Source organism: Phyllopteryx taeniolatus, chromosome 7 (genome assembly GCF_024500385.1).
Source record: "Phyllopteryx taeniolatus isolate TA_2022b chromosome 7, UOR_Ptae_1.2, whole genome shotgun sequence".
Classification (NCBI taxonomy): Eukaryota; Metazoa; Chordata; class Actinopteri; order Syngnathiformes; family Syngnathidae; genus Phyllopteryx; species Phyllopteryx taeniolatus.
Window position 1 is genome coordinate 25,473,413 of NC_084508.1, and position 144,179 is coordinate 25,617,591.

Below are 144,179 nucleotides of genomic sequence, written 5' to 3' on the forward strand. Positions count from 1 at the left end.
TTAAATTGGTTTAATTTCACATTGATAGTATTCAAAGATCAGTGTGACTGAGAATGGTGCATGTATTTATTAATGATTTTAAAAAAGCAAAAGAATGTGACCTTGTGTGTGTGCGCTCTTAGTCATGTTCACACAGTAGAACACATTTCAATGTGCTTGTCCTGCATGTTACTGAATAGTCACAGCATGATGACATTTGTCTGGCTTCCACCCAGAACAGTTTTGTGTGGCATGCAATGCCTCAGCACTTCTCCTGAACCTCCCGTGAGCAGCAGGGCACAAGGGGCCGGGAAGGAGAAGGCCGGAGACAAGTGGGCAGTTGCGTGGACAGATTTGAGACTGTGAATGCAGTCTGATGCAGTACAGTCGGTATTTACGCTCTAACGGCTCCAGGTTCCGGGTGCCGGATATATTTAGCGGCCTAGAGATATCACGCTGAGCTGAGATTTCAAAGTGAAGTACCTGTTTCAAGATGCATGGCATTCCACAAGGGTGGGCAAGAGCTACTGAGTATAAATCTAATACCCATGCACCTGGTGTGAAGACGGAGAGAGAGTGTGACACCTTTTGATTTAGAATCACTTACACACAACCAATCCATACTTGTGTAAACTACACACTCCATATAAATCCACACGCTACTTATGAATGGAAGAGATCAGACATCACTTTCAGCCCCTGAAACATGCACATAGACTACAAGTGTAATGTTTTCTTATTCTTCTGGATGTACAAAATCTCTTCCAACATGAGCTTATCTTGGCTTCACATTCAGTTCAGTTCAAGGAAAGTACATTCACTTTTAGTTACAAACTCCGAAGTCGTGAATTTTGATAAAATTGCAGAGTTTAAGGGGATCCTATTATAGAGCAACTGGACATTGAATGCTGTGTATCATCATCACTCAACTTTTAAGAGGCTTCTCACGCTATTTCGACTGAAGATTATTAACCAATTATCTGTGATTGGAATAGTTATAAGCACATGCAGACATTTTTGGGGGCAGATGCCCAAGACAAAAAAAGGGCATCCATTGCCAACATTATTCATAAAATTAAGAACAAAAACAGTAGTCTGTCGATTATGTATCCATCCATTTACCATACCGCTTATCCTCACTAGGATCGCGGGTGTGCTGGCACCTATCTCAGCTGACTCTGGGCGAGAGGCAGGGTACACCCTGAACTGGTTGCCAGCCAATCGCAGGGCACATATAGACAAACAATCATTCACACTCACATTCACACCTAAGGGAAATTTAGAGTATTCATTCAATCAACCTACCACGCATGTTTTTGGAAACAAGTGGGAGGAAACTGGACTACGCAGGGAAAACCCATGCAGGCAGAGGAAGAACATGCAAACTCTGCAAAGACGAGGCCAGATTTGAACTCGGGTTCTCAGAACTGTGAGTCAGATGTGCTAACTAGTCACCCACCGTTCCGCCCAAATATTATGTATTTATTTCTGTTAACACAATAAACACAGTCAATTAACAAAAGAGGTGAAGGGAAGCTACAGTGGATATAAAAAGTCTACACACCCCTTTTCAAATGGCAGGTTTTTGTGATATACAAAAATGAGACCAATAAAATCATTTAAAAACATTAACCTATAACCTGTACAACACTGAAAAACAAACAATATTTTCGAGGGGAAAGAAAAATAAACAACTGAGATAAGGTGGTTACACATGCCCTCTTATAAATGGCGGTGAGGCTGTGTTCAGAATTCAAATTGTCAAACTCATGTTAAACTGGAGTCACTACACAACTACCACCTTTTAAGGTGCCTCTGATTAACCCCAAATAATTCTCAGCTGTTCTAATAGGGTTGTCCTGATGTTTTTGTAGACGCATCTTACGAGACAAGTCATGGTCCGCAGAGAGCCTCCGCAGCATCAGAGGGGTTTCACTGTTAAGGTATTATTCAGAAGAAGGGGACAAAAAAATCTCCAAAGCATCAATGTCATATAACACAACATATGTATAATTCTCCCACATACTCAAATATCAAAACACTTTGGTGGAATTGATGACACAGAGGGTATTTTTATTTGATGAATGAATTAAAAATGGACTCCAGCACAAAGGGCTCTTTTTTCCCCTCCAGGGCAAAATAGCAACTGCTTGAGGACCACTTGGAATCTATGTGTGCACTTGCCTGCTTATAATTGTGTGAATACTGAGCATCAACCATTCCACTAATAATTCCATTTATCACACTATAAATAATATTGTGTTGTGTATCAAAAGTATTTGTATTGTTTTCAAGTATTATTTTGCTACTCATTTTTATCATCTATAATAGTTCTGCAAGAAGATCAAAGACGGGATTATGAACAGAAAATCAATGAGGTGCATGGCAATGACGACATGGCTTGACTAATAACATGATCAAATCAGAATGCTCTGATGTTTTATCAGTCCCTCAGGGGCATATTTGCATACGGTTGCTGTGATATGCTTTTAAGTGGCAGCACAGTAAAACATTTTGTCACAGCGAAAAATGTTGGCTAGCGACCAGTTCCGGGTGTACCCTGCCTCTCGCCTGAAATCAGCTGAGATATGTAGGTGCCAGCCCACCTACGACCCTAGTGAGGGATAAGCGGTATGGTAAATGGATGGATACATAATCGACAGACTACTGTTTTTGTTCTTAATTTTATGAATAATGTTGGCAATGGATGCCCTTTTTTTGTCTTGGGAAAAATGGATGGATGGATTTAAATTAAGGCATGTGGTTAGCACTGGCCGGCACGGTGGACGACTGGTTAGAGCGTCAGCCTCACAGTTCTGAGGTGCGGGGTTCAATCCCCGTCCCCGCCTGTGTGGAGTTTGCATGTTCTCCCCGTGCCTGCGTGGGTTTTCTCCGGGCACTCCGGTTTCCTCCCACATCCCAAAAACATGCATTAATTGGAGACTCTAAATTGCCCGTAGGCATGACTGTGAGTGCGAATGGTTGTTAGTTTCTATGTGCCCTGCGATTGGCTGGCAACCAGTTCAGGGTGTACCCCGCCTCCTGTCCGATCACAGCTGGGATAGGCTCCAGCACGCCCGCGACCCTAGTAAGGAGAAGCGGCTCAGAAAATGGATGGATGGAGGGTTAGCACTGCACTGTAAGAAGGTTCACGTTGGGGTCTGATGGCAAATCTCAACTGGGTAGTATGCTTATTCTGCCTGTGCTTGTGTGGTACCCTGGCTTTCCACCCACATACCAAAAACACTGAAACATATTCAGTTAATTGGAGACTAATTTCCTGTAGTTGTGAATGATTGTCTGTTCAATGTGTCAGTCCAGTGATTTGACCGGTGATCACTCCAGGGTGTACTTCAGGTTGCTCCCACAACAGACTGGGATACACAGAGCGATCCTGAACAGAATAAGTTGCATCGAAAATTGGCGGCAGACGTGTAATAAATGCATGCATAATTTTTGAAATTTCTGCAGTATTTCAAGATATCAAAATTACTTTATATCTCATGTCTCTGACCACAACGTTGATGTTTTTTGGGATTAAATAAAAAAAAGGCCTTTCTCAATCCTATACAGACTGATTGCCACAAGTTTTTTTCACTTGTTAAAAGCAAAAGGTTTATTAGATGTCTCTTCCTTTGAGCACAGACTACCTATCTATCGGTAGCACACAGAAATGACTATCCCGGACTTCCTACTTGGGAGGAATTTCCTTGGCTGCAGATAAGATTTTCAGGAATCTGCAATGTCAATGACATGTTAGGCAGCTGCCTTGAATAGCATGATCTGTGTGTGCGTATGAGAGGGATGGGATGCTTTGTAAAGCCATATTCCATTTCCCCTGGGCGTGTGACTCATTAATCAAATATTCATACATGGCCTGTAAATACATGGAGAACACAGTCGACCCTCACAGTGTTCTGTGCCCCCCAGCACAAGCGCTCTTTCATGTTTCTGTCAAAAATCCCATAATGTCCCATTCCCTCCTGACACCACCCTCCATTCAACCCGTGCTCTTTGTGTCTATCTGCAAAAGCTCAAGAATGTTGCCGGTCTTTTGCTCCTGCATACTTGATGTTCTGGCTCGGTCCACACAGCCGGATGGTCATCGGCTAAAAACAACCAAGGAGGAAACACATAGATCAGACAGGCGATCTAAATGATGCCTTTATGTGCTCTGCAATTGCTTCTCTGTGGTAAGGAGGAGAACAGATGAAGGATTCTACTTTTCATCAATCCTCACCCTTGGCCTGGCGTTCCCGCAGAAGGGGCATTTCCCGCCTTTAAAAAGCTCGCCTCATCATAATACAAGAATTTGTATTGTACAGCAAAACAGTCTGGCATAGCTCAATCTGAGAGGGCATCAGACATATTCGCCATAGTAACAGAACACAAGGATATTTTCTTTTCCTCCAAAACAGAACACAGTTGCCGTCGGTGTCACTGGGTCACATATTTTCTGGTGCCTGGTTAATGGCCTGGAGAGATGGTTAGCACATACGATTAGTTTTAATCTACTGCATTTGACTTGCTGTGAAAAAGATTGAATGCACCGTTGCAAATTGAGTAAGTTTGCAAGCAATGAAAATGAAGTGAACTATGTTTATTCAAGCAGAGTTTCTCCAGGTTTTCACATGGACATGGTAGCAAGTTTATGGTACTGCAGTTTAAAACATTTGACATTCCAGCAAGTATTGCTAATTCATTTTTGCAAAGATTACTTTATAAGTATTGCTGGCAATATTTGTTAACAGATATGAAGTAGTTGCAATCAAGAAAGGGATGCAATAGGTTTGTTCACTATATTTGAGAATTAGTGTACATGGTCAAGTTACTGTGGCATACTTAAAAATGACTGAAGGTGTTTGTTTTTTTAGCAGAGCAGTTTGTGCTTTTATTTACAGCATGCACTGAAAGAGCAGTATTGTTATTTTTTCAAAGACAATAACAAAATGTTTCAAATGTATATATATATATATGCAAACAATCTCTAGTATCATCTTTTGATAGAAGTGCGATATCACCAGTGCGTCACTTCAGCTGCAGTACAAGGTAATTTTAAACTTTAGATTCACACTTTTTTTTAAACAATGAATGATTGGTGAGTTATAACACATAGCACTTGACAAACTCTAAACACTAGTCACTTTCACTGAAAAAAATATTTATTAAAAATTTCTAAATGAATATTGTTTAATACATATCTAAACCATGCAAATGCAAAACAGCATATAAGAAAGCTCCAGTGTAACACGATAGAAAAATTAAAGGATTGCCCCCCCCAAATATGGTGAATTGTTTTCTTATGGCCGAAAATGTGCATCATATTAGCTGAGATGTTTTTGGAGAGGGCTTGGAAATGTTAATTGGCATTACTCAAGCCTTTTTAATCATATTCCTTTCAGTCCAATACAAATCATGACAAACACAAGTTGTATAAATACTGCAGGGACTGAAACTTAATTTTCTTTATTTTACAAGCTGATGTAACTGTGAAGGTACTGAACTATAGTTATTCTATAACACCGAAATGTCTGCTGGCAAAAATAAAATAATATAACAAGTGTGCACTTCAACCATCTTCCTCTTCTGCAGTTTAGTTTAAAAATAGGTCAGATAATTCAGCAGAGCTCTAAAAATGTCCTGTGACAAACCAAAGTATTTTAGCAAACTTATACTGTTAAAATCCAGCTGTTCACCAATCAGTGAAAAGAAAGTGTTTTCAGGGACATCCAGTTTTAAAAGGTTTAATGTCACATCTGTCTAAGCCAAGGCTTGAGGGCAAGTTCCATGTTCACTGATATAAACTGTTCTGTCAAAGAAGCACAAAGTCCCCAGCAGTGGTGATTGTCCTCCTTGGGTCACGGATGAAGGGCCATTCTCTCTTTTCTAGGGTCGACAGGTCGTAATCTCTACCATGACCTTGCACAATAGTGAACGCTGGGTATTTGTCGCTTGCTGATGGCTGCAGAACCTGAAACCACAACAGGTCAATGTTTCCAAGGTGTTCATGTTACAAAATACTGCACACTTTCTTCCCAACTGGAAAGAATTCTCTCGCTATCCTTGTGAAGTTACTTTAGGTGGCTTATAATGCAATTTTGATTATTCTGACGTTTATTTATCCAGACATGGAAACTTTTTTTTTTTTCAATATATATACATCCCAAATAAAGGGATGGAGGATTCTTTTGGAGCTCCCGACTTTCTTAACCGACAGGATCGGACAGGACAAGATACATGGCTCAATGCTGACACCTAGTGGCTAACTTGAGAATGACTGTGAATGGGTAAACCATTAATATTTAGGAATGACAATATAATAATTCTGAAATAGTTGAATGCCTTCTCACCTGAGACAGCTCTTGGGTGATTTTCTCATAGTCTTGGACACTTCTGGAGTAAAATCCTATGGTGCAGCTTGGATCCATCCGAGTGAAAGGCATCTTCTTTGGTGAGGGACAATGATAGGACTAGACAAAAGAAGACAGAGTACATCTTTCAAATATTCCTCAAGCTGAAGGACCAAATATATGTGATGAAATCCTATTTATCTGCTCTCACAGTGTCAACACATTTACAGCACAACACTGTTGTGTACTGTATAAATAAAACGCATGAAACTAAGTTTGTATATTGAGATGTGTGCCAATCTTGTAAGCATTTGTCCCGTTGCTGTGTTTGCTTCACATATGTGAGTAGCATGTAATCTCAACATGAAGCACATATTTAGAATCTAATCAGATCCAACATAAAAGCAGGATCAAAACAGTTCCTTAGATAATAATGCATCATTTTGATTTCAATCCATTTTAATTTAACAGGGTCTTTAATAGTTTCCCCCTCTCATAAAGTTTCAAATATATCCATCCATCCATCTTCTGTACTGCTTATCCTCATTACGGTCGTGGGTGTGCTGGAGCCTCTCCCAGCTGACTTTGGGCAAGAAGTGGGGTACACCCTCGACTGGTTGCCAATCACAGGGCACAAAACCATCCACATTTACATTCACAACTATGGATAATTTAGAGTCTCCAGATATCTAAAAAGCATGTCTTTGGAATGTGGAAAAGAAAACGAGAGTACCTAGGGACAGATTTGAACAAACCTCAGAAATGTTTGGCAGATGTGCTAACCACTGCGCCATCCTTAAAAATATTATGAGCATTTGCTTCATGTACTTTAGAATCACCCAATGGTTAATTAGGTAAAATTTAGGTTCTAGTAAAAATAATACTAATAATGAGAAAAATAAGTTGATAAAGGATATAAAATTAGCAATTAGTTTCAGAATGTTTTCAATTAGACAAGTGTATCTAATCAAGTAGCCAGTGTGTGTAAATTAGCAGATGTACTGAAATTGAGTGATGGTCTGCTTTAAGATTCATACCATTAAGTACTAACAGGAATGATTACATTCAAATCATTCCCATTACTGGGCTTCTATTCAGCTTCTTAGTGTATTTTTCCATTACCTGGAGAGGGAAATCGCTGGTGCTGACATCCACAAAAGACTGACAGTAATGAGGGTCCATGTAAATCAAGCTGTCATCTGCAAGGACAAAACATAAGACAAGTTATTTAAAAACATTGGATCATTACAAAAAAGCCCCTCCCACCAATTTCTATGGAGGGTCGCTCAAAGTCACCTGCATGCTGTTCTGTTGAATCGAATATGCTTCCCACAAAGTTACTGCTTTTTAATATCTACCACTGGGGGATAAGATTCTGCATAATCAAATGAGTTTCTACAAGCATATTCTTAACACCCACAAAAAAGCTTTTCATTTAATTTTGAGCATGTGTTGGGGGGTCTGCTGGGCGTGAGGATTACTTTCAAAAACATGCAATTATATGCGACCATTTGCATATGATGAATGCAGAGGTGAGCTGTGCCTTGGCAGAAAGAATGTATTGCTTGTCATTTAGACATCATTCAACACTGTATATCACATTGCGAAAATGTAAATGCGTAAATATTGACTGCCAAGATGTACAACTGAAGGTTCCTCCCAGCTCCTGAAGGTGATGAAGAGTGGCTCACTTTGGGGTCTGGAAGAAATTTAATGCATGCCTCCTATGGAAATCAATTACTTCCCACAACTTGGGAGGTTTACTTGTGATAAATGGCTGAGGCTTTGATGGGTCAGAGGGAATAAAGGAAGCCCTGCTTCACTTGCTTCCTCTCTGCATTTTCCATGTGCAAACAGGAATATATTAACTTGCTTTATAGTCTCATATAAGAAAAGGTATAATATGCAAAACAACCTGCTATTCATACCAACCTCTCTCTCTCTCGCTCAGTTTTTCTTTTACATTGAGCAAACACTCACCTTGAAATCCTACAAAGTAGCAGGCTTGCTTGGGCTCCCCTCCAATGATGCCAATGCAGTACTCCAGACTTAGTATTCGCTATGTAATGAAGAAAACACAGGTATCACAAAAGTTTTTTTTTTCCTTATCGTCATCCTTTATTGACAAAACAACTACTATAGAATTTATTAATAGTTATTCGAGCTTCATTTTACTCCTGCATCCACTGGCCTCTCTTCCCCGATATTATGGGCATTCATGACCTAAAATGAAACCCAATCTACAATATGTACATGTATGTAGAGCTCACCTTTGCAAAATTAAAATACTCGGGGTTGATCTTTTCCCCTCCCAGTCGTACAGGGATGAGAATGATAACAGCTTGACTGTCTGGCAGGGTGAACGCAGATGCTGATTGTTTTTTTTGGTGAGGGGGCAGGTCATCTGATGTACCAGCCGACAGCCACTCAGCTTTGGGTGCCCTGTGGCTGTCAATCACATCAGCGCTGTACACTAGAGAGGATCAATAGGGCAAACATTACAATAGTTTTGTAGTTATTCCTATCTTTCTGATGTATTTTGTAATATTAGGTGTTATGCAAGTTACACATTTAATCACAAAGACATTCTACAATGCACAACAAACACTGACCGGCCACAACAGACATACATACATACAATTATCACAAAGATAATTTACACAACTTTAAAATACTGTATAACAATCTTAAATTAGATAATAGGAAACATTTGAATTAACAGTTGCATATATCTTTGTTTATCACACAGTTAATTTACAAAACTCTTTTACTAGATAATGCTGGACATGGCAATTACCAGTTGCATATATATCTTGGTTTATTTCACAAAGATGCAACTTACACGATTTTAAAACACAATGTGATGCTCTCTAAAAACTTAAGTGAAAAAAAACTAGAACGCTCTCCTTGACTTTTACAAAGCCACAGCAATATTAGCAATGTGACAAGATTTCCCCAAAACGACAATATGTCAAAATGCAAAGTCTGGTTGAAATGGCCACTTCAACCTGAGTACAGCGCAGCAAGAATTTTGAAAATCTGATGATGGTTCCAGAGAATCTGGACTAAAATCCCCAAATGAGAGTAAAACAGTATAACTTCATTACTTCTACAACTAGACTAAGATAGTCTTTTGTAACTTTACAACAATATCTTGGGAAATAGCCCTTATAAATGGTCGAAAATTCTTATTTGCATTAAGGAAAGTATAATGCAAAAGACTGTGTATATTTAAAGCTGTTATCTTGAGTAGATAATACAGTATATATAGTCGATTATTTAAAAGTGAGTCAACGTCCAAGCACTTACGGTTTTTAAGGATTAAGCATGGATTCATAGGGTCTGTCTATCTCCACACAAAATGACTGCATTGTTCAAAAGCTTACTCATACCGAATATTTTGCTGAATGACGCGAGTTTTATTATTCAAGCAAATTCACGATTCCGATAGTCTCATGCATAGCTACTTGATGACATTAGTTCACGATCACTCATTCTTCGGTCAAAACTACAAGACTACACAATTGTTGACAATTTACTAAAAACCACAAGCAAGGAAAATTACACCAGGACAACATTCTCGTCTGTTTTCTTTTTTTCATAGTGACTTCAAGTAGCGATCGTGGGGTGGCCACGACCGACGCATCTAATTTTCTGTATTTAAAAGAGGGTTTCGTGCTTGGTTAGTGGAAGAGGAAAGCATACAATAAACTGAGGTACACAAAATAAATAAATCACTCATAATTTAAGGGAATCCGTGTTTCTTTTTTTTTTTTTTAATTCAACCTGACCCAAGGATATATGAACAAAGTGAATGTGCCGCACACACATCTGCTTGCAAAAGCACTTTTGGATATTAACAGTTGCTGAGTTTAAGGGAATATACTGAACCGGCATGGAATGTCAGCGCTGACCCAGTAAAGCCACATTTTATGACATATTTGGCATCCTCGTACGAATTTCCACAACCAGAACCAATGTTTTTGTTTCGTCTGCTACTCCCCAATTAGTTGATGAGTTTCAGTCAATAATATCCACCATTAAGCTAATGTGGGCCAAAATTCCAGTGCTCTCTGAGCTGACCTCCTAAAAATTACCTTGACGTTTCTGTGTTACTTCTTGCCCTAAAAAAATGGAACTTAAATTACGCAAATTTAACATTTGTCAAAAGAGATTGGGCTGCAGGTCATGTACTTTAGATATCAATTGTTTTTTCGTGAATTTATTTGTGATGAAAAAATTTAGAGGCATTAGAAATTCTCATTCCGTGGTTTTTCTTTTTTAGAAAATTCCACCAAGATGGCGGCCTCTTATCACATTGCTATTATTGCATCAGTTACATATTGACAGATGTCGATTTATCAGTGATACTCTATCGGCCTGACAATGAATCGGTTACTTTGTAATTGTGGTTAAATATGTTACAGAAATACAATTTTAAAAAGACCCCCTCAGTATAATATAATGCAATTAACTACTGCAAATTATAGCCACAAAAATAAACATTGTTAAAAGAATACCTCTCTAACAGTACCTAACTGGGCGTTATATAATATATATACACATACACACACGCACGCTACTTCAGGTTAGGAAAGACTTTTTCCTTTTTGTATTTTTTATTTTTATAAATAAATACAATGACACTTTGACCACGCTCAGCAGCTTCACAGCGTCTCTGAAGGCAAGTAGAAATGGTGTAAAAAGTAGCACCAATTCTGGCAAAGTGCCCATTGTATTTTGTCAAAAGCAAGGCCATTTTTCATACTGTACCTGTACAATCTTGGGAGACATAAGCAGTTATACCAGCTAATGCAGAGTCCTTCACTTCATCCATAGCCTTCCTACAAGAGTAGGGGGATACAGAGAGAGTTGGAGAGAGTGAGCAATACCCAAAGTCCATCCATCTATTTTCTCCAACGCTTATCCTTTCTCGGGTCACGGGTATGCTGGAGCTTAACCCAGCTAACTGTGAGCGGGAGGCAGGGTACACCCTGAAGTGGTTACCAGCCAATTGCAGGGCACATAGAAACAAACAACCATTCGCACTCACATTTATACCTACGGACAATTTAAAGTCTTCAATGTACCAACCGTGCATGTTTTTGGGATGTGGGAGGAAACCGGAGTACCCAGAGTAAACCCACGGCGAGAACATGCAAACCCCACACAGGCGTGCGCAGATCTGGACCCAGGTCCTCAGAACTGTGAGGCGGATGGGCTGACCAGTCATCCACCGTGCCGCCCAATACCCATAGTTTGCATGTGAAATTTAACAGTTAGCTGTTATCTTAGCAGTTGGTATTCAGGATTGATATGTAAGTGTTGCTATTTATTGACTATTAAACATTTAAACACAAAAGTATCTTCAACAGTAAAGTATCTTGAACTTCTGAGAAATGATCCTTTTAAATAACGGGTCACATTATAACACCCATTTACTCTTGCAAAAATTGTTAAAAGTGTGCATCTAACTATGAACTTATTTTTTTTCCCTTAACGCTATCAACTTACTTGAGAATGTGCGCTACAGCAGCAGGTCCATACCAGTCCCCGGCCTGTTTCCCCAATGTCAGGCCTAAATGCACCAGTCTGTGCAGACCCAGGTGAGCAAAGGAGTTGTCCCCAAACCATGAAACCAGTGTCCGGTGGTACATTTCTTTTAAGTGGGCATCTGCCTCCTCTGCTGACCATGGAGCCTGAGCCTGATGTATGGCTGATGATTCAGGATTGGAGGGCCTGTTGAAGGTGCCCTGTAGCGAGGCTCCCAGGAATTCGACCAGGCGCTTGGCTGCAGTGGTGGTCCATGTCTCGGCGTCCAAACGCTGGAGCTGTAGTGCCTCTGACCACATCCAATCTTAAAGGAAATCATGAAATACATAATGTGAATGTGTTTGTCAGATTACCTGATAAAGGCATATGCCATATTTTTTTTCACAAATGTTTCATGTTGCCATTAATTATATAATTTGTTTATGTATAGCATTTGGGACTGGCGTACTTCGGTTCTAACGTGAGTTATGGAGTGACTAGCTTAAAAATGAGAAAATTCATAAAATGTATACATAAAACTCAAGGTCTTCTTTTCCTCTGTCTGCTATATAGGTATTAATTATGAAAAGTAATGAGAGGTAATAATTTGACCAGGTCTTTGTGAGAGCTTCCTGATCCTGAACTTTCAAGTTATATATTTAACTTCACCATTAAAAATATAGTCTTTCAGAACTTTATATGAACCTTGAGCAATCCAGAGAACCAAAAAGGTATCTAATTATACATTTGAATGACACAGTGTTTCACTTTAATTGCATCTTCTCCTTACAAACAGGGTGGAGATGAATGTAGAGAAAATGGAATTGTTCCAGGATATAAAATGGAAGAGTCAAATTTAAAGCATTAACAATATGACCTTGATCCAAAGAGAATCAAAGTGAAATTGATCAATAAATATCCTTAAAAGCCCATTAGTCATTTCACTGAGAAATATTTCATTGATGGCATATTTTACAACAGAGAGAAGAGCCCGTTATAAATACTGTTTTCTAAATGACCGCATTAAAATGGCATGCCATCTCGTTATGAGGACTCATAAAGTCGAGGACACTTAGGAGTCAATAGATCAGACAAAGTGGTAAAGAATTCATTCAAATACCGAATGGGACAGCTTTCCGATTCCAGGTGAGAATCCCGAAAGAAAAATAGTGTCTCAGATCTGTCACTCCATCCATTTGGAATACTGCTTATCCCTGTTCGGGCTCAAATGGACGCTGGAGCCTATCCTATCTGACTTTGGTTGAGAGGCAGAATAGCTACCCCTGAGCACTAAGCACCCTGGAGCAGTATTCAATAACAGGACTGATGCATGTTGGGTGGGAATGGCTGAGTAACTCACAATACAATGTTGTCAGGATATATTGGAAGAAAACAATCCGAGCTTCGTAAAAAATCTTTGTAACTAAAAAAGGAAGCTGTGGAGATCACGTGAGGCCATGTGACGACTGGTTAGCACATCTGCCTAACAGTTCTGGGGACCGTGGTTCAAATCCCGGCCCCGCCTGTGTGGAGTTTGCATGTTCTCCCCGTGCCTGTGTGGGTTTTCTCCGGGCACTCCGGTTTCCTCCCACATCCCAAACACATGCATGGTAGGTTAATTGAAGACTCTAAATTGCCCGTGGGCGTGAATGTGAGTGCAAATGGTTGTTTGTTTCTATGTGCCCTGCGATTGGCTGGCGACCGGTTCAGGGTGTACCCCGCCTCCCGCCTGAAGATAGCTGGGAAAGGCTCCAGCAGCCCACGACCCTAGTGAGGATAAGCAGTAAAGAAAATGGATGGATGGAGTCAAACGTCACAAGTTGTTATGTTTGATTGGTGAAATGCACAAAGCAAAACAGATTGCGCTCGTAATAATGAATACCTGTAGATAAAACTACAAGTACCGAGCAGAATGTAGCTTAATATAACGGAGTTAAAGTTGCGTTTCTTCAAAACAAAACAAAAAATACTAAAGTAAAAAATATGTTGCATTAATACCTCTTTGACAACTACAATTCATCCAGAAAGACAGTGAACCAAATGCAGTGGGGTAAATATAGCTCATTACTACACACCTCTGAATGTACTGTACTTTTTTAAATTCCTTAAAATTCTATATATTTTTTGTAGAAAGTGATTTACCACTATGTCCAGTTCCAAGCAAGGAAAAACATTAAAAGGAGTCAGTAGAGGGAATTAGGTACGATAAAACAACTTACCTCTGCCCAAGAAGTGCAGAATAAGTGCTTGAGCCAACATCATCTGTCCAGCCCGAAGCATGCAGCCCCAGCCACAGTCGGATGTTAGAAGAGAGCCAGGTAGAGGGGAAAACTCTTCCCTATATGTTAGCCATACACGAGATCCAAAATCCCTCCGGAAATCCTCTATATTTCCCATGACTGAGTCCTTATCCGGCGCTTCCAAGCAGGCTTCTGAGACATCGTCATCATCTAGGGAAAACAAGGCTCAGGCCGATGACCAAACCTTATTTGTCAAGGTGTCATCTAGAAATTATCTGCTGGGTTTACCCAACTGTGTGTAACCTTGTCAAACCAATTAATGCTTATTATTATACTGTATAATAACTCATGTCAAATGCAAACAGATGATACAGAAAATGGATGGATGGATACTATCTTACCAACCAGTACTTCACAGCAATGAGAGCTGTGTTTGATATTTTGGTAAATATGAATCAATTACATGTGCGAGTCTGTGCAGTGCAGTTGTACACCACTGCAAATTACAACAACAATAATAACAAATATTAGTAAATGAATACCCCTCTGGCACTGTCAATCAAAACTGAACGTTATTATCTTTGAATAGACAGAATAGTTGATACAACTCATAGATCATTTTACACTTGAGACTATGTGAGGCCCAGGATGCCCATGTCATGGAACCAATGACTCCAAACCCAGGAACACTGAGTCCCTGGAATTTATCATCACGGAATAGTGATACAGTAATCCTATGCTATATCACGGTTCTTGCTTTGCGGTCCCTCTGTATTGCAGATTTTTATTACAGGTGTTACTCTATTTTTTTCATTTACCGTTTGTACAATATTTTGCGCTATCCTGTGCTCTTGTTCTCTCTCAGTATATTATGCGTTTAATTTTTCAGGACGATATATTTTCCCAAAAACTACGACGACAAGCGATAGTATTGTTGATGTTTTTATGCCACTCATATAATGATATTAGAGGGGAATAATTCAAGTACATCCTTTTGAAGACAATTCACTTTTAATTATAATTCTAAGAATAATAAACATTGACAATGTAATATTGAACAATAAATACAATATCTTAGATTAAAAATATATAAATAAAACAGACTGAGGCTCTGTTCCCAAAAATTGCACTTCTACAAATATAAAAATTTGGCACAGAGGTATAAAGAGTCATTAATGCCTTAACAGGCAATATACTGCCAATCCAGTTTCCAGCTGGTTAAGAAAAAGTGCCAAGTAGCAACATTAATGACAACACAAGTAGAGCAAAGCAACCTGTTTTAAAAGTCTGCAGCCTTTCTTTAAAAGCTGCTTTGTCAACACGTTCATTAACTACATCTGTTTACAATTGTAACGCTAAACTGTATAAAACGTGAGCAAACATGCGCCATATTCATGTTTGTATTTGCACTGTGAGGCAAAGTGTTCCATAATTGCAAGCTGACTGAAAACAAGAGATGTCCCACCATGTTTTTTGTTCCCAGTTGAAGAAATTGGGTGGGACGGTTGTGTTTCAAATTGATTTTGTCACTTTGAGGTTTTAAGTTGTGCTGTCTTTGTTGCGAATTCATACAAATTTGACATACCAGCTCGTTGGTGTTAGCAGAACGGCCGCGTTCATGTGGCTTGAATCCAAAATGTTTCCACATCGTTGCGGTGGCGTTAGGCTTTGGAACTAATTCCATTAACTGTGCAGCTACCAGCTCGCCGTCAGAAAACATAGCTTTGTGTACCCGAGTTGGTAAACTCCCCATTGCCAAACGCATGCGTGCACACACACGCATGCAAGCACACACACACACAGGTACCTGCTCTTCGCTATCTGATTGGTTTAGAGACCACAATGAAACCCATCGTGTGTCTGCTTTCAAGTCGCGGAAATTGTTTTTCTTCCTCAAATGACTGGGCACCTGTACAACTCTTTTTTTTTTTTTTTTTTTTTGCTTTTTGCTGCACCATTCAGAAACTTGGGCGCATAAGAGACCAAATTAGTCGCACTCTAGAGTTCTGTCTCATCCAAAAAAATAATAATCATACGTCAGATTTCCAGCCCCACACCAGCGTACTAAGCCATGCGTCTGAAGAGGCAGACTGATTGTGCTTTATGCGTCCCCGCTAATTTTTGTGCATCTGAGATGCGGGACGCACATCAAACGAGATCCCTGCAACTATATAATATAACTATATTGCTGTTGTGTATCACGATACTGTACACAGTTACTGCAAAGTTATAATGCATGTGATCTCTTCAATCAGTTGTCACAATGTGTTATGTTAGATCATCTGAGAACATTCTCATTTTAGCTACGAAGAAATTTCCTTAACAGTTGTTGAAAATACAAGGAAATATTAAAAACTAATGCCAACCCTACAAAGCAAGAACAATAAATTGAAAAAGAAACAGGTTCATAAGCTGTGCAACATACTATACCATCAGCCTTAAAATGGTAACACTTTCCCAGAAGAACCACAGGGGAATTTCGGCTGAATGAGGTCTTTGCCTTCAGAGCCCAACCTAAAATATATTTAAAAAATACAGACAATGTATCACAGGCTCAGCTTGGCTTACAATTTGCAGTAACGAAAAAAAAAAAAAAAAAAAAGGTTTGCAAAAATTCAACAGTACACACCGAGTCTTGAGTCACACTTACTGTGTGTGTGTGTGTGCGTGTGTGTGTGTGTGCGCGCGTTTTGACCTCAAGCTCACTTACTGTACTTCACATTGTGCCACACGGAAAAGAACTTGGTCTTCATTTTTTCCACCTCGTCACTCCCTTTATTCTCCATTTGTACCACAGAGGGATATAACCCATTCCAACACCTCAGAGAAACGCTGGTAGACCGTGTACAGTGCCGTGTTTAGGAAAACAAACAAACAAGCAAACGCTAAGAAACAAAACTCATGCCACTATAACGCGCACATTTACTCTGAGAATGCCATTACCTTAATTCGGTCAAGGCGTGTTTTTACTCAAAGGTAATGTCGCATTCTGACGACCAAGAATTGTGTGTAATCAGTTCTATGCCTCTCATAGCTTGCAGTACCGTGAAACATATGACTGGCAAAAGCTAATGTTTACATTTTGAGGAAGTAGCAGAGGGTAGGTCAGCTGATCTCGCGATGTTTGCGACAAACAAAAGGCGACGGAAGTCTGTGGAGGCTCGTTTGCACTAACGCATACCCGAGTGGGCGGTGCACAGGCGGTGCTTAAACCCACCGAAGCCCATAATGAAATTCTTCCACAGCACTTGCTTTTGACCATTTACTGTACCAAAACAACGCGTTTTTAGTCAATGTAACAACTTATCTTTCGCCCATTTTCCCTCTTTTTTTTTTTACTTCCTTGTGCTCCCCACAGTTTTGGGTCGTTTAAACATGTTTCCAGAGTTCTCTGGGGTCACATTTGACAAATTTACTCCCACTCTAACAGAGAGCGAGCAGTATACCAACTAGCCAGTGGAGGGAGTATTTGCTATTATCATTTGTAATAATATTAATTGCGCATTTCTTTAAATTTGAATCTATGCTATGTTTTCCATGTTAAAGGTTAGTTGTCAAGTTGTTGAAAATATGTGCAGTTTCCCAACTTGAAAGAGATTGATTCAGCAACTGAAGATTTCATCTGGATTTTACTCAATTGACCAAACAACATTGGCCTTTTGTCTCATTTTATTTGAGCATCAAGTAGTTTGACAGTTCATCAAGATGTGTCATTCCTTACATTTGTCTCTAGCAATGAGGTGCTCAATCCATCGCTTTGTTATTTCCTCATTTTTTTGGAGCTTAAATAACATCACCGAGCTGGTTCTGTAAAATTGAGTCAACCAGCGAAGACGCAAATTCGGGCTGTAGCCATCGATAGCTTGCTAACTGCACGCTGCACCGGTAAATGGGTCTTATGGAAGCTAAGCAACGCTAAATCACAACTGAGCAGCATAGCCAAATGGAAGGACGTCACTTTTTCATTATATAGTGGGGGAAGGAGTTCATGCTAGAAAGGGAAAAAGTATCGAACACACTAACTAGTATTTATTTAATACTTTATACAAAATCCTTTGTTCGCAGTGAGCGGTTCAAGACACCTCCTGTATGGAAAATCTAGTCACATGCATTGCTCTGGTGTGATTTTGGCCTATTCCTCCACACAAGCAGTCTTCAAATTTTGAAGGTTGCGTGAGCTTCTTTTATGGACCTTGAGTCTTTCCATAGATTTTCGATTGGATTCAAGTCAGGTGATTGGGTGGGCCATTCTAGCAGCTTTATTTGTTTTCTTTGAAACCAATTAAGAGTTTCCTTGGCACTGTGTTTTGGATCATTATCCTGATGAAATGTCCACCCTAGTTTCATTTTTATTATCTAAGTAGTAGATAGCAGAGTGGTAGCAGATTTTTGTCAAGAATTGTCTCAGTAGATTTGCCCATTCATCCTAGCTTCAATAGTGTGAAGTTTACCAGTACAATTTGCTGATAAGCAGCTCCACACAATCATGTTCCCACCTTCGAACTTCACTGTTCGTATGGTGTTTTTCGTGTGATGTGCAGTACCATTTATCGTCCAAACGTGGAGTGCATAATGGCATCCAAAGAGTTACATTTTGCTCTCATCAGACCAGACTATATTTTCAACTGGCTTGTCCAAATGTTGTTCAGCAAAAGGAGGACCTGATCGAGGAAAATCTATGGTGGTATGATTGGCTTTTCACTTACCTATTATGGCCCCAACCGTGCTCAATGCAACATTCAGAAGCTTAGATATGCACCTGTAACGAATGCCATTGTTATGTTTTGCAACAATTACTTTGTGATGGTCTTGAAAAAGCTTTCTGTTCTTACTCATCATGAGATGTGTCTTGACTCACACCTTGGCAATGAGACCTTTTTGTAGGTCATCAATTAGCACTGAACCAGCTGATATTCATTTGCACTGACAACGGGCTAGATTGCTCTTTGATTATTGATAGAGTTTAGGTGTTGTCTTGGCTTTCCATACATTTTTGCACCTCCTTTTCTTCATGTGTTCAACACTTTTTCCCTGTGTCATTTCACATTTTTTCACACAACTTAATTTCTGATCTTATTTGTCCTACTTTCTTTGTATGTATGGATTACTTGGGTTATTGAAAATTTCATGTGAATAGTACCTTTGGAAATATATTTAGTGAGAATGTATATATAAAAGTATAAATATAGTATATTCATTCATCTTCCGTTCCGCTTATCTTCACGAGGGTCGTGGGCTTGCTGGAGCCTATCCCAGCAATCTTCAGGCCAGAGGTGGGGTATACCCTGAACTGGTCACCAGCCAAGCGCAGGGCACATATAAACAAACAACCATTCGTGCACACGTTCACACCTACGGGCAATTTAGAGTCTCCAATTCATGCATGTTTTTGGGATGTGGGAGGAAACCGGAATGCCCGGAGAAAACCCACGTAGGCACGGGGAGAACATGCAAACTCCACACAGGCGGGGCCGGGGATTGAACCCGGGTCCTCAGAACTGTGAGGCTGGCGCTCTAACCAGTCGTCCAACGTGCCGCCATTTTTATATTTATATATATATATATATATATATATATATATATATATATATATTTATATATATATATATATATATATATATATATATATATATATTTATATATATTATATATATATATATATATATACTATATATATATAAAATATATATATTATATATATATATATATATATATATATATATATATATATATATATATATATATATATATTATATATTATATATATATTTATATAGGCGGCACGGTGGAGACTGGTTAGAGCATCAGCCTCACAGTTCTGAGGTGCGGGGTTCAATCCCCGTCCCCGCCTGTGTGGAGTTTGCATGTTCTCCCCATGCCTGCGTGGGTTTTCTCCGGGCACTCCGGTTTCCTCCCACATCCCAAAAACATGCATTAATTGGAGACTCTAAATTGCCCGTAGGCATGACTGTGAGTGCGAATGGGTGTTAGTTTCTATGTGCCCTGCGATTGGCTGGCAACCAGTTCAGGGTGTACCCCGCCTCCTGCCCGATGACAGCTGGGATAGGCTCCAGCACGCCCGCGACCCTAGTGAGGAGAAGCGGCTCAGAAAATGGATGGATGGATGGATGGATGGATATATATATTATATTATATGGATATATGGATGGATATATTATCTATTATATATATTATCTATATTATAATATGTCAATTCTTGACAATATTATATTATAATCTATATATCTATATATATATATATATATATATATATATATATATATAGATATATAGATATAGATATATATATATTCAATTGAAATACATTTGAACTAAAAGTTCGGCAAACTGGTTATTTTGCGTGGGCGTGTTCTATTGTGCACCATTACAGCCATTACGGTAAGATGTGAAGCTCCCATTCTCTAGTTTTCCCGTTGGCCGTAGTGAGTGAGTGGAATTCGCTGGCTGCCTCGCTGGGAATTTCGCTCAAGCACAGAGCGGCCACTGCCATGGCTGAACGCCGCGCCTTCGCCCAGAAGATAAGCAGGTAAAAACGTGTCCGAAACGGACTCTTTGACGCTTTCAAGTGGGTCAGCGACGGACCACCGCGGAGCAACCTGATGGAAAGAGGCCCAGACGCCAGCATAGCCCCGCTAGCTTGTTAGCCGTATCGCAAAGATGCTCAGGCCCACTCACAGAGAGCCGAATGAAGTCTTAAAAAGACACATAGTACAAACCTGTTGGAATGATTGTAAAGTGATCGAGCACATGGCATACTGGATAGTGTCTATGCGATCAGCGCTACATATGGCACGAGTAACACTAAAACCGTTAGTTTGAACAGCTAGCTGTCTTGGCTCTTGTATCTTACATTGATGAAGGAGCACACTGTTGTCATCGCTACAAAAGGGACTGATCTCAGCAAACATACAGTGAGGCGGACAGTGCAAATATATGTCATACGGTCTAGGAATATGTCTACAGACTATCAAACCACAATCTCATCCCCGCCCCTCCGATGGATCTCTAATCTCTTTAACAATGGGCTCTGTGCTGTCAGATGCCCCCCCTCCCCGGTTTATTTGAGTTTATCTATCTATCTATCTATCTATCTATCTATCTATCTGTCTATCTGTCTATCTATGTCTATCTATCTATCTAGGAATTGTTTGTTTTTAATTCAACAAGCATGATGCTGAATCTTCAGTATCAGTAATCTTAATGCAATGTATAGTTGTAGACCAAAATAAACTGTCGTATTTGGAGAGTCTATCTTAATTGATCAATTTTGCCTGAGATGATTATCTTTTCGGATGGTTTGTGACCTTGTGTCCGGTTTCAATCTACGTGTCAGGATCGCTCCTAATTGTTTGGCTAAACTGTCTTGCCGGAGATAGTTATAATCCCCTCCAAAAGTATTGGAACGGAAAGGTCAATTCATTTGTTTTTTTTGTTGCATACTGAAGACATTTGGATTTCAGATCAAAATGAATTTTAGGCTTTACATGATCAGGATTTTTGGGGCCAATCACCGAGTTTAAAAAAACGATCACCGATCCGATCACAAGATGGAGCAATGTGTCTATTTAAATGACTTGTTCATTTACTGTTTATACTTGTGTACAATATACTAAGTATCTACAAAAGTATTCTCTATTCAGGTCCTTTCTTTCCCATAACTCTTTGTTGAGGATTCTTAAAAAATGTTCAGCTCAAAAGTCACATTTTAAACACCCCATCCCACCGCCACCCTGCCCCCGACCCATCTGAGCCAAACCTAGTTACAGGAACCATATTCAATGAAATATAGTACATATGATAAATTAAACAATTTGGGGACATTTTTCTAAGTTGGCATGAATAATATAGAATTCCGTTAGAAAGCAGGATCAATCAAAGCTTAAATATTTTTGAATACATAGTAACATTACGTGTATGTACTTGAAACATCTCACCACATAGGCATGTGTTGTGTCAAGGTCCCATATTTTACCAAACCAACTTTTTTCTAATATTTGGGCTGTTGTGTTGGCTCTATGATGCCTCAGTAAACTTGTGAAATATGAATTAAAGTTGTCCACGCATTCCTGAGTTCGGCATTTTTCTCACGACATCAGGTCATTCGAATTTCTCAACCTTTTCTTCATCAGTAGCGAAGATCCGCCTACCTCTCTGCTCCCGAGTCAGCGGTGTCAACATAACAAACGTGTGCGTTCACAAGTGGGTCTTCGACACGGAGGCAACCAATCAGAGGAAAGCAATTTTAGCTCAATCTGGACAGAGTGGATACAAAACTGGGTCAAACAAAAGTAGCTGTCAGAGCGGCCTTTGTCTGGACACTCGTATGACAAAACCAAGGTGTTTTTAAAAAAAATAAAATTGACATTTTTATACTAAGTCCATGTTAGAGAGTCATTCTATGGAGGTCTAAATAGCCAATAAGAGACCCCCCCCGCCCCTCTCGGCGTCCCTAAAAAAATCAAAAAGGGGTCATTATGTTGCAAGTGTTAGCTTGTGGTGCCGTAGTTTCCCCCGGGTTGGTCTTCGCCTTCAGGAAGATCCTGCCCCGAGTGTTAAAGCATTGGAGTGATGCCGACTTGGTGCTCGTTAGCGAAAGCTTTTCTTCCTAGACTCCAAAGTACTGTTTGTTTGTAAGGAGGATGTGTTGGACGGAGACGAGAGGCCAACTTCCAACAGATGCAAAACCAGGCAGAAATGCACCAAACGATAAAGCTTTCAGAAGTTCCCTCAGATACTTGTGCTTCGTATCCTGTTAACTCATTCACTGCCAGACTTCCCAGTTAACATGGATATTTGACTTCTCAAGCCGTCAATGGCAGTGAATGTGTTAAAAATATAATAATAATAATAAAAGGATGCTGAAAAACTGGCATCTTTGTGTCAAGGAACAAAATTAGTGCTTTTTTGCCATCTTGTGGCATTTTACGGGCAAGGAACTATGATGAAGTATGTGAGGAGCTTCATTTAGACAAAGTAGTGCTTTGGTGCCAAAGAAACATGTCAAAGTGAGTTGACTTAACTGGCCGCCCCCCTCCCATACATGCAAATCAGTCGCCTTTTGGCGAAATTCGCCATTTTGAACTCAAAATAGGCCATTTTGGCAGCCATTGGGCAGCCGTGGCCCAATGGTTAAGATCATCGCCTGCCACCGTGGGGGACCTAGGTTAAAGACCCCGACTGGACCATCCGCCAACATCTCCCGGACTCACGGCTGTGGTGTCCTTGAGCAAGACACTGATACCCCGAAATGCTCCCGAAGTTACCTGAGCTAGGCGCCAGCACACCCACGATCCTAGTGAGGATAAGTGGTTTGGAAAATGGATGGATGGATATTTATATAGTTAGACGCATTACTTCAACTTAATATTGACTGACTGTAATTAATGAAGCTTTGTTTCTTTGCAGGACTGTGGCAGCGGAGGTCAGGAAGCAAATAGCCGGTCAGTATGGGGGCTCCCCACAGCTCTTCAAGAACCTCAATACTGGGACCATAACAAGTAACACAGTGCGTAAGCTTAACTACTTTTAAAAAACACTCCTTACTTGGAGACATAATCTGCTGCTGCTTTCTGTTTAAACCATTTTTTTTGTAACCAGCCTAAATACTCACACATAAAGTAATTATCTCTGTTTTTAAGAGTGGTTGTGCTTTAGTTTTAAAATTCTGTTAGCTAAAAAAGTGTACTGTTTTGCAAATTTATGTATACGTAGCTATAACTGTTCTATTTATGCACACGCCCATTATGTGTATTTTGGAAACATTAAAAAAAAGTGCTAATGGGGCTGTGCTCAGCTCGATGATATGATTTCTGGCTCCACTCATTCTATTTTTAAGTCACACTGCATTTCTCGAGTTTGCTGAATGTGTACAGTAACACACATGGAAATAATGAATTGATAGCTGTATTCCTATCTATCGTTATATGAAGTCCAAGCATATCTGTTCATTATTGACATCTGATATGCCTGTACGTTTCTAGTTTTTATTCCACATTCAAGGTTTCTACAGTTTGTGGGAGGATATGTTAAAGAGGGTAGCAGCAAATTTAACAGCCTTTAGAAAAAATACTGGCAAATTCTGGCCCTTTTCATGTTCCTTGGTTTTTATGTGAACTGTGACTGTATTAACTAAACTCCCTGAGAAACTCACAGACCCACACAGTCTCACACACAGAAGGAAATGGATTGGAGTCTTAAATTCAACAGACAAACACCCTTGACTCATGTATCACTTTTGAGGGCATTTTCAAATTAACAATAATTTTCCATTTTGGAAGTAAATATGGCCAATAATACGTATGGGCAAATTTTTAATCACTATTTTATTTTATTAGTTTTATTTTTTTACATGTAATGTTATGTGGGCAGCAATCAACAGAGTAGTTCAGTATAGTTTACTGCCGTAGAAATGGAACAGAACAAAACAAAACGCATACAGAGAGGTTTGTTCCAGGAGCATATTGAACTAAAAGAAAAGTGCTACTGGAAACAATAAAAAAAAAAGTGATGAGGAGGAAGGGTTCCTTGTCATTTCTACATCTTCCTACTGTTTTGATGATGATGTTTTGGTGAATTGATTGAACGACAGGCCTTTCTAACTGAGAGATACTTTTTTGTCCTGACAAAATAACAAAATGTATGAAACCGTGGTTACCCTGAGCAACGACAATAACTAAAATATATAATAAAATAATGGATTGGAATTTCTAGATGATGATTCTTAGATAGCAGAAGAAAAGATAGCAGAGATGTCTGGATCTGTTGTTGTTTTTGCTATATATGCTTTGCATTAGCAGTAAAAATATTTAACTTGCATAGCACTTTTCACGATACCAGTACTCAAATTGTCATGACATTGTTGATGGTTGACTGTTCTCAACTAATTCATTCCCTTCATCCCTTTGGTTGCTCTCCAGGTTCCACTCACGGAGGCAGTAGAAGCAGTGGATTTCGAGGAGTACCTCATCACTCACCCTCCAATTGTGGAGTCAGGACCCCTTAGAGATCTGATAGAATTTCCCCCAGATGATATTGAAGTCATCTACACACCCAGGGAATGTCGCACAGTAGTCCAAGCCATCCCAGAGGAAGGGTAAGGGTTTGCCAACATGCCAGACAATACCCCCCCCCCCCCCCCCCCCCACCCAAAAAACAACAGCAACAACCAGGACTACAACATTAGCGCCTGACTTTCTATTTTAAAAAACAATTTTATCGCACTTCTATTTATGCACTTGAGGCAAAACAGGACTTTTATCAGTGCCCCAATTAAAGCAAGGCTCGAATTAAGCGGTTTTGCATTGCTATTTGTGAGTCAAAATTCGCATTTTGCGCCTCATAATACACATTAAAAAGCAAACCTGCTAATCACAGATAGTTCGCTCTGCTCCACGGACGACACAATGTCGTCGCCTAAAGACGGAAGTGAAGCAAAGCTTGGTTGCAGGTACGGGAAGGGCGAAGCTGAATTTATAGGAAAAATGCAAGAGCAAAAGATGGAAAATGGCGAAAGTGTGGTAGCATTTCATAGTGAAATACAAGGCGAGCCCCTGTGACGTGTAAGGTTCTAACACAGACCTTTCTCTCCACCGAAGACGGCGAGTATGACTGCTGCAACCCGGGTGAACACACTATATAGGAAGCCTTTATACCGACATATGAAGGCTTCCTATATAGTGTGTTCAGCCATCATACTTGGTGTCTTCGTTTATCATAAACACCGTATTTAACAACCGATTCAGTGCGGCTGATGCCGCTATTCGTGTTTGCACAGCAGCTGATGAGTGCGAGAGGCGCTTTCAGGGACACTGCGTAAATGGGCGTGAGTGTGTTATTTTGTAATACAGTGCATAATTCTTAAAATGGACCAGGAAAATTATTTTTAGCAGAATGCTTTATTTAAAACACTATATGATCACACTGTCATGAAATTGAATCAATTTTATTTTGTAATATAAGACTAGATCAGATCAAATATTTTCTAAATATAGTCTGCCAGAACTGCAAAGAATGCAAAATGATCAATGTGCCTTCACCATTGTTCCTGCCATACTGTGTTGCTTGTTTTTGTTTGCACATAAAGTACAAAAGCCCCGTTTTTGTTTTAATTCCTCAAGTTTTAAATTTGTCCTCCTGTTTTTGCGATTGTAGGGTGCAAGTGGCAGCCAGCTACGAGTGTGAACTGCATGGGTGGCAACATGGTGAAATAAATGCCCATATTCTGAGGGTAATAGCCCATCAGCAAAATATTGGAAAAAAATCTTCAACTAACAAGTTTGAATTTGAGAAAATTCTATATAAAGTCCTTGGCATGAAGCTAAATTAATAAGTCAATATTCGACTGTGATTTAAGGTTTTTCTTTTAAAAATTCAATAGTAAAAGAAGATTTGTTCTTCACATCAATTCATCATAACATTTAGGCCTTGCCTACAGGAAAGAGTTGTTTATTTGTTGGGTATATCCAATGTTGTGCTGGTCATACTATAGAATAATTTATTTCTTGTGTTTAGGGAATAATGCTGAAGATAAAAACTTCCTCCTGAAAAATTGCATGCTAAATCGCAATGGCAATATTTGTTTAAAAGAAACAAAAAACCCTCACAATTTAGTATTTTCCTATATCATTCAGCCATACTTGTGATTGATGACGAGGTAGTTTTAATTGGGCCCACATTAAAGCTTATCGGCTTCCCAGTGACGAGGGCTGGCTAAGTGTGGCTAAAGCTTTAGCCATAGAAACATGATTTTGTTTGTAATTACACACAAGTGTGGCTAGGAGATTTTTATATTGTTTAGCCACATTGGCTAAGAGGTTTCATGACCCAGTGCCCAACCCTGGTAATACCGATACGCATTTCGAGGCGATCTAGTTCAATAATTTTTGGAAAAAAAGGGAGATTTGACACCGGCCTGTAATTGCAAAGACTCTTAGGGTCGAGGTTGGGTCTTTTGAGGAAGGATCGAATAACAGCTATCTTGAAACCTGCAGGTACAGCGCCGGAGAAGAGTGGTAAATTTATAATTTTTAAGATTGGAGGTCCTAAGAGTAAAACACAGCTCTTCAACGAGATTCCCAGGAAGAGGGTCGAAAAGTATTAAGGGTTATTTTTATGAAGACAAATTATTTTGGAGAAATAATTAGTTTTAGCTGAAACGAGAGCTTGTTTGTATTTCAGTAAACTATCCCCCCATGCCTGACTGAAGACCTCAAGTTTTGTCGCACGCCATTTACCCTCAAGCTTGTTTCAGTTCTCTGGTTTCATCTGTGAACCATGGAGTACATTTCTTCGGACGTGTTTTATAATGATAGACCAATATGTTTTTTTCAGGGCCGTAACCGATTATTAGGAGTCAAGGAGGCCGGTAACTGATGATTGGAGCCAATATTTGTTTTGCAGTAAAAAGGAAAACATTGGCGTCAAAATATTTAATAATAAAAACGCCAACATATGGCTTCATTTAAATTCCTTTAAGCACATTTATTAAACAACTTTTCAAATTTGCAACATGTTAGTTTAAAAAAATATTATTATTATTATTTTATTTTTTTATCTAAGACAATAGGCATCTTTGTTTTAAAATTCTAACAAGTTCAGCGACCTCCCAGGCTCAGCAGCATGTCTTACAAAGTTAAATGAAAACTTTAACAAATAAATAGCTTCTTAAGGTTCCATCCCAGCCATCCATTTTCTTTACTGCATATCCTCACTAAGGTCACGGACGTGCTGGAGCCTATCCCAGCTGACTCTGGGTATACCCTGAACTGGTCGGCAGCCAATCGCAGGGCACATATAAACAAACAAACATCACATTCACACCTATGGGCAATTTAGAGTCTTCAATTAACATTCCATGCATGTTTTGGGGCTGCGGGAGGAAACTAGAGTGCCCGGAGAAAACCCATGCAGGCACGGGGAGAACATGTAAACTCCACACAGGCGAGGCTGGATTTGAACCCGGGTCCTCAGAACTGTGAGCCAGATGTGCTCACCAGTCTCCCACCGTGTAACCCCTCCCTTAAGTTTTATATAGTAAATAAAGTTTTCCAAAATGTCAACATAATTGAAATGTTACTACTTTACATAATAATAATAATAATATTTTTGTTTAAAGTTAAAAAACAAAAAGTGCAGGGAGTTCCCAGGTCGCTCTAAGGAGCTCAGTTAATTCCAGCGTGGAACTCTAGTAGGATCGCACCTGTGCAACAAGTCCAGCCGTGAAATTTCCTTGCTCCTAAATGTTGCAGTCAACTCTCAACTGTATTAAAACAGCAAAGTAGAAGCATTTGGGAACGACAGCAATTCAGCCATGAAATGATAGGCCTCGTAAACTGACGGAGCAGGATCTGCAGATGCTGAGGCGAAGAGGTCGCCAACTTTCTGCTGAGTCAATCGCTACAGACCTCCAAACTTCATGTGGCCTTCAGATTAGCTCAAGAAAATTGCACAGAGAGCTTCTTGGAATGGGTTTCCATGGCTAAGCAGCTGCATCCACAGCATACATCACCAAGTGCAATGCATCACGTCGGAACCACTGGTGTAAAGCACGCTGCCATGGGACTCCACAGCAGTGGTGTGTGACGAATCACACTTTTCCATCTGGCAGTCTGATGGACGAGTCTAGGTTTGGTGGTTGCCAGAAGAACGGTACTTGTCTGACTGCATTTTGCCAAGTGTAAGGTTTGGTGTGCGGTTGTTTGTCAGGAGCTGGGCTTGGCCCCTTAGTTCCAGTGAAAGGTACTCTGAATGCTTCAGGATTCCAAGAGATTTCGGACAATTCCATGCTCCCAACTTTGTGGGAACAGTTTGGAGCTGTCCTCTTCCTCTTCCAACCTATGCACCAAGCAAGGTCCATAAATAAAAGACATGGATGACATGAATTAATAGTCTGGTGTGGATGAATTTAACTGGCCTGCCCTGGATTAGGAACGGAATGTCACTTAAATTCATATGAGAGTCAAGGTGGGTGACTGAATACTTTTGGCAATATAGTGTACATTGACCTAATTGTTTGGATACATACATATTGTTAGGTTAGTTAATAGTCAATAGGTCTCTGGAGTGCCTGCCCACTCATCAAGTGTGAAATTAAACTAAATAAATCTTTTAGCTGTCTATTTTGGAAAATGTACCTGTGAACAAGCTGTTGAGTTTTGCCTGACTGTGGCATGTGACAATAATAATTTACATGATATTGCCCCTACACAGAGTTTTTCGCTTCTGACTTGGTAGCTTGGTAACTACTTGGAAACACCAAGGCTCGAAATATATTTTTTTTCTTTGAGGAGCAGTTTTGATGATCATTTCTTCATTTGTGGAGCAACTTTCTAATTATGAGGAGCATTTTTTTTGCAGGTTAATTGCACAGGGACCGCAAGCAAATGTTTTATTAAACAATAAAAATACGATAATATAACGGGGGAGTTTAATGTAGAGCTGCAGCTAATTAATAGTTTAGTGTTCGAGTATCCTACTGAGAATTCTATCAAACAATCGAGTGTTTTTCGCTTGGTTAAAGAGCAGTTATGAATACAAAAGAGAAAATAACATGTTTCACTTAATAACGTACAACTAATTGATTTCCTTTTTTATAGAATCAAAAGTTTGTATTTCTTAAATTCATATTGTGCATAAAACAGGCATTAATTTATAAAAACCTCTAACAGCCTCTGCATCTTCACTGAAGCAGCTAGCATTTTAGCATTTTGTGGCGTTAATACTGTACCAGCTGACTAGGAATAAGACAAATATTCTTTGTACTACAACAAGTTGTGGAAGTGTTTAGTTTGTTGAAATGAAAATGAAGAAACTTCAAGAGAAAACTAATATTTCCTTCATCTGACTTCACCAAAACCCTCCTATGTTTGGGTACATGACCCATTTTACTCTGATTCCTCTTTGGCCACATTTGTCCCATTGTTCACCAAGTTCACTCCAAGTTTTGCCACTTACAGATCATCAGATTGCCCATATGTGACACAGTGACTACACTGAGCAAAAAGCACCCTATATGTACTTTTATGGTGTGTTATACTGTAGAAGAAGAATAGAAGAAGAAGAATCATCTTTTATTGTCATGAACATGCATGCATGCACATGAAATTTGTTCTCTGCATTTAACCCATCACAGTGAACACATACACATGTTAGTGGAACACACTGGAGCAGGGGGCAGCTGAAGCGCCCGGGGAGCATTTCTGGGTATCAATGTCTTGCTCAAGGACACCACAGCCGTGAGTCCGGGGGATGTTGGCGGATGGTCCAGTCGGGGTTTTGAACCTAGGTCCCCCACGGTGGCAGGCGATGATCTTAACCATTGGGCCACGGCTGCCCACCATTGGGCCACGGCTGCCTGTACTTGTCACCTTTGTAATCACAGATATGTATTGGTAGTTACGACTCGGCCATTCGGAGCTCGGTGCCGACGGTGACACTAAGCTAGGGAGGTCAAAGTCGTCAGCGGGTTCTATATGTATTGATGTCAAGAAAACCAAAAAACCAAGGATGCTGGTACAATGTGCTGCATACAGTTGCGTAAAATGTACAATTACGACATGGGAACTGGGAGTCCCTTTCACATGTAAATGTTGTTGTTGCTTTCCCCCCCCCCCAAAGTATACACTTTGGAATTGACAAAACGGTAACCCTCATGAAAATCGGTTGAGGAATAAGCAAGTTACGACTTAATCAGTATCCATGCATTGCCTTCGATGGGAATGTCAACCTCCCCAACATGGCCGCCATATAGGCACGTCGGTTGGCTGGTCTGCTACATTGCGCTGGCGTATCTACCCATTCATATCTGTTCGTAATAAACAAGCCACACATTCGACAGTACTCTTAATTAATAGAGACGCGCCACAGCACTAACGTTATGTTAGTAAGGTAGACTAATGTTAATCTTACTTGCGATATGTTAATTTCACCTTCGTCCTTCGGGTCCCACGACATGCCGTCATATTTGGTGTCTTCGGTAGGGAGAGAGGGCCGTGTTACAACTAGCGGGTGCTCGCCTTGCATTTCACACATTTGCCGTTTTGTCTTCTCAATTCGACATCGTGTCACATCTTCCTGCTCTGTTACCACTCCTTCAAATGAATAGTTGCAGTTCCGTATTCTACTTCCCACGCATCAGTGATTTAAGCACATTGTCACATAAGGCCCTGCTTGCGTCCGCGACCATCTCCGTGTAAAACTGATTCGCAGTTTTGCTTTTCAATGTGTTTTTTAGGCGCAAAATGCAAATTTTAACAAACTGTGATGCTAGACCACTGAATTTGAGCCTTGAAGCACTATCATGTCGAAGCCAAAAGGTAAGCAGAGTTCCACTGTGAGCACAAACTAACGTTAGTCAACAGCGTTATCAGCATTAGCTGACAACTGGCACATATTTTAATGTTTGGGATACTCCAGTTTCTTCCCATTTTCAAAGAAGATGCAGGTTAGGTTCATTGAAGAATCTAAATTGTTGATAGGTGTGAGTGTGAGTGCAAATTGTTTTTTGCTGTTTGTTTGTGCCCTGTGATTGGTTGACGACAAGTCCAGGGTGTACCCGGCCTGTCGCTCGAAGTCAGCTGGGATAGGCTCCAGCTCACCAATGACACTAATGAAGACAAGCACGATAGGAAATGGATGGATGGATTAATTGATGAGTTATGTTTGAACATTATTATGGTAATACTGCCCTTTCAAAATGTAGCTTGAAAGCATATTCCATATACGTCTACATCGTAACATATATTTAATGTTCTTTTTAAATTGCATGTATCTCCATTTGTGTTTGCATTTTCACAGGACTTTCCCATTCAGTTTCAACTATAAACATTTTAAGACAATTAGTTTTATACTCTGCTTCATCATTCTCTCTTTTAATCTCAAACAATTCCATCCCTTTTTGCTCCACCAGAGTGAGTACAGAATACTGTATTGATCAATTAAAATGCATAGCAAATACAAAAATAACTTAATATTTCTCCGTGTATTTGACTCGTGGAGCTTTCATGGTTATTTTACTGTATCATTACGAAATTCTGACTCCAATAAGGTCTGCAATATACAATAAGCAGAGACTGATTATGTTTAACATAAACTTTAACGTCTTTGTACTGTATTTACTTTCAGGGACACTGACCGTCATGTGAGAGACTGTGCCAGATCTTACACAGAGGACTGGGCCATAGTCAACAGAAAGTAAGACTTCTTTTTGTAAAAGTACCATGATTTCTCGAGTGTAAAGCACATTTTTTACCCCAAAAAATTGTCCAAAGTCAATAGTGCGCATTATACATGGGTATAGGGGAAAATGGAAAAAACTTTCACATTTTATAAATGTATTCCGCCATCTAGAGGATATGAGAAAGGTGTACACTTTCATTCTAATATACCACCGCTACCTAGTGGTTATGAAAACGGTGTAGCCTACACTTTCATTCCAATATGACAGGGGTACGTATTACTGACTGCATAATATGTACAGTTGTGCTCATAAGTTTACATACCCTGGCAGAATTTTTTATTTTTTTTTAAAAATGACTGATGACTGAACAACAACCATAATTAATTTCTTTATGGTTATGTTTTGTTTAATGATAATGCTTTTTCTGAAATGCTTGACTGTTTAATTTGAATCCCAATAAAATAAAATAAAATAAAATGTGTTTCGGCTGGTCCGTCGTGTTTTCTTTAAAGAATTGTACCCATCTTACAAATTCTGCCTGGGTAATCAAACATATGAGCACAACTGTGTTTTCTAATTTACTAAATAAAAGTAGGGCTGTGAATTTCAAAATAAGAGCAAGTCAATAAAAAAAGAAAGTATTACATGTTCAAATAAAGTACTTAACTTCAGAATACTTATTTGAAAAAAACCGAACTAAATAGAGATAATACTTAGTTTTGATCATATGGGTAGAAGCAATATCATGCATTGTAAAAATGCATTATACATCAGTAGAAGGGTTTTCCAGAGTTTTGAGGTCGACTTTTGGGGTGCGTATTATACATGGGTGTGCATTATACACGAGAAATTACTGTAATTTTAAATAAACACAACAGCTACACGGAACAAAAATCAAGTCTTGTACTAAATGTCATGTTACTTTCAGGTACCACAAACTTGGCACAGGTTTTAACCCTAATTCATTAGATAAACAAAAGGAGCGCCAGAAGGGCTTGCCCAAACAAGTGTTTGAGGCTGATGAATTACCGGACAGCAGCAGCTACCAAGATGACCAGGTACAAATATGGGCATTAACAGTGTATTATATAAGTTGCAATTCTACTAAATGCTGCAATATTTCAAGTGCAGTATTTTATGAAGTTAAGACCTGTGGATATTATGTTATGCTCACCCACAAATCTTGACCATGACATTTGTAGTAGAACCCCAATTCCAATGAAGTTAGGACGTTGTGTTAAACATAAATAAAAACAGACTACAATGATTTGCAAATCATGTTCAACCTATATTTAATTGAATAAACTACAAAGACAAGATATTTAACGTTCAAACTGATAAACTTTATTGTTTTTAGCAAATAATCATTAACTTAGAATTTTATGGCTGCAACACGTTCCAAAAAAACTGGGACAGGTGGCAAAACAGACTGAGAAAGTTGAGGAATGCTCATCAAACACCTGTTTGGAACATACCACAGGTCAACAGGCTAATTGGGAGCAGGTGGGTGCCATGATTGGGTATAAAAGGAGCTTCCCTGAATTCCTCAGTCATTCACAAGTAAAGATGGGGCAAGATTCACCTCTTTGTGAACAAGTGTGTGAGGAAATAGTCGAACAGTTTAAGGTTGATGTTCCTCAACGTACAATTGCAAGGAATTTAGGGATTTCATCATCTACGGTCTATAATATCATCAAAAGGTTCAGAGAATCTGGAGAAATCACTGCATGTAAGCGGCAAGGCCGAAAACCAACATTGAATGCCCGTGACCTTTGATCTCTCAGGGGGCACTGCATCAAAAACCGACATCAATGAAGAATATCACCACATGGGCTCAGGAAGACTTCAGAAAACCAATGTCAGTAAATACAGTTCGGCGCTAGATCCGTAAGTGCAACTTGAAACTCTACTATGCAAAGCAAAAGCCATTTATCAACAACACCCAGAAACGCTGCCGGCTTCTCTGGGCTCGCAGAGCTCATCTAAGATGGACTGATGCAAAGTGGAAAAGTGTTCTGTGGTCCGACGAGTCCACAATTCAAATTGTTTTTGGAAATTGTGGACGTCGTGTCCTCCGGGCCAAAGAGGAAAAGAACCATCCGGACTGTTATGGACGCAAAGTTCAAAAGCCAGCATCTGTGATGGTATGGGGCTGTGTTAGTGCCAATGGCATGGGTAACTTACACATCTGTGAAGACACCATTAATGCTGAAAGGTACATACAGGTTTTGGAGAAACATAAGTTGCCATCCAAGCAACGTCTTTTTCATGGACTCCCTGCTTATTTCAGCAAGACAATGCCAAGCCACATTCTGCACGTGCTTCGTAGTAAAAGGGTGCAGATACTAGACTGGCCTGCCTGCAGTCCAGACCTGTCTCCCATTGAAAATATGTGGTGCATTATGAAGCGGAAAATACGACAACGGAGACCCCGGACTGTTGAATGAAGCTGTACATCAAGCAAGAATGTGTCCTCAGTTCCCAAACGTGTATTGAATGTTGTTAAAAGAAAAGGTGATGTAACACAGTGATAAACATGACCCTGTCCCAGCTTTTTTTGGAATGTGTTGCAGCCATAAAATTCTAAGTTAATGATTATTTGCTTAAAACAATCAAGTTTATCAGTTTGAACATTAAATATATTGTCTTTGTAGTGTATTCAATTAAATATAGGTCGAACATGATTTGCAAATCATTGTATTCTGTTTTTATGTATGTTTAACACAATGTCCCAACTTCATTGGAATTGGGGATGTAATAAACAGTTTTGTTGTCGTTGTAGGATGACCTAAAGCGGCGTTCAATGTCCATTGATGACACCCCGCGGGGAAGCTGGGCTTGCAGCATCTTTGACTTGAAGAATTCCCTCCCTGACTCCCTCCTCCCCCATCTTCTTGATCGTGCCCCCAATGAAGAGATTGACAGACACAATGAGGATCAACGCAAGACCAACCGCCATCGGGAACTCTTTGCTCTGCACCCAGCTCTTGATGAGGTCTAGAATCAATCAATCGGTCGATCAATCAGTCAATCAATAAATCAATCCAACTTTATTTATACAGCACTTTTTATAGATCGATGCAACTCAAAGTGCTTTACATGCATTAAAATCACCCCCTTCCGCCACTCGTCCAGAAAGACACACACACACGCACAAACATACAGGTTAAAAATAATGTAATGACCTAAGGACCCGAGGCTGGGTATAGAACGTTTTGGTTCAGGGGGCCACATTGACTTTTGAAATTTGACAGGCGGGCCAAGCCAAAACCAGATCCTTACATTAAAAAAAAAAAAAAAGGTATTGTAGTGTTAATACTTAGATTTACCTTTAATGGCAACAGTGTTGTTTTGTTGATCACCTTTTTTTGCCAGTGCATCAAAGTCTGGTGTTAGTTTTGTCATGGCAATTCTCAGAACACATCTGAGGTGTTCATCACTCAGCTGGGATCTGGAGGATGTTTTGTTGGTGTTCATCACACTAAAAGTCTGTTCACACACACAGGTAGAGCCAAACATCACCAGCATCCTCTGTGCCATCTTCTGGATTTTTGGAAATTTGTCTGTGCTTAATGAAGCATAAAACTCATCCAGTTTGAGAGTTCTTCTCTTTTAAGACAGTGTCACATTGGAGATCAGTTCTTTCTGCAGCTCCCGTGGCGCTGTTTCAGGGTCGTGTGTGACTGAATCTTGGATGGCAGTTTGCCAGATGAAGGTGTTCTGCTGAACCTGCAAGCTGATTTTAACCGCTGAGCCGTAGCCATCAGTTCCTGCGTTGATTGGCTGTTAGCATAATCAGCATGCTTGGTAGAAAAGTGACACCTGATGTTATATTCCTCTAAAACGGCATTGGTTTCTTAACAAATTAGACATACAGCCTTTGACAGGACTTGTGAACAAGTATTTAGTAGTTCATTCTATATTAAACACTCGGCACTCACTCTCGACTATTCTTTTCTTTGGCCCACTCATGGTTGAAGAAGGGTTCAGAGCAGTAGCAGAGTAAAAACAGAACAGCCAAAGTCAAGTCAATGTAGCACTGTACCTACTGTGCTACCTGGTGGAACCACTGGGCATTCCAGGACAACCTGGTGGAACCACTGGGCTTTACAGCACAACCTGGTGGAACCACTCGGCATTACAGGACAAGGTCAATTGATGTAGTCATGATTTTTATATGATTTGGGGGATTCTGTACCAATCTTTGGCGGGCTGGATTGAAATGATCAACGGGCCGGATGTGGCCCACGGCCGTAGTTTGCCCACCCCTGGTATAGCGCATCCAGGTCAGGAAACCACTCAAGGAGCCGTCTGCAGCACAACCAGATTACAGGCCGTGGCCTCAGGCCCCCAGTGCCGTGGTGCAGCAAGTGCTACACAACGGCAACTGAGGACCCCATGAGGCAGTACCATAGACAGTGTACCCCTACATACCTCCATGCAGCAGTATTTCTCCTCTAGAGCATTATTTTACCTTTTATCCTGGCCACTGCTGCACACACAAGCATCAGTGATACAGGCAAGGGAATCGAGATAGAGGGATGGTGCCATGTTGTATTGGGCTACTAGACTATCTGCTGTGGTGTCAACAGGAATGTCTATGAGTGACCAATGACCTAGCTCACTTGGGTTGTAAATTGTCAGAAGGTGCAAACATCTGTATAAGCCTTCACAATTTTGTGCTGTCACAGATACTGTATATTATAAAAATGTAATGAGTCCAATTCAGCAAATACATATTTCTGTTTGTTTGTATGGCATGAGGTGGCATGGGGTGGCATGGTGGGCGACTGGTTAGAGCGTCTGCCTCACAGTTCTGAGGACCGGGGTTCAAATCCCGGCGCCACCTATGTGGAGTTTGCATGTACTCCCCGTGCCTGCGTGGGTTTTCTCCGCGCACTCCGGTTTCCTCCCACATCCCAAAAACATGCATGGTAGGTTCATTGAAAACTCTAAATTGCCCGTAGGTGTGAATGTGAATGGTTGTTTGTTTATATGTGCCCTGTGATTGGCTGGCAACCAGTTCAGGGTGTAACCCGCCTCCTGCCCGAAGATAGCTGGGATAGGCTCCAGCACTCCCGCGAACCTAGTGAGGATAAGCGGCATGGAAAATAGATGGATGGATGCATGGATGTATGGAATGATGTACATCTAGGATTTTTAAATATTATTATTGTTCATAATGTTGTGTTTATGTACTTCTTCTCTAGGAAGACCCCATTGAGCGGCACTGTGTGCCTGAAGTTCCCAAAGAACATTTTGGCCAGAGACTACTTGTCAAGTGCTTGTCCTTGAAGTATGTGGTGGGAAGACTTTTCCAGCAAAAAAACATTTCCTTTAACGTTGTGTTTGCTGAATCACTTTTTTTGTCTTCCACTGTAGGTTTGAAATCGAAATTGAACCCATATTTGCTAGTTTGGCTTTATATGATGTCAAGGAAAAGAAAAAGGTAAGTGATATTCTTTCATCAGATAGAGTTGAAAAATTAGGCCAATACTGAAATGTCATCAAACTTGGGAAGCCCAAGGGTTATTCTAGGATTGAACTACAAAAATAGCAAGCATTCCTGTAGGCCTACAAGAAAAGCTCTTGGGGGCATACAGGAATGCTTTATAATTTGATACTAAATGTAATAATGATAAACAGTAGAGGGAAGCAGTGACCTTGCTAAATATACATTTCACTTAAAACAATTTAATGTCCATTATGAAAGGGGGCATTTAAAGTAGAAAAACAGTTACATCATTTATTACATTATTCCATATTTTCTTTACCGGCAGTAAAAGAAAAAAAAATTATTATAATAATTTATGGGTCACTGATGGAATAGTGGTACACTCGCCTGACTTTGGTGCGGGCAGCGTGGGTTCATTTCCTACTTGGTGACGGTGTGAATGTGAGTGCAAATGGTTGTCCGTGCCTGTGTGTGCCCTGTAACTGGCTGGCAACCAGTTCAGGGTGTAGTCCGCCTTTGCCCGAAGTCAGCTGGGATAGGCTCCAGCGCCCCGCAGCCCTAACCAGGATAAGCGGTGTTGAAAATGGATGGATGGATAATAATTTATTTTATATATTTTACAGATATCAGAGAACTTTTTCTTTGACCTGAATTCCGAGCAGACAAAGGCAATGTTGCGTCCACACATTCAGACTGCAGCTATTTCTACGTTAGCACGCTCTGCCATATTCTCCATCACCTATCCCTCTCAGGATGTCTTCCTGGTAATCAAGGTCAGCCAGTTATGAATTTATGACACCATATTCTCAATTCTTACAGTATTCTCAATTCAATCAGCAGTTTTATGATCATTCCTTGCTGCACTGAAACTGTTTTCCCTTCAGTTAGAGAAGGTCCTGCAGCAAGGAGATATTGGGGAGTGTGCTGAACCCTATATGGTCTTCAAAGAATCTGATGCTACCAAGGTACATGTGAAAATCGGGGCATATATGTTATGCAGATTATAATTGTATTCTGTATACAACAAATTTAGATTATGTATGATAACAGTATGAACTGCTCAATGCATGATTTAACCAACAACAAAAAAAAGAATTTCTGGGAAAGTAGCTGTTGATATGATGAGTCAGCTCTCTTTTTTTGTAGAATAAAGAAAAATTGGAGAAACTCCGCAGTCAGTCTGAGCAATTCTGCCAACGCCTTGGTCGATACCGCATGCCCTTTGCTTGGACTGCCATCCACCTTATGAATATTGTCAACAGTGCTGGCAGTCTCGAGAGAGATACTGAGTTGGAGATGAGCCTTTCAGGTCTTCAATTTTACTTAAATTATTTACAGTGTATGCTGTTTGTGTGATTGTATCTTCAACATATTACAGTAGAAGGATGTTTAGGATAGACAAGATATAACAGTGGGTACGGAAAGTATTCAGACCCCTTAAATTTTTCACCCTTTTTTTATATTGTAGCCATTTGCTAAAATCATTTAAGTTAATTTTTTCCCACATTAATGTACACACAGCACCCCATATTGACAGAAAAAAAACGGAATTGCTGTAATTTTTGCAGATTTATTAAAAAAGAAAAACTGAAATATCACACAGCCACAAGTATTCAGTCCCTTGCTCAGTATTAAGTAGAAGCACCCTTTTGAGCTAATACAGCCATGAGTCTTTTTGGGAATGATGCAACAAGTTTTTCACACTTGGACTTGGGGATCATCTACCATTCCTCCATGCAGATCCTCTCCAGTTCTATCAGGTTGGGTGGTGAACGTTGGTGGGCAGCCATTTTCAGATCTTTCCAGAGATGCTCAATTGGGTTTAAGTCAGGGCTTTGTCCGGGCCATTCAAAAACAGTCACGAAATTGTTCTGAAGCCACTCCTTCTGTATTTTAGCTGTGTGCTAAGAGTCATTGTCTTTTTTGAAGGTGAACCTTCGACCCAGTCTGAGGAGCACTCTGGACAAGGTTTTCGTCCAGGATATCCCTGTACTTGGCCGCATTCATCTTTTTTTTCGATTGCAACCAGTCTCCCTGCACCTGCAGCGGAAAAACACACCCACAATATGATGCTGCCACCACCATGCTTCACTGTTGGGACTGTATTGGACAGGTGATGAGCAATGCCTGGTTTTCTCCACACATGCCACTTAGAATTAAGGCCAACAATTTCTATCTTGGGCTCACTAGACCAGAAAATCTTATTTCTCACCATCTTGGAGTCCTTCAGGTGTTTTTTAGCAAACTCCATGCAGGCTTTCATGTGTCTTGCACTGAGGAGAGCTACTCTGCCATAAAGCCCCCACTGGTGGAGGGCTGCAGGGATGGTTGACTTTCTAGAACTTTCGCCCATCTCCCGACTGCATCTCTGGAGCTCAGCCACTGTGATCTTTGGGTTCTTCTTTACCTCTCCCCCAATTGCTCAGTTTGGCCGGATGGCCAGCTCTAGGAAGGGTTCTGATTGTCCCAAACGTCTTTCATTTCAGTATTATGGAGGCCACTGTACTCTTTGGAACCTTAAGTGCAGCAGGATTTTTTTTTGTATCCTTGGCCAGATCTGTGCCTTGCCACAATTCTGTCTCTGAGCATGATTCTCATTTGGTCTGACATGCACTGTGAGCTGTAAGGTCTTATATAGACAGGGGTGTGGCCTTCCTAATCAAGTCCAATCAGTATAATCAAACACAGCTGGACTCCAATGAAGGTGTAGCACCATCTTAAGGATGATCAGAAGAAATGGACAGCACCCGAGTTAAATATATGAGTGTCACAGCAAAGGGTCTGAATACTTATGGCTGTGTGATATTTCAGTTTTTCTTTTTTAATAAATCAGCAAAAATTTCAACAAATTTTCTTTCTGTCAATATGGGGTACTGTGTGTACATTAATGAGAAAAAAAATAACTTAAATGATTTTAACAACCCCTCCTGGAAGCCGTCACCTTATCGTGGTGGAGGGGTTTGTGTGTCCCAATGATCCTAGGAGTTAAGCTGTCTGGGGCTTTATGCCCCTGGCAGGGTCACCCATGATATACAGGTCCTAGATGAAGGACCAGACAAAGCACGGTTCAAAGACCCCTTATGATGACGAAAAACTATGGACTCAGTTTTCCCTTGCCCCGACGCGGGTCCCCGGGGCCAGGCCTGGAGGTGGGGCTCGAAGGCGAGCGCCTGGTGGCCGGGCCTGCACCCATGGGGCCTGGCCGTGCACAGGGGCCATAGGGGTCGGGTGCAGTGAGAGCTGGGCGGTGGCCGAAGGCAGGTACCTTGGCGATCCGATGCCCGGCTACAGAAGATGGCTCTCGGGGTGTGGAATGTCACCTCTCTGGTAGGAAAGGAGCTGGTGTTTGAGGTCGAGATGGTCCGACTAGATATAGTCGGACTCGCCTCCACACACAGCTTGGGCTCATCACGGATTGTCCATAATGAACACCATGTTCAAGCATAAGGGTGTCCACACGTGCACTTGGCACCAGGACACCCTAGGTCGCTGTTCGATGATCGACTTTATGGTCGTGTGACTTGCGGCCGCATGTCTTGGACACTCTGGTGAAGAGAGGGGCTGAGCTGTCAACTGATCACCACCTGGTGGTGAGTTGACTCCGATCGTGGGGAAAGATGCCGGTCCGACCTGGCAGGCCCAAACGTATCGTGAGGGTCTGCTGGGAACGTCTGGCGGAATCCCCTGTCAGGAGGAGTTTCAACTCCCACCTCCGACAGAACTTTGCTCAAGTTCCCGGGGAGGTGGGGGACATCGAGTCCGAGTGGATCATGTTCTGCACCTCCATTGCTGAGGCGGCCAATCGGAGCTGTGGCTGTAAGGTGGTCGGTACCTACCGTGACGGCAATCCCCGAACCCGTTGGTGGACACCAACGGTGAGCGATGCCGTCAAGCTGAAGGAGGAGTCCTATCTGGCCTTTTTGGCCTATGGGACTCCTGAGGCAGCTGATGGGTACCGGCTAGCCAAGCGGAATGCAGCTTTGGTGGTCGCTGAAGCAAAGACTCTTATGTATGGGAGGAGTTTGGTGAGGCCATGGACCAGACTTCCGGACGGCTTCGAGGAAATTCTGGTCCACCCTCCGGCGTCTCAGAAGGGCGAAGCAGTGCACCATCAACACTGTGTATAGTGGGGATGGGGCGCTGCTGACATCGACTCGGGATGTTGTCAGTCGGTGAGGAGTATACTTCGAAGACCTCGTCAATTCCACAGACACGCCTTCCCATGAGTAAGCAGAGTCTGGGTTCTCTGAGGCGGGCTCTCCCATCTCTGGGGTTGAGGTCACCAAGGTGGTTAAAAAGCTCCTCGGTGGCAAGGCCCCAGGGGTGGATGAGCTTCCCCCGGAGTTCCTAAAGGATCTGGATGTTGTGGGGCTGCCCTGGTTGACACGCCTTTGTAACATCACGTGGACATTGGGGACAGTGCCTCTGGATTGGCAGACTGGGGGGGACCAGAGGATGTGTTCCAACTACAGGGGGATCACACTCTTCAGCTTCCCTGGTAAGGTCTATTCAGGGGTGCTGGAGAGGAGGGTCCATCAGGAAGTTGAATCTCAGATCCAGGAGGAGCAGTGTGGTTTTCGTCCTGGCCGTGGAACAGTGGACCAGCTCTACACCCTCGGCAGGGTCCTCGAGGGTGCATGGGAGTTCGCCCAACCAGTCTACATGTGTTTTGTGGACTTGGAGAAGGCATTCGACTGTGTCCCTCGGGGAGTCCTGTAGGGGGTGCTTTGGGAGTATGGGGTACCGAACCCCCTGATACGGGCTGTTCTGTCCCTGTACGACCGAAGTCAGAGTTTGGTCCGCATATCCAGCAGTAAGTCGGACTCGTTCCCAGTGAGGGTTGGACTCCGCCAAGGCTGCCATTTGTCACCGATTCGGTTCATAACTTTTATGGACAGAATTTCAAGGCGCAGCCGAGACGTAGAGGGGGTCCGGTTTGGTGGCCTCTGTATTACATTTCTGCTTTTTTGCAGATGATGTGGTTCTGTTGGCTTTATAAAGCCGTGATCTCCAACTCTCACTGGAGCAGTTCGCAGCCGAGTGTGAAGTGGCTGGGATGAGAATCAGCACCTCCAAATCTGAGACCATGGTCCTCAGTCGGAGAAGGGTGGCGTGCCTTCTCCAGGTCGGGGATGAGATCCTGCCCCAAGTGGAGGAGTTCAAGTATCTTGGGGTCTTGTTCACGAGTGAGGGAAGAATGGAACGGGAGATCGACAGGCGGATCGGTGCAGCGTCTCCAGTGATGCGGACTTTGTATCGGTCCGTTATGGTAAAGAAAAAGCTTAGCCGAAACTTTCTCATGTCTCAATTTACCGGTCCATCTATATTCCTACACTCACGTATGGTAACGAGCTGTGGGTCGTGACCGAAAGAACAAGATCCCGGATACAAGCGGCTGAAATGAGTTTCCTCCGCAGGGTGTCCGGGCTCTCCCTTAGAGATGGGGTGAGAATCTCGGTCATCTCGGAGGATCTCAGAGTAGAGCCACTGCTCCTCCACATCGAGAAGAGCCAGATGAGGTGGCTGTGGCATCTGATTCGGACGCCTCCCTAGTGAGGTGTTCCGGGCACGTCCCACTGGGAGGAGACCCCGGGGACGACCCAGGACACGCTGGAGAGACTACGTCTTTCGGCTGGCCTGGGAACGACTCGGGATCCCCTCGGAAGAGTAGTGGCTGGGGAGAGGGAAGTCTGGGCGTCCCTGCTAAAGCTACTGCCCCTGCGACCCGACCTCGGATAAGCGGTAGAAAATGGATGGGTGGATGGATAATTTTAACAAATGACAGTTATATTTAACAAATATAACAGAGAGTGAAAAGTTTAAGGGGGTCTGAAAACCTTCCGTACCCACTGTGTATGATACGATGGAAATACGGGATTTATCTCAAGCCTAATCTAACGACTGTGTTGCAGGTTCAACTACGGTAATTTCTTGTGTACAATGCGCACCCTCAAAGTTGACCTAAAAATTCTGGAAAACCCTTCTCCCCATGTATAATGGGTTTTTACAATGACTGATTTTACTTTTGTTAGTATTTTCAAATATTTATTTTGAAGTTAAGTACTTTATTTGAACACGTAATTCTTTTTATTTGCTTGCTCTTATTTTGAAATTCACAGCCCTACTTTTATTTAGTAAATGAGACAACACACAGTTGTGCTCATATGTTTGATTAACCAGGCAGAATTTTTAGGATGTGTACAATTCTTTCAAGAAAACATGAAGGACCAGGTGAAACACATTTAATGTTATTTTAATGGGATTCAAATTAAACTTTCAAGCAATTCAGAAAAGCATGATCATTAAACAAAACAACCATAAAGAAATTAATGATGGTTGTTGTTCAGTCACCAGTTGTATTAAAAAAAAAAAAACACAACAATATTTCACAAATTCTGCCAGTACATGCATTATACACGAGAAATTAAGGTAATTGATTTAGATTTAGTATTCTGGATCAAGGGACTAAGTTTACTAAGTTATCATTTTTGTTGTAGCTTTGGCAGAGGTCTGTGCTTTCTTCATGCTCTTGTTACTGTCATTTTGACTCTACTCCCTTTATGCAGAGAGAAAGGGCTCATGGTCAGAACGGCGGAACTCGAGCATCATGGGAAGACGGTCCCTGGAAAGAACCACCAGTGGAGATGAATCATGTAGTCTCACTGGTTTCAGACCTGCGACTCTAACCATCACCAACTTCTTTAAACAGGTCTGCACAGCCACAGCTGTACTCTCAAATACATAGACACATCTAAAATATTATACTGTATGTAAAATATGACGTCGAGCCAAGCAGCATTTCATCTTCTCCCAAATTTTGGTTTATTTTAGGAGGGTGATAGGCTGAGTGATGAGGACTTGTATAAGTTTCTTGCTGATATGAGAAGACCTTCCTCAGTGTTGAGGAGACTCAGACCCATAACAGGTATAAACATACATTTGACATTTATTTAAGAATAATATCTGTAGAACCATTTTTTTTACTTATCTTTCATTTCCATTAGTAACTGTATCAATTGTCATTCCTCGTCAAAGTCACTCTCATTGTTCTCTTTGACTTTCCCTGCAGCCCAGTTGAAGTTGGACATTTCTCCAGCTCCAGAGAACCCCCATTATTGTTTGACACCTGACCTCTTGCAGGTTAAACCTTACCCAGACAGTAGAGTGCGCCCCACCAGGGAGATCTTGGAGTTTCCTGCCAGGGATGTATATGTGCCAAACACCACATACAGGTACTGGATTGTCTGTGTGACTGGAAGTATAGAGATGGTAGAGATCAGGGAAACAAAGCCATTTTGTCCAGAAAAATCTTAGGGACCCTAAATGAACTAACACTTAGGGCCTGATTTACTTAGACCCCAAATAGTGAGCATTAAATTCCTTGTTCCTAAGGTCTAACAGATTGTGTGTGCTGTTAGTGGGCATATTGCACGTGATTTACTAAGACTGCAATCTTTTACTAAGATCCCAAAGAGCAGGCTTTGATTTGTGTGTTCACTCACTTGTAACAGATTGTGCACAATGTTGGGAAAAAAGTAAAAGAGTTGAAGAATGCTGTATTTAAGATCGGTTTGCGATTTAGGTAACTGATGGTTTTCACCATGAAAAATTTAGGAGAGTGTTGCTAAACCAAAATGACGTTTAAAATGATGGAATTGGAAATGTTAGTGGAAGAGGCATACAAACATATTACTGATTTAGAGAAACTATATCGATCGCTCTCCAAGCCAGCAACCGCATAAAAGTCATGTTTTGTTTAATCTGTCCTGAGTGTGTGGCAATTGGATGGACAGTTATGTGCCCATCCTGCATAACATTCCGTTTCAAATTTGGGACAAATTGCTCAGGACAATCATTAAAGACCCTGCAAAGTTATTTCTGTGGTTTGTTTCCAAATACATTAAATATGTCCGAAGATACAGCGGCTGAAATAAGTATTTAACACATCACCATTTTTCTCATTAAATATATTTCCAAAGGTGCTATTGACATGAACATTTCACCACGTTGGGAACAACCCAAGTAATCCATACATACAAAGAAAGTAGAACAAATAAGTGTATGTAATAAAGTGAAAATTTTGTATGTAATAAAGTGAAATGACACAGGGAAAAAGTATTGAACACACCAACTGGTATTTATTTAATACTTTGTACAAAAGCCTTTGTTTGCAATGACAGCTTCAAGACGTCTCTGGTATGGAGAAAGTAGTCACATGCATTTCTCTGGTGTGATTTTGGCCCATTCCTGCACACAAGCAGTCTTCAAATCTTGTAGGTTCCGTGGGCTTCTTTTATGGACCTGGAGTTTCAGTTCTTTACATGGATTTTCGACTGGATTCAAGTCAGGTGATTGGCTGGGCCATTCTAGCAGCTTTATTTTTTTTCTTTGAAACCAATTGAGTTTCCTTGGCAGTATGTTTTGGATCCTGATCCTGCTGAAATGTCCACTCTCGTTTCATTTTCATCATCCTCGTAGATGGAAGCAGATTTTTGTCAAGAATGTCTTGCTACATTTGCCCATTCATCCTTCCTTCAATAATGTGAAGTTTACCAGTACCATTTGCTGAAAAGCAGCCCCACACCATCATGTTCCCACCTTCGAACTTCACTGTTGGTTTGGTGTTTTTAGGGTGATGTGCAGTGCCATTGCTCCTCCAAACGTGGTGTGCATTATGGCATCTAAACTGTTACATTTTGCTCTCATCTGACCAGACTGTATTCTCTCAGTATTTAACTGGCTTGTCCAAATGTTGTGCAGCAAACTTGAAACGAGCTTTGACATGCTTTTCTTTAATTTTAATTTTAATTTTTTTCTCTTCTCAGCAATGGGGTCTTGCGTGGTAGCGTGCATAGAGGCCATGGCGGCAGAGTACGTTACTCACTGTTTTCTTTGTGACAACAGTACCTGCTAATTCCAGGTCTTTTTGAAGCTTTCCACAGGTGGTCCTTGGCTCTTGGACAACTCTTCTGATTATTCGTTACACTTCTCTGTCAGAAATTTTGCGCAGAGCACCTGATCGAGGCAATTTTATGGTGTATGATTGGCTTTCCACTTACGTATTATGGCCCCAACCGTGCTCACTGGAACGTTCAGAAGCTTAGATATGCGCTTGTAACCAATGCCATGATTATATTTTCCAACAATTAGTTTGTGATGTTCTTGAGACAGCTCTCTGCTCTAACCCATCATGTGTCTTGAGTCACACCTTGGCAATGAGACGTTTTTGTCGGCCATGAATTCGTACTGAACCAGCTGATACTCATTTGCACTGACAAGGGGCTGGATTGCTGTTTGATTACTTTTAGGTGTTGTCTTGGCTTTCCATACATTTTTGCACCTCCCTTTCTTAATGTGTTCAATACCTTTTCCCTATGTTAGTTCCCATTTTTACACACAACTTAATTTCTGAGCTTATTTGTTTTACTCTCGCACAGTGCAGATGCTTTTTTGCTCGCTCTGCTTGCTTTGCTTCCGCTTAGATTTAAAAAAATAAATAATTAGAAGCAGCGATTCCTGGATATTTTTAAACCTGTGGGACTGTACTTTTTTGTAGATAGTCATTTGTTGCTATATTTCAATATTTTCTGATACCCTCTCACCATTACGTGAGCGTGGCCTGTTTTTTTAGCACAAGCCTGCTATTAGCAACAGACCAGCAATCAAGATGCCTCCCTTTTCCACTGAGGACTATCACGGACTGCTGCAGAGGATGTCGATCCTGGAAACGAAAATCCACCGTCTTGAAGTGTATGTGGATGTAAATGGACACTCGGGGAATGAATGAATGAAACCACATTGAGCAAATGGCAAAATGGTGAGCAGAAGTGTGCTAACAGACAGCCACTTATCTCAACAAAGAGGACGGATGTGGACTGTGGAAACGGTCATAGACCATCCAGCAGTTCTCCCTGGAATTTACTGGGAGTAAAGCCCAAAGATCTGGGACAACATCTAAAAGGGAGGACACAACATCAGCAGATTACTGAGGAATCCGGCTGGCCTGCGTTGCGGACTGCTTCAACGCCGAGTGAGGGGCTGTGGATGGTCGCTACAGCGAAGGGAAAGAAAAAAGGACGCGAGTCAATGCAAAACATTGACATCAGACTTACAAATAGATCTTAGCCACTTTTAGAAAACCTTGGGCAAGCCTGCTCACCACCCAATACCTCTGAAAGGTATGATACTACAACCCCAATTCCAATGAAATTGGGACGTTGTGTTAAACATAAATAAAAACAGAATACAATGATTTGCAAATCATGTTCAACCTATATTTAATTGAATACACTGCAAAGACAAGATATTTAATGTTCAAACTGATCAACTTCATTGTTTTTAGCAAATAATCATTAACTTAGAATTTTATGGCTGCAAACTGTTCCAAAAAAGCTGGGACAGGTCGCAAAAAAGACTGAGAAAGTTGAGGAATGCTCATCTAACACCTGTTTTGAACATCCCACAGGTGAACAGGCTAATTGGGACCAGGTGGGTGCCATGATTGGGTATAAAAGGAGCTTCCCTGAATTGCTCAGTCATTCACAAGCAGAGATGGGGCGAGGTTCACCTCTTTGTGAACAAGTGCATGAGAAAATAGTCAAAACAGTTTAAGGACAATGTTCCTCAACGTACAATTGCAAGGAATCTAGGGATTTCATCATCTACGGTCCATAATATCATCAAAAGGTTCAGAGAATGTGGAGAAATCACTGCATGTAAGCGGCAATGCCGAAAACCAACATAGAATGGCCGTGACCTTCGATCCCTCAGGTGGGCACTGCATCAAAAACCGACATCAATGTGTAAAGGATATCACCACATGGGCTTAGGAACACTTCAGAAAACCAATGTCGGTAAATACACTTCGGCGCTAACATCCGTAAGTGCAACTTGAAACTCTTCTATGCAAAGTAAAAGCCATTCATCAGCAACACCCAGAAACGCCGCTGGCTTCTCTGGGCCCGAGCTCATCTAAAATTGACTGATGCAAAGTGGAAAAGTATTCTGTGGTCCGACGAGTCCACATTTCAAATTGTTTTTGGAAATTGTGGACGTCGTGTCCTCCGGGCCAAAAAGGAAAAGAACTATCCAGACTGTGATTGACGCAAAGTTCAAAATCCAGCATCTGTGATAGTATGGGGCTGTGTTAGTGCCAATGGCATGGGTAACTTACACATCTGTGAAGGCACCATACAGGTTTTGGAGAAACATATGTTGCCATCCAAGCAACGTCTTTTTCACGCCCCTGCTTATTTGAACAAGACAATGCCAAACCACATTCTGCACGTGTTACAACAGCGTGGCTACGTAGTAAAAGAGTGCAGGTACTAGACTGGCCTCCCTGCAGTCCAGACCTGTGGCGCATTATGAAGTGTAAAATACGACAACGGAGACCCCGGACTGTTGAACAGCTGAAGCTGTACATCAAGCAAGAATGGGAAAGAATTGCATCTACAAAGCTTCAACAATTAGTGTCCTCAGTTCCCAAACGTTTATTGAATGTTGTTAAAAGAAAAGGAGATGTAACACAGTGATAAACATGACCCTGTCCCAGCTTTTTTGGAACGTGTTGCAGCCATAAAATTCTAAGTTAATGATTCATCCATCCATCCATTCTCTACCGCTTATCCAGGTCGGGTCGCGGGGGCAGTAGCCTCAGCAGGGACGCCCAGACTTCCCTCTCCCCAGCCACTTCATCCAGCTCTTCCGGGGGGATCCCGAGGCGTTCCCAGGCCAGCCGAAGGATGTAGTCTCTCCAGCGTGTCCTGGGTCGTCCCCGGGGTCTCCTCCCGGTGGGACATGCCCGGAACACCTCACCAGGGAGGCGTCCGGGAGGCATCCGAATCAGATGCCCCAGCCACCTCATCTGGCTCCTCTCAATGCGGAGGAGCAGCGGCTCTACTCTGAGATCCTCCCGGATGACCGAGCTTCTCACCCTATCTCTAAGGGAGAGCCCGGACACCCTGCGGAGGAAACTCATTTCGGCCGCTTGTATCCGGGATCTTGTTCTTTCGGTCACGACCCAGAGCTCATGACCATAGGTGAGGGTAGGAACGAAGATCGACCGGTAAATTGAGAGCTTCGCCTTTCGGCTTAGCTCTTTCTTTACCACAACGGACCGATACAAAGTCTGCATCACTGCAGACGCTGCACCGATCCGCCTGTCAATCTCCCGTTCCATTCTTCCCTCACTCGTGAACAAGACCCCAAGAAACTTGAATTCCTCCACTTGGGGCAGGATCTCATCCCCGACCTGGAGATGGCATGCCACCCTTTTCCGACTGAGGACCATGGTCTCAGATTTGGAGGTGCTGATTCTCATCCCATCCGCTTCACACTCGGCTGCGAACTGCTCCAATGAAAGTTGGAGGTCACGGCTTGATGAAGCCAACAGAACCACATCATCTGCAAAAAGCAGAGATGCAATACTGAGGCCACCAAACCGGACCCCCTCTACGCCTCGGCTGCACCTAGAAATTCTGTCCATAAAAGTTATGAACAGAATCGGCGACAAATGGCAGCCTTGGCGGAGTCCAACCCTCACCGGGAACGAGTCCGACTTACTGCCGGAAATGCGGACCAAACTCTGACTCCGGTCGTACAGGGACCGAACAGCCCGTATCAGGGGGTTCGGTACCCCATACTCCCGAAGCACTCTCCACAGGACTCCCCGAGGGACACGGTCGAACGCCTTCTCCAAGTCCACAAAACACATGTAGACTGGTTGGGCGACCTCCCATGCACCCTCGAGGACCCTGCCGAGGGTGTAGAGCTGGTCCACTGTTCCACGGCCAGGACGAAAACCACACTGCTCCTCCTGAATCTGAGATTCGACTTCCCGACGGACCCTCCTCTCCAGAACCCCTGAATAGACCTTACCAGGGAGGCTGAGCAGTGTGATCCCCCTGTAGTTGGAACACACCCTCCGGTCCCCCTTCTTAAAAAGGGGGACCACCACCCCAGTCTGCCAATCCAGAGGCACTGTCCCCGATGTCCACGCGATGTTGCAGAGGCGTGTCAACCAGGACAGCCCCACAACATCCAGAGCCTTTAGGAACTCCGGGCGAATCTCATCCACCCCCGGGGCCCTGCCACCGAGGAGCTTTTTAACTACCTCGGTGACCTCAAACCCAGAGATAGGCGAGCCCGCCTCAGAGAACCCAAACTCTGCTTCCCCATGGGAAGGCGTGTCGGTGGAATTGAGGAGGTCTTCGAAGTATACTCCCCACCGACTCACAACGTCCCGAGTCGAGGTCAGCAGCGCCCCATCCCCACTATACACAGTGTTGGTGGTGCACTGCTTTCCTCTCCTGAGACGTCGAATGGTGGACCAGAATTTCCTCGAAGCCGTCCGGAAGTCTTTCTCCATGGCCTCACCGAACTCCTCCCATGCCCGGGTTTTTGCTTCAGCGACCACCAGAGCTGCATTCCGCTTGGCCAGCCGGTACCCATCAGCTGCCTCAGGAGTTCCACAGGCCAAAAAGGCCCGATAGGACTCCTTCTTCAGCTTGACGGCATCCCTCACCGTTGGTGTCCACCAACGGGTTCGGGGATTGCCGCCACGACAGGCATCGACCACCTTACGGCCACAGCTCCGGTCGGCCGCCTCAGCAATGGAGGCGCGGAACATGGTCCACTCGGACTCGATGTCCCCCACCTCCCCCGGAACATGAGCAAAGTTCTGTCGGAGGTGGGAGTTGAAACTCCTTCATTGTATTCTATTTTAGTTTAACACAACGTCCCAACTTCATTGGAATTGGGGTTGTAAATCATACAAGAAAAAAATGGCACCCCAAACAAGAAAAAACAGAAATCAGAAGGAGCTACACTCCGTCTTTGTGGATCTCGAGAAAGCCTATGACAAAGTACCTAGAGAGGAACTGTGGTACTCCATGCCCAGGTCTGGAGAGCAGAGAAGTATGTTAGAGGTATGCTGTAATTGTGAGAGGAATTTAAGGTGGAGGAGGGACTGCATCAGGGATCAGCCCTGAGGCCTTTCCTGTTTGCAGTGGTGATGGATAGGCTGACAGATGAGGTTAGACTGGATTCCCCATGGACCATGAAGTTTGCAGATGACATTGTGATCTGCAGTGAAAGCAGGGAGCAGGTGGAGGAACAGTTAGAAAGGTGGAGGCATTTACTGGAAAGGAGAGGAATGTATATTAGCCTAAGTAATACAGAATATGTCTGTGCATGATGGGGGTGGAGGGGAGAAGAGAGAGCGAGGGTGGAGGGATGGGGTCAAGTCTAGAGCAAAGGTGAGTGTGGTAAGGAAGTGAAGAAACGGATCCAAGCAGGTTGGAAAGGGTGGAGGAAGGTGTCAGGTGTGTTGTGTGACAGAAGAGTCTCTGCTAGGATGAAGGGCAAAGATTATAAAACAGTGGTGAGGCCAGCCATGATGTACGGTTTAGAGACAGTGGCACTGAAGAGACAACAGGAAGCAGAGCTCTGGAGGTGCTGAAATGAAGATGTTGAGGTTCTCTCTAGGTGTGACCAGGTCGCATAGGATTAGAAATGAACTCATCAGAGGGACAGTCAAGGTTAGATGTTTTGCACAAAGTCAGAGAGAGCATACTTTGATGGTTTGGACACGTCCAGAGGGGAGAGAGTGAGTATATTGGTAGAAGGATGATGAGGATGGAGCTGCCAGGCAAGAGAGCTAGAGGAAGACCAAAGAGGAGGTTGATGGATGTAGTGAGGGAAGACATGAGGGCAGTTGGTGTTAGAGAGGAGGATGCAGGAGATGGGAAAAGGATGACACGCTGTGACGACCCCGAACGGGACAAGCCGAAAGGAAAAGACACAGCAGCTCTGGATCAGTGACAAAAGCATAATAAACAATCCTGGTTTCACCAGCTTTACAACTGTGACTGATAATTAAAGTATACTAATCAACATGACTTATTTTGTTAAGCCATTTCAGTATTTACAATCATGTAAACGTTAATATAATGCATTAATTATTTGCTATAACTGTTCTTAAAAACTCGCATTGGAGAGTCATTGGATTTTCTTATTTAATGAACTTTTGGAACACTTGTATGGAACGTGATGAAACACATTTACAGAACATTTGTGTACAATGGACAGGAGTCAATGTGACCCAATAACAGGAGATACATAGCAATGTCTATTTTACCATATAACATACAGTAATAGCAGGTACATGATTTAAATACTTTACTGAGTAAAAAATGAAAACGAACAATGGGCAAAACAAAGCACATAGTCACTACAAAACCATATCAAATCCTAACTTTCACTTGCCTTTAATCCACTTGAAACATGCTAAAGTCAACTCGAACCTTCATGTTTACTGAAAAGATTTGCTGAGCAATGCTACATTTTGAATTGCTTTTCCATCAGTCCTTGTTGTTTTGTCTTCTACTGCATTATTGTAGTACTGTAGTCTGCATGGTTTAATCGCTCCATTCTGCTAGTGACTGATGTTGTGTAACGATAGTTCTAATGCCCATCTTCTTCATACCTTTATGACCTTTATGTCATTGTTGCATCATTTCACCATGGCAGTATTTTGAGACTACTAGTTTTGTTTGGTGGGCGGTAACAGCCTCTACAAAAATGTTCTTTTACAACAAAAATGTAGTGTCATAGATTTGTGTATGTGTTATGTTGGGTGAGTGGTGTATATCAGTGTTTGATTAAAAATGCCAGTCGTGTTATCTGAGATGGCATGGATATCGGTTTCATTTGAAACCTTCAGCAGCTGTGGCTGGTCGTATGGAGAATTTAGTCATCTTGAGGGAATATGCTGACCCATTTCCAGGTTTCCAGTGAAGGCCCCTTCTTCTCCCAGAACGTCCTTTAGCTCTAACCCATAGATACCTTCCATTAAGGTTGTTTTCTCCACACCCAGTAAACCACCAACCACCTGAAAACAATTTGTACAAAGCACATTATTTTGGCTTAAATGTCTTGGACTTGTCTTTTTATTGTGTGGCTGATATTAGTATACCTGTGTAATTGCGTGCACAGTTAGAGGCTTGTGGTTTGCCATTATTTTGGTTTTTGGTGGAGAATCTTATACTGGAACTGTTAGCCATGGCATCAACCAGGTCACTGGAGAAGTGGCTCAGATGGAGTGCATAGTACTCAGAGGGACCATCTAGTGAGAAGTGGTATTCAGCCCAGTGTTTATCCTCCTTCCAGTCCTCCAGATCAATTCTCAAGATGTATAATCCTTGTTGTGTAATGCTATGGATCTTCTTCAGCCCCAACCAAAAGTCCTCTGCATACAACAGATGATTTTACTTAAGTTGGATCTCAAATGGACTGTAGAACATCTAACTACATCAACAATGTAGTCTACTTGCATTTATTCTCAATTCCTCTTGCCATTATTTTTTATTTCCATTTATTTTTGCTTGTTTAGACACAAATTAAAACAAACACTTTCCAGTGTTTCCATTCTCATATTCACATTGGTATAGTGAAGGGAAAAGAACTTTCAAAATATGTTGATTTTATATACGGTGTGAAGCAATACTTACTTTGCAGATCTCCAAAGCCCTTCTCATACTTATCCCATGTCTGGTCAAAATCCACTGACCCATCAACCCTGCGTTGGATCACAGTTGAACCGCCATCTGTGGAATGCATGGGGAATATTTTTGCTGGTAATATTTTTAATTAACGCAATCTGTCTGGATTGATACTGTTATGATGAATAGCAAATTTTGAAATACACTGATGAAAAATACTGTGATGCTCAGTTTAAACATTTTGACCCACCAGAACCCATTTCACAGTAAACACTGAAAGGCTCCGATTGTTTTGGCTCGATGATGTAGATTCCACTCCTGTTCTCTTTTCTTTCAAATAACTCACTGCAATCAATGGGCAAATCTGAAATGACCAAGATAATTCAGAGCAAGGCACACATTTTTTTTTCCTTGCTTTTCATTTGATTTATTTCTTTTAAAATAAATCATACTTGTGACAGGAAATTTAATTGTAATATAATGTAATAATGTTACCATTTTGATACGAATCAGATGTGTTTCTTATCTGATACTCAAACACATCTGGAGCTGTAGTCTCTGAATCCATTGGCTTATCAGCTGTGTTTTGCAAACTGTCATAGTTAAGCTGCAAGAGAAAACCATTGCATTCGCTTTATGAAGCTTTGTTTTTACCCAACAATGATCCTGACCCCAAAAAACAGGTGTTCACCTTTTCCTCCATATTCTTAATTTGGATTTTTTGATGGTCAAGCTGCGCATGCTGCTCCTGCACAGCTTTCAGTAGATTTGTGATTGTTTTCTCCTGAGTTTCAATCACCTCCTTGAAGTAACAATGAAAAACATTATCACCCTTTTTTCATGACATCAGCATTGTAATAGTATTTTATGGCCAAGCAATTTAAATACACAAGTAATCTGTAGGAGTTGTTGGTGGCTCTCCAGTCCTCAACATTGAATAATGTTCAGTTTAACATCTTTTAAGCAAAACATTTTAATCACACAAATGTGTAAAGACTGCTATGTTCTAGGCTAGAGCAGCAGTGAGACTATGTCATAACAAGGAGACAATGTCAATGGGTTGGGATAGGTTAAAGTTCTTGCTACAAGTCCAAGAATGTGCACTTGTACAATATGTATGTCAAGTACAGTATTGATTTGTTCAGAGTACAGAGCTGCAAAAGCTATTTAGTTACGCAACACCTTTTTTTTTACTGATCAGTGTAGGTAGCTGTTGCCACATTTCTCTATTTTGATCTGTACATGACCTGTATGTTTAAAAAATACATTTTGGGAAAATGTGACACCCTTGATTGCTGCTTACCTTGAGTGCTCTAATTTCTTTGAGTTGGTCAGCAGGGACCATATGCTCTGACAGTCCCTTTAACCTCTCCTCAAGTCTTCCCACCTTGCTCTGCAGCTGTACACGCCCCTGCACAATGTTATTAATCTTAGAATTGAATTCCAAAGACAGGTTCTTGATCTCCTCATTGTTTGCTTTCAATACACTGGTTGTCCTCTTCAGTTCTTCCTCTTCCTCCTTGATTTCTGATGTGACCACTACAAGCTGGTAAAATGACTTGTCAAAAATATTCAATTTTTGGAAGATGTCATTAATTTGGTTCTTGGTCTTGTGGACAAACTCTCGTAAGCTCTGGCCCAGTTGAAGGAGGCCATTTGCAAGAAGGCGGACATCGTCTAGCATGGCAAACCGAGACTTTGCCTCTGTTGGACTTGGTGCCTCTGTTGGACTTTCGGAAGGCACTGTGAGGATGTCATCTTGAGCCAAGTTTTCCAGGGGAACAGCAGCATTGGAACTGGCTAGCAGCAGTAACAGGAAAAACTGCATCATTATTTCTGTTTCTAACCAGCTTTTTGATAGTACTTGCTCTCAATGTACTGGTAAGACCCTTTTCATTCTCTCTTGCAACTTCCAACGTAAAATGTGAGAGCAGCATGCTGCCCTATGTTATATACTGCCTGCTCTACGGAGGAGGGGGCTTAGCTGCTCTTTAAACCCTTCAATTTTGCTGCTCACCTCCCCCTATATCCGCCTGGAGCCCTCCTCCTCCTGAACAAACAAATCACAGCAGTGACCAAATGACATACCTCCCCCCTCTTTCAACCTACTTAACTGCTATCTGCTCTTCATAACACACCGCTGGTTCTCCAGATGGGAGCTTTAGCTGATCAGCAAAAAGCCAGCAATGGGCATCACAGGTGTTTGATGGATAGCCTGTCTGATCATTCTGAAAATTAAGAACCACTCGCATCCATTACTCTGATTGATAATGTTATCTATAATTAAAGCTCTTGAGCTTGATTTAACCTCCTGCTGAGTCAGCCAAGCACTAGGCTCTCGAGTATAGCAGGGAGTGGCACCATCATTTGTGCCAGGATTAAGCAATAAGGAATAAGAGATGTTGAAGCGGTTGGACAGTGAAGACGCATCATTTTGATTTTATAGTGATCTCTAGTCGTCATAGTTTTTTTTCATTTTTATATGGTGTACATTTTTTCCACCATCAGATATGTGAAAATGAAAGGACAAAAACACTTTTAAAAGAAAACATGGATATCTGCTTAGTGCCACTTTAAGTTTAGTCTTCAGTTCTCTTTAGTCTCTCCTCATTTTCACTTCATCTCTGATGTGACCACCGAAAGCTGTAATAAAAAATGTAGCCAAAAAGACACAAGGTTTGGCTTTCAGGAAAAAAAAAAAAAACTGTAATGTGAAACTTAGTATGCATTCGTTTCCCTTTGAACTGTGTTGTATTTGAAGCTTTTAGAATAAGAGCCACATTTTGATCATGGGAAGCTCTCCCATTTTAATTGAACTACTTTTTTCATGTAGCCACATGACAAACCATTAATTTATCAGAACAGAGACATTCCCATGCTTCTTTGGAAGTTGTGTTTCCAGCTGTGATCTCTGTGGAGTTATCCCCAACTGAATCAACTACGTCACTGCGGTTTATTGTCTGATCCTAGGTTACTTTGCATTTTTTATTCTCCTGCCCCTTCTGACATGCATTGTATTTATTCACTACGCAAACCACTATGGGTATTTTAATTACGTTCCCTTCAAACACTAAATTCAGCTTGTTTGTTGGGTTGATACAGTAATTTGCTCAAGACCGACACAGAACATTTAGGTCAATCACGATATTGATGCCATTTAGTACACAATGCATGAACTGTATACAGATGCATCTCAATGAATTAGAATATCATGAAGTAGTTTATTTCAGTAGTTCTATGCAAAAAGCACAACTCGTATATAGATTCACTACACACAAAGTGAAATATTTCTTGTGATTTTGATGATTATAGCCTACAGCCCTAATCGTGGTGTAAACACACATGAATACGACACACCCCTTTTGAGCTGCCTGCCTACGGCAACGCTAAACTAGTAAGGTCAAGGTGGTCAGCGCATTCCATGTGTGTGGACGGCAAGAAAAACAAAACACCAAGGATTCTGGTACATTGCACTGCATATGGGTGCATGCAACGCTGTACAATCACAACAAGGGAACTGGAAATAACCTTTGCAGGTAAAAATATATTTTTTGGACTTTAAAAAAATATATATACAGTATTGATAGCACATGGGGTGGCACGGTGGATGACTGGTTAGGACATCACAGTTCTGAGGCCAAATGTGGAGTTTGCATGTTCTCTCCATGTCTGCGTGGGTTTTCTCCGGGTACTCCAGTTTCCTCCCACATTCCAAAAACATGCATTGTATGTTGATTGGAGACTCAAAATTGTCCAAAGGTGTGAATATGAGTGTGAATGGTTGTTTGTTTACACTATGTGCCCTGTGATTTGCTGGCGAGCAGTTCAGGGTGTACCCTGCTTCTCACCCAGAGTCAGCTGGAATAAGCTTTAGCACGCCTGCGACCCTAGTGAGGATTAGCGGTACAAAAAATGGGTGGATGGATGATAGCACACGCTTTGGCGTTGACAGAAAAATAAATCTCGTGGAAATTGGTTGTGAATTGAGTTTTTGACTTAATTTCAATGTCCAGGCATTGCCTTTAATGCCCACAACATAGGCATGTCGATTACCCGGGCTCCTACAGCGCTCTGGCTTATCTACTATTCATATCTGCTGGTGTAAAGATTTGTTTTAACGATTAGATTTGTATCTGGATTCGTGGTTGCTAATATGATTCAAGGACGATATTGGTTCATTTAGAACAGGGGTGCCCAAACCTTTTGGCCCAAAGATCTACTTTTCAAGCAGCCAACCTCCCGCGATCTACCTTTTTTTTGGGGGGTGGGGGCTGCGACTATGTCTCCGGTTTGAGAGCGCAGAGCGCTACCAGTGAGCTAAAATTCTGGGCCGCCGACACAGCTCATCACCAATGTATGTTGATGTACCTTGCATCACCGCATGAGCCAATCTTGCACAACACAACATAATTAACAATGTAAATTTTTTTGTCATTACCTGAGTTTACGCCGATGACTTGCACTGAAGTGACTCAGCCAGGGATGCGTAGTCAGTATCGTATTTTCCACGCACAGTCCTAAAATGCCGCTCCACATGTCCGTTTTTTGGTAATGCAATGGCAGACTGGCAGATGAGGCATACGCATTTCGAAAATGTTATCGTGAAAAAATACTCCTCATCCCATTCCATATGAAAGTGGTAGGTTTTTGTCGTCTTACTTGGTCCAGCTCCCCCACTCATTTTTATACCCTTTCTTAAGTTTAAGAGAAAACACCGAGAGATAAAAATTGGAGGTAACTCACTGACTAGCTTGTTAGTTTTGACACACTTGGCGCCGTTGTTTGCGCATCTGCAGTTATCTTTTAGCAGCGTTGTTTGCACATGTGCGTGACCTAAGTGTCCAGAAAAAGTTGGATATCATCGATTTATATATGTATATCAATCAAGCAACGGGATGGATGATAGTCTTTTTCTGCAATGTCATGCGATCTACCAATACTACATGCGGGGTCGTCTGGTCAATCGCGATCGACGCATTGAGCACCCCTGATTTAGAAGGATACGATCCAAAACGATTCAGTGGTTTGGAATCGATTAAGTAACATTTTAGCCATAAATTTTACTTGCAACAATTAACTAAATACCTGGATACTTGACAGTGCATGTGACGTTTTCTAGATTCCTGTTGTTTCTTGTAAGGTAATCAATCAGGAAAAAAAATAATAATTGTGGATATAATAAACAAGTAATCAAAATAAGTAGGTTTAGCAGCTATTTCTGATGTTGTTTTTCAATGTAGAAATAACACAAATACAACATTGATGTAGAAAATAAAGCACAACCAACAACCAAGTTAAATGAGAAGTTGTTGAACCTGCTACTATTATTTTAATAATCAAACAGCAGTGCACTAATCATTAACAAAAGATCAAGTAGAACCAACTGTTCTTCAATGAATCTACAGATTTTTTTTTTTTAATGAACTGATCACCATCACTAGAAACTCGCTCTGCTAGTACACTTGTGCGGGCAATACACAGGCACTGTTTAGCAAGGAGTTGGCCAGAGTTTTTTAACCAGTTGTGGAGGATAAGATATTTTGGGTTTGTGTTGACATGTAGCCTGAAGCACCTTAAGGACTGAAAAGTGGCTGTACTTGTGCTCTGCTACTGCTGTTCTGAAAGTCATGAATGTGCCCCACACAAACACAATGGCGTTGTAATCTTTGAGGCATTAATTTGCAGTGAAAACGTTTTGTTTGTTTTGTTTTGTTTTTTTTCCCTGCTGCTGCTGCAGCGGGAACACCGCAAATGCCTGGACGGTTGTCCAATGGTGCCTTAGCAGATGGTTGGCAAAACAGTGAGCGACTTATTTAGAACATCTCCTTTTTTGCAAAGGGCAAACTTTCCACACACTGGACCATAGCGCTGGTTTAATAATAATAATTTCTTTTCATCTGCCATCCAGCATGCTATATTTTGTTGTCTGCTGGCATGTGGCGATGAGACAGGCTGACTGACTCGCGATACGTTTAACGTCTTTATCAATAAAAGTGCTATAAGAATTACACACATCCAATAAAGTCTGCCATGCTGAAATCCAAGGTGTTATTTCCTAGCATTGATACAATCAATTGATTTCATTTTAAAACGATCTTAGATCTACAGTATGTGTTCCTCGTCTGGAAGGCCAACTTGCCGAACACAGTGTAGTTGGATCGTAGGCATAAAAATCGATACATTGATACATCCCTAACAACCAACAAAAACCTCAATTCACCATCTCAAACAAACAAAAAACACAAAAAAATAGAATACATACATAAGACCCAATCAATCAATAATGATAAAAAGTTTATTCATATGCAATCAATACTTGGTTGGAGCTTCTTTTGCATGAGTTACTGCATCAATACGATGTGGCATGGAGGCAATAGGCCTCTGGCATTGCTGACATGTTATGGAAGCCTAGGTTGCTCTAATAGCAGCCTTAAGCTTGTCTGCATTATTGGGTCTGGTGTCTCTCGGCTTCCTCTTGGAGAAAACCGATAGATTGTCTAATAGGTTCTGGTGTTGTCAAATTGCTCAAGCACAGTAATGGTTATTTAACCAGCATTTGTTTTTGGAACAGTGGCGGCAGGTTCAAAGTACTGCTTAAAATCAGCATTTCCATCATTAAGTAAGCATAAAGTGCTCTAAAATTTACTGGTAAACAGCTGCGTTGACTTTGGACTTCAGAAAACACAATAGATCAACATCAGATGATATGGCACCCCAACTACCGCTGACCGTGGAAACACTTGATTTCTCGGAACTTGTATTGTGTGTCTCGCCACTCTTCCTCCAGCATATGGGTCCTTGATTCCCAAATGTAGTGCATTACTTTTTCATCTGGAAATCGGATCACTGAGCAATAGTCCAGTTATTTTTCTCCTTAGCCCAGGTAAGTGTTTCATGTTCAGGAATGCCTTGACACTGGGAATGTAACACAAATTCCTTGATTCGTCTGCGAATGGTGGTTCTTGATGCACTGTCCCCAGCCTCAGGCCACTCCTTGTGAAGTTCTCCCAAATTCTTAAATGGGTTATGTTTTACAATCCTCTCAAGGCTGCAGTTATCCGTGTTGTTTGTGCATCTTTTTATACAACACTTTTTCCTTCCACTCAACTATATATTAATATGCTTGGATACAGAACTGTGAGAACAGCCGGCTTCATGAGCAATAATAATAATAATAATAATGCATATCACTGATATAGCGCTTTTCAAGGCACTCAAAGATGCATTAAAATTGCATTTCATTCACTCCATAGTTACACCCTGGTGGTGGTAAGACCCTTATCTCCCTGGCCTGGAGACTAGTTGGTGACCTGATGACAACTCGATTCTCTGCTGGTTATTGAGACGTCTCTGTGACATCTCCTGGAGACTAGCCGAGTCGCCACGTACTCACAGTGAAAGCAAATCTTTTGGCGACCCCCTATATGCTCACTATGAAGAAAAACCTTAACGTGTAGCTTAATCTCACAAAATTGCAATCAGTCTTCACCAAAATATATGTGGACATCCCTAGTGATGCCTACTTTGTCTTAAAATACCAGAGTGATCGCCCCAATATTTGGGATTTTATTGACGTTAAAGCGTTTTCCTTATTAGAGGAGTGTTCCAGTGTACCTGCTCTGCTGGCTGAGCGCGCGCGCGCGCGCGCGCACACACACACACACACACACACAACTAAACATAATATACATTATATATTAATTTCAAAAGATGTATACTGTATATAGGCCTATATCAATGACTTGTGAGTGAATTGTTTGTCACTTTGTCTGGAAGCGTCTCCCAGACATCTTGGTGAGAGCGGAAGCAATATTTTGGTCTCCCGGTTCCCGGAGTCTGCGCGACTCATCAGTTTCTGCAGTCTCACCGATGTCTCTGCCAATGAGAGCCCTTAAGCGACTTGTGTAGCCACAGCTAGCCTCGGGCTGTTTGACAGAAGCATGGCTGCCATTCTGTGCCTCCAGCCCCTCCGACCACCAACAAACATCCAATCACATTGATTCATAGGGAATGTGGGTAAAGTGTTTTGCCCATGGAAACAACGATATCATACGAACCGGTGACCCTCTGGTTGGAGGGTGTACACTAAGGCTATGTTCACACTGCAGGTTAATTCAGATTTTTTTTATGCCCAATGTGACAACTCCAATTTTCTTCGTACCCGACCCAGGCGTCTTTCGTATGTGGATGTAAATCGGATATGCATCAGATTCAAGTGCAGTATGATTGCACAACTTTTGCTCATCTGACCAATACGTCATCAGAAGGCGACAAATGACGAAACAGACACACTAAAAAAGCAACGACGGACAAAGGACCAAAAAAGCAGTCAGTGGTGAAAAGAAGATGCTTTATTGCTGATAAATATAAGAAAATGTTGGCTCCGGTTGCACAAAATCCGTTAAATTGCCACAAATGCATCATGGTGAGAGCTACACGAGGATCATATTTACTTCTGTAAACATGGTGCCTCGTGTTTGGGCATGCATGTTTTTGAATGTGAACGACAACATAAAGAAATTGGATTTAACGAAAAAGCCAAATTGGGCATCGTGGCCTGCAGCTTACACGTAGCCTTACACTCTGTGCCACGCCACCCATGCATTTGTAACTTGCGTTCCTTGTGAAGGGTGTCAATAAATGTCTTCTGGACAACAGTCAAGTCAGCAGTCTTCCCCATGATTGTGGAGGCTATTGAACCAGGCTTCGAGACCATATAAAGTCTCAGGAAGCATTTGCGGGTGTTTCATATAATTAAGTGACGAGCGTGTGACACCAGTAGTTTATAATATATATATTTTTTGCAACATTCTAATTTTACTCATGTTGCGATTTTTGTTAGCTTGAAGCCCTTATCATTACAATTAAAATAAATAAATTATTTTCTGTGTTCAATGGCTTTATAGAATACTGTGTATGAGATATTTTTAATTGAACTAAGGAAATTCAGTTTTCCATATTCAAATTTGTTATTTACCTGCATGATATAATATAGCCAGCAGGATGCCGTTACTCAATGCCGATTAACAATGTGAATTTATGACGTTTTTCTTAGATGACTGTTTTATGAGAATAGCACCAACACAGAAAGGGGGTGGGGTGCTTTAAAGTGCAAAGCAATTGGCACAGTTGACAAGTTTTGTATACATCACATTAGACATCTGTATGTGGAAAGCCACGTTACTGTGTGAATGCAAAATGCAGCCATGGCAAGGTCCCACTTCGTTAGGTTCTGTCCGAAAGAGACAGGCCAATAAATGTCAGTTCTTTTACTTCGAGCTGGGGTTACCTGAAATGTAGTTTGCCATGTCAATTCGATGATGTTAATCTCAATATAGTCTGCAAACAATAATTTTTTTTGTTCTTCCGGCTGTATAAAAAAAAAAAAGGTATGATGTACAATATGAGTGTTGAGATATTTCTTTTTGATTAAGATAAAGTCTTCTCAAATGTTTAATCTTAGAGATTATGTAAAAAGCATTCTACTGTTCCAGGGACTTTGTAAGAGTAAGGTAAATGGTTCTGTTTGATGCTCTAATTTGAAACTCCTGCATATTTGTATGGTGGAAATTTCACTTGAGTATTTATTCTGCTGTTTGTTTTCAAGAAAATAGTGATCCCAAACAAATTTGTGACTTTATGTGACACATATAATGTCCTCTGTTTTCTCAGTATTTTGTCTGTGCACATTTTGTAGAAATCTGCTGTATGTGAACCCCCAGAGTCTCAACTTTGCCAATCGCCAAGGCTCAGCCCGCAACATTACAGTGAAAGTGCAATTCATGAATGGAGAAGATCCAAATAATGCTATGCAGGTATGCTAAAATGAAACAGCTTGCTATGCTTTTGTTTTAGATTTTTATCATCGATCTATGTAGGTAATGTAGCTCTTTAAACGCCTCACTGAATCCCCAGGTGATATTTGGGAAGTCGAGCTGTGCTGATTTCTACAAAGAGGCTTATACTTCTGTAGTCTACCACAATCGGTAAGAGTGTTTGCCCCATTATTACACAAAGATAGAATAGACTCAGTTATGAAGTGCTTTGTCTCTTATCCATGTTTACAATTAGTTTTTATCATTTATTTAATGTTTTTTTGTATTGTATCTTCAATGTGATACATGACATTTTCAGAGTATTTCCAAATAAATCCTGATAGGACAAATGTATTTTTCATTCATGATTGCTGTTTTTGCAGTTTTTTTTCTTTTTTCTTTTCATTTTAATTTGTTTTCTGATGTATTTATTTTTCCTATTCTTATTATTTTTGCTCAGATGAAGAACTGATTAGAATTGTATTAATATCCAAATAAATGTAGGACTTTCCGATATCAGAAACAGTCAACCTGAGTAAAGGTTACAAAAATGTTGTTCTAGTGGCTTTTCTCTGTATATACGGTGCATCGAACCTGAATGCTCGCCCTTGTGAGAAACTAGTCACCCTGTGAAACTTTTTGAAGCGAGTTTAGTCATGTGCTTGTGCTTGATTTGTGTTGTTTATTTTTGGATATTTGCCAGCAGACAAATGTCCCTCCCGTGGGACTATAAAAAATGTGTTCAATTCCAGTGTTACATCATTAAGTTATTTTTGGTTCACTTGACTTCCTCTTTTCCTCAGTCTCTTGTTATAAGCAGACTGAGTTTGAAATAATTTCAAATAATTTGCATTTGATTGACAATACACATTTCTAAAATTTTAATCTTCAGCAACAGACAAGGCTCCTTGTCAAGAATCAACATTTCTAGAATCAAACCAAAAGTCCTCTGATGATTTATCAGCGTTTTGATGGATTTTAAGGTGTTTAGTTAATTAGAGACACGTTTCAAACAAAACACTGATTCCTTTGATCAGATCCCCTGACTTTCACGATGAGATCAAGATCAAGCTTCCTGCCTCCCTATCGGACCACCACCACATTCTCTTTACTTTCTACCACGTCAGCTGCCAGCAGAAGCAGAACACATTACTGGAGACCCCTGTGGGATACACGGTAGGTAACAATAGGATAGTAAAGATAACCCCACAGGGGAGGGGGGGGGCGTAAGAAATAATCTTGTGTTGTGCAGGCTAAACAGACAAACTGACAAGAGTGGATTCAATTTCACATATTTGGGTTAATCATACACATTGATGTAAAGCAAGTAACTGTAAGTGTATATTTGAAGCTGTTGTATGCTGTAGCACCATGCGTTTTATTAACTAATAGTCGTCATATATTTAAATTTTTCTTCTCCAGTGGATTCCCATGTTGCAGAATGGACGTTTGCGGACAGGACACTTCTGTCTTCCTGTGTCTCTGGAAAAACCACCACAGTCGTACTCTGTACTTTCACCAGATGTAAGACAGTATTTAAGCAGTTGTTCATTTTAATTAGAAATATTTCTTTTATATAATGAATAATGTACGTCACAGTGGATGCATTTAAATTATAAATATTTATTTTATATAATGAATAATGTACGTCATAGTGGATGAGTGGTTAGCTCATCCTCCACACAGTTCTGAAGGAGCTCTGGCCTTGTGTGACGTTTGAATGTTGTACCTGTGCTTTTAGTGGTTTTCTCCAGGGTACTCTGGCTTCCTCTCATGGTTCAAAAACATGCATGGTAGGTTCATTGAAGACTCTAAATTGCCCATATGTGTGAATGTGAGTGTGAATTTTTTTTCTGTGTATACTGTATGTACCCCGCTATTGGCTGGCGACCAGTTCAAGGTGTACGACGCCTCTCGCCTGAAGTCAGCCGTGATAGGCTCCAGCTCACCTGGGACCCTAATGATGATAAGCAGTACTGTATAGAAAATGGATGGATGGAATGATGTAGGTTTGGTGGAGTTTAACCCAGAATATATTAAGTACTTATAGATGCTCTTCTTCATTGCTATTTACTGAATATTGAATGTTTTGTGACCTATTCTACAGGTTTGTTAGAAATAAACAGAAGCACTTTAGTATACATTACATAAGGAGACAAACTCTAAATAAGGTATTATTTTTGACATCAGGTTCCTCTCCCAGGGATGAAGTGGGTGGACAACCATCGTGGGGTATTCAATGTGGAGGTGGTTGCCGTTTCAACTATCCATACACAGGTAATCTATACATTTAGCCTATAGCCATCACATCTCTTCTCCAATCCCATCAATGTTTGTGTGTGTCTCACCACAAGTCAGTTTTTTGGTCTAGCTGCATCATCTACGATGGCTATGGGCTCATCAGTGGCAAAACGTAGAATAGTTTGCTCAAAAACTGCTGCTTCTTTTTCTGATTAGGCTTGTTGTATTGCACCTGTACTATATTATTCACTGCGAGTTGCTACAAGTTAGCATAGATTATTTTCCCTTTTGGAGGCAGCACCAAGATACCGAATTAGACTTTGTAGATTACTGTGTTGCCTGTGTATGTGGAGTGGACACATTGCCAAACACATTGCCCCCACCCGCACTGCATCTACAATTTAACCGAGCAAACAATTCAGGCTAAGCCTGTTAGCTAATGCTAATCCATAAATCCAGAAAAAGTCTGTGCAGCTCTGCTTGCTTTATGGCTTTGACATGATAGCGTTTACTGTTTACGTACTTCTGGAGGCTGGAACATCTTTTGAAAGTGGCTGTGGAACTTCGGCCAGCCTAGCTGGTCATGTCATTGGCTTAGAAACTCAATGTGGGGGTGCTTATTATGTTAGCAAAACGGTTCGCTTATAGACATTTCAGAAATAGGCAGATAAAAGGTATATTTGGTTGTTTAATTTCACACAGAGACCAATTATTTGTATTGAAGCCATTAAAAAGTAAATTTCCAGAATGTCCCCCTTTAACTTTCCACTAGTCTGGTATTGTAGGATTTATTTTCAGTCCTCAATCTGCAGTATGTGAAACATACAGTGTCTAACTTACTTTTCCAAGCGGCCACTGTCACACAAAAAAAAACAATACAGAAAACAAACAAATAACACAGTTATTTAACACAGTTGAAGGCAAAGTCGACTGTCCAACTGCATTTATTGCTTCTGCTATGTAAATAATATCTAATTGAGATATGAATATCTCAGTTGGATGTATTCCTGTATGTTTCTTTTCAGTGTTTTCTTCTTTCAGTCCTTTTCTACCTTGTCTGGTTCAGGTATACCTTGTTCTCATTGTCTAGGATCAGTACTTGGATAGGTTCTTTGCATTGGTGCATGCGCTGGATGAGCACATGTTCCCAGTCCGTATAGGAGACATGAGAATCATGGAAAACAACCTGGAAACTGAACTGAAGTCCAGCATAGCAGCGCTGAACTCTTCCCAGCTGGAGCCAGTCGTTCGATTCCTTCACCTTCTACTTGACAAGTTGGTGTTACTTGTGGTCCGACCTCCAGTTATTGCTGGACAAATTGGTATGCTACTGCTTGATTTAGCACTGAATAAAGATGTAAATAGTGATTATGAATTGACATAGTATAGTACACATTGATACTTAATGCTTGTGAGTTTTGCAGAGTTTGTAATGACAGCAGAGTATTTGTGCCTCCTGCTTTATCTTGTGCATGTTTTGTTCAGTCAGTTTACATTTTAATGTAGATATAATTATATATCAGGTTAGCAAGGGAAAGGTGATTTTAATCAGGTACATTTATCAAGAACATGCCCTGTTTTAGAAGCAGATTGTTTCAAGAATGACAACTCACAAATGCTTGAAAATAATTGAAATGTTTAAATACAAAATAATCTTAATCAATGATACAAAAATACATTAATAATCTCAATGATTTATACATGATTGTGATTATCCTATTCATGTTGGAGTACCCAAGATTTAGCATTTCTTTCCCCCCATGAGTTTATTTAAATTAGTTACAAGAGGAAGACAGTGCAGCTGTGGCTAAAGCGGTCTGTCTATAGAATGTGTCAAATTTTTAATGGATGGAATGCACCAATATACCATAGTGCTTGTACTGTTTCTTACCTCAAGACTTGTTCAATCACACATACAATTCCTCATCACTTGAAAACGTCAGTCAGTTGTTTTTAGGAGAAAGCAAAAATGTATGGAGAAAAAAAAATACTCATCTAATATTTCAAAATTCATCAGTCAGGTCAATGCAAGTATTTATTATACTTTTATTTATTACTACTCAAAAGTGTCTCTTAAGATGATGTGAGGGATTTGTTGACAGATCTCAGTGATGTAGTAAGAGAGGATTACTTCACTCTTGTGTAATGTATCATTTACTTTGTAATCAAGTTTTGTCTAAACCTGTTTGTGCGCTTTTTAGTGAATCTTGGTCAGGCATCGTTTGAGGTTATCGCAGCCATTGTAAACCGTCTCCATAAGTACTTGGACACCAGCCAGGACATGCATGGCCGCAACAGCCTGCTTTCTTCATACATCCACTATGTCTTCCGGTTGCCCAGCACAGACCCCAACTCGCCTTCGCCAGGTATTTCATGATACACTCATTTAAGCTTCTGTCTTCTTATTTTCTGGTCTTTGCTTACCTCATCTGTGTCTTTGTTTGAACATCTGTCATATTTTTCTTCTTTTACATTTTACTTTTTGCAACTGTTTTCTTTTTCCTCCCACATCAATTTTGCTCCTGTTTTCCAACTAAAGACATACAATCATCCTTAACAGGTACTGTATCTATGACAGTTTTATAGATATTGAAGTTGTTTCGCAATCAGTAAGAATGTTTTCATTTCTTCATTACTACTTAGATTTAGTGGCATCTACTGGCTGTTATGCAAATTACATCAATTAGCTACCAATTGATCAATAATCAAATCCTCCTATCACACCTGTCTTTAGGGGCGAAGATAAATGAAAACTTTTTGTATAGTTGAAGGTATCAGATACCAAATACCATTGTTATTTTGCAGCATTATTTTAGATATGACTTTCTGTCACGAGACTCTCAAAAACATTTAACCATTAACCAATGGCATGAGTTCACATTTGGGTCATTGGCTATATAATATTGGTAGTAGTCTTGACACCCTTTGTGCCCCAGTTATTTTATGTCCCTTTCTTTATGTGTTGTTCCAGGCCCCGGAGGGCTAGGAGGTTCTGTTCACTATGCCACCATGGCTCGATCGGCTGTGCGACCAGCCAGTCTTAACCTAAACCGATCTCGTAGCCTTAGCAACAGTAACCCCGACATCTCTGGTACGCCCACCTCTCCTGATGATGAGGTTCGCTCCATCATCGGCAGCAAGGTAAGCTCTTCAAACCTTAGAATGTTTTCAGTTAGGGTGCAAATAAAAACAAATTTTTAGTTTGCTGTGCACATAATGCCATTGCACTGTCTGGCTGCCATGTTCCCACTGCACGTGCTTAATCTGATTTAAATACATATTTACCAGCACTGACTGACATCTTAATGTACCATTGACTTTGTCCTGTATTTTAAAATGGGTTATATTAGGTGATTGCACTGATTCTGTAGTTTTTAACCCACATCAAGGCACCTGTCTTACATGCGCAGAGTGACTCTGAGGTCATTTTATCAGCATGTACACAAGATATAGTGTGTACACATAAGTTTGGACATCTTATCTCTCTCTAACTGCTGTAACAGCAGCCTGACATGAGGGAATGCACTATTTTTTTTTGCATTGACTTTAGATTGTGAAAGGCAGACAAAATGTTGACTCCGAGTGCACATTTTGATGGTCCTACATCTTAAGGATTTTTGGGGAGCTAATATTCCTATTATTATTTCACATACTGTATGCTTACATGTATTCAGTCCCAAATTAATTTGACTTGTGCATGAGTGATGTATTGTGATTCTCTTGCAATTGTGAAGAACTTACAATAGATGTTTCATGTGCTGATGATACTTTACCTACTCTTACTTATGCCCAACTGGTTATTCTGTGAGAGAGGAAGAACTTTTAAAAATAATAGTGTTCAAAAACAGAAATCGGAAAAATATAACTATTAATTTTCTCTTTTTACTTAACTGATAGCTGATCTTTTGGGCCCTGCATCCACCAGTCCTGACCTCTGAACCTCTTTAACCTGTGATTCCTTCCCTCCTCCTTCCCCCATGCTGCTCGCTTATTGCCTTGCTTCCTGCCTGCCTTGTGTCCTTTGACCTTGGCACTCCTAGGGCTTAGACCGGTCCAACTCGTGGGTACACACCATGGGCTGTAAGAGTGCCCCTTGGGGATCCAGCCCTGGGTCTGCTCCAGAAACCATGCAGGTGGTTTTATGAATGCCCCGTCCTCCGCTTTGCTTCACGTTTAAAATAACTCACCATACTCACTCACTCGGAAGAATACTGACATATTTGGAGTTTTGGTGTTATATGTGTACAGTACTTTGATAGTTGGGCCTTGAAAAAAAAAAAAAATTTTTTATTTGTCTTATCATGATCATATCCATGTTATAATGGTATCAGTAATTCTTATAATTCTTCTAGTGACATGACATCAACTGGAAAAATGTTTCTGTTGCTGCTCCACATATACCGTAATTTCTCATGTATAATGAGCACATTTTCACCCCCAAAATCTTCAAACGTAAAATGAAAAAATTTGTAAATTTTAGGAAAGCTATCAATTAGTTTTAAATCTTGTGATCTATTAGTTGTTACTTCCATTTAGTTTCACATTTAAAATTTTCGAATTCATCTACTCCTATATTGTATTGAGGCTGTGATCCACTCAAGTGTTTAGTTTTGAGACTGTGGCTTTACGGAGGTATTTTCCACCTCCCACATGGTTATTGACAAGTCAGCTGACTTGCACAATGTACTGAAAGCCAGAGAGGTCATGTGCCCGGAAACAAATTCACTTTGTGCAAGATAATTAAAAAATAGTTAAGACACAACAAAAGCTGCAGAGAACAGATAAACACAAAGAAGCTCTATTAACATTCACATTATTACAACTATTTATGGTATTAGGGGATTAATTGACATAAAACAGCATTTTAACAACTATACTACACTTGGAAATCTGATAGCAAGCCGCCATGTTTTAATGATGACGTCGTTGTTGTCAGAGGATGTCCCAGCGTGCCTAGCGCGGTTGTGTAGTTGTTAAAATGCTGTTTTATGTTATTTAGTCCCCTAATCCAATAAATAGTTGTAATAACGTGAATTTTAATCGATTTTATGTGTGGTTATTCTCTCTCTGCAACTTTATTTGTGTCTTAACTTTTTTTCTAATCATCTTGCACCAGGAGTGAACACGTTATCCGGGCACATGACCCATTTAGCTGTCAGTACATTGTGCAAGCCGGCTGTCGTGCCAATGGTCACGTGGGAGGTGGACAATACCTCCGCAAAGCTGCAGTGTCAAAACTAAACACTTGGTCTGCCATAGTAATGGTATTATTAGTATTAATAATAATAGTGATTTGACTTAATTAGAAAAACTAATTAGGAGGGGATCACCACTAACATTTATTGCATTTAAATCTATCAATGGATAGAATGTCATGGCTACGCGTTATACATCCGAAGAAGGGTTTTCCTAATTTGTTTTGAGTCAATTTTGGGGGTGAGTATTATACTCAACAGCGCATTATAATCAAAAGCGTATTATACACGAGAAATGACGTAGATATGTACAATACCAAAACTTCCTAATATTACGGTATTCTACTAATATTATAACCACAACCCTCCCATGATCACATGCATGGGTGTCACAGTTCCCCACCCAAAAACCACAATACATGTAAATGTGTTACATCTCTGATCCACTGTAGATTTTCCTAATTAACACCTCGTTTTCTCCCTCCATTCTGTCATAATCAGAAGTTACTCTTTGTTGCAATGTCTTGGACAATGACTATGGTTACATGGACAACAATCATAAGAGTATTGCTATTTTATATTTGGAATAATAACATTGTCTGGTGATTTTATGCATATACAGCACAGTAATCGCACTTTAACATCCTTTTGAGTTTTGCAGCATTTTGTAACGGTAAAAAATTGGTTGTTTAAAAAATTTCTCATTTGAGGCTCAGTCTCTCTTCTCTGGATGTGTCCAAACCATCGAAGTCTGCTCTCTCTTTGCCTCCAAAACATCTAACCTTGGCTGTCCCTCTGATGAGCTCATTTCTAATGCTATCCAAGATGGTCACTCTTAGAGAAAACCTCAACATCTTCATTTCTACCACCTCCAGCTCTGCTTCCTTTTGTCCCTTCAGTGCCATTGTCTCTAATCCGTAAATCATGGCTGGCCTCACCACTGTCTTATAAACTTTGCCCTTCATTCTAGTAGAGACTCTTCTGTAACATAACACACCTGTCACCTTCTTCCACCTGTTCTACCCTGCTTGGACCTGCTTTTTCACTTTCTTACCACACTCACGATGACTCTGGACGGTTGACCCCAAGTATTTAAAGTCCTCCACCCTCGCTATCTGTTCTCCCTGTAGCCTCACTCTTCCCCCTCCACCCCTCTCATTCATGCACATATCTTCTGTTTTATTTGGGCTAATCTTCATTCCTCTACTTTCCAGTGCATGCCTCCACATTTCTGACTGTTCCTCCACCTGCTCCCTGCTTTTACTGCAGATCACGTCATTTGCAAACATCATGGTCCATGGGGATTACGGTCTAACCTCATCTGTCAGCCTATCAATCACCACTGCAAACAGGAAGGGTCTCAGGACTGATCCCCGATGCAGTCCCACCTCCACCTAAATTCAATTTAAGAAACTAATACAGTCCCCTCCAAAGGTATTGGAACGGCAAGGTCAATTATTTTGGTTTTGTTGTATTCCAAAGGCATTTGGGTATCAGATGAATAGATGAATATTAGACAAAAGTTCTGAATTCCAGCTTTTATTTCATGGTATTTAGATCTAGCTGTATTAAACAACTCAGGAAAGAGTTGTTTTTTTTTAACCCACCCACTTTTCAAGTGAGCAAATGTATTGGAACATGTGATTGATGGGTGTTTCTAGTTGCTCAGGTGTTGCCTTTTAGACTGATTGCTTAAAGATTAGTGCGTGGTTTTGGCTTTGGGTTTCACCTGTGAAAACTGCATTTGCTGTAAAGCAAACATGAAGACCAGAGAGCTGTCTATGGAAGAAAACAAACCATTTTGAAGCTGAGAGAAGAGGGAAAATCAATCCGAGCTATTGCACAAACATTGGGCATAGCCAATACAACTTGGAATGTCCTTGAAAGGAAACCATCTACTGGTGTACTGAGCAATGGACATCGAACAGGTCGGCCAAGGGTATCAACAGCAGTTGATGACATTGTGAGAGCTGTGAAGAAACACCCAAAAGACAACAGTCAATTACATCACTACCAACCTCCACAGGGCACGGGTGAAGGTATCACAATCCACTGTTTGAAGAAGACTTTGAGAGAAGAAATATACAGGCCAGACCACAAGATGCAAATCACTCATCAGCAAAAAGGAAGACAAGATTGGATTTTGCAAAGTAGCACAGAGATGAGCCACAAACGTTTCTACCAAAGTGACGCAAAGGCCAAAGTATGGAGAAAGAAATTATCTGTTTATGATCCATACACAAGCGCTCATCTGTGAAGCATGGTGGAGGTAATGTCATTGCTTGGGCTTGCATGGCTGCTTCTGGAACGGGCTCACTAGTCTTTATCGATGATGTACCTCATGATGGGAGCAGCAGAATGAATTCTGAAGTCTACAAAACCATTTTGTCTGGCAAATTACAGAAAAAACTACATCCAAAGTAATCGGGAGAAGCTTCATCATGCAACAAGACAATGACCCAAAACACACTGCCAACACAACAAAGGACTTCATCAGGGGGAAAAGTGGAAGGTCTTAGACTGGCCACGTCAATCACCCAATAGAGCATACGTTTTACCTCCTGAAGAGGAGACTGAAGGAAGAAACTTGAAGACTTGAAAGAGGCTGCAGTAAAGGCCTGGAAAAGCATTTGAAATGAAGAATGCAACAGTCTGGTGAAGTCAATGGTTTGCAGGCTTGATGCAGTTATTGCAAGTCAGGGTTATGCCACCAAATATTAATTAATTTATTTTTCACTTTGTTAATTTAATTATGTCTGTTCCAGTACTTTTTCTCACTTGAAAAGTGGATGACTTCAATCAAAAGGTGCTCTGTCCTGAGATGTTTCACCACATCTAGATGTAAATACCATGAAATAAAAGCTGGAATTCTGAACTTCTTTCTCATATTCATCTTTTTATCTGAAACCCAAATGTCTTCAGTATACAACATAAACAAAGGAATTGACCTTGCCGTTCCAATACTTTTGGAGGGGACTGTATAGAAAAGCTAAATCAAGTATGGACTTCGCTTTCCAAAACTGGGACATCAGCATAATTCTCATCTTTTTGGCTCTAAACATCACCACAGTGGATTTGAAATGAAACGAACAAGATGTGTTTTAACTGCATACTTTCCGGTTTAAGTGTATTTACATCCAAATCAGGTAAACGTTGTAGAAATTAAAATGGCTTGTATATGGGCCTTGCACTTTTTAAGGGATGAAGAGCAATGGGACAAATTAGCAATCATAAATAAAAATTTCTCTTTTTTAAATACTTATCTGGAACGCATAGACATCACCACTGGATTTCATCCCTGGTGATGTTCTGCCAGGCCTTCAGTTCCCTGCCAGGTCTTCAGTTCCTGCTTCTTCTTGGGGAATTTTCCCTTCAGTTTTGTCTTCAGTAAGTGAAATGTATGCTCAATCAGATACAGGTCAGGTGATTAACTTGGCCCTTGCATAAAATTCCACTCCTCTGCCTTAAAAAACTATTTTGTTCTTTTGTAGTATGATTCGGATCATTGTCCATCTGCATTGTGAAGCACCAACCAAAGAGTTCTGAAGAATTTGGCTGAATATGTGCAGATATTACCCTAAACAATTCAGAATTCATCCTGCTACTTTGTCTGCGGTCACATCATATGTAAATACAATTATTGATAATGTGCATACATTGCTGAAGAATAAACTGAAGCGAAAATGATTTGCAACCATGTATTAAAAACTAAAAGTTGTATTTATGATTGTAAAACACCGATCAGAACCCAAGTGGTGTTCTGTTATTGGACTTCTGTGCTCATCACGGATTGTCCATAACGAACACCATGTTCAAGCATAAGGGTGTCCATACGTGCACTTGGAACCAGGACACCCTAGGTCGCAGTTCGATGATCGACTTTGTGGTCATGTCATCGGACTTCCGGCCGCATGTCTTGGAGACACTGGTGAAGCGAGGAGCGGAGCTGTCAACTCATTAACGCCTGGTAGTGAGTTGGCTCCGATGGTGGGGGAAGATGCCGGTCTGACCTGTAAGGCCCAAACGTATTGTGAGGGGCTTCTGGGAATGTCTGGCAGAAAGCCCTGTCAGAAGGAGGTACAACTCCCACCTCCGACAGAACTTTGCTCATATTCCGGGGAAGGCGGAGGACACTGAGTCCGAGTGGACCATGTTCCGCGCCTCCATCGCTGAGGCGGCCGACTAGAGCTGTGGCTGTAAGGTGGTCGGTGCCTGTCGTGGCGGTAATCCCCGAACCCGTTGGTGGACACCAACGGTGAGGGATGCCGTCAAGCTGAAGAAAGAGTCCTATCGGGCCTTTTTGGCCTGTGGGAGTCCTGAGGCAGCTGATGGATACCGGCTGCCCAACCAGAATGCGGCTTTGGTGGTCGCTGAAGCAAAGACTCGGGCGTGGGAGGAGTTCGGTGAGGCCATTGAGAAAGACTTACGGACGCCTTTGAAGAAATTCTGGTCCACCATTCGGCGTCTCAGGACGTGGAAGCAGTGCACCATCAACACTGTGTATATGGGGATGGGGCGGTGCTGACCTCGACTTGGGACGTTGTGAGTCGGTGAGGAGATTACTTCGACGACATCCTCAATTCCACCGACACACCTTCCCATGAAGAAGCAGAGTCTGGAGTCTCTGATGTGGGCTCTCCTATCTCTGGGTTTGAGGTCACCAAGGTGGTTAAAAAGCTCCTCGTTGTCCTGGTTGACACGCCTCTGCAACATCGGGTGGACATTGGGGACAGTGCCTCTGGATTGGCAAGCTGGGGTGGTGGTTCCCCTTTTTAAGAAGGGGGACCGGAGGGTGTATTCCAACTACAGGGGGATCACACTCCTCAGTGTCCCTGGTAAGGTCTTTTCAGGGGTGCTGGAGAGGAGAGTCCATCGGGAAGTCAGTGTGGTTTTCGTCCTCGCCGTGGAACAGTGGACCAGCTCTACACCCTCGTCAGTGTCCTCAAGGGTGCATGGGAGTTCACAAAACATATGTAGACTGGTTAGTCTACATGTGTTTTGTGGACTTGGAGAAGGCATTCGACCATGTCCCTCGGGAAGTCCTCTGGGGGGTGCTTCGGGAGTATGGGGTACCAAGCCCCCTGATACGGGCTGTTCGGTCCCTGTACGACCAGGGTCAGAGTTTTGTCCGCATTGCCGGCAGTAAGTCAGACTCGTTTCCGGTGAGGGTTGGACTCCACCAAGGCTGCCCTTTGTCACCGACTCTGTTCATTACTTTTGTGGACAGAATTTCTAGCCGCAGCTGAGGCGTAGAGGTGGTCCTGTTTGGTGGCCTCAGTATTGCATTTCTGCTTTTTGCAAATGATGTGGTACTGTTGGCTTCATCAAGCTATGCTCTCCAACTCTCACTGGAGCGGTTCGCAGCAAAGTGTGAAGCGGCTGGGATGAAAATCAGCACCTCCAAGTGGAGGAGTTAAAATATCTTGGGGTCTTGTTCACGAGTTAGGGAAGAATGGAATGGGAGATCGACAGGCGGATCGGTGCAGCATCTGCAGTGATGCGGACTTTGTATCGGTTCGTTGTGGTGAAGAAGGAGCTGAGCCAAAAGGCGAAGCTCTCAATTTACCGGTCGATTTACGTTCCTACCTTCACCTTTGGTCACGAGCTGTGGGTCGTGACCGAAAGAACAAGATCCCGGATACAAGCGGCCGAAATGAGTTCCCTCCGCAGGGGGTCCGGGCTCTCCCTTAGAGATAAGATGAGAAGCTCGGTCATCTAGGAGGAGCTCACAGTAGAGCCGCTGCTCCTCCACATTGAGAGGAGCCAAATGAGGTCGCTCGGGCATCTGATTTGGATGCCTCCTGGACGCCTCCCTGGTGAGGTGTTCCAGGCACGTCCCACAGGGAGGAGATCCCGGGGACGATCCAGGACACGCTGGAGAGACTGTCTCCCGGGTGGTCTTGGAACACCTCGGGATTCCCCTGGAAGAGCTGGATGAAGTGACCTTGGAGAGGGAAAACTGGGTGTCCCTGCTAAAGCTACTGCCCCCGCGATCCGACCTTGGATAAGCGGAAGAAAATGGATGGATGGGGTTACAGTCGAAGCATATTTTGTTCGTTTCATTTCAAATTCATCACAGAGGTGTTGAGAGCCAAGAAGATGAGCCTTGTGTTAATGTCTCAATATTTATGGACCTGACTGTATTACAATTTGTTCCTTGTCAAGGTATTGCTGTCCATGTAAATGTAGCCATTCTATTCTTTCTATTCTGAGCTTTTTAGCCGCTTATGTTCATTTATATAAGGTACACCTAATCTCTCCCTACTCCCACAAAATTTGTGTAATTCTTTGGGGGTGAGGGGGAGAATTAGGTGTCGAGAAAGTAGAGAAAATATTATTTTGACATCCTACCCCTTGGCATAATTATTTTGTTATTTTCCCTTTGTCACAATTTTATCACATTTTTTTTTAGATTCACTCTCCACTGTCTGCTAGTTTCTCTGCTTGAATTCCGACTCACCCCTCATAGGATTCATTTTGTTGCAAGAGCATGGAATTGTCTGTTTGTTTGTTCTTTTGTCTGCTCACTTTCCGTGTTAATGTGTGTCTTGTCTTGTGTCATTTTAACTACTACTTGCCAAAAACATTTGCTTATTTTGGATATTCTTATCAAAAATTACAGCCTGGTCACAAGTATTCAGTAATGGAGCATGTGAGCTTTTAACTTTTTTATTTTTTTTTTTTTTTATGAACCCTTTTTGGAAGGATGAAGCATGGCATGTAATTTGGAAGGGCTGAAAAAAAAGACAGTTAGCATACTTCATTAAGAAAGTGAAAGAAAAATCGCAATGTTTATAATTTCATCTATATAATCAAGAATTGTAGCCATGTCCTGTGTATCAGTGTTTTACATCCATGTCTGTGTATGTCTATGATACCACAAAATGGTTGTGCGTGTCTGTGTGTGTCTTGTGAACCCAGACACCTTTTGCTTTATGCTGAGAAGAAAAGGTGCAACCCCACACACTTGTTGCTCCTTCACTAACTTTGTTGTCACATTCCATTCATTCCACCCATAGGCCATGGAGCGCTGTGGCAATCGCATGTCTTCGCACACAGAGAGCGCCAGTTTCTTGCAAACTTTAACAGGACGATTGCCCACAAAAAAGGTAGTGCCACTTGCATCGGGGGAGGAAACCACCCCACCCTCCTCTTACCCTCTCACTTGTCTTGTCTGTGGATGTACAGTATGGCTTTGGATTGGTCAATGTTGTATTTGTTGGGTGTGACGTCTTGCTCAATGTCACTGATCTGCGTCTTGTTTCCCACCTAAAAGGATTTTTCATCTTGCAAATTTTGCACACATTGCGCTATCCTTTTCACATGTGCATGTTGTGTTCATGAATGAACATCCTTTTAGATTGCTGTGATACCACTTGAGCCAAGATGATCTACCAATATGAATATAATGTGACATGGGGTATTCATTTTGGCGGCACAGAGTGGTTGGCACATCCGCCTCACAGCTCTGAGTTCGTGGGTTTGAATCTGGGCTCTGGCTTTCCAGTATCAAGTTTGCATGTTCTCCCCGTGCTTGCATGGGTTTTCTCTGGGTACTCCAGCTTCCTCTGTACTTCCAAAAACATGCTTCTGAAGTTAATTGAAAACTAAATTGTCTTTAGTTGTGAATGAGCGTGTGAGTGGTTGTTTGTGCCAGGCGACTAGGTGGCTATCAGTCCACGGGGTACCCCGCCTCTCACCCAAAGTCAGCTGGGATAGGCTCCAGCTCACCGCGACCCTAACGAGCATAAGCGGTATGGAAAATGGTGTGGGGATGTTCATTTTCTTTGGAGCATTCATTCCCAACGACTGTGTTGTGACACATCAGGTGTGCCACGGGAAATTAATTATCCCATTTCACGTAATTGGTTTGAAAATTATCTCCTAAAAATAACGTGTTTGTTTATCTATTTATGCGAGTGATGTATAGTGACGGGCATAACAATTTAATGCTCTTTCACTAGATTGCAGAAGGTACATAATTAACCTGTCTGTCCACCTCTTGCCATTTATACAACACATTTTATGGCAAGTACACGAGTAACCTAATTGGTGAGCAAATTTAGGCGAGATCGTCCTTATTTCAGTATGTACACTTTTTGTGACTTTGTTTGTGTTGTGCAGTCAGATTTTTCCATTTTAAAATACAGTATATGCCTTGGCTCAATAGAAGTTGGGAAACACGGCTCTAGAGCATTCCTATGCCTCACTTCTTCCTTTAATGAAACTTGATAGGTCAGTCCACTACCTTGATATTTGATTTAAAAATAGAAAAAAAAAGCAGAGCAGAAATCATAGCAATTTTGAAATGTGGAATTCAGGCACTGGCTGTTCTTTTTCTACATTTGCCTTCAAGACTTGCAATATTGTGGTCCTGAGCATTTGTTTTGTGGTGAACATTTTTGGTTTACACAAATGGACACATTACAGAAGAAATAAAGACAATTTGTTTCCCCACAAAAAGGTAATATCTCCATGTAAGAAAAAAATATACCAGTATTTCCTGAATATCTTTTTTCTTTTTTTTTCTTTTTGCATACTGTATATCTTTGCCAGTAAGTAGCATTGTAAAATACGTACTATAATTGACATGGTTTTAAAAGTACATGTTCAATTAGTTTGGTTATGTTTTTTTATGGTTTGTAGAGCTGGTTATCGCAATTGCAACACCTACTTGTCTTCATCAATTGCAAAGTTAGGTAAGATAGAGTTTACTGGATTATGATATAGTACTTTCATACATAATGTACTTTGTGTTTTGGTGAGCACTATACCTTATTCTCATAGGATATTTCGAAATACGTGAACTTGGAATGAGTATAATATAAAAATCATTTGAGCTCACCCAAACCTAGATGTATTTCTTTTTTAGTTTTTAATTCTATCCATTTATGTCATCCACGTTGTTTCCTCTGCGTTCCTGTCCCACATAGCTCTTTCATGAGGAGCTGGCCCTCCAGTGGGTTGTGAGCAGTGGAAGTGTCAGGGAGGGCGCGCTCCAGCAGGCCTGGTTTTTCTTTGAGCTTATGGTAGGAAAAACCTGTTGGTCATAATAGTCCTTCAATGAAATACATGCTAACCCGTTACTCTGTTTTTAAACACTTTAACCGCAGGTGAAGAGCATTATCCACCACCTCTACTTCGCCGAACGCCTCGAGTCACCCAGAAAGAACCGATTCCCAGAGCGCTTTATGGATGACATCACAGCGTTGGTCAGCACCATTGCCGGAGACATTGTATCACGTTTCCAGAAGGTAAATAAATCCATACATTAGGATTGGAATTTCTGAAAAATGTTAGGTTTTTTAATACTGTATCTAGTAGACACAAGTGAAATGAGAAATTCATAAAGCATTTGCTTTTGGCTCTCAAAGATGATACTTGTATAACAAATACAAACAGATAAGAGACAAACAGATTCAGCTACTCCAAAATCAGCCAAATGTATTGACTTAATCTGTTTGCTGTCTGTTAGACATATACATGCAAATCAGTCGCCTTATGGCTAAATTCGACGTTTTGAACTCAAAATAGGCCATTTACGTGAATCATATAGATCCGTTGAGTTTTTCCTGGGGGGTGTGATCATCGCTGGCAGCTAGATCCATTCCACACATCTACCATCCACACAGAGCTGTAATTACTCTGTGGCAGACTAATATGCAAGCGCATCGGCCTGAGGTTCCGTCTGTGCGCTCAGGACCTGCTTTGCATAAGTCACAGGAGTTGACGAGACCAGAAAAAAAAACACTTCTGCCGCTTCTGCTGTTGAGAAATAACGGTACTTTTACTCCGTTACAATGTTGTTGTTTTTTTTTTTTTGTCAATGTCTTTGTCTCCAAAGTGTTCTCTGTCAATTGACTGTCGTACTAGAGCGGCTCCAATTACCGGAGACACATTCCTTGAGTGTTTTTTGGACATACTTGGCAAATAGAGATGATTCTGATCTAAATCTCACTCTCTACTTTTATCTAATATTGCTTATTTATCTACTATTTCGTGCGCGAGACTACGATTTCACGTTGTGCATTGGGCACTGTTTGCTCCAATCCAATTTAGGCGGTATGACATTTAAGTCTAGTTCACCAATCAAAGAAAGTCACATGACCTCACACAACATCTTCTACTGGGCTTCTCGGGCATAAGTATTAACACTAGATATGCCAGCCCGGCTGATCGTCCTGCCGACTTGGCAACCATGTTGGGAAGGTCGTCATTACCATGAAAGCAACGGCGCGCTACTCGTGTTTATATTTAGATAAACAAAAAACAACAGCTTTCATATATTGTAGTATTTGTCTGGCACTGTCTGCCCAAATGTGGATATTTCAGCCCACTAATAACTTGAGAAAACACCTTGCAGTAAATTGCAGATGCAGTTTTGACCGTGCATACAAACACACACACGTACACACCCACGCACATTCACGTTTTATTTTATTTTTTTGTATTGATGATCATGCTGTGGTTAAAAACATCTGAAGTTTCTCACTATTCACTCAGTACTTGAGGGATTATTTCACTGTGTACTTTTTACTCTAACTCAAGGAATTTTTTGGAGGACTAATTTTTACTTGAGTCACATTATTGTCAAGTAACAGTACTTTTACTTGAGGACAATATTTGGCTACTCTACCTACCTCTGGAGTGGGCATCCTTTATTGCTACGCTTACGTTTAAGCAACATCAGATCAGCCAGTGTCGTATTTGTTGCAATGGTCTTTTGTATTTTTGCATTGAGGTGCTGCAGGTCGTGGGCCTGGTTGTAGTCCCAGCAGAACATCGGCGACAAGAGCTGATTCGCTAGCACATCTTGTATTAATTAGGAAACGCGCCTACAATTATCTAATTAGTTTACGGATGTTAGTTACGCGACGGAGTGATGTTAGGGATTATGTCACAACACAGAATGAACTAACTTCAAATTCAGAAATGGCCAATAAAAACAGAAAAATGCTGTACTTAATATTTTCCTGGAGGATGCATTTGGGATTAGCCTTTGAAGTTGGTAATAGTGAAAAATGAAGTGAAAAAGACAATGATTTTAGTCAATTCTTTTCCAGAATGAGAGCGCTTAAAGAGGAGGATGCTATTCATGTGGCACAGCTTGAAGCAGGCATCAGGTGGAGGTGGACATGGGCCTGGCTCAAGTTGGAGGCCAAAACAAAAAAGCAAAGAAATTAGACAAATTTAATTTTAATCTTAAATTTGTACATTAACATACTTGAGCGGTATAAATGTTTTTCTGCGTGAAGTAAATTTGTTTATTTTGCCTTATTGTCGTCCAGATTGCTTGATTTATGTTAAAATAAAATAAAAATTATCTGCGGGTGCCCGGGGGATCCCCCCAGGCCCCTCTCCACTGTTTTTCTTTTTTTCTCACCTTTTTCATGCCTTTCTTTGGTGTTTGCATGTCTGCTGGTTAGATTCAACTATCCATCCATCCATTTTCAACACCGCTACAGTCAACTAATATTGTTTAGTTTCTCATCATGTGCGTTGTTTTGCAAGATCTACTGAAAACATGCCTACCTATGGTTTCAGTAATTTTCACTAAGTTACGTGTGCTTCCTGTCAGGATCTGGAGCTGGTTGAGCGACTGAATACAAGTCTAGCTTTCTTTCTCAATGATTTGCTGTCCATCATGGACAGAGGCTTTGTCTTCACCCTTATCAGGACGTACTGGAAACAGGTAACCACCTACCTAAGATACTTCTTGACCGTGTAATTGCTTGATTGTCTCATAATACATGACTAAGCTGGTGGATAGGTGTATGCAAAAAATTAATTAACTAAAGCAGCAATTTTTGGTAATGTTGCCTGAAAGTAACCTTTGAGATTAATTTGAGACACATGGGCAATGATAAAGACAGAAATTGTCTTTTTGGTTTTCAATATTTAATTTGATTGATTTAAAGTGTATAAATATCTAAAATCTCTTCATTGACTTGAGTTGACCTTTTAAAACATCTCTTGACCTTCGAATGTATTTCTCTGCACTGTACTTGTTTTAATAATGCCATCAATTTCCTCTCAACAGGTGTCCACAAAGGTTTACACTCTCCAAAACCCGACATTAGAGTCTCTGAGGCTGGATTTTTTGAGAATAGTATGCAGTCATGAGCACTATGTCACCCTCAACTTGCCTTGCAGCTTGCTCACGCCACCTGCCTCACCATCACCGTCTGTTTCTTCAGCAACTTCACAGGTCAGATTTGAAAAATTGTAAAAAAAAAATTAAAATGACAGAAAATTACATTTACATACACAATTACAAAATTACATGAAATGAAACTGCGTGAATTAATTTGTATTTTCATTCAAATGATTGTTGTATCAGAATTTAGAGATACGTGGAGTCTATGTTTCAGATTATAGTATCATCATTAAATAAGTACTGTAATTCTAAAATTATACTATCATCAGTAATGAATACATTTGTGTGAAGTTGCATGAAAGCAATGGATGGATCTAAATGCATACCTTTGAAAAGCAACATCTTGAATTACTTAAAAGGAGAACATACCTGTAAATTTACTGCTCTACATGAACAACAGGTGCCTTTTTCATTTGCATGTACATGTGTGACTCTTCTTTCTCTTTGTCACAGAGCTCTGGGTTCTCCACACATGTTCAGGACCAAAAAATAGCAAATATGTTTGAACTGTCTGTGCCCTTCAGAGAGCAACACTTTATGGCTGGGCTGGTACTGTCAGAACTGTCTGTGATACTTGACCCAGACAATGAGGGGTTAGTATATTTACCATGTCATACAGTAAGATTCACTAAGTAAAGAAAACAGTTTGCGTGGGTGACAACAAAAATATTGTTTCAGGGATACGACTATCACATTTTTTGGTTGAGCTGAAGGTGTGTTCACGCTCGACAGGTTGGTTCAGTGTGAACACTAACATTCAAACTTTGCACACTACACAGTCAAGTTGAGACTGGTGGGTCCGCATGCAGAATAACTCTGGTTCTGGTCAGTGCAGTTGAAATGTGAATGCTGCATAGACCAATTACACTGACCAGTGCTAAAATGATAGCAGAAAGCATTAGGACTAAACTATAATGTTTCCTGGCATACAGTCTCTATGTGTGTGTACCAGTGGGTCCTACTTTGTACATTTTAGAAGCTCCTCATGACACTCAGCTCATGAAAAATACATCAATCTTAATGCAAATCTAAGTAATTGTGTAACCCAGCAACCCACATTCTTTTTATGGAAATTATGTGACGGGTTGCAAGTACAGTCCCCTCCAAAAGTATTGGAACGGCAAAGGTCAATTCCTTTGTTTTTGTTGTATACTGAAGGGATTTGGGTTTCAGTTCAAAAGATCAATATGAGACAAAAGTTCAGAATTCCAGCTTTCATTTCATGGTATTTACATCTACATGTTTTAAACAACTCAGGACAGAGCACCTTTTGTTTGAAGCCATCCACTTTTCAAGTGAGCGAAAGTATTGAAACAGACATGTTTATATTAACTTAAAGTGAACAACATGAAATATTTGGTGGCATAACCCTGACTTGCGAGCTTTACTAAATTGAATGTGTTCTGTTTTTCCATCGTTTTCTTTTGAACCCAAAAAATCCCTGTTTTTCCCCTTTTTTCTAGGATGTTTGGCTTGCATAAGAAAGTGGTTAGTGTTGTACACAACCTACTGTCCAGCCATGACTCTGACCCACGTTATGCAGATCCAGAGGTCAAAGCCCGAGTAGCTATGCTGTACCTTCCTTTGATTGGCATTGTCATGGAGACCCTGCCTCAGCTCCATGACTTCACAGGTACTAATTAAAGCACAGTAGCTTACTGCTGTATCTAATTACCAGTACTTGTCTAAACCAGAACTCTTTGGCAAAAGTTGTGTGCCCTATTTTCTAGAACTGAATTAAATCAGCTATGACCCTAGTGAGGACAAGCGGTCTAAGGCCAACGTCAAAATAAAAGCCTAAAATGTCATTGATGTCCAATGTATAGATGAAGCTTTTATTTTGAAGTTGGCTCTCTCAGTACGTTGGAGGAGAGGCGGCGTGTCATGGTAAGACACTATTAACAATCGTTGTAGCGGCTGCCTTGACTTCAACTTTTCATCTGGCCTGACCGCAAGGAAAAAAACTCCAGATGTAAAAAGAGAGGGAAATAACAACTGTCGAGCTTGCAGTTTGTGACCATGCATGACTGACCAACGGTCAAGCAGAACAACGGCGACATACCGTCCTTGACAATTCACTATATTTACGGGGATTTTCAAAATATAAGTCGTGCTTACAGCCTAATGTTATTGCGTTTCATGTATTAACTGTATTTGCCTTCAATAAGTTGCAATTCGTGATTGCACTTTGTAATAGCATATTTAATAATTTTTTTGCATACGTTTATTTTTTAATATCTATCATTTGTTCTTAAAGATACATTTAGCATAAAAACTGACTTAGTTTGTCGAAAAGTAGTGCAATAAAAATAGCTTTATCCCTAACGAGGAGTAATCGTCATTAATAATTGTGATTACAATATTGATCAAAATAATCATGATTATTATTTTGACCATAATCGTGCAGCCCTACTTGCAACTATGTGAGTCCATGTACATGTCTGGTAAAAATGAGTCCCAGCCCTGGAACAATGAGTCCCTCATTGTGGAATACAGATACAGTAATCCTCCGCTATATCACAGTTCTTGCTTTCGGGGTCCCACTATAGTATATATTTTTATTAGTTGTTGTTCTATTTTTTTTTTACACTGTTTTTAAAATATTTTTGTGTTATCCATTGCTCTTATGCTCTCTCAATATATTATGTTTCGGCCTGCCTCGATAGCAATTTGTTTAGGACGTTATAGTTTCCCAAAAACTATCACGATAAACGATAGTATGGTTGATGGTTTTTTATTATTATTTTTTAAAAAAAAATTTATTCTAAAGAATATTGAACATTGGCATCGTAATGTAGAACATTAATTAAAATCCATTTTCTACTCGTCTTATCCTCACTAGGGTTGCGGGTATGCTGGAGATAGCTGCGGATGAGAGGCGGGGTACCCCCTGACCAGTGTCCAGTCAATCGCAGGGCAAATAAATAAAATATCTTAAATAAATAAAAAATAGAACTAAAACAGACCCAGGCTCTGTTCACAAAAAAATTAACTTAAACAAATATTAAATATTTGGTACAGAGGTACATAGTCATTAACTGACTAATGAGGTTAAAAAAAAGTCTTAAAGCCTGCCAAATTTGAATGAATTTAAAAAACAAAAAATTTTAGTTTTCAAAAGCATTTTGGCTTTGTCACTCTTAAAATCAGATGTCATCCATTGTAATATGACTAGTTTTTATTTTGTCATTTGTTTATTGCATGAATGTTATGAACTATTTTTTGCTGCCTAGGTGGCAGTAAAGCCTAAGCCATGGAGTTCAATGCCTGGATGACGTTATGTTGGAAAAGAACCGGAAAGACGACTTAGTCACGTCGGTGTGACATCTCCTTTCCTATGTTCGAAATGAAGCACCTTTATAACTCTTTCTGACCATATAATGCATTCCACAAAGGTTAAGGAAAGGTGGTATAAAGGTTAAAATACTGTCGCCGGTTAGAAGATTTGACTTTCCGGAGAGTCCCTATGTCATGTGATAAAAAACGAAGGCGCTGATTGGCCGAAGACGAGATCTGTGTATGGCCGATTGATTGCTATTCCTTACAGTTCCCGGATGTCCGTCACAGCTAATTTGAAATTGAGTTTGTCAAACTGAACGTGAAAATGTATAATTTGAATTTTCAGTGAGGACAAAAAAATTCTTACAATCGCTTTCACGGTTATTGGACTTCAAACTAATAAATTCAATTTAAAATTACACTATTCAGATTCAGTTTTTAAATGCAATGTTTCAAATTAAACAATACAAATTCTAATTGTTTTTCAAATTCAGTTTTTGAATGCAATTATTTAAGTGTAGAAATTAAATTTCAAATATAAATGATTCAAATTCAGTTCCTGCTGGCAAATATTTCAGCCCATAGCAGGCTTTCAGAGGTCTTTACTTAGCAAGCTATAGACCCATCTCAAATCTCCCTTTCATAGCCAAGATTGTAGAGAAAGTTATTTTTAACAACTCAGCAATTTCTTGAACTTAAATGGACTTTTTGACAAATTTCAATCAGGGAGTTATTTTGTAACCATTGGAAGTGTTTAATCTCATCGAATGGCAATGACCTGTGGGGTCCCTCAAGGGTCAGTTCTTGGACCCCTCCTGTTCAGCCTGTATATGCTACCCTTGGGTCAAATTCTTCAGTAGTTAAATTTTGACTATCATAGCTTTGCAAATGACACACAGTTATATCTGGCAGTGTCTCTAGATGACTACAGTTCAATGAGGTGTTGTGTCACTGTCTAAAACAGATAAATATCTGGAGGAGCCAAAATGTTCTTCAATTAAACTACAACAAAACTGAGATAATTGTTTTTGGCAATAAAGAAAAGAGGATTCCTGTTAGTAAATACTTGTAGTCACTCTCTTTAAAAACCGAAGACCAAGTCCGAAACCTTGGTGTTCTGATAGATTCCGACCTGACTTTCAACAGTCATATCAAATCAATTACTAAAACTGCCTTCTACCATCTCAAGAACATATCCAGAGTGAAGGCTTGCATGTGTCAAGCAGACCAGGAGAAGCTCATCCATGCTTTTATCTCAAGTAGACTTCACTATTGTAATTGTTTTCTGACTGGACTCCCCAAAAAGAGCATTAATCAGCTGCAGCTCATTCAGAATGCTGCAGCTCGGGTTCTGACCAGAACAAAGAGGTCAGGGCATATTACTCCAGTTCTAAAGTCTTTACACTGGCTTCCAGTCAGCTTTAGATTATATTTTAAAGTTCTGCTACTGGTCTATAAGTCACTCAACGGTTAGGTCCTGAATACATGAATAAAATGCTCATGGAATATACATCCCATAGGGCTCTGAGATCGACAGACTCAGGTCAAATAGTGGAGCACAGAGTCCAAAGCAAACATGGTGAAGCAGCATTTAGCTATTATGCTGCACACAAATGGAATAAGTTGCCAACAGAAGTGATGTCAGCCCCAAGTGTGCATGTTTTTAAGTCCAGGTGAAAAACTATTCTCCCCCCTCCATGCTTTTTAGAGCATTTCCACTTTTAAATTATTTGTTGCACTGTACGCTGTTTTAATTGTATTTTTATTTTATTTTTCCACCTCTTTGTTTTAAATGTTCTGTTTTTTCTTTGTTTTTAAATGCTTTTAATCATGTAAAGCACATTGAGTTACCTTGTGGATGAAATGCGCTATATAAATACATTTGCTTTGCTTACTTTAGACTTTTGCAATTGTTTGAACAGCTGTTTTTTCAGTTTGAGTTGTAGTTCTCTTCCATGAAATTAATTTGAGTGTTGTCCTACAGTTAAAATAATTTGCCAAACTGTATTTTTCTCTACCTTTCTGAAACAATTTTTACTAGAATCCCTTAACCAGTGGGGTCGACCAGGTGGGCCCCAGGGCGTCACTGTCGGCAGCAACGGTGAAGATGCTGAGGCAGAAGGAAATAGCATGATTAATCAGACTGTTGCCATGGCCATAGCAGGCACTACCACTACCTCTCCAATGTCCAGACCAAGCAGCTTCTTGTTGAGTTCGCAGGTAATGGATATAAGCTGCACATACTGTATCACACACAGTACTGTGCTACATCCTGTGCATGCAGCCTGACGGTGGCAGTACAGAGAGTTGATTGGTGATGTAAAACGTCTAAAACTAAACTCCAACTGTTGCACAAAATTGAGATAATTACATATACATAATCACAACCACCATGTACATTAATAAATAGTATTTTATACCCTATGTATTCCAAGAGTGCTGAGTTTTGATTTTGACTTTTGAGATCTGGACAATAAATGTTCTCAAAATAACATTCTTATTTTACTTTGTTTAAAAAAAAAATAATAATAATCGATTTAGCTTCGCTAAAAGACCATACAACCTTATATTTCTCGTAATTTGTCATTCTATAAATAAAACTGCCAACGCATTGTTTTGATTGAGTCAAAACTGAAATTAAAAGTTACGAAAAAATAAGCTGTCAATATTTTGTCATTCAAAAAGACTCCAAGAAAATATCAAAAATATAAAGAAAATATTAGCATTGTTTGTTTTTCTGGTGACATGTTTGTTTTGGCTCAGACGCAAGTATTCCATACAAAATAAAAATTTTCCTGAGCGATGATGATAGCATCTCTAGTGGTGTCTCTCATTCTTTCTTCACAAACGCATAGCACAGCAGAATCTAACAATAATAATAATCTATTGATTGTTATCTATATCATCACCCTATTGTCCCCCCCACCCCCTTTTTGCCTTCATGTATTTCTCTTGGTCCATTTCTCCAGGCGAATCGTCAGCATGGAAGTTTCTCGGCCGAGTCAAGTCGCAGTCTGCTCATCTGTCTGCTGTGGGTGCTTAAAAACGCAGATGAGCTGGTGTTGCAGAAGTGGTTCACAGATCTTTCAGTCTCACAGCTGAACCGCCTGTTAGATCTCCTCTACCTCTGTGTCTCTTGCTTTGAGTATAAGGTGAGATACCTAACATCGCTTCCTCTGCACATTAGGATGGATTTACACTACATGGATCAAGTGACACAATTCTCAGAGGGGGCACGATTTAGATAAGGGAGTTGAAATAAAAATTTGCATACAATAAATCTGTGAAATCAGTCCTCTTACAATTTACAAATGTGGAGAAAAATGATCTGCCAATGTGACAGGACCATCGACAGACAAATCAGCTATATCCTGTCAATCCAAGGCTACCATTTAAATATGCCAATTGTTCATGTAGACACAACCGTCTCCAAATGAACACAATATATCTCACACATTTTAAGAAAGCTAACTGTATGTGATAAACTAAAACTACAGCTAAACCAGAGAAAGTCTTTAAATGGTGAGAACCAAACAGACCATTTGGTAAGGAAAACTATTCCCCACAGTGGTCAGTGAAGTAATGCCTCAGTTACCTGCTTAAACCTATGGGCAGAGTCAGTCCAAAACCAACTTAACAGTATGTAACGTTTAATATTCCTGCGATTTGCTGGCAAACAGTTCAGTATGTACCCCGCGTCTCGCCTTAAGTCAGGCTCAACCATACCCGTGACCCTAATGAGGATCAGCGGTACAGAAAATGGAAGGATGGCTATTTTTTTGTTTACCTTCCTGTTGTTGCTGCCCGATGGTGATGCTGGTGTATTTATTATTATTATTATTTTTTTTTTTGTGTGCGCGCATTTTGTGCTTCTTCGCAAGCAGGTTGTCTGAGGTGTTCACTACATTTAAACGCAGTGAGATATAGGTCACTTAACAATAATAAAAAAAAAAATATTGATAAAGGCACTCAATTAGAATTGGGCACTTAGACCCTAGAATAAATCCAGCCCTATGTGCTTTAGCTGCTGAATTTTCTAACAATGTAGACTGCTTTCTTCTTCTTCCAGAATGATTGTATTGTGTTTGTCACTTTGCATGTTGCATGTACTTTTTCATGCAGTTAAACCTGCTCTGCTTCCTGAGTGCTGTGCTGCAAATAACTTTCCTGCCATTTTTCTCTTTTGCCACTCACCCTCTTCTTCATGGATACAAGGCCCATGTTGTGTTCACCATGCAGGGGAAGAAAGCTTTCGAGCGCATGAACAGTCTGACTTTCAAAAAGTCTAAAGACATGAAGGCCAAGCTGGAGGAGGCCATCTTGGGTAGCATCGGTGCCAGGCAGGAGATGGTGCGACGCAGCCGCGGGCAGCTAGGTGGGCTCACAAGACACTCTGGGAGACAAAAAAAAAAAAACATGAGCAATACCCTTATGTACATTTCACAATATTGCAACAATAAATTGTACTGTACATCTTTGTACACTGTACACTACTGTACAGCATTAAACGGGTAAAGCGAGACAAACTGTTGTCATTTAATTGTCAGTCTGAGAATTGTCACTTCCCTGCGAAACCCGGTTTAAAATGAGCAGAAAACAAAAAAAAAAAGCCATTATTTAAAATACATTGGATTGTGATCGAGAGAGGATTTCAAGACCTGAGTGTTTTGTTTATGGATGGTGTTGGCACAAAGCACTGTACCATGTTGGGCTCTTCTGCCTTATTGAATTAATTAGCAGGTTACTCAGTTTCACACACTAATTTGTAGATATGCTTTATATGTTGCCGGCACAGTGATCACATTCCTGCCTTCATACCTTGTGGTGTCAAGGTAGCTGGATCAAAGGTTACAGTTACAAACTGTAGTGTAAATGTGGTTAATAATAGAAAATAAAACTACGTACTATATAACTTACACCCTTCATACATTCTTATGGCTGTAAATCTAAATGTAGCTGTAGCTACTACAAACACATCATTTTGTACTCTCTCAATGAATAAAGCAAATAAATATGCTCTTTTTTCTCTCTCCCAGAGCGTAGTCCTTCAGGCAGTGCCTTTGGCAGCCAGGAAAATCTGCGGTGGAGGAAGGACATGACCCACTGGAGACAGAACAGTGAAAGATTAGACAAGTAGGTTCTGTCTTAATAGTTTGTTAATGCCTATTCCATCAATAACCCTCTTCAACAAACAAGGAAAGCCAACCAGGCTGAATATTTATTCCGCAATTGGCCTTGTTTGTAATTAAAGCCATAATCCAAAAATAATAATTATCGTTTTGTTCAGCATCTATGGTGTGTTTTTTTGCACAAAAATGTACTTCTTTAGTTTGGAACTTTTCTTCAATTGTTAAATTTGGGTCCTGTCACTCTTGTTTACACTTAATTATTTCATGTTGCTGTGTGTTCATGTAGGAGTCACAGATCACTCAGGTATTGTATGCCCCACATTTGCTGTGTGCGCTTTTGAGTCTGTTTTCTAAAGTTCCTTGAGCAATGTGTTCACTTGCATGTGGAAGTACTGGCAGTTGACGTCAGTATTAACTGAGTTAAGGTTGCCTACATTTTACACCCCAAAAATTTTGTAACACTCATAAATTCGGTGTTTCTTCAATCATTCATTCATAAATGAAAGAAAAATGTCCAAAAATACTGCTTTAGTGCAACATGTACTGCATAGTGGTAAGAAGTTACTGTATAGACACTAAACATGAACAGGATGTACTGGCAATACTAGTCGTTTACTCACTTTGTTGTTTTTCTCGGGCAAAAATATTGTAGAGCATTAACTATAAAAAGGAAGAACTAATTTTTAAAATAAGTAATTATTCCTAATACTTATGCAGGGAACACTGGAGTCACGTGATATTGATAATGGTATATCTGCTGTAATCATCTCTTGATTGCTTTGATTTTGTAAGTTGCACATGCACATGGATGCACCACAAGAAACTCATATGCTGGCTTTACTATTTATCCCCTTATCTCCCAATAACATTGTGCTTGTTTGGGTTGGTGGTGGCTGAGTCTGGTTTGCTTTTTTAATGTGTGCTGCGTATTTTTAGCCTGAGGGTGGTGTGTTTTCCTTCTTACTATCACAGAAAAAAGCTGTTTGTTATCCATTTTTGTGCACATGTATTTAGTCGCCCAGGTAATTCAAAGCCTGCTAATCTTCCAGTATAGCTGCATCCAAATAAAAAAAAAAAACAACTACTACTATGTGTAGAGCCACGTGGAATCTCAAAATCCTAAAAGATCTTAACTCATTGGAAGCAGCGAATTTGGACTGGCTATCTGTTTTTTGATCAACATGGGCTGTTACTGGTGGGTCCTTTTGAAATAGTTTTACCTCATTGTTACAGTACATTTTGACCAATTTGAAAACAGATATTCAACTTCGGTGTTTTCTGAAGTGGTTAAGTTCCAAAGCATTTACAAAGCGGTGTATAATTTGTCATTTTATAGATAATTTGATGTAGAATAATGATCTTTGCATTTAACTAAATTAACATTTGGTCTTGAAAGAACAGTGTTTTTGTGAAGTGTGTTTGTTTTCTTCAAGTACTGTATAGCCATCTTGATAGTGCTGAGTGCTGGTGCTAGAATAGTTGACAGTTTGAACTGCTTGGGACATTTTCAGCCACCCTGGTAATTCAAAGTTTGAATCGGTGCAACAGGTAAAGTTTAAACCACACAGAAGCCCATCTGTCCATGATTAGATCGTTGTGAAAGCAACATAATGTCCTCTCACGAGCTTCAATTAATTGTAAATTGACCTTTAGACCCCAACAACACATGGAAACATGAAGACAATCAGCTTCTGTAAAAATCATCAATACTGCACTGCAAAACTTGGCTCGACCACAGTGGCTGGAATGTGAAACCTCTTGTAACACATTCCCTTTGGTCTACACTACAAACTGAGACTCATTTCTGTTTCTGTGATCATAGGACAAGAGCAGAGTTGGAGCATGAAGCACTTATTGACGGTAACCTTGCGACAGAGGCCAACTTAATCATTCTTGATACACTGGAGATCATTGTACAGGTATGTGAGTGAATAAGGATGGGAATTGAGAACCGAGAATTAGTGGGAGCCAATCCCAAAGTTAACAATTCCGTGGAATCGTTTGCTTAATTTTCAAACGATTCTGTTATCAATCCTATTTGGAATAATGACGTCATTGCGCATGGTATGCATTGCTGTATTAATGGGCTACATCACTCTCACCATTCTGAGTAATGGTGCCAGACTGCCCCCAAAAGCAGCAGAAAACGCACAACTAAAAGCGACACCAGTTTAACGAAAAATTATGAAAAACAACACCACTTTAACTATTAAGCAGTCTGTACAAAATACCACATGAAAGATGCGTTTTAACACAGTCAAAACGTGATAGAGTAATTTTTACTACAGCAATGCATTATGGGAAACCGCGTGCGCATTTTCCGGGTCTTGCGCCAAAATTGGGTCTGCCAGAAACTGGGACCGGAGCTTGCCTGGGCCTCTCAGGGGCAGTGTGGTGCGCTGTGTGCATGGAGCTACACATTTGCGGTAAGCTAAAAAAAAGAGTACAAGAAGAAAGTCACGATAGAACTTGAAAACATTAGTTTTTCACAGATTTGGAAGAATATATGACTGAAAGTATTGTTATATTACCTGTCTGTATGTGTTACTAGGTTACAAGGTTTGTATCAAAGATTTTACCAAAAATAATGATCACCTTCAATTGACACTGTCAGAATATTTTAATGTTTAATATTTTAGCATTTGAAGCAGCTCTTTTATTGGATTGTGCAGATATATCTAATACTGGGGTTAAGGGTTGTCAAACTAATTTTGTTTACGGGCCACATTGTAGGTACGGTTTTAAGGGCCGTTATGACTGAGAAATCATGTAAATGTTTAATCGCCTCATTATTATTACATATACACAACAAATTGATGGATAATAGTTTTGAAATCAGAAGTCAAGGCTAACAGTTTGTTCAAATATTGATTGAGTTACTGTAAAAAGGGGTTTGGTAACAATTTCTTTTGTTGAAATATCTCAACTAGGGGTTTAATGATTAATTTTAGTAATGATTCAATTTGTATCACGATTAGTGTTTGCCGATTTGATTCAAGGACGGTATTGGTTCAGTTAGAACAATACTGTTTGAAACGATTCAGTGGCTATAAATTGATTCAGTAACTTTTTAGCCAAATTCTTTTCCAGTGTGACTGTGAAATAAATGCCTGCGTACTAGACAGTGCAGGTAAAATTTCCTACATTCCTGTTGTTTCTTGTAAGGGAATCAGGTAAAATTAAGGTCATTAAATTCAAAGATTTTCCTGATGTACTTCTTTTGCTTTGCAATAAAACAAAGGGGGTAACAGCAACTTATTTCTCTTATTTCAGCTATGATTTTACTAATCTATCTATCTAGCAGTTAAGAGTCTTTAGAGAAGTGTACTGAGAATAGTGTGCTTGTTTAGAGAAGTATACTGAGAATGGTGTGCTTGTTGATGACATCGTTCCGTAACGTCTGTGTAACAACACTCATACATTACCGAGTAATGGGTGCGGTTAAGCTAATGCCTTTTTGTACTGTGGATAAGTGATATTCCTGCCGCTTGGCACCTGATGAAAGTAACTAAAAAGTTACTTTTTTCCAAGTTACTTTTGAAATCAAGTAACCAGTAAAGTAAGTAAGTTACATTAAGCTGAAGTAATCAGTAATTAAGTTAATTTTTCAAGGTAACTGTGGCAACACTGTTAATAATACATCGAGAGATAAATAAATGAACAAACTTGCGATGACGTCACTCGTTCTCTTTTGTGCCACAAAGTTTCTCCACGTACTCTGTTATTGTTCTTTCAAAAGTTACAAATATTTCTTCGAGGGCCGCACTTGGTTGCGCATTCAGCAGCGCCCAGCATTTCTACTGTACACATTTTCCCAGGATAATCACATTCACAACTTTACATTCTCACTTGATCTCTGCTGAACAATGTGCTGATCACAAACCTGTCTCTTCTCTGTTAGCAGCTAGCAAGCTAAGCTAACCAGCTTTAAAGGGACACATTCATATTGATAATTCCTCGCTTGTCTCCTTCTCATCTGCCATCCACCAGACAGACTGATGTCCTAAACGTCAATAAAAGTGCTTGAAAAAAAAAGAAAAAGCACATACTCTGGTGTCTCGTCCAACCACTAGGGGCACTACGGAAACGAGTGACTATGTGGAGCGTAGAAAAGGAAACGAGGAAGAAAAGAGACCAAGAAGAACGTAGCCTTGACAGTGCTAACTGCTTTGTGCTAATTGGATAATAAAGCTAAGTAAAAGGAATTACAGAGGTTTTTCTTGGACATAGAACACATACACATCTCCATTTAAAGTCTGCCATGAGTTCATCCAATGCTTTATTTCCTAGTATTGATACAATTGATTGATTGCCTTTTAAAACCATTTAAATCAATATATTTTCGTTCGGAAAGCTAACACTTGCTGAGCACATATCGATCCAGTTGGATTGTAAGAATATAAATCGATACATTGATATTATGAATGAATCGTTACACCACAAATCTCAATGTTATTATTGATTACATATAACAATTAGAAATTTTGTTACAGGTTATAGTAAGAATGTTGGAAGTTGACGCAAATGATTTGTTTTCACGGGCCACATAAAATGATGTGGCGGGCCAGATCTGGCCCCTGGGCCTTGAGTTTGACACCTGTGGGTTAAAGAGTGTTGATAGTATTGTGTTGTGAGCACTGTAATCATTTTTGCACTATGTATCTCTGTCTCTGTTTCTTCAGACCGTATCGGTGACAGAGTCCAAGGAGAGTATCCTCGGTGGGGTGCTGAAAGTGTTGCTTCACAGTATGGCCTGCAATCAAAGTGCCCTCTACCTGCAGCACTGTTTTGCTACACAGAGAGCACTAGTGTCGAAGGTGGACTATCTTTATTTCATAGTTACACACTGTAATGCCCTTGGATGTAGTCAAGCATGACACTGTCGCTGATGCACTTCATTCGCTTTATTCCCATGATCGTTAACAGAATGTACATTCACACGAGCTGCCGTCAGCTACAACTCACCCCCAAGCTCTCCACACACAGACTCCCCGACTTGAGTTAACATTCACGCTTAAATGTCCCTTTGGCTTTTCATCTGCAATGTTCCTTTATAGTTTAATCAAATCAACCGCCAATCACCTGGCCCGCCCTTAACGGCCCATACACTGAGGCAGAGATACCACAATATTCAGTCCCCTACAAAAGTATTGGAACGGCAAGGTCAATTCCATTGTTTTTGAATATGAGACAAAAGGTCAGAATTCCAGCTTTCATTTCATGGTAATTACCTCGAGATATTAAACAACTCAGGACAGAGCACCTTTGGTTTGAAGCCACCCACTTTTCAAGTGAGCAAAAGTATTGCAACAGACAAGATTAAATGAACTTGTGGAAACGTGGATAGGACGAAATGGAACAGTCCTTATATGGGTCCTTAAGGGTCAGTTCTTGGACCCTTCCTGTTCAGCCTGTATATGCTACCCTTGGGTCAAATTCATCAAAACTTTAATTTTGACTATCATAGCTATCCAGATGACACACAGTTACATCTGCTAGTGTCTCCAGATGACTACAGTTCAATTGAGGTGTTGTGTCACTGTCTAAAACAGTTTTTGTTTGGATGAGCCAAAGTTTTCTTCAATTAAACCACAACAAAACTGAGATAATTGTCTTTGGCAATAAAGAAAAGAGGATTGCTGTTAGTAAATACCTGGAGTCACTCTCTTTAAAAACCAAAGACCAAGTCCGAAACCTTGGTGTTCTGATAAATTCTGACCTGACTTTTAACAGTCATATCAAATCAATGACTAAAACTGCCTTCTACCATCTGAAGAACATATCCAGAGTGAAGGCTTTCATGTGTCAAGCAGACCAGGAGAAGCTCATCCATGCTTTTATCTCAAGTAGTCTTGACTATTATAATGGTCTTCTGACTGGACTCCCTAAAAAGAGCATTAAACAGCTGCAGCTCATTCAGAATGCTGCAGCTCGGGTTCTGACCAGAACAAAGAGGTCAGAGCATATTACTCCAATGCTAAAGTCTTTACACTGGTTTCCAGTCAGCTTTAGAATATATTTTAAAGTTCTGCTACTGGTCTATAAATCACTAAACGGTTTAGGTCCTGTTACATGAATGAAATGCTCATGGAATATAAACCCCGTAGTGCTCTGAGATTTGTTGATCAGGTCAAATAGTGGAGCACAAAGTCTAACGTAAACATGGTGAAGCAGCATTTAGCTATTATGCTGCACACAAATGGAATAAGTTGCCAACAGAAGTGACGTCAGCCCCAAGTGTGCATGTTTTTAAGTCCAGGTTAAAAACTCTTCTTTTTTCCCCCCATGCTTTTTAGAGCATTTCCACTTTTAAATGATATTTGTTGCACTGTACGCTGTTTTAATTTTATTTTAATTTTATTTTTTTCCTCTTTGTTTTAAATGTTTATAAGCTGTTTTTTTCTTTGTTTTTTAAATTCTTTTAATCATGTAAAGCACATTGAGTTACCTTGTGTATGAAATGCGCCATATAAATACATTTGCTTTGCTTTAAAGTGAGTAATGTTTAATATTTGGTGGCATAACCCTTACTTGCAATAACTGCATCAAGCCTGCGACCTATTGACTTCACCAGACTGTTGAATTCTTCATTTGAAATGCTTTCCAGGCCTTTACTGCAGCCTCTATGAAGTCTTGTTCGTTTCTTGGGGTTCCTTCCTTTAGTTGCCTCTTCAGGAGGTAAAATGCATGCTCTATTGGGTTAAGGTCCAGAGATTGACTTGGCCAGTCGAAGACCTTCCACTTTGTCCCCCTGATGAAGTCCTTCGTTGTGTTTTGGGTCATTGTCTTGTTGCAGGATGAAGCTTCTCCCGATTAGTTTGGATGCATTTTTCTTTAAATTGCCAGACAAAATGGTTTGCCAACCTCCACAAGGCAGGGGTGACGGTATCACAATCCACTGTTCGAAGAAGACTTCGACAGAAGCAATAATAGAGGCCATACCACAAGATGCAAACCACTCTTCAGCAAAAAGAATCTGAAGGCCAGATTGGATTTTGCAAAGAAGTACAGAGATGAGCCACAAAAGTTTTGTAACAAAGTTTTATGGACTGAAATTAAAAAATTAACCTCTGTCAAAGTGATGGAAAGGCCAAAGTATGGAGAAAGAAAGTATCTGCTTATAATCCAAAACACACAAGCTCATCTATGAAGCATCCATCCATCCATTTTCTGAGCCGCTTCTCCTCACTAGGGTTGCGGGGGTGCTGGAGCCTATCCCAGCTGTCATCGGGCAGGAGGCGGGGTACACCCTGAACTGGTTGCCAGCCAATCGCAGGGCACATAGGAACAAACAACCATTCGCACTCACAGTCATGCCTACGGGCAATTTAGAGTCTCCAATTCATGCATGTTTTTGGGATGTGGGAGGAAACCGGAGTGCCCGGAGAAAACCCACGCAGGCACGGGGAGAACATGCAAACTCCACACAGGCGGGGACGGGGATTGAACCCCGCACCTCAGAACTGTGAGGCTGACGCTCTAACCAGTCGGCCACCGTGCCGCCTCTATGAAGCATGGTGGTGGTAATGTCATGGCTTTGGGCTTGATTTGCTGCTTCTGGAACTAGTCTTAATTGATGATGTAACTCATTATAGTAGCAGCAGCATTAATTCTGAAGTCTTCAAAACCATTTTGTCTGGCAATTTACAGAAAAATGCATCCAATCTAATAGGGAGAAGCTCCATCATGCAATAAGACAATGATCCAAAACACACTGCCAACACAACAAAGGACTTCATCAGGGGGGAAAAGTAGAAGGTCTTAGACTGGCCAAGTCAATCACCAGACCTTAACCCAATAGAGCATGCATTTTACCTCCTGAAGAGGAGACTGAAGGGAGAAACCCCCAGAAACAATCAAGAACTGAAAGAGGCTGCAGTAAAGGCCTGGAAAACCATTTTAAATGAAGAATACAACAGTCTGGTGAAATCAATGGGTCGCAGGCTTGATGCAGCTATTGCAAGTAAGGGTTATGCCACCAAATATTAAATGTTATTCACTTGAATTTAATGTAATTATGTCTATTCCAATACTTTTGGAATACCAAAAAGTGAAAAGTGGGTGGCTTCAAACAAAAGGTGCTCTGTCCTGAGTTAACACATCTAGATGTAAATACCATGAAATGAAAGCTGGAACGCTGAACTTTCGTCTCATATTTATCTTTTGATCTGAAACCCAAATGTCTTCAGTATACAACAAAAACAAAGGAGTTGACCTTGCCGTTCTAATGCTTTTGGAGGGGACTGTAGTTGTCTATGATCCACAATGTTTACTGTTTTTGTAGCCTTGCTTTTTGTCAATGTGGCTGTGTGTGCCTTTTTTTAGTTTCCTGAATTGCTGTTTGAAGAGGAGACAGAGCAGTGTGCTGACCTGTGCTTGCGACTGCTAAGGAGCTGCAGTAGCAGTATAAGCACCATCAGGGCCCACGCCAGCGCGTCCCTCTACCTCCTCATGAGGCAGAACTTTGAAATTGGCAACGTTAGTACATTTTTTGCAAGCCAGCAAGTTGTGGTTTGCTATCAAGCCCTCACTTAACAGATAGACATCTTTGATGAATTTGTTCCTATTGATAGGCCTTTCTCAGCTTTATTATCTAATAACTCTTGTTCTGTCTACTCAGCATCTGATATCAGTTGTCTTGATAAAACATTATTTTCCCCGTGTCCCTCTTTTTTTTTTATTTTTTAAAAATTGTATCATTATTATTGTTTTTTTTTTTTAGAATTTCGCTCGGGTGAAGATGCAGGTGACCATGTCGCTTTCATCATTGGTGGGAACATCCCAGAATTTTAATGAGGAGTTTCTGCGTCGCTCTCTGAAGACCATCCTTACTTATGCAGAGGAGGACCTTGAGCTTCGGGAAACGACTTTTCCAGACCAGGTACTGATTAGGCTTTACACGATCAGGATTTTTGGGGCCGATCACCGATCAGCGTGTTTAAAAAAAAAAAAAAAACGATAACCGATCACAAGATGGAGCAATGTGTCTATTTAAATGACCTGTTCATTTACTGTATATACTTGTGTACTTAATGGCTCAAAAAATTATATTTACAATAAATAATGTATCTTTGTTCGTCTATTTATGCCAGTGAGGCATAGTGACAGGCAGAACAAATGAATGGTCTTCTATTAGATGGCAGGAAGTACATACAGTAATTAATGTATCCACTTTTTGTGACATTTTCGTTTGTTGGTGTGCCGTGAGACTTTTCAATAGTAAAATATTTTCCTTGGCTCCATAAAGGTTGGAAATCACTGCTCGAGTCAGGTCATGTATTCTAATCCGTCAGGTCAAACCAACATTACAACATGACAGAAATGATGGGTGCTACTTCATTGTAATTAAATTACTACACCCACACCGAAACTTTAGGGCATGATTTGACAGAACGCCTGCATGTTTACGCACAACCATTAGTGCTGGCATTAGCTTGCTAGGCTATATAACGTTTTGTTGCCTGCTTGGGAGCCGTATCATATGAAAAGTATGCGAACATAACTCAAGCAAGCCTAAAATGAAAGTCCTCTCCTGAGCACCGGTGACCAGCAGCACGTTTTTCCCCATTTTGTTCTTATAATACAGTCGGCACGATCCACTCTTGTGGTCGTCACCACGGTAACGAGTGTATCCGGTCGCATTTGAGTTGACACTAAAGCTCAATGATCATAAAAAACGGGATGTGGTGGTATCGGAATAAAATATTTTATTGCAGTATTCTGACAGAGTCCAATCGTGAAAGAGCAAATTTATCTTGTCGTCTGATCCGGGCATTACGTGTTGTCTGTCCCACACCGTCGACGTGTTTTTTTTTTATTATTTAAATAACTTTATTGGCCGTCAGATATTTACAGTACTACGTCAAAAGACGCGCGACAAGGCTAAAAATAAACTAGCTTTTGGATTCAAATATACTGTGCACGATGGCGACACGGAGTAAATGTCTTGATCGGATCGGGGAATTATGACATTGAAGCCGATCAGCATAAAATGCTAAATATCGTCCGATACCGATCAGGCCGAACAGATCGGTGTAAAGTCTAGTTTTGATTATGATCTCAGAATGTTAATATCATTCATTACAGTTTAAGAATACAAATGAGATTATTTTGTTTTTTTTATTTGTGCTTTGTTAAACCTGGAAGAAAGTTGGGAAGTAACCTTTGTACAGGTTTGAATGTCCTGGTTCTTTTTTTGTAGGTGCAAGACCTTGTTTTTAACTTGCACATGATCCTGTCTGACACAGTCAAGATGAAGGAACACCAGGAAGACCCTGAAATGCTAATTGATCTTATGTACAGGTACTATACAAAGCTGAGGCACATTCAAGGAATCTCTTTTCAGTTATAGTGTATCCCTGTTCTGTCCTCACCAGTATTTTAATAACTCTGCATCTATATCCATCTGCAGGATTGCAAAGGGTTACCAGACGTCCCCAGACTTGCGGCTTACATGGCTCCAGAATATGGCCGGAAAACACTCGGAGAGGAACAACAATGCTGAAGCTGCTCAGTGTTTAGTGCACAGTGCTGCCTTGGTAGCGGAATACCTGAGCATGTTGGAGGACCGCAAATATCTCCCTGTGGGCTGTGTGACCTTCCAGGTTAGGATGTTTGGCACCGATTTTGCATACTAAATGTATATACTGTACTTGGGTTGTCCAGTGATCGAAGGGTCGCTGGTTTGAATCCCGGCTCCGACTGTCCGCATATCAAAGTGTCCTTGGGCAAGACACTGAACCCTAATTTGCCCCCAGTGGGAACTGGCAGCGCCTTGCATGGCAGCAGTCCCCCATTGGTGTATGAATGTGTCTGTGAATGGGTGAATGTGAGGCTTTGGGCACTGTGATAGTATAGATAAAGCGCTATATAAGTGCAGTCCATTTACTGTACAGTATTTTCATTCTTTTTGTTTGTTCATTTGTGTGTTTTTACTTGTAGAATATTTCATCCAACGTGTTGGAGGAGTCTGCTGTCTCTGATGATGTGGTGTCACCGGATGAGGAAGGCATCTGCTCTGGAAAATACTTCACTGAGCTCGGCCTTGTGGGACTCTTAGAGCAAGCTGCTGCATCATTCTCTTTGGTGTGAATGCTTGCAATCTGTTACCATACAAGTGGTCACGTTCGGAATTGTATTGATACCATTTTTTAATCCCAAATCCTGTACGAACATTCTTAGTGAATTTGTTTATTTCCTGTAAGGCTGGCATGTATGAGGCAGTGAATGAAGTCTACAAGGTACTGATCCCAGTCCATGAAGCCAACAGAGATGCAAAGAAGCTAGCCACCATTCATGGTAAACTACAGGAAGCCTTTGGCAAAATTGTCCATCAGGTAACTATGTATTAGATTGTATTGTCTCCCAAATATGCCACTGTATGCACATTTAAAGTTAGACTGCTCTTTGATTTATGAAACATAGGTACACTTTTTCCAGAGTGACATTCTGTGTTCATATTAAAAAAGAATTACACATTTTTAGCTTGACAGAATTCATAAAATAATACAAATCAGTAAGAGGGGTTATAAATTAGAATGTATACAGCTTTGTATCTTTGTCTTTTTTATTTTTTTATTTTTATTTTTTTACTTTTTTTTTTTTTCTTTATTTAGCCAAACACTGTCTTGTCATATTTGGAGATATAGCTGGATAAAGTGAATACAGAATACAACAACCCAGCAATACAGGGTTGTAATATCGATTTAAGATACAGTAGATCGATACTGTACTGTATGATGTTACGCAGAAAGGTGTGTTTAAAAAAAATAAATAAAAAATAAAAAATTTGTTTCCCTCTTAACTATGTAGGGAGCTACCGGTCTCAGTTTAAAATACATTACATTATAATGCATATTATGGGAGTTTTATTGCATGAATAATTTGTTACCCCGCAGCAGTTTTCAAGTGTTAGTTTTGCAAATACAGTACCTCACATGAATTATTTCATTCATGTGTTGGGAAACAAAGTTTGTATGATTTAAGGGCTTTGACATGCATTCAGTACCGAGAGCCCTGTTGTTGCTGTGACATCACTCCATGTGTGAGTGTTACTGTGGACAGGGGTTGTAAGTGTGCTGTCGTTCACATATCCTATTCTCTCTTTTACACACAGAGTACTGGCTGGGAGGTAGGTGGTTAAATGGTTCCTGCTTGGCCCTGCTCGTCTTTTGTTCACATACTTTTTTTATTTCTACATTTTTATTTGTATTCACGCTCATTTCATTTGCTAGCCACAGGCTTTCTGTTTCTCGCTTTGCTTTTCACATACAGTACATCTAGTCCAGGGGTCGGCAACCTTAATTACTCAAAGAGCCATTTGAGCTGTCTCCCACAGAAAGAAAAACAAAAACATTGGAGCCGCAAGACCATTTTGACATCTGAATGGAAGATAACACTGCATATTTTGTTTTTTTTTGTTTTTACGTGTTGTGTAGGCGGCACGTTGGCCGACTGGTTTGAGCGTCAGCCTCACAGTTCTGAGGACCCGGGTTCAATCCCCGGCCCCGCCTGTGTGGAGTTTGCATGTTCTCCCTGTGCCTGCATGGGTTTTCTCCGGGCACTCCGGTTTCCTCCCACATCCCAAAAACATGCATTAATTGGAGACTCTAAATCGCCCGTAGGTGTGACTGTGAGTGCGAATGGTTGTTTGTTTGTATGTGCCCTGCGATTGGCTGGCAAACAGTTCAGGGTGTACCCCGCCTCCTGCCCGATGACAGCTGGGATAGGCTCCAGCACGCCCGCGACCCTAGTGAGAATAAGCGGCTCAGAAAATGGATGGATGGACGTGTTGTGTATTATTGTGTACTCGCTCTTCTGCATTTATTAAATCAGTGAACTTCTACAGAGGATGCACAATTTTATTTCTACATGAAACATGACCATTTTGAACTCTTAAAGACGCTTGTTTGAAGCTTACGTTCCAATAAAATAATCAGTGTGTTTGAGTCCTCCTCAGTTTCATGAAATTAAAGCGAAACTTAATTACCAACTGCAGCCAACCAAAAATGCTATCTTTGTTTGTGTTCCGTCATTCTCGCATGTGGCGCGTGCAGTCAGCTGTCAACTTGAATTAAAAATTACTATTTCACATAAAACAATGTAGAACACACTGTATATTTGTAAAATAATAGCCAATTAAAATATTTGTTTTACCTGGTTAATGTGAGTTTTGAGTGTATAGCGTCGGCACTCGGCACATCTGGGCAGTAAGACGTCACCTTCATCTTCACACGATTATAAGCTGTCGTCTGTTAGGCCATGTGGGCGGTGTTAGTTTTTAATATAGCAGATGTAGCCAGTAGCATTAAAAATTGTTTTCTTCAGAATTTATTAAATATAGCTCATTAACCTTGGCGCCAGGTGTCACATACGCACATATACATAGAAGACTTGATACGCCAACAGTCACGTCGGTGGGGGCAACGTTCCCGTCAAAGGCAATGCATGTAGTTTGAAAATTAATTATAACTTGCTCATTTCTTAACCGATTTTCATGAGATTTTTTATTTTTTTTTTCCAACGTTAAAGCATGTGCTAATGATACAGAAAATTTGAAAAAAGAGCCCAAAAATATTCTTACCTATGAAAGGTTATTCCCAGTTCCCTTATTGTGATTGTATGATGTTGTATCCAACCATATTCAGCACAATGTGTAGGCATCCTTATTTTGGTTTTCGTGCCATCCACACATGGAATGCGGCGACACTTCGCCGCCACTAGTTAAGCGTTGCCGTAGTCACGCAGCTTTTAAAGGGGCTTGTCAGGTCTACCTACAGTATTGTTCATGTCTGTGGTCTCAAATCGGCGGCTGTGACGCATATTTTGAGGAACAAAAATTAAATGAAAACGATTTTTGTTAGCACACCATAATCTTGATATTAAGAATTACATTTGAAAGACAAATGAAGTAAAATAAAAACAAATTGGAAAATAATGAATGTTGTTGTGACGGTGAAACTGCATGGTTCCCAGAATGCATTGCACTGCGCAATGCTAAACCGTTAATCCTTTTTGTCCACGTGTTTATGTTACCAGTAGTTAATTGAATGTGTTTTATTGTACTGTCAGAGTATTAATTATTTTGCACTTTGTTTTAGAGAGAAGAAACTGACTGTTGTGTGCAATACAATGAGGTCCTGATCAGTTTTACGGTAAATTAGCAAAAGGTCACCATGCAATAACAGGCAAACAGCAGAGGAAGATGAAAGCAGTGCTCTTCCTGGACATTGTCAGTGTATCCTTCAACTTCGGTGAAGTATAATAGTGCCACTGCATTTAACTTTAAAATCGCCAAAGAGCCACAGCAGGAGGATGAAAGAGCCATGTGTTGCTCTGGAGCCAAGGGTTGCCAACCCCTGGTCTAGACCATTAACATCTACAGACAACGTCGACTGTCTGCCGCCATCAGGGACACTTGCTGCGCTGGCAGCAAAACCCTTGTTTTCCCCTCACCTCTCCCTTCTTGTTGTACGAGGGGGGGAGGGGCTTTTTTAACGTGACACCGTTAACCGGCTGTGTGCATGGGAGCCACAGTGTTTGACACTAAAAGTCTCTGAATGCATCACATCCGCACTCTGCACTCTCCTTGTCTTCATCTTCTGTCCATCTGAGGTGTCGACCAGAACACACCCATTTGCTGACAACGCTCACAGTCGTACCACCTCTTGTCTTTACACACACGGCTCGATTTTAGTGCATTGTCCTTGTCAGCCTCCCTGGTTTAACCACCATGTGTTTTCACTCATAATTGACTAAGCCTTTTGATGATGCAAACTGGCATCGGGGTGAAGTTTGAGAGCATCGAATGTCTCACGTTTGTCTAAAATGCTAATCCCTTGAGAATTTTTATTTGTTGTTATTATTTCCGTTTTCATGAGTTTGAACTAAATCAACCCCTGTTTATTCAGATTTGTTTTTTTTTCTTTTAAAACAATCTATTACGTTGTTTAGTTACCAGTATTACCTTTTCCTGGTTTGTTGCATGGACAGAGCACTCATTCCTTCAGGTTCGGCACAGACAGTGCATGGTGTGTTTTTGGAGATTGTGGAGCTTTATTTTCTCACTTTTTTTTCTTTTTCTTTGTATCCGTCTACCTTTGCATGGTTTATTTAGATCCTCCACAATCCGTTCATGTTCTTAAAAAACATACTTTGTTGTTGGTGCTAATGCCAACGACTGTGTTAGCTTGTATTGTTTTAAAATATTTTTGGGGAGGAAGTTAATTCTGATTAAAATTTGTTCTGTTTTCTCCTTTTTTTTTTTTATTTTCCTGGTTCCCGACCCCTCCTTCCCACTTTACTTAATTGTTTCTTGTGGTAAGTTTCTTTGTTTTCGGGGCTTCTCACATTTTAATTTTTTGGATTACTAATGACATGGTACTTCTGAATGGATGTAGTTTATGATTTATTATTATTTATTAACAGCCTTTCTGCTTCTTATGCTGCACATACTACTTTTAATGGCCTGTAATTGAAATTAGTTGGTCAATACCGAGTTATGGGCCCTTTTGTCTTGCATACACTTATCTGCACTTAGGACCTGGTTTAGCAAGAACGAGTCGATAGGTTGATGTTGACTTCAACAAATGAAACAAAAGATATTTCCTGAATTTATTTTTGATTGAAATATGCTGCTGATTTAAATACACCCAGGTGGTTTGAGGTTGATGGTTACGTTTAACATTACAGTATAGTTTGTGTTCTGATGCCTTCAAATACATTGACATTTCAAACAACGTACATGTCGTAATCCCTGCAAAGCGAAGGGATCACATTGAGTTTTACTGCAGTAATTCACATTATTTTCCGGATTGTCCTGCATAAAAGTGAGAAAACACTCAACATAAATTGTAACCAGTCACAATTTGAAATCCATTTTAAATCATGAGGGACTAGTTACTTAATTCAGAGCAATTCAGTCAATAGTTGTGATTTGTGAAGGATGCCTCGTTCTCGAGACACAGCAGGTCACATTAGTAATTATTAGTATTTCTATTTTGTTTGTTTCAAATCTTCTTTTTTTTTTAACTGCCAATCAGCTATCAATTGGCACATGTTGTCTAAAACAGTTATCCAGTTAAAAGCGGTGTTATTTAAATGTTAGCATCCAAGATGGATAATATTTGCATGAGGAGGTGATTTTTACTTTTTGGATAAGGAAACATGGATTCACAATGTAGATTTTATTTTTAGATGGAATTAATGTCACAGTTACAAAAAAACAGCAACCCAATGTAACTGTAGTTTCCCTTATGAGCCAACATCGTGATGAATTCCATGTTTATTTTGTGTAATGGGACCCAGACAGTCACAGGTGACTCCTTGTACTTTTTCTGAATGTCGTGGATTAAGAGAAAAGAATGTTGTGATATGGGTTACATTCTTGTTTTTATGTAGCACTTATACATCATCTTATTGGCAGGATGGGAAGAGGATGTTTGGAACGTACTTTAGAGTTGGATTTTATGGTTCCAAATTCGGCGACTTGGATGAGCAGGAGTTTGTGTACAAAGAGCCAGCCATCACCAAGCTGGCGGAAATCTCTCACAGGCTGGAGGTGAGTTTAATACTCGGATGGCACGGCAATGGTTTTGGTCAAAATGCCCACATAACTCTCTCTTGGCACATTTCACAACCCCATTATGATAACATGAAAAAGTATTTTTGTACATGTGATTTCTTTGTTTTAGTTTTTTCAATGAAATGGCAAAAATGGTTTGCATTGTTATGGGGTGTTGTATCTAGAATTTTGGAAACGGGGGGAATTATATATTCCAGTTTGGAATAAGGCTGTAACTAAGTGTGGAAAAAGTGAAGTGCTGTGAATACGTTTCAGATGCAGTGTAGATAACTACAATCTCATAAAACCTCATTAGATTAGGCATGTGTATCTTTTGAGTGGCAAAGGCACTTATGCCGTATTTAGTTGTTTTGTTTTTTTAATCCACAGCCACATAGAGATGATTGTAAATGCATGTTCAAAGAGGAAAGCTCACTACTTCCATAGTTAGTAGTTTTAGTTAGGAATAAAGGTTGAGTTTTCAACTGGCGATTAAAGCAGTTCCCTTCCCCCCCCCCCTCCCCTCAGGGTTTTTACGGGGAGCAGTTTGGAGAAGAGCAAGTGGAAGTCATCAAGGACTCCAACCCAGTAGACAAGTGCAAGCTTGACCCAAATAAGGTTGGCGTTAGACACTCATCAGCTCATTCATAAACGCAATAAAAAGCTCTATTGAACTTGTCCATTTTTCTTCAGGCCTTCATTCAGATCACGTACGTGGAGCCCTACTTCGACACGTATGAGATGAAGGACCGCATCACCTACTTTGACAAGAACTACAACTTGCGTCGTTTCGTCTACTGCACCCCCTTCACTCTGGATGGACGTGCCCACGGGGATCTGCATGAGCAGTTCAAACGCAAGACCATCCTGACCACCTCTCATGCCTTCCCTTACATCAAGACACGTATCAACATTGTCCACAAAGAGGAGGTCAATCAAACAAGATCACGGGAGACCGAAATGTTTCACCCAATCTCACTGTGTCCATTTGTATGAAACCGCTGTCTCTTAATGGCCTTTTTTAGATTATTTCCACTCCTATTGAAGTGGCCATCGAGGACATGCAAAAGAAGACGCAGGAACTTGCCTTTGCTACCCACCAAGACCCTTCCGATGCCAAGATGTTGCAGATGGTCTTGCAGGGGTCAGTGGGCACCACTGTCAACCAGGTGAACTTTTAACATATTTTAAAAGGGTTATTTGGTCAAATGAATTTAAAAAGCCAACTGCTTCTTAAAAACAAAAAACATTTGAAATAAGTTTCACGTGTGTATTTTTTAGGGTCCTTTGGAGGTTGCACAGGTGTTCCTGTCCGAAATCCCCAGTGACCCAAAACTTTACAGACACCACAATAAGCTACGACTCTGCTTCAAGGACTTCACAAAGAGGTAGGTATTTGTCAAAGTTGACGAAGGTGTCCTTTAAAAAACGGGCCCACTTGGGAGACCAACTTACACAGTGCGTCCAAGTGCCCAATTTTGATTTAACGTCTACAGTTTTCCCATAGAGGGGGATAGGGACAGTCAGAGAACCCTGCCACGAATAGTGAAAATCCGCACAATCATAGGTCCGTCTGGTAGGTCACCATTACAAAGCTGAAAAGAAAGAACGCACCAAAAGAATAATGTCAGAATTTTACAAAAATTAAGTTGCATGTTTTCAAGAATAATTTTCAAAATGAAAGTAAAAAAAAAAAAAAAAAAAAAGAATAGAACTGGATATTTTAGAGAAAAAAATGTCAGTAGCTGTATTAAGGTCACTAATATCCTTCCTTTCTGTCATAAGAGTACAACTTTATTCTCAAAAACGTAGCTTTATACTTGAAAAAATATACAATTTGAATCGCTTAGCATTAATCATTCATTTTCATCTTCCGTTCCGTTTCTCCTCACTAGCGTCGCGGGCGTGCTTGAGCCTATCCCAGCTATCTTTGGGCGAGAGGCGGGGTACACCCTGAACTGGTCGCCAGCCAATCGCAGGGCACAAAGAAACAAACAACCATTCACACTCACGTTCACACCTATAGGCAATTAAGAGTCTTCAATGAACCTACCCTGCATGTTTTTGGGATGTGGGAGGAAACCAGAGTAGCCGGAGAAAACCCACGCAGGCACGGGGCCGGGATTTGAACTTCGGTCCTCAGAACTGTGAGGCAGATGTGCTAACAAATCGTCCACCGTGCTGCCTCTTAGCATTATTATTATTATGTGGCCCTAATACGCCTTCGTACACTACAGCAGTACTAATAACACAAGATAAGATAATCCTTTATTGATCCCCAGAGAGGAAATTGGAATTAAGGCCATTTTTATGTGTATCGTACACTATATGTACACTGAAAAAGACATGAACAGTGTATAATTTTAATAGTAGGTGTATTTTAACAGGGAGGAAGAGAACATCAAAAAGAAAATGTAGAAAATCACATAAAATAAAAGATTCAAATTATTTCAAATATTATTAGAATTCATTGAGGGGAAATAAGTTTTTGACCTCCTATCAAAACATGACTTGGTGGAGAGAACCCCTTGTTGGCCAGTACAGAGGTCAGATGTTTCTTGTAGTTGATCACCAGTTTTGCACACATCTTGGGAGGGATTTTGGACCACTCCTCTTTGCACATCCTCTCCAAATCCAAGGTTTTGAGGCTGTGTCCTGGCAACTCAAAGGTTCAGCTCCCTCCACAGATTTTTTTTTAGTGGGATTTAGGTCCGGAGACTGGCTAGGCCATTCCATGACCTTAATGTGCTTCTTCTTTACCCATACTTTCGTTTCCTTGGCTGTGTGCTTTGGGTCATCGTCATGCTGGAAGTCCTATCCATGACCCATTTAAAATTTTCTGGCTGAGAGGAGGAGGTTGTAACCCAGGATTTCACAGTACAAGACTCCATCAGTATTTCCCTGGATGTGATGAAGTTGGCCTGTCACACCCTGAAAGCATAATGCTTCCACCTCCATGCTTGATGTTGGGGATGGTGTTCTTGGGGTCTGTGTTCCTCTTCCTCCAAACACGGCCAGTCAAATTGATTGCAAACAGTCATTTTATTTTTTCTTGCATTTTGTAATTATTGCACCAACAGTTGTCTCATTCTCACCCAGCCTCTTGCCAATGTTCTTGAAGCCCAATCCATCTACAATGTTGTCCCTGATTTCCTTAAAAAGTTCTTTGGTCTTGCTCATGATGGAGAGGTTGGTGTGTGATTGATTGATTCTGAGAACAGGTGTCTTTATCCAGGTAAATTGAGATAGGTGTCATACAGCTAACAAGTTCAGATTCGGAGTACTTTCTTAAAGTGAGAGGACTAGTGTTGGATTTATCTTACCCAACATTATAAAACATAGACACAAAAGGAATGAAGACGCTGGTTTCTTTTTCTCATGAGGAGGGCGTATGGGAGATTGTTCAGATTACAGCCTCTCAACACGCTCTAAACAATCTCTCCCGTCGCTCCTGTATTTATTTGAAATAGTTTCTAAGTTTACAAGACATAACGTACTAAGCTACAAGACACAACACAGTAAGGATAGGGTTTCAAGGTGAAAACATGGGACCAACACCTGCCACGTCCTTCTCTCTGATGATTCCTGCTGAGTCATCTTCTTGAAGGCGAGACATCTCCCTTTCTCAAAATCGTCCATAATACTAATGCAAGCTAAGCAAATAAATGATAACTTCTACAATATATTTAACAACTAGTCTGCCGGAACCAGAATTCTTTATTTTTGCTAGGGGATCAAATACTTATTTCACTCAATGAAATGCAAATACATTTTTATCTTTTTTAAAAATGTCATTTTGGGGATTTTATTTTAGATATCCTGTCTCTCACTGTTAACATAAACCTACCATTAAAACTATAGACTGCTCCTGTCTCTGTCAGTGGGTGAACTTACATGCAGTAATCAGTGAGGGATCAAATAATTATTTCCTCCACTGCAGATGATAAACTGAAGTAACATTTTCTCAAGAAGTCTGAGGTTTTGTAAAATGAAAAGTTGGAATACAATTTTGGAAGAACTTGTTATTTCTTTTTATATTAAGTATGGTATGATTTTTAGTGGTCCAGCACCTTTGTACAGTGGCCGAGACAGGTCACAACAATTGCAAATGCCACAACACAACAGCATTAATCCACATCGGAAATGAAGAAGAAACGTTTTGTGTCTTTGTGTTTTTTTGTATTGTATTACGTGCCAGTGGCCTCTTGGAAAAGTAATTTCAGCCCTCTGTATGTTTTACATATACTGAGGACGGACAGTAAATGCCACCATTCTATGTTTGTAATGACTTTAATAAAGTGGAAGGAAAGGGATTAAGGCGGGAAGTTGCACAAATTTAAAGTGAAAGTAAGCCATTTTGTAACTATTTCAGAAAGTAAGCTCTTTCGGATTGTCATTAGTCATCAATATTCCAACTTGGTTCGGTAAAATTTGTGCAACTTCCCGACTTAGTCGTTTGGTCCATCTGCCGCCTTAAGTCAGCTCCCCTCCATACTTGAACAGGATAAGTTTCATAGAAAATCAATCAATGGAATAAGCAACAAACTCAAAACAGTCTCAAGCAGCTTGGTCAAAGTGTGGTTTACCACGCAATTTATGGTGCATTTGGACTACCCTTCACCTAGGTGTGAAGATGCCCTGCGTAAGAACAAGAGTTTGATCGGTCCTGACCAGAAGGAGTACCAGAGGGAGCTGGAGAGGAACTACCACCGCCTGAAGGAGGCGCTGCAGCCGCTCATCAACAGAAAGATTCCTCAGCTTTACAAACCTGTGCTACAGGTCAACTCACACAGGTACAGTAGTTTTCCTCTCTCGATCAGTGGCACACACACACAAAATACAGTGGTACCTTGAGTTTATTTCGTTCCGTGACCAAGCTCTTAACTTGTACCGTAATTTCTCATGTATAATGCGCACCCCCCCCCCCAAATTTTTTTGGGTCAAAAGTCAATAGTGCGCATTATACATGGGTTTAGGGGCAAAAACTTGCACATTTTATAAATGTATGCCGCCATGTAGTGGTAATGAAAAATCTGTACACTTTCATTCCAAAATGCCACCGCCACCTAGTGGTTATAAAAAAGGTGTAGCCTAAACTTTCATTCCAATATGACGGGTACGTATGACTTCATTTTTGTACAGTTGTGCTCATGAATTCACATACCATGGCAGAATTTGTGAAATTTTATTTTATTTTATTTTTTTAAATATGACTGATGAATGACCAACAACCATCATTAATTTCTTTATGGTTATGTTTTGTTTAATAATGCTTTTCTGAAATGCTTGACCGTTTAATTTGAATCCCATTAAAATAAAATTCAATATGTTTTGCCTGGCCCTTCATGTGATCTATAAAGAATTGTATCCATCTTACAATTTCTGCCTGGGTAATCAAATATATGAGCACAACTGTGTTTTCTAATGTACTAAATACAAGTAGGGCTGTGAATTTCAAAATAAGAGCCAAGTCAATAAAAAAAGAATATTACGCGTTCAAATAAAGTACTTAACTTCAGAATAATTTTTTTTTTAAAAACTAACAAAATATAGATAATACTTCGTTTTGATCATATGGGTAGAAGCAAAATCATGCATTGTAAAAATGCATTATACATTGGTAGAATGGTTTTCCAGAATTTCTAGGTCAACTTTGGGGGTGCGAATTATACATGGGTGCACATTATACATGAGAAATTACGGTACTTGTACGTATATCAAATCAATATTCCCCATTGAAATGAATTAAAACTCCATTAATCCGTTCAAGCCCCCTAAAACCAGTACATTTTGTGACTTTTTTAACGAAGAAAATTTATCGTTTATTGATTAAAATATTGAAGTTGTGTCCCTTTAAATGTGGTGTGGCTTAATGAGTGATGTCAGGAACATGGCCGGTTAGTCTGTGTAAGCATCTTAATGCCAGTTCTTTCCTCCTTGCTCCTTGTGAGTGTTCTAATTTTTGCATTTGTGTTTGATTGTTTGTCCCGTTCAATAAACGGCTGAAAGTGCATCGGTGACTGTGACCCTTTTTTATTTTTATTTAATTTTTTACCCCTCTTCACTTAAGCAGCGGCGTATCCGAAGCTAGTGCGTAATGTCCAATTTTTCCACAAACCACACAAAAAAAAACAACAACTAAGCGACAGGTCGTAACTTGAAAAACTCAAGGTGCCACTGTATTTTTGTAATGTCCAATTAAATTAGTTTTTGCTTTTGCTCTAAAATAATCATGAAGCAAGCGGACAGCTTGAGAAGGTAGTTTGATTCTTTTGGACCACTTGTTGTTGAGTTCTGTGTTGGCACCATTTGTACACTTAGGGTTCTGTGTATAAAAGGTACAAATAATCAGGTCAGATGCGCTCGTACTGTACTTTTGATTGCAAGTTTTGATTTGCGTGGGTTTTTTCCGGGTACTCCAGCTTTCTCTCACATTCCAAAAACATGCATGCTAGGTTCATTGAAGTCTCTAAATTGTCCAGAGGTGTGAGTGTGAATTGACTGTTTGTCTATACAGTGCATCTGGAAAGCATTCAGAATGCTTCAGTTTTTTGATATTTTATCATGTATTTTGTTAGGTGATTTCTTAATTTTTTGTTTTACTAATTTCCTAAAAAAAAAAATAAATACATCTTTCCAGATTATTATAGTTTTGAGTGTACATTTTTGGAGGAGAAAAAAATACTCCATTTGAACATAACAAAATGTGGAAAAAGTGAAGAGCTCTGAATACTTTCCAAATGCCCTGCGGTTGACTGGCGACCAGTCCAGGATGTACACCGCCTCTCGTCTAAAGTCATCTGAGAAAGGCTCCAGCCCACTCTGAGGAAAAGTGGTATAGAACATGGATGAAGAAAATCTGACCAAAACAATTTGTAATGAGTAAATCCATCATTCTGAAGGAGCCTTCTTAATATTTGTGTCATAATAAAAACTAAACCGAAAAGTTGCATGTGACAAATCAAACACTTTCACCTCACTCAGTCTGTCTCATTTCACTTCACCAAAGCACCAGACCAAAGTAATTACTTTTTTTTTCTCTTGTTTGAAGTAGGAAATCTAAACTTTGCCTCCCTCTCATTCCCAGAGATTCTTTCAGCAGATTGAGTCTTCGCAAAGTTGAAATTTGAAGATGAAGAGCGTACATACACAGAAAGCAACACCAGAAGATGCAATATTAATTTATTCTTGTGTAAATAGTAGCGTGTTCCGAATGAGTCACAGTGTTTGTTTCTGAAAAAGGCTTCAAGTGTTCCAACTTGGTACGTCATTCCAGTGTCTTAACTTGTTTACACAACTCAGTCAGCAGGGTGAACAAGTGGATCTGATCTTAAAGAGACACCTTGACCTTTTAAATTTGGGGAACATTTTCCCCAGAGGCTGTGTTGATAATGTAAGCCTTTTGTCGAGAGGTACGAGACTCTGCTCGCCGTGAGCTCCCAAGCAACTGGTACCAAGAATGTTGACATACCGTTATTGGTTCCAAAAAGTGCCAAAAAAAAAGTGTTTTTTTGCCAAATTCTTTAACAAACGTTGCAAATGTCAAGGTGTCTTTTTAATAATGTGTGTTTTTAAAAAAAAAAAAAAATCTGTATTTAAAGTGTGCACTTTTTTTTTCTGGTGTAGCAATGCATTTCACAACTTGAAAGGTAAGGTTATGTGGGAGGGGTGGAAAAATGAAAACATACACACAAAAAAAGATTATTTATCATATTGCTTTATCACATTTTTGTTAAAACTACAATGTTTTAAAGTTAGGTACTGAACTTGTATAATTTTATGTAGTTCTGTTTTGTTAATTTTAAATATTTTACTAAATAAATATTTTAATGTTCAGGCCTATGCTGGTCATAAATTTGCCTCTGGTTATCTGTTCATGCCTCATGCAAAACATATATTTTACACACACACACAAAATTATTCGCTTACCTGCCTTGGCTGAGATATGAATTTAAGTGACAGCCCAGTCTGAATCCTTAGGGTTTAATATGACATTGGTCTACCCTCTGCAGTTATAACATCTTAAACTCTTCTGGAAAGGCTTTCCACAAGGTTTAGGAGTGTGTTCATGGGAATTTATGACAACCTTTCCAGAACCGCGTTTGTGCGGCCTGGCTCTCAGCCCTCCGCTCTATTTCATCACAGTGTTCTATAGGGTTGAGGTCAGGATTGTGCAGGCCAGTCAAGTTCATCCACATCAAACTCATCCATGTCTTTTGATTTGTCCCCTGATGCATAGTTATGTTGGAACAGGAAGGGGCCATCTCCAAACCTTTCCCACAAAGTTGGAAATTTCCAAAATATTAGCCTCTGAGCTCCAGTGAAAGAAACAATGCTTCAGCATACCAAGAGATTTTGGACAGTCAAACAGTTTGGGAATTACCCCGTTCTGTTCCAACATGTCAGTTTGTGTACTGGTGCACAAAGCAAGGCCTGATATACAGGACAAGACAATGACCCAAAACACACTGCCAACACAACAAAGGACTTCATCAGGGGGAAAAGGTGGAAGGTCTTAGACTGGCCAAGTCAATCACCTTAACCCAATAGAGCATGAATTTTACCTCCTGAAGACTGAAGGGAGAAACCCCCAGAAACAAACAAGAACTGAAAGAAGCTGCAGTAAAGGCCTGGAAAAGCATTTCAAATGAAGAATGCAACAGTCTGGTGAAGTCAATGGGTCCCAGGGCTTAATGCAATTATTGCAAGTAAGGGTTATGCCACCAAATATTTAATGTTATTCACTTTAACTGAATCATGTCTGTGCCAATACTTTTTCTCTCTTGAAAAGTGGGTGGGTTCAAACAAAAGGTCTTCTGTCCTGAGTTGTTTAACACATGTATATGTAAATACCATGAAATGAAAGATGGAATTCTGAACTTTTGTCTCATGTTCATCTTTTGATCTGAAACCCAAATGTCTTCAGTATAAAACAAAAACAAATGAATTGACCTTGCCGTTCCAATCATTCTGGAGGGGACTGTGTGTGTGTGTGTTCAGATCCCCTTAATTATTTTTACTCTTTGTTATATTGCAGCCATTTGTCCAAATCATTTAAGTTCATTTTTCACCTCATTAATGTACACACATCACCCCATATTGACAGAAAAAACAGACTTGTTGAAATTTTTGCAGATTTATTAAAAAAATTAAATATCACACAGCCATAAGTATTCAGTCCCTTTGCTCAGAATTTAGTAGAAGCACCCTTTTGAGCTAATACAGCCATGAGTCTTTTTTGGGAATGATGCAAAAAGTTTTTCACACCTGGATTTGGGGATCCTCTGTCATTCGTCCTTGCAGATCCTGTCCAGTTCTATCAGGTTGGGTGGTGACCGTTGGTGGACAGCCATTTTCAGGTCTCTCCAGAGATGCTCAATTGTGTTTAAGTCAGGGCTCTGGCTGGGCCATTCAAGAAGTCACGGAGTTGTTCTGAAACCACTCCTTCGTTATTTTAGCTGTGTGCTTAGGGTCATTGTCTTGTTGGAAGGTGAACCTTCGTCTCAGTCTGAGGTACTAAGCACTGTGGAGAACGTTTGCGTCCAGGATTTCCCTGTACTTGGCCACATTCATCTTTCCTTCGATTGCAACCAGTCGTCCTGTCCCTGCTGCTGAAAAAAAAAACCTCCAATGAAGGTGTAGAACCATCTCAAGGATGATCAGAAGAAATAGACAGCACCCGAGTTAAATATGAGTGTCACAGCAAAGGGTCTGAATACTTATGGCTGTGTGATATTTCAGTTTTTCTTTTTTAATAAATATGCAAAAATGTCGACAATAGTGTTTTTTCTGTCAACATGGGGTCCACCAATTGTGCAAGTTCCATCCATCCATCCATTTTCTGAGCCGCTTCTCCTCACTAGGGTCGCGGGCGTGCTGGAGCCTATCCCAGCTGTCATCGGGCAGGAGGCGGGGTACACCCTGAACTGGTTGCCAGCCAATCGCAGGGCACATCGAAACAAACAACCATTCGCACTCACAGTCATGCCTACGGGCAATTTAGAGTCTCCAATTAATGCATGTTTTTGGGATGTGGGAGGAAACCGGAGTGCCCGGAGAAAACCCACGCAGGCACGGGGAGAACATGCAAACTCCACACAGGCGGGGACGGGGATTGAACCCCGCACCTCAGAACTGTGAGGCTGACGCTCTAACCAGTCGTCCACCGTGCCGCAATTGTGCAAGTTCTCCTACTTAAAAAGATGAGAGAGACCTGTAATTTTCATCCTAGGTATGCCTCACCTTTGAGAGGAAAAAAAAATCCAGATTATTATTTTTTAAATAATTTATTACCAAATACATTCATCTTCTGTTCCGCTTCTCCTCACTAGGGTCGCGGGCGTGCTGGAGTCTATCCCAGCCATCTTCGGGCGGGAGGCGGGGTAGACCCTGAACCGGTTGCCAGCCACTCGCAGGGCACAGATAAACAAACAACCATTCACACATACGGGCAATTTAAGAGTCTTCAATTAACATATGCTGCATGTTTTGGGGAAATAGGAGGAAACCGGAGTGCCCGGAAAAAACCCACACAGGCACGGGGAGAAAATGCAAACTCCACACAGACCGGGCCGGGATTTTAACCCCGGTCCTCAGAACTGCGAGGCAGATGTGCTAACCAGTCGTCAACCGTGCCGCTATTACCAAATTATGGTAGAAAATAAATATTTGGCCAATAACAAAAGTTAATCTCAATACTTTGCTATATACCCTTTGTTGGCAGTGACAGAGGTCAAATGTCTGTAAGTCTTCACAAGGTTTTCACACACTGTCGCTGGTATTTTGGCCCATTCCTCCATGCAGATCTCCTCTAGAGCAGTAATGTTTGGGGGCTGTTGCTGGACAACACAGACTTTCAACTCCGTCCAAAGTTTCTTAATGGCGTTGAGATCTGGAGACTGGCTAGGCCACTCCAGGACCTTGAAAAGCTTCTTACGAAGCCACACCTTCGTTGCCCGGGCGGTGTGTTTGGGATCATTGTCATGCTGAAAGACCCAGCCACGTTTCATCTTCAATGCCCTTGCTGATGGAAGGAGGTTTTCTTCAAAATCTCACGATACATGGCCCCATTCATTCTTTCCTTTACACGGACAGTCATCCTGGTCCCTTTGCAGAAAAAACAGCCCCAAAGCTTGATGTTTCCCCCCCGCCCCCCATGCTCCACAGTAGGTATGTCCTCCAAACACAACAAGTTGAGTTTTTACCTAAAAATTCTATTTTGGTTTAATCTGACCATATGACATTCTCCCGATCCTCTTTTAGATCACTCAAATGCTTTCGAGCAAACTTCAGACGGGCCTGGACATGTACTGGCTTAAGCAGGGGGACACGTCTGGCACTGCAGGATTTGAGTCCCTGGCGGCGTAGTGTGTTACTGATGGTAGCCTTTGTTACTTTGGTCCCAGCTCTCTGCAGGTCCTTCACTCGGTCCACCCATGTGGTTCTCGGATTTTTGCTCACTGTTCTTGTGATCATTTTGACCCCACGGGGCGAGATCTTGCGTGGAGCCCCAGATCGAGGGAAATTATCAGTGGTCTTGTATGTCTTCCATTTTCTAATAATTGCGCCCACAATTCTTCACACCAAGCTGCTTACCTATTGCAGATTCAGTCTGCATGGTGAAAGTCTACAATTTTGTTTCTGGTGTCCTTTCACACCTCTTTGGTCTTGGCCATAGCGGAGTTTGGAGTGTGACTGTTTGAGGTTGTGCACAGGTGTCTTTTATACTGATAAGTTCAAACAGGTGCCATTAATACGAGTGGAGGACAGAGGAGCCTCTTAAAGAAGTTACAGGTCTGTGAGAGCCAGAAGTCTTGCTTGTTTGTAAGTGACCAAATACCTATTTTCCACCCTAATTTGATAATACATTTTTAAAAAATCAGACTGTGATTTTTCTTTTTCTCATTTTCTCTCATAGGTGAGGTATACCTATGATGAAAATTACAGGCCTCTCTCATCTTTTTAAGTGGGAGAACTTGCACAATTGGTGGATGACTAAATACCTTTTGGCACTGTGTGTTGTGTGTGTGTGTATGTATGTATATATATGTATGTATGTATATATATATATATATATATATATATGATTTCCAACCTTTATGGAGCTAAGGCACATTTTACAATTGAAATATCTCACGGCACACCAACAAATGTCACAGAAAGTGGATACATTAATTACTGTAGGTACTTCATCCCATCTAATAGAAGAGCATTTATTTGTTCTGTCACTATGCCTCACTGGCATAAATAGATGAGCAAAGACATTGTTTCTTTTAAATAAATACTTTTTCAAGAAATTATGTAAAATTTTATAATTTTCTACGGCACACTAACACTGCCCTGGCACTCTGGTTGAGAATCACTGATGTGTGTGTGTGTATACAATGTAGTCATTTAGTAGTCAAACTACTGCATTTCCAAGTTACCAATGAAAAAATAGCCATTAAAGCTGACCTAGCCCATTGGTTTAACTACTGTGTGTGTGTGTATATATACAGTTGTGTTCAAAATAGTAACAGTGTTTAAAAAGGTGAGTAAATGTGAAAATGCTTCAAATAAATTGTATTTTAATGAACACAACTGCATTGGGGACACTGCACATTCTATTTCAAAGCAAGAAATTTGGAAACAGTAATTGAATTTGATCATATTTTACAGAAAGTCAAGAAATGTAAAAATTTTTTTTTAGCAGTGTTGACGTGTCTTTACAAACTCAAAAATGTACTGTATAAACCAGGAAATGCTTGAAAATGCAACTTCCCAGAGAATCATAAACTAATATTTAGTTGCATAACCACGGTTTATGATAACTGCTTCACATCTGTGGTGCATGGGGTCGACCAACTTCTGGCATCGGTCAGCAGATATTGCAGCCCAGGACAATTATACTAAGTTCCACAATTCCTCTACATTTCTTGGTTTTGCCTCATGAACAGTTTTTTTGATGTCAGCCCACAAGTTTTCTATGGGATTAAGGTCCGGGGATTGTGCTGGCCACTTCATTACTTGAATGCTGTTTGTCTGGAACTATGATCCCCACCCCTTCCCGCTGGTGTGATTGTCTTGTTGAAACACCCACTTCAAAGGCATTTTCTCTGCAGCATAGGGCAACATGACTTCTTCCAGTATTCGGATGTACTCAAACTGATCCATGTTCCCTGGTATGCGATAAATAGGACCAACACCCCCATACATGATCCTTGCACCACCATGTTTCACCGTCTTCACTGTGTATTGTGGCTTGAATTCAGTGTTTGCAGGATGTCTGAGAAAGTGTCTGTGGCCAGTCAATGTGTTCTTTGGCAAATTGTAACCGCTTCAGCACATCTTTTTTTATTAACAATTGGACTTTGGAGGGGCTTCTTGCTGGTATCTTGGCTACATATAGACGTCGTCTGATTGTTGCAGTCCTCACACGCAACCTTAGATCTTCTTTGATCCTCCTGGAGCTGATCATTGGCTGAGCCTTTGCCATTTGGTTATTCTCCCATCCATTCGAATAGTCATGTTTCTTCCTCGCCTTTCTGGTTTTGGCTGCCATTTTAAAGCGTTTGATATAATTTTTCATTTTCTGCACCTCTTAGTAATTTCTTAATCAAAGAACGCTCTTCTTCTGAACAGTGTCTTTAACGACCCATTTTACTGTTTCAAGGACAAATGAAAATGCAGCATCAGTTGCCTTGATCCTTGAGGGCCACCTGTTTACACTCCCTCTCCCCAATCAGCATCATTTTTTTAAGCACACCCCTTTCAGTTTCACAAAATCAGCAGCAGGCACGTCATGCCTGTTGGTTTTCTATACCTTTAATAAACCTAGAAACTTGCAGTGTAGAAGTTGAAATTCTAACAAAAATAGTGATTTATCTTGCTAGTGATGTGGGATTGCTATTATTTTAAACAACTATGTATATATATAAAATTCCCAGCTATCGCCTAAGCCTAGTGTGGCAGTCTGCAAGCTTGTAAACACCTGTGTGTATTGTACTACCAATCACTTTAGCAGTGATACTGAGGCGATTGCGCTTGAGAAATTAAGCCTACAAGTATTTCTACGTAGCCCTATGTCAATTCATTCCTCTTAAAAGTGAAGCAATAGAAAATGAATCATTAGCTCTTTTACTTTGAAAGTTTATTTTATAGATGACCGAGTTATTATTCTGGTACAAGTTAAGGAAAAACTATCACCTGTGAGTGTGATCTTCGTTCAGTTTATTTGTTAACATCTGTGGAAGAACATGTCAATGCACCACTTAGTTAATTTTGATTCAAACAGACCACATAAAAACCAGTGTCTTAAATTATATTCTTTGTAACTACAATGTGGTGGCTTGTTCATTGCCATAGAAATGCGTGTGAAGGCTGAATATCACACTTGATGTGATGTAGAAACAAGTGCAGCACTTTCATTTGGTGAACTGATCACAACTACCACCCCAACAACAACAAAAATCAACATCTAAGCCCCAAGAAAAAAAAAAAAAAAATCCTTTTTAAAAGCACGTTCACTTCAGGCACACATTTGTTTCTTAAATATGAGAAAATCCTGAGGTGATTTTGCAGTAGACGTTTGAAGTTGATTAAAAACAAAAGTTACGTTCAGGTACTCTAATACGTCCACAGTGTGTGTTCCATCTATAGAATATGTACAGAGTACATCTTGGGGTAGTAAGGCGATGCTGGCATCATTGCGCCGGCTTTGGTATTCTCTTGTAAAAGAGCAAGTAGGGTGTTGAAGAGGAGGAGGTCTGAGGGGAGCAGGCTTGGAAGAAATCTTCCTCCTCGAACAACCGCACTTCTGAGTCATCGAACAGCAGCCATTTGCCTTCGTACTTCAGGAGGTTGTTTAAAGCTTGCTGTTCCGAGGTCTCCTCTTCCTCACGGGATGTTTTGTCCCTCTCCTCTCCAGCGTCGGCCTGCTTTTTAAGCTCAGCTTCTGCATTTTGTTGGAGAGTTTTTCTTCGCTCAGATCCGCCGCCGCCCACTCTCTCACCGTGCTCCGTGCCGGTCTGACTCCGCTGGCCTCCCAAGAGTCCGACCCCGCCTTCCGGAGGCTTCTTACTTTGTGGTTTGCCGCAAGCCGAGCTCACCGCACGCTGCCTGACAGAGACCTCGCCGTCGTCGTAGTCACGTGCATCTCCTTTGGGCTCCTCTTGCTGCTTCCCTTCACATAGCCATAACTTGGCATCTTTCAGGCCACTCATGCGAACAAAGGCGGTATAGTGACCGCTGCTGATGGACAGGCCGCTGTGCATGACTACGGCAAAGAGCTCGTAGTGGTGACCTTTGCCGGATGAGCGTGGGGTGCACCAATCCTCTAGAGACAAGGTCAAGGGCGTCTGCAAGGGCGTATTCACCTTGGACAGACTGGTGTACGGCTCCATTCTAGACAGAGGGAACAAACGGGTGTGAAAAACGAGGCTCAAAGCGAGTAAAGTATTGAGTGGTGAAGCGACTCACTCCAAACTGTTGGCAGAGAAGCGCTTCAAGTGAATGGTGATGACGTCGGGAGTTTTGTCAAACAGAAGACTCCTCTCGGCCTCTGCGTAGTGGCGACACGCGTCACAAAAGTACTTGTCCTCTCCGGCGATGCGCTCCACCGATGCAAACTGCGCGATGGCCCATTTCAGGGTCTTCTCCTCTGCTTTGGGGTAAGGAGAAACTGGGGGACCAACATTTTAGTTTGCTGTTTTATCAGGTGATCATTCGTTGACCGTACATGCCTCAAACCAAAACAGGTCGGTCTTGGTACTACAACAGACATCTGATTTGATAAACTGTATACTATCGAGGGGTGTCAAAGTCATTTTGTCACGGGGCACACTGTCATTACGGTTCCCCTCATAGGGCCGTTATGACTTGAACCCATATGAATGTTTAATCACCTCATCACATTTACATACACAATTGATCGTTTTAAAATCAGAAGTCAAGCATACTAGTTTGTTGAGCTACAGTTCAAGTTACTGTAACAATGGCGTTAGTGACAAAAAACATGCTTGTAATATCTCAGCATTATTATTTATTACATATGATAATTTGGTACAGATTTAAGCAAGGATCATGGAAATAGGCACACACGGTTTACATTCATGGGCCACATAAAATGATGTGGCGGGCCGGATCTGATTGGTTTTGGCTCACACTTTAAGGGTACGTTCAACAATGCACTCCAAGTGCACTTTATACACGCTGGACTTTTCGGAAAATCAAACGTGCTGTTCAGTTATTTGGGGTGCTAGAGCGCACACGAGACAGACCGACTGTCAGGCAGGATGAGCAAGGAATGGTTCGTAAATTCAAAGAAAGGGAGCGTACCGTCTCTCAGAACACTGCAAACTCAAGAGTAGAGTGGGTATCAGATCGAATGTCCAAACGCACCCCTACATTTATGACTGTTTCGAGGGTACAAAGGGCACGCAGATTATTTGTTTGTTGTATGCTTACTTATACTAGCCTTGAAGTGTTTTCATACACATTTACTGTAGGTTAGTGATAGACTACACCGCATTCAGACTTGCATACAAATTCAAGTTACGTTGCCATGGAAACAGAACTCCGTTGTAAACAGTGGGCCCTCTGTGTCCTCTTACTCAGTGGAAACAGAATTTGTTAGTGCTGATACAGCAGTGGCTTATTCTAACTAGAGCTGAGCGAGCGATATATCGAGAAGCTCGATTCAAACAATATTTTATTCATACTCAATAAGGAAAAAGGAGATCGTTGGTTTTATGTTGCAAAAAAGGGCATAACTACCTATCATTTGGAAACAACCACCGTCTGAAAATCACCTGAAGATGAAGCACGTGATCGAGTACGATGCATGCATCACATCAAAGAGATCCGCTCCTGTGATGTAAACAAAACAACGCCGCAGAGTGGTTGTGGTTTCGGTTGAAGCGCTGGTGTTTTTGTGTTCGCTCCGTTCACAGAGCGGGAAGATAACAAGATAGTAGTTTGTCGATCACCGACAAGATAGAAAATGTTCACAGGGCTTTGTTTACGTTAGCATTAGCAGCTACTAACTAGCATCGTTGCATGAACAATCACCCAAATAGTTTTGACAGTGGGCTGGCCGTCACCGTCTGAGCTAACTGTTCCAGACAGTTGGGTTTGCAGTATGCAGAATTATTCTTAACCTATTATATAATATACTGCAATAACTGTCCTCCAGTAATGTTCTTGACATAATTTTTAAAATACGGAAATTCAGACAAATTGTTTTGGAAGCGAATTTCTATAGGTTGGCAGCTCTACAGTCACAGCCATAAATGCCATTTTACTAATCATTGGCATAATAATTTCTACTGTTGTTTCGGCCTTTGGGTTCTCATTTTTTTGTTTGTTTCGGTCAAGAATTTCCTTTTCGGTGTATCACTAATTTTGAAATACCTGTAGGGAAATATAATTCATTTCTTTGTGATGTTTATAACTGTTAAACAAACCTTCTGCTTTATAATATAAATCAGTTTGGTGTGGTCCGGTTTTATACATTTCTAAACTTTAATACAAGAAAAAGAGCCATATCAAATATAGACAGAAAAAAATCCATCCATTCTCCGGACCGCTTATCCTCACTAGGGTCGCGGGCGTGCTGGAGCCTATCCCAGCGGACTCTGGGCGGGGTACACCCTGAACTGGTCGGCAGCAAATAGAAATAAAACATTCACACATACGGGCAATTTAGAGTTTTCAATTAACCTACCATCCATGCTTTTGGGATGTGGGAGGAAACCGGAGTATCTGGGGAAAACCCACGCAGGCACGGACAGAACATGCGAACTCCACACAGGCGAGGCCAGATTTGAACCCAGGTGCTCAGAACTGTGAGGCAGATGTGCTAACCAGTCGTCCAGCGTGGCGCCGGGGTAAAAAGAAAAAAAATCATATCGCCCAGCACTACTACTAACCTGATGAGAGATCGTCCGGGCTGCTAAATTGGTCGTCCAGCACAGGGACACTAATGTCCTGAAAGTCCTCTCGCCTCTCGGTGAAGCTTTCGCACTCCAGACAACGAGTCCGTAGAACCAGCTGGCCCTGGAACAAGCGTTCCATCAGGTCTAGACCGTCTGCAAAGCAAGAACAACACAAATGTATTTATTATTATACATTCAGTAAGTTGGAAAACCATAGAAAATAATTTCCCTACAGTAACGCATCCCCCCCCCCCAAAAAAAAATTAAAGATTTAGAATTGTCTATATAAAGGTAGTTTTAACTGTAAAACTACCTTTATATACATGCCAAATAATTTCAAACTCATCTTGCAACGTTTAAAAATAAGTTTTTCAGAAAAAGCTGACAAAAGCGGGAGTAGTTCAATTCAAAAAGTGAAACTCATGATTCATTTACTATAGGAAAATTGTTTTTCCAGGTCAGTTCCTACCTAATTTCGGTATTAAATGTTTATGATAGTTTACAATGGGTACGGAAGTATTCAGACCCCTTAAATTTTCACTCTTTGTTATATTGCTAAAATCATTTGTTTTTTCCTTAATGTACACACAGCGCCCCACATTGACAGAAAAAAAACGGAATTGTTGAAATTTTTGCAGATTTATTAAAAAAGAAAAACTGAAATATCACACAGCCATCAGTATTCAGACCCTTTGCTCAGTATTTAGGAGAAGCACCCTTTTGAGCTAAAACAGCCATGAGTCTTTTTGGGAATGATGCAACCAGTTTTCCACACCTGGATTTGGGGATCCTCTTCAGTTCTGTCAGGTTGGATGGTGAATGTTGGTGGACAGCCATTTTCAGGTCTCTCCAGAGATGCTCAATTGGGATTAAGTCAGGGTTCTGGCTGGGCCATTCAAGAACAGTCAGAGTTGTTCAGAAGCCACTCCTTCGGTATTTTAGCTGTGTGCCCAGTCTGAGGTTCTGAGCACTCTGGAGAAGGTTTTCGTCCAGGATATCCCTGTACTTGGCCACATTCATATTTCCTTCAATTGCAGCTGAAAAACACCCCCGCAGCATGATGCTGCCACCACCATGCTTCACTGTTGGGACTGTATTGGACAGGTGATGAGCAGTACCTGTTTTTTTCTACACATACCGCTTAGAATTAAGGCTAAAAGGTTCTCTGTCTGTCTCATCAGACCAGAGAATCTTATTTCTCACCTTCTTGGAGTCCTTCAGCTGTTTTTTTTTTTTTTTGCAAACTCCATGCGAGCTTTCATGCGTTTTGCACTGAGGAGAGGCTTCAGTTGAGCTACTCTGCCATAAAGCTCCGACTGGTGGAAAGCTGCAGTGATGGTTGACTTTCTAGAAGTTTCCCCCCATCTCCTGACTGCATCTCTGGAGTTCAGCCACGGTGATCTTCGGGTTCTTCTTCAACTCTCTCACCAAGGCTCTTCTCCTCAATTGCTCAGTTTGGTCGGATGACCAGCTCTAGGAAGGGTTCTGGTCCTCCCAAATGTCTTCCATTTAAGGATTATGGAGGCCACTCTGCTCTTAGGAAGCTTAAGTGCAGCATTTTTTTGTAACCATGGCCAGATCTGTGCCTTGCCACAATTCTGTCTCTGAGCTCTTCAGGCAGTTCCTTTGACCTCATGATTTTCGTTTGCTCTGACATGCACTGTGAGCTGTAAGGTCTTATATAGACAGAGGTGTGGCTTTCCTAATCAAGTACAATCAAACACAGCTGGACTCCAATTAAGGTGTAGAACCATCAAGGATGATCAGAAGAAATGGTCAGCACCTGAGTTAAATATATGAGTGTCACAGCAAAGTTTCTAAATACTTATGGCTGTGTGATATTTCAGTTTTTATTTAATAGATCTGCAAACATTTCAACAATTCTGTTATTTTTCTGTCAATATGAGGTGCTGTGTGTAACGTATTTTCACGACCATAGGGCGCACCGTATTAAAAGGTGCAGTCTCAGTTACGGGGTCTCGTTCTGTATTTAATACATACATAAGGCGCACCGTATTATTGAGCGCTGGCATGGTAAAACATACACTAGTTTAAAACACACAGTAGCATGCATGCACGCTAAAACAATGTTTTTAAAACAAGCGGGAGCAAAACTGAGTTCGGTTGTACTTTATTGAAGTATTTAACAATGTACTCACGTTATTTTTTTGATCAATCTCCATCAAAGTCCTCATCTTCTGTATCCGAAATGAACAGCTGGCCAAGTTCTCAACCAAACACGCCAGCTTCGAGTCAGTCTCGTTGCCGAGCGAAAGCTCGAACAGTGCAAGCAGACACGTTAGCCCAGCATCCACAATCCATCCATCCAGCCATTTTCTGAGCCGCTTCTCCTCACTCGGGTCGCGGGCGTGCTGGAGCCTATCCCAGCTATCATCGGGCAGGAGGCGGGGTACACCCTGAACTGGTTGCCAGCCAATCGCAGGGAACATACAAACAAACAAACCATTCACACCTACGGGCAATTTAGAGTGTTCAATTAACGTGCATGTTTTTGGGATGTGGGAGGAAACCGGAGTGCCCGGAGAAAACCCACGCAGGCACGGGGAGAACATGCAAACTCCACACATGCGGGGCCGGGGATTGAACCCCGCTCCTCAGAACTGTGAGGCTGACGCTCTAACCAGTCGTCCACCGTGCCGCCATCCACAATGCATTCACAAGTTGTGGTGTAACTCGCCCGGCGTTGCCTCCTAGTCTTAGTAAAGCTGTGTTTACCATCTGTCATCCATCGCTTCCACGCCACTCTCTACTTCCCTACTGGGGGCGTGGCTTTAACGTCCTTCCCCTGTCCTCAGCCACGTCCGCTTTCTCTCTGTGTCGGTAGGAAATGCTAAAAAAAAAACGGTCGAGGGGAGTGCTCATCACACAACATCATTTATAGATGTTGGAACTCGGTGCACACATAAGGCGCGCCGCATTATAAGGCACCCCGTCCATTTTGGAGAAAATTTAAGACTTAAGTGCGCCTTATGGTCGTGAAAATACGGTACATTAATTAGGGGGAAAAAAGAACTTAAATGATTTTAGAAAATGGCAGCAATATAACGAGTGAAGCATTTAAGGGGATCTGAATACTTTACGTACCCACTGTATGTACTATTCTAATTTCTTGAAATGCTGAATTTGGGTTTTGTGTTAGCTGTAAGCTATCATATTCAAAATAATTTAAAAATAAAAACAATAACCTCAACTGTGCTGGTAAGGAATTGGCAGCATCTCCTGATAGCTGTACTATAGTTTACTCAATACAGTGTCAATCTGTAGGTTTCATCTTTTTTAACTATTGAAATAAATTGTCACAATTTTCTAATTTATTGAGATGAATTTATATACAGTATAATAGTTTATGGTGAATTTATGAATTCTGTCAAACTGTACTTTACCATAAGATCATACCTTCAAGTGCTGTCTTGTGGACCTCGTTCTCGTTTTGCATGAGGACCCTCTCACGTTTCTTCTCATCCTCAGTTTGGCCTTCGTCAGCTCCACTGTTCTCTCTCTCTGTTTTCGTTGCGCTTTTCGCAAATGTAGACGTGAGCTTCCCGACGGTGCGAAACATGGAGATGATGCTGGGCTGTTTTCCAGCAGGCCTCAGCCAGCTCAATTTAGAGCGTTTCTTCTTTTTCCGATCAGCCTCTTTAGTTCGCGCATCATCACTGCTCCATTCTTCTTCTTCATCTACCTTTTGCTGTTTCACTTCCTTTGCGTCCTCTTCCTCTCCAGCTTTGTCCTTGGTGTTATGACAGCATGACTTCCTTTTCGAGCGGGTGACAGGTCCGCTCAAAAAGTGCTCCTCCCCTGCTCCAGATTTTCCAGACTTGATGGATTTGGGCTTCTTTTTGGAATTTCCCATCTCTGTATCGCTTTTCCTTTTTACAGCCACCTCACCATCCTCATTGGCGCCCCTTTGGGATTCTGACACTGAATTGCTGCCATGTTCCACTTTGACCTCAGTCACATTGTCCTCCTGCTTTTTCTCCTTCCTGATGGTGTTGCAGGCCTCCTGGATGTATCCAAGGATGCACTGCAGAACCTCTTGGGCATCATGCTGAAGATAGCCTTCATACATGGGGTTCAGTTGCCTGCAAGACATTAAACCATAAAAATCAGTCATGAGTAAAACTTACTGGATTTTTAAATATGATAATGCATCTGAAATATTGAAGCAAGCTTCTTCTTCCAGCCGTTTCTTTTCTCTGCCTCTTGTCCTCATAGGGGTCGTGGTTGAGCTGGAGCCTATCCCAACTGACTTTGGGCGAGAGATGGGGTACATACACCCTGGACTGGTTACCAACCAACTGCAGGCTTTTTCTTTTCATTATAATTAAAGCCAAGCCAACAACAAAATAATAGTTTCTTCTTTCATTATGCATTCATCTAATTTAATGGTATTTGGTAACTTCCATAAATAAAATAAATCAGTTGATTCTAAAGCTTCCTTGAAAACAAAAATGTAGACTGGGCTTTCTACAGCTTGATATTTTCAACCAAGTTACCTGAGTGTGTTAAGAACATTAGAAGGTGACGCGTCGAGCTCTCGCTCACTGAAGCTGTCGGTGTTGAGCAGAAAGTTGGACTGCAGCTGCTCCACGGAACATATAAGACTCTGGAAGCTCTCGAGGAGCTCAATGTGTGCTGGTAAGGACTCGGCAGCGTCCCCTGATAGCTATAAATGAAATAGAATTATGGTTTAGGGGCAAGAAGAATATGTTGTATCTGCTCCTATTAGTCTAAACATGGTATTCTGATTAATATTGCATTGGTGGAATAAGAATTAAAAGGATAAATTCAATTTTCACCGATCTCTCTGGGCCGCCACGTTATACACTATTTCCCTCTGCTGTCGCCAGAAATTAACGTCACAAGTGTAAATGTCATGTGATCAAACCCGGAAATCAGGATCCCCGTGTATGTTGTGATGACTAGCTTAACTACGGGTTTATCACATGTTGGTTTGAACAATATTCTAGGGGTGTCCCGAGCCGATCTTTGACATCGGATATCGGTCCGATGTCAGCAAAAAACACGAATATCGGATCGGATCAGACTAGATCTAAAATCTCAGATTTTACCACTTTCATAAAAGCAGTCCGTTCCATGCTCCGCTCCGGCACTTCTACCCAGCAGTGCCCAGGTGATCACAACAGCAGGTTGCTTAGGTGCTAACTAGAAGCAAAGCATAAGAGTGAATGTTGCTTGCTTAAAGTCGTTTGACAGTCAGTTGAAGTTTACTGCAAAACTAAAAACACATAACAAAATAATTACAAGTAGGGAATGTTCAAATACCTCACAGAATTCGTTTCTTTGTTTTAGTTCACGAATGAATGAAAAACACCATTGACGAGCTAACAAAAATTAGCCTTGAACTTGCGGTACTTATCCATCTCTCTTAAAATAATGAATATTGATACACAAACACTGTACAAACACGCAATATAACAATACTTTCAGGCATACATTCTTCAAACTCTGTGAAAAATGTGTTATTTAAACAATATTCGATCCATTTTTCTTTGTTACTACGACTGCATCGTGTGCACCGCACTGCCCCTCAGAGGTCAAGACATGCACAGCGATCCCAAAGAGGCACATGCAAACGGGGGCAGGACAAGTACCTAAAACCTCACTACATTCCTTCTATCCACCACAACATTTTCCATAAAACTACACCCGAGATGCATTTCCGCATGTGGAGAAACCAAATGCATTATTGATAGTAAAAAATAACTGAATTTAACTTGAATTGTTATTTTTCACTTTAAAAGTACAATTTGTATTGTTAATGGTCATGTTGCAATTTAAATATATATTTCTTATATTTTAAGCCATTTTTCAGGATTTTGTAATATTTATATTGATTTTATTTAATCTTAGTACATTCCTATGTTTAAAGTTACTTTATGGAACCCATTGGTTAATAATAAATGGGTCAGGTTTTTTCATACCTACTGTGGCTGATTATTGAGTCTCATGAGTATTGTTGAGTCATGTCACTTGTTCAAGCCTTTTCTAACATTCCATAATACAAAATAAGTATGTATTGGTGATATCGGATCGGACCGATATCAGTCTCAGCCAAAACTCAAGGCTGCAATATCGATATTGGTTTGGAAGTGAAAAAGTTGGATCGGGACATCCCTACACTAATTGGGTTTGTGTTCAAACCATCATGTAATCAACCCGTAGTCCTGCTAGTTTTCACAGCATTCACAGGGAACCCACTATCCTGGCACATGACCACAGAGCCAATCACAGGCTTTAGGAGGAGATATGGGGGAAAAGAATCTGAGCTTTTGCAAAAGCTATATTTCAAATGTAACTAAAATTGTAATCATGAACATTTTCAATAGTAACTGCAATTTAATAACACATTTTCTCTAAGTAATGGATTGCATGCATTTTGTAATTTAATTACATAATCTCACTACATGTAATTACAGTGGGTACAGAAAGTATTCAGACCCCTTTCAATTTTAAATTAAATTTCTTTGTTCTATTGTAGCCATTTGCTAAAAATGTTCAGTTCATTTTTTCCCTCATTAATGAACACACAGAACCCCATATAGATGGTACTGTTGAAATGTTTATTAAAAAAGAAAAAACTGAAATATCATACAGCCATAAGTATTCAGACCCTTTGCTGTGACACTCATATTTTTACCTCGGTTACTGTCCACTCGACGGAAGCCTCTCCGCTGTGCATGACACATCAAAGCCCACATGGAGTTTGCTTAAAAAAAAAAAAAACACCTGAAGGACTCCAAGATGGTGAGAAATAAGATTCTCTGGTCTGATGAAACCAAGCTAGAACTTTATGGCCTTAAATCTAAGCGGTATGTGTGGAAAAAACCAGCCACTGCTCATCACCTGTCCAAAACAGTCCTAACAGTGAAGCATGGTGGTGGCAGCATCATGCTGTGAGAGTGTTTTTCAGCTGCAGGGACAGGACGACTGGTTTCAATCGAAGGAAAGATGAATCCGGCCAAGTACAGGGATATTCTGGACGAAAACCTTCTCCAGAATGCTCAGGACCTCAGACTGGGCCAAAGGTTCAGCTTCCAACAAGACAATGACCCTAAGCACACAGCTAAAATAACGAAGGAGTGGCGTCAGAACAATTCTGTGACTGTTCTTGAATGGGCCAGCCAGAGCCCTGACTGAAACCCAATTGAGCATCTCTGGAGAGACCTGAAAATGACTGTCCACCATCCAACCTGACAGAAGTGGACAGGATCGGCAAGGGGGAATGGCAGAGGATCCCCAAATCCAGGTGTGAAAAACTCACAAAAAGGCACATGGCTGTATTCAAGGGTGCTTCTACTAAATACTGAGCAAAGGGTCTGAATACTTATGGCTGTGTGATTTTTCAGTTTTTCTTTTTTAATAAATCTGCAAAAATTTCAACAATTCCATTTTTTTCCTGTCAATATGGGGTGCTGTGTGTACATTGAGGAAAAAATGAACTTAAATGAGTTTAGCAAATGGCTGCAATATAACAGAGTGAAAATTTTAAGGGGGTCTTAAATTACTTTATATCCTTTCTGTACCCACTGTAGTTACTTCCCAACACTGCATACAACATATTCTTGACCCCCCAAAATTGGCATTTCCTCCCCCTTTCAAAACAATACTCCATGACCATGTCAGTGGTTCTCAACTATTGTCACCCTGGGACCCGCATTGTCCTTTTGTTGCAAAGTCATGACTCACTTATAAAGAACTTAAAACAATAAAGAACATGGTTTTTTTTCAAATTGCCTCTGAGTTTGATGTACCGGCAAACCCATATTGCTAGCCAGAAGCTAAGTTGCACTGTATTTGTTTACTGAGTAAACTAGTGGCTGAAGGACAAGGCAGCTACTCTTCCTGTCACGTACCTATTACGTTCCATGTGGGAACTTGGTACGCCTCTGTACTGCAGCGGAAAAATGGAAAAAGAGGATACGTAATTTTTTTTTACAAGCTGCCGTGACCTACATTTGGGTCCTCAGCCACCAGTTGAGAATCACTCCTCTATGTGACTGTGAAAGAAGCATGTCTTAGGGGGAAAATTTGCTCACCTCTTCACATTGTTTCGTTTCTTCAGAGGGTTTAGCATTTCTTTTCGACAACTTGTATAAGGATTTGATGCCTTCTTTTAGGCCTGGACAGTGATAGAGCACCTGCAAGAACAATAACACATCTACATTCATCTTCAACTGAGACTTAAAAATTATATTTTAATACCAGAAATGACAAAAGTTTAAAGTATTGGAAAACCTGGGGCATAATTTATAAAAGTGTGTTTACACACAAGTTAAAAATGGCTTCTGCACAAAATAATTTTATTAGTGTGCCCTGTTTCGATGATAAGTCAAACTCCAGCTGGAAACGTGAGCTGCAAGGTCCGGAAAAAAAGACCAAGAAATTTTTTTTTTATGACACTTGCATCCCATAGCTGAAGCTTGTTGTCATATGTAGGTGCAGTGCTGCTTAGGGCGCATTCACATTAGGCGATCCGTAGCGTGCGCAAACCCACTTCAAAATGAGGTCTTCAGCGATGTATTCCTCAATTTCCATCAGGACAATATGCAATGCAAGTTTTGAGCCATTTATTTCTCGTAACTTGACGAAGAGAACGTGGATTGATAAACTGGCTCTCTGTCGCCCCACTGCAGCGGCGAGATGGCTTGCCAGCCCCACCCAGCCATGCCACTCGCGCACGGGATCCCCTTCCCGCCCATGAGTACTGCTGTGTGATTAGATTACAATGTGATTCATGCTATTATATTAAAAGGCCTATCGTGCCATATAACTCCATAGTGTTTATGTTGTTATTTTGACGTATGGGGGGCGGCCGGTATTGGATTGGGTTAGGCTCAAAATATTTTTTTCTTTGAGGAGCAGTTTTGCTAATTATTTCTTCATTTCAGGAGCATTTTTTGCAGGTTAATTGCACAGGGACCCGAAACAAGGGTTTTTATTCAATAATAAAAATACGACAATATAATGGGGGAGTTGAATGTAGGGCTGCAGCTAACGAATATTTTAGTACTCAAGTATCCTACTGAAAATCCTATCGAACAATCAAGTATTTGGATAAACTATATTTTTGCTTGGTTAAAAAGAAAAAAAAAAATACCTGCTAACGAATATTTTGGTACTCGAGTATCCTACTGAAAATCCTATTGAACAATCAAGTATTTGGATAAACTATATTTTTGCTTGGTTAAAAAAAAAAAAAAAGACTTCACTTAATAACATATACCTAATTGGTTTCCTCTTGATATAATCAACAGTTGTTATAAGATAAGGCATGAATTTTTTAAAAAGTTATTAACAGCCTTTGTGGACTTCACTTAAGCAGCTGGCATTTCAGCATTTTGTGACATAATACATTAGGTTCATGGGATTTATGAGCTTAGACCAGCCGACTAGGAATAAGACAAATATTCTTTGTACTGCGTTTTGGAAGCGGTCAATTTGCTCAAACTAAAATGAAGAAACCTCAAGAGAAAAATATTTCCTACATCTGACTTCAACATAACCCATAAGTTCATTTTCTATGTAAACTATCCATCCATCCATTTTCTGAGCCGCTTCTCCTCACTAGGGTCGCGGGCGTGCTGGAGCCTATCCCAGCTATCATGGGGCAGGAGGCGGAGTACACCCTGAACTGGTTGCCAGCCAATCGCAGGGCACATACAAACAAACAACCATTTGCACTCACATTCACACCTACGGGCAATTTAGACATGTCAATTAACCTACCATGCATGTTTTTGGGATGTGGGAGGAAACCGGAGTGCCCGGAGCAAACCCACGCAGACACGGGGAGAAAATGCAAACTCCACACAGGCGGAATTCCATTCTGGAAAAGAAATGACTAAAATCATTGTGTGTATCACTTCATTTTTCACTATTACCAACTTCAAAGGCTAATCCCAAACGCATCCTCCAGGAAAATATGAAGTGCAATATTTTTCTGTTTTTATTGGCCATTTCTGAATTTGAAGTTAGTTAATTGTGTTGTGAAATCGCTCCATCACTTAATACATTTAACATCTGTAAACTAATTAGGTAACTGTCGGCGCATTTCCGAATTAATACAAGATGTACTAGCGGATCAACTCTTGTCGGCGATGTTACGTGTGCTTCGCGGTTCTGCTGGGACCACAACCCGCAGCACCTCAACGCGAAAACACAAAGGACCAGTGCAACAAATATGACACTGGCTGATCTGATGAGCAAAAATGTTTTTTAAACTTAAGAGTAGTATTTGTTTTTGTTCGTCTAAATGAAAACACGAGTAGCGTGCCGTTGCCTTCATGGTAACGACGACCTTCCCAAAATGGTGGCCATTTGGGCACAACGATCAGCCGGGCTGGTTTATCTCGTGTTAATACCTATGCCCGGGAAGCCCAATAGAAGACGTGTGAGGTCATGTGACTTTCTTTTGTCGTTTGATTGGTGAACTAGACTTATACGTCACTCGCGCTTAAATTTGATTGGAACAAATGCAGAAGTCAAAGTAGTTTGTCTAAATAGTTGACAAATAAGCAATGATTGATAAATAAAAGTAGTGAGCGACATTTAGATCATTGTAACGGAGTAAAAGTACCGTTACCGCCAGCTGCCAGCGTTCAAGGAGTACAAAACAGCCTATGACGACAGCGTTAAACCCCCCCCCCCCATGACCTATTTTGAGTTCAGAAACGGCAAATTTCGATAAAAGGCGACTGATTTGCATGTATGTATATTACAAAACAAAATAAATTCCGGGTTTTGTCCTGAAGTCTCTAACAAAACCTGGAAACCTTAAATGAAAATTAACTTTCATTTGAAAGCCGCTCACAGACGCCAGAATGAGCGTGTTATCAATAACTTCATCAGGCAGAAATGTACTAAGTTCAGGACACGGTCAGCCGAAATATGAACTAGTTCATGGACTTTTATTCGACGGTACGCATAATTAACTGAAATGCTCCGCAGGGCGAACATTATGTTTCTAAGGTAGACAAACGTTAATCTCACTGATTTGCAATATATTATTTTAACCTTTGTCTCTCGGGACCCACGACACGGGGACTTTGGCGAAGTCGCGGAGAGAAAAGTCCATGTTACAACAAACGGGTGCTCGCCTTGCCTTTCCCCATGAAATGCTTGTCTGTGTCTTTTTTTAATTCCCTTCTCAAGTCAGTGTTGCATCGCATCTTCCCACTGTGTTCCCACTCCAAGTGAAAAACTTCACTTTCCCATTCTACTTCCCACGCATCGGTGACGTTGTGTCACATCCGCCCCTGTGTGCTTCCATCTTCGCGACCGTCTCCGCAGTAAAACTGATTCGCAGTTTTGTTTTTCAATGTGTTTTTTGAGGTGCAAAATATGAATTTTAACTCGCAAACTACAATGCGAGACCGCATAATTCGAGCCTTAACATATACAGTCGTGCTCAAAAATATTGGCACCCCAGGGGTTTTGTGGGAGCCAGTTATTAAGTATTTGATTAATTCTGTTAACTAGCAAACAGCCATTGGACAACCCATCTGACCTCATACTTGGCAGAGGTAATGGAAAAAAGCATGCGGCGTTAAGGCCTCTTTATACTCCTGCGCGGCCGACAACGCCCGCATTGCATCACGTGACCGACGCATTGGTTCGCGTGGCCCTTCTGCGTCACTTGATGCACACATGGCAAAAAGTGTTGCTCGCGCAGCAACAATATAATGACACGGAGATCATCTCTCGTGATTGGTCCATTTTTGTCACATGCCGTGATGACGTACTCACTGTTCCTCTCGGTTCCACATATCACCTACGCCGCGGCCTTCTTGGTCGATTTTGCAGCAGAATTAAACGTGTCATCTAGGTCCATTCGTTGTAGCAGACACTGTTCCACAGTCGCCATTATAGTTGCTTTGTTCCTTGTTATGGAAAGAAACGTAAAAACGGCTACCGGAAATGGCCAAAAAATGCAGAGGAAACTCCACCCTGTGGCGCCCTAGCCAATACCAGCTGCAGCGACACCCCCGACTTGGAGGAGAACTGCAATACATTTTTGAAACGGCACGCGTGGGTTGCCCTCGAGTATAAAGGCAAACTGCGCGCGGGATAGCCGCAGTGACGTCAGCGCCCGCGCGAGTATAAAGAAGCCTTTAGAATTAGTCATGTGGCACAAGAACGTGCCAAGTTACCGCCATACTTAGAGCTTTTAATTTGATTGTTTGATATTCATGCCCTACAAGTGTTTTTCATACAAATATTTATAGTAATTATGACTTTACTTCTGCGTAAGCGTAGGCTGATGATGACCTATGGCGCTTTATGACTTGCGTACAAAATCAGGTTAGGTTGCTGCTGTAGGAATGGATCCCTTGTATTCTTGAAAATGGCATCTCACCTGTAAGATGCTGTTTAAATAGCAGGTATTGCCCCCGTTACTGAGCCCCACAAACGGCAACAAGTTCTCTCTCTTCTCGCATGACAGCGGGAGGTCAGGCGAGGTCGGTGGCAGAGATGGAGCAGGCACTACCTGATCACTGCTGCTGAGCAAACACAAAAAATGTTAAAACATTTCATGAGAGCACGGTTGGTTTAGTTTCATGAGTGTGACCTTGGTTTGAATGGCAACAGATTCTCCTTATTCCTCAGTCGAGACTACAAACTGGTGGCTAATTAAAATTACTGCCATATCAGACAACTGGAGGACCGGACATTAAAGAGCTAAAAACCAACAATTAAAACACTGCAAATTAAGAAGGCTAACCTAGCAGTATATGCACATTTGTCAAACAAACAGACATACGTTATTCACCAGAAATTTTGGCCAGCCATATGTACATACTGTACTGTATTATTTTGCCTTCAATTCAGTTCAACTCATCTTACATTAGGCATTAAGCCATCCATTTGTTTTATAGCACTTGTCCTCATTAGGGTCACGGGTGAGCTGACAACATTCTTTACACCTATGAACAATTTTGAGTCCTCAATTAACTTCAGAGGCATGTTGCAATGTGTGAGGAAGCCCTTTGAGAGGAACTATTTCAATGAATATGGACACTGACTTGGCTTCATCTGCGTGAGGTTCAGAGAAGTCCAGGACTCGTATAGTTTCCTTCTTCTGGAAGAACCTCAGAGACAGTTTGCTCCTCTTGATGGGGCTTCCCAACGAGGTCACAGCGTGTTCGCCCTGCAGACCCGGCATCTTCACTTCACAAAGCCTTTTCCTTGAAGGAGTTGCAACAATGCCGCTATGTGCCAAAAGGAAGAAACACTAGCAAGTCGTTTGAATGGGCTATCAGAGCAAAGTTTCAAACGAAAAGGCCCGTGCGTACATGCTGCGTCTAAACTACGCTGAAAATATTGTATTATTCAAGTCGCTGAATCAAAAAAAAAAAAAATTATTAAAAAAAAGCAGAACTATCAAGGCCAGTTAGTTACATAACCACTGTTGGTTCAGTTGCTACGCTTACTGACTACGGGGCTACTTTTACTGTCATGTCCCTTAACTATGTTTTATTTGTAGCGACAAGCATAGAATTGATAATGATATTGTACAGTTCGGTGTATACTATACGTATTGCAAAAGAAAAACGGCGACACAAAGTTCCGATACAAACGACAAAACTCGATCCCCACAAAAGAAAACGCGAGGGGGGCGGGACAAGTCCACTTTAACTCCACTTAAAGTCAACGAACTCCAAATTAGGAACAAACTCAACATTCGTACCTTCATAAATCATCGTATTATACCGCATTTAACGGTAGTCCACGATTAAAAGCCCATTTTAATCGACGCTGCACAAGAACTTGGCGCTTTTTTCTCCACTGGACGGGCGAGTGACAGCTGCATTGCCTGAATACCAACACAAACGTCGAATAATTTTAAAGAGAAATCTGTCAACCATGATACTATTTATAATAAAAGCAGGCATCTTAATGATAAATGCACGGCATGGAAATATATAATAGTACGAACATTTGTCCACATTTCTTCTGGCGTTTACATTAGACACCAATGTCCTGTTTTGGCCCATCGGATCGTTGTGAAGCCATTTTTGTAGTCCTCAATGTACTTGGGCTATGAGCGTAAGTAGTTTTCCGTTAGAGCACGACAAATAAGAAAAATCAAGCTGCAACGTGTGTACATGTACCATTCCAAAAACAAATTCGGTATTTAATGCAAAATTTTCCATATTAAGATAAGCGGTACAGACAATGGATGTATGTATAGTATAAATAGCAGTTATAGTTGCGTATGCCCTCTCAAATCCTGCAGATGGCGCTGTGACAGAAAGCGTGTTTATTGTGAAGTTAATGCTTCTATGATTGCTCCCCACAAATTCTTCAGAGCAAGTAGTCGTGCGTGTGAAATGACCACAATAAAATAATTAAAGCATTTTTTAAAGTCACATTTCCGGTAAAAATTCCTGAAGTTTAATAATAAAAAGGAAATTTGAAAAAAAAAGAAAAAATCCAGAGAGAGCACTCTCGTGCAAGTGGTAAAAGATCCACAGTTTAATATAAAAAACCGTGACATCCTTACATTTCGAAAATAAAAAAGATACAAGATCCACTCTGTACACGTTAAAAATCAATATCCTCTATGAGCCAGCAGGGGGCACGCTTGTCAACGACACCATCACGCCGTCCAATCGTCCACAGTTACTGGAGCGTCTCCACATCTGACAGACAGCTCCAGCTACCCGTCCACGATTTGAACGGTAAGATACTATTTACGTCTTCTTGTTCTTCTTGCGTCTCTCCAATCAAATCCGCAGAATTGCATCCGTGCGAGCGATTCGCGTTTTCCGGTGCAATTTTGATCAAAATGAGGCGAGGATGGAGAATAGTTGTTTTCCAAAGATGCTCGCATCACTTTCATGCGGTGGGAGGAAAACAAACAAAGAATGCAGGGTCTTTCATATCTTACGTGCACACCAGCATGATGATGTCGAGGAATAATTGAGCTTCTATTCCTGCTGCTGTTGCTGCAGAGCGGCTTCGTGGTCAGCAGCAACTATACATGCGTCAATGGACTAGCTTCCTTAACCCCATCACCAAGTGATGTTGTAATAGTCATACTACTGTGTAGTAAGGAGGTGCCGGACCTCCTCTAGGGATGTAATATTTAGGTGGTAATGACAACAGAGCTATTACTTGCTTGCATCATATACTGTCTCCCATAACACATCTCGATTTAGATATTACTGAGTTACATATGCAATGTTATGTAATACACAGTAATTTAAAGGTCAGGGGGGTGTTTTAGCAAGGAAGGTCACTGGGTTGGCATTTAGTTTGTTCGCGGACCATCAACAACTAAACTGCGATCCATTTTTCAGCTCTTCATTACTTTTAATTGTCTGTGGATTGCCCTTTCTACACAGTGGATGTTGGTGAACGTGACAATTTGGTGGACTGAGTTAGTTGTTTTTGAGCAGCAAGATGAGAGTGAAGCATATTTCTTTGGCTTGGATGAAGCCTCACTATCAAGCAATTTGTGTTTATGATCTCGCATGGGTAACTGTCTGGATATCACTTATGTTCCGTAGAAAAATAATCAAGAGCCTGACCTCTTACCTGCTCAACATTGTCTCAAAACAGCACCTATGAAACACATTGTCGATTCATTGTTGCTGTATTCTTTGATATAATGTTTTTACTGTAACATATTGGGGCAACATGGTGCAACAGTGGTTAGCACGTCTGCCTCACAGTCAAACAGTCCCACATCTGAATCGCAGTTTAAGCCCGCCGCTGTAGCGTCGACATGTTCTCCCTGTGCTTTTGTGGGTTTTCTCTGGGTACTCAGACCTCTTCCCCTATTCCAAAAGCATGCATGTTTATGTATCTACATGAAGACTCTAAATTATACATAGGTGTAGATGTGAGTCTGGTTATTTGTCTATTTGTACCCTACAATTGGCTGGTGACCAGTCCAAAGTCTACCCAACCTCTCGTCCCAAAGTCGACTGGGCTAGGCTCCAGCTCGCCTATGCGACCCAAATGAGGACAAGCAGTATAGAAATTGGATGGTTGTATATATGGAAATCCTTGTTCATTTTACAGTAGTTGGTTATCGTGAACTTAGTCAAGGTCCTTTTCTTAGCTGATTCACGTCACAAGCAGTGGGTGCAAATCATTAATCTGTTGGTGTGGGGTAAAGGAACTAACTCACATTGGTCATTCTATATCAACTGTCCAACAGTGAGTGCACACATTTTAATATAGTGGCCACCTGCAGGTGGTTCCCTTCCCAAGAGAGTTTAGACCCCAACCTGGGCTACTAATGAGGACCATTGTCAATGCACTGTGCAGTAGAGTTGGCCTTTATCAAGGCAGGCTTTGTCTCAAGAAGCACGGGATGTACATGGCTGGAGAAGCAGAGGTGGGAGGGTTGACAGTTCAACAGCCTCCATTCTCCACGCACAATGTTTCCTAACAGGGCAAGAGGGGGAAATTGAAGGCATGCTGAGCGACTGGCAGACAGGCACTTCAAGAATGTTACATTTCATTACGTGCTAACAGCTCACCTGGCAGCACCACACCTGTTTTTTGTTCTGTAAATTACAATCACTTCTGTTATATGCAGTAATTGCTCCTGAGCTCAAAGCTGTGTGTTTCTGGATTTGGAACTCCAACATAACTATGTACGACATTTATGTTGTTCATTGTTGTTCCCAGTTGTGCTGCGTCTCTTTATGATACATCCTCTTCGCCTATGACTGAAGTGTCTGACTATGCATTAAATAAAAAAACTAACCTGGCATGATACTATTGGTATTTTATGACAGGAATTTACTGTTGTGGAAAGGTTTACCAATTTGGCCCCATCTTGAGAACTCCAATGAGGATACATACTTCTAGATGCCAATAGAAGCAGTAATGTTTTTAAGGTTTTCTTGGTATGCAGCCTACCTATTGATAGTTGCTGGTTCGATCCCATTTGGTCGTGCAGTTGTACCGCTGTACCTGTATGTGTTGTGGCCAATATGAGATCTTGGCCTGCACATTCACTACTTAGCTCTCCGTGTATAGTTTGAAATATCTGTGGAGACTCCCGTGTGACGCCAGCTGAGGAGGTGGGTGTATCCACTCAGCCGCTCTGATGTTCGATAGCCGTAACCCTTCCATCCTACTCCGTCTGCCCTCGACTCTCGCTGCTCTCCTGTTTCCGTCAGTCTGCCTGTCTGTCTGCCTTGCAGTGGAGTTTCACTTCCCACTGTACATCAACATCAAGGATACATTCACATGAGCACACAAGGACTCACTCCTCTCCTCGTTGGCACGCTTGCAAACAATTACTGTGGAAAGAGCTAGAAATTGAGAATCTGTAGGACTGTTGAAGCGCCATTATTTTCCAAAGGATTGCAAAAACAAGCTGCAGAGGTAAGGGAAGATCAAATGTGATTCATGCTTTTTTTTTTTTCTTGTTCACTCAGTTCCTTTCTCAGCTGTTGATGTGGTCCCTTGTCCTATTTTACCAAAGGTTCTGCTCTATTCTTGCTGGTTGTTACACTCTTTTCCCCAATTCTACTCACTTGCTCCATGCCATCTCTTTGTGCCATGTCTTTTATGTACCCTGTCTCAAAACATTTTATTTTCAAGACTTTCTTGTCTTTTATGACACC

General features: G+C 40.8%; 5 protein-coding genes and 1 long non-coding RNA gene across 38 annotated transcripts in view; 2 read left to right on the forward strand and 4 right to left on the reverse strand.

Annotated features, from left to right (window-relative positions):
• Positions 1-5,123: 5,123 nt before the first annotated feature.
• Positions 5,124-17,221, reverse strand: atg4c (autophagy related 4C, cysteine peptidase). 4 transcript variants are annotated; one of them, XM_061779426.1, is made up of 11 exons: positions 17,045-17,221; positions 16,812-16,933; positions 16,532-16,615; positions 14,081-14,311; positions 11,844-12,186; positions 11,103-11,173; positions 8,600-8,802; positions 8,310-8,388; positions 7,452-7,528; positions 6,330-6,449; positions 5,124-5,950 (listed from the first exon to the last, which is right to left on the reverse strand). In XM_061779426.1, exons 2-11 carry the CDS (start codon positions 16,885-16,887, stop codon positions 5,792-5,794), a joined length of 1,443 nt encoding a protein of 480 aa, XP_061635410.1. In that variant the 5' UTR covers positions 16,888-16,933; positions 17,045-17,221; the 3' UTR covers positions 5,124-5,791. The 4 variants fall into 4 exon arrangements, with proteins under 4 accessions (XP_061635410.1, XP_061635411.1, XP_061635413.1 ...); XM_061779427.1 differs by lacking the exon at positions 16,532-16,615 and having other exon boundaries at positions 17,045-17,220; XM_061779429.1 differs by lacking the exons at positions 16,532-16,615; positions 16,812-16,933 and having other exon boundaries at positions 17,045-17,218.
• A 3,261-nt stretch (positions 17,222-20,482) lies between these two features.
• Positions 20,483-116,486, forward strand: dock7 (dedicator of cytokinesis 7). 25 transcript variants are annotated; one of them, XM_061780051.1, is made up of 52 exons: positions 20,491-20,648; positions 23,528-23,627; positions 25,039-25,214; positions 32,243-32,311; positions 33,226-33,355; positions 35,080-35,292; positions 37,508-37,593; positions 37,680-37,746; positions 38,376-38,525; positions 38,637-38,717; positions 38,899-39,061; positions 44,319-44,461; positions 44,584-44,677; positions 44,822-44,984; positions 63,952-64,069; positions 64,170-64,240; positions 65,107-65,245; positions 65,492-65,593; positions 66,260-66,346; positions 67,401-67,632; positions 68,512-68,676; positions 68,850-68,870; positions 69,282-69,451; positions 70,351-70,443; positions 78,525-78,614; positions 80,439-80,534; positions 80,619-80,759; positions 83,084-83,197; positions 83,546-83,713; positions 84,116-84,255; positions 85,126-85,295; positions 88,983-89,161; positions 89,911-90,093; positions 91,157-91,316; positions 91,978-92,074; positions 92,357-92,374; positions 93,893-93,989; positions 96,753-96,887; positions 100,396-100,548; positions 100,793-100,951; positions 102,272-102,372; positions 102,482-102,674; positions 103,012-103,155; positions 103,275-103,406; positions 104,186-104,200; positions 108,494-108,628; positions 109,160-109,249; positions 109,325-109,561; positions 109,657-109,800; positions 109,913-110,019; positions 113,257-113,424; positions 115,719-116,486. In XM_061780051.1, exons 1-52 carry the CDS (start codon positions 20,611-20,613, stop codon positions 115,759-115,761), a joined length of 6,480 nt encoding a protein of 2,159 aa, XP_061636035.1. In that variant the 5' UTR covers positions 20,491-20,610; the 3' UTR covers positions 115,762-116,486. The 25 variants fall into 25 exon arrangements, 22 of the variants coding, with proteins under 22 accessions (XP_061636053.1, XP_061636054.1, XP_061636035.1 ...); XM_061780052.1 differs by having other exon boundaries at positions 108,503-108,628; XM_061780056.1 differs by having other exon boundaries at positions 91,181-91,316.
• Positions 30,176-31,424, reverse strand: LOC133481111 (uncharacterized). The gene is made up of 2 exons (XR_009789460.1): positions 31,028-31,424; positions 30,176-30,486 (listed from the first exon to the last, which is right to left on the reverse strand). It is a non-coding gene; the product is annotated as an uncharacterized LOC133481111 (long non-coding RNA).
• angptl3 (angiopoietin-like 3) lies at positions 52,309-56,572 on the reverse strand. Its single transcript, XM_061780447.1, has 7 exons — positions 55,558-56,572; positions 54,946-55,056; positions 54,750-54,861; positions 54,505-54,618; positions 54,264-54,359; positions 53,729-54,001; positions 52,309-53,644 (listed from the first exon to the last, which is right to left on the reverse strand). The coding sequence occupies exons 1-7, from the start codon at positions 56,083-56,085 to the stop codon at positions 53,460-53,462; spliced, it is 1,419 nt and encodes a 472-aa protein (XP_061636431.1). The 5' UTR covers positions 56,086-56,572; the 3' UTR covers positions 52,309-53,459.
• Positions 116,487-122,742: 6,256 nt separating the features above from the next.
• Positions 122,743-140,419, reverse strand: usp1 (ubiquitin specific peptidase 1). 5 transcript variants are annotated; one of them, XM_061780082.1, is made up of 10 exons: positions 140,276-140,401; positions 138,944-139,085; positions 138,334-138,467; positions 136,315-136,414; positions 134,625-134,726; positions 131,061-131,230; positions 129,961-130,646; positions 126,538-126,696; positions 124,088-124,289; positions 122,743-124,012 (listed from the first exon to the last, which is right to left on the reverse strand). In XM_061780082.1, the coding sequence occupies exons 3-10, from the start codon at positions 138,351-138,353 to the stop codon at positions 123,313-123,315; spliced, it is 2,139 nt and encodes a 712-aa protein (XP_061636066.1). In that variant the 5' UTR covers positions 138,354-138,467; positions 138,944-139,085; positions 140,276-140,401; the 3' UTR covers positions 122,743-123,312. The 5 variants fall into 5 exon arrangements, with proteins under 5 accessions (XP_061636066.1, XP_061636063.1, XP_061636067.1 ...); XM_061780079.1 differs by lacking the exons at positions 136,315-136,414; positions 138,334-138,467 and adding an exon at positions 139,611-139,796 and having other exon boundaries at positions 138,944-139,088; positions 140,276-140,419; XM_061780083.1 differs by lacking the exon at positions 138,334-138,467.
• A 224-nt stretch (positions 140,420-140,643) lies between these two features.
• Positions 140,644-144,179, forward strand: part of kank4 (KN motif and ankyrin repeat domains 4) — a 90,040-nt gene continuing 86,504 nt past the window's right edge. Inside the window, exon 1 of one of the 2 annotated variants that reach the window (XM_061780074.1) lies at positions 140,644-141,269. The gene's annotated coding sequence lies outside the window, so the exon portion shown is untranslated. Of the gene's footprint in view, positions 141,270-143,676; positions 143,938-144,179 lie in introns of those variants that run through there. The other variant, XM_061780077.1, reaches the window with a different exon arrangement.

Bases quoted from the DNA above. Each gene is read 5' to 3' on its own strand.
- angptl3 (XM_061780447.1), bottom strand. From the start codon at position 56,085: ATGATGCAGTTTTTCCTGTTACTGCTGCTAGCCAGTTCCAATGCTGCT. The intron at 54,862-54,945 runs GTGAACACCTGT...TTTCTCTTGCAG, and splicing joins TTAAGAATATGGAGGAAAAG to CTTAACTATGACAGTTTGCA. The intron at 54,002-54,263 runs GTAAGTATTGCT...TGTTGTATGCAG, and splicing joins GGGCTTTGGAGATCTGCAAA to AGGACTTTTGGTTGGGGCTG.
- atg4c (XM_061779426.1), bottom strand. From the start codon at position 16,887: ATGGAGAATAAAGGGAGTGACGAGGTGGAAAAAATGAAGACCAAGTTC. The intron at 12,187-14,080 runs GTAAGTTGTTTT...ATTTCCTTTAAG, and splicing joins TCTGCACTTCTTGGGCAGAG to ATTGGATGTGGTCAGAGGCA. The intron at 6,450-7,451 runs GTAATGGAAAAA...TCTTTTGTCTAG, and splicing joins CCAGCGATTTCCCTCTCCAG to TCCTATCATTGTCCCTCACC.
- dock7 (XM_061780051.1), top strand. From the start codon at position 20,611: ATGGCTGAACGCCGCGCCTTCGCCCAGAAGATAAGCAG. The intron at 38,718-38,898 runs GTACATGTGAAA...CTTTTTTTGTAG, and splicing joins AAGAATCTGATGCTACCAAG to AATAAAGAAAAATTGGAGAA. The intron at 68,871-69,281 runs GTACTGTATCTA...GTGTTGTTCCAG, and splicing joins CATACAATCATCCTTAACAG to GCCCCGGAGGGCTAGGAGGT.
- usp1 (XM_061780079.1), bottom strand. From the start codon at position 139,750: ATGCCGGGTCTGCAGGGCGAACACGCTGTGACCTCGTTGGGAAGCCCC. The intron at 126,697-129,960 runs GTATGATCTTAT...CTTGCTTTGCAG, and splicing joins CCACAAGACAGCACTTGAAG to ACGGTCTAGACCTGATGGAA. The intron at 124,013-124,087 runs GTGAGTCGCTTC...CCCTCTGTCTAG, and splicing joins TTCTCTGCCAACAGTTTGGA to AATGGAGCCGTACACCAGTC.